Source organism: Eriocheir sinensis, unplaced genomic scaffold (genome assembly GCF_024679095.1).
Source record: "Eriocheir sinensis breed Jianghai 21 unplaced genomic scaffold, ASM2467909v1 Scaffold1122, whole genome shotgun sequence".
NCBI classification, from domain to species: Eukaryota; Metazoa; Arthropoda; class Malacostraca; order Decapoda; family Varunidae; genus Eriocheir; species Eriocheir sinensis.
The window spans coordinates 1-119,829 of record NW_026110433.1 but is presented as its reverse complement, the minus strand read 5'-3'; the positions used below and the strand labels follow the sequence as shown (position 1 = coordinate 119,829).

Here is a 119,829-nt window from a genome sequence, read left to right as displayed (position 1 = left end):
AGAATATCACCTGGGATATTCAAACCATGACACACATGAAAGGTGGCTGTAATCGGGGACCGGGAGTTAGCCAACTGGATAGACAAGGGGTGTGTCCAACTACTTTAAATGATGTCATCTAGTCCACTTAATTTTAGGCAGGGAGGTTCCAATACCAAGGTTGTCTTTGCGTCATGTAAGGAACGCAATGTACCGATGTTTATGATATTGGGACATGCCCCTGTGTCCATGAAAACACTAATTTGGCGACCATTACACTTAGCAGGGACAGTCATGGCAAGGGAGGATTGGGGATAAAGAGCAATGCGGTGGTGTTTCATGGTAGTGGTTTCAACATCCGTAGGTTGGGTTTCAATGTCAAAATGAGCTGTGGATGTCCGTGGTTTGTTTAAAGGGGTGTGGGTTAGGGGTGTTGTATGAATACCACACACCTGGTGTGATTTTGTACCTGAGCCTATGTTATTGCGGGAGACATGGCGCGCGAGGCTTCCCCCGACGAGATACCTCCCCGGGGCCTCGCGCGGCAATCCTTGGTGTTATGGCCTGATGTCTTATGGTAGGAACAATATTGATTTGACTGTTGGGTGTTGCTGCCGTACCAGCAATTACGTGTATGGTGTCCTGTGATTCTGCAGTTGTAACAATATTGAGTGTTATAGCCACGCCCGCGACCCCTGCCTCTAGTGTAAGGGCGGCGGTCGGGTGTGGCAGAGCGGTTCCTAGGGGTCTGAGCTCCGGTCGGGGAGCGACTTTGGGGACGCCCCCTCTGAATTCTGACACCCCTCACCGCTGAGGATGGGGGTTCTGTTGGTGGCTCTCGTCCCGACAGGGGACTGATGTGGTTGAAAAGGGTTCTACCTTTTGGTAGGGGTTCTTCCTTTTGTAACTCTTTGAAGAGTGTCTCCGTGCAATTGAGGAGAAAGACAAAGTATGAGAAAAGGCGGCACACATCCTCAAGGTTCATTTTCTCATCGGTAGTCCAAGGGGAGTGACGGAATTGGGTTTCAAACTCTGTGAAGGCTCCACCCGCGACGCCTAAACAATCATCTACTGCAATATTAGCCTTTATATTGGGACGGTAGGTAGCCGCTAGGCGGAACAAGACTGACAGGGCACCCTGTTTGCATGTGGAGCCGAAATGGCTGATGAGATTTGCTTTCGCTTCATCATATGTTTTGGCTTTCTTGAATGCGTCACTTTTTAAAATGGATTGAGCCCGACAAGGGCCCGTGTGGATGCTGTCGTAAAGGTGGGCCAATTTCTCCTTTTCATTTGTATATTGGAATTTGGTAAAAGCATCCTCTACCCTCTGCAGGTGAGTTAGGAGGTCGGGGCCGGTCTCCTCTGAGCCCGTATATTTTGGATTTTTATCCTCGCCCCTTAAAATGACGTTTTGAGGTTTGTCACTCATGGACCTCATGACAAACTGTCAGGGGCACATCTTCTAGGACATCAGGAGGCGTCCGTCCCAGAGAACACCTGCTCCGTGTCCTGCTATGAAACAAAACAGTCACAAGGGGGTTCAACATGCCCTCTGAACACCGCCAGTGACAGAGACGCGGAACCAAATCATAAAAGTAAAACAAAACAGTCACAAGGGGGTTCAACATGCCCTCTGAACACAGCCAGTGACGGAGACGCGGAACCAAATCATAAAAGTAAAACAAAACAGTCACAAGGGGGTTTAACATGCCCTCTGAACACAGCCAGTGATGGAGACGCGGAACCAAATCATAAAAGTAAAACAAAACAGTCACAAGGGGGTTCAACATGCCCTCTGGACACAGCCAGTGACGGAGACGCGGAACCAAATCATAAAAGTAAACAAAAGTACATCTAGACACACTTATTTACACCGCCTGCATGCGCCGACGTGACACCACAGGGAGCCGAGCCATGATGACGATGACACTGACACGGGTCCTCTGCCGCCGGTGTGGTGCGCCAGAGGTGAATAGCGCCGCTGTGGTGTCATGAGACATCCCAAGATCGTGAGACATCCCATCCTGAATACATCCATGAATTTCGACACGGTACCGTGTCTTTGTCGACTGCTTGTCGGGATCTGTCCCACCAAGTTTATTTATATTATTATGAAAGCAAATGATGACGTATGTGTGTATATAACTAGGACATCAACAATCACTCTTCTTCTTCTTCTTGTAACCTATTCCGCTTTGCATCGCTTTTAGGTCCTCCTGGTACTTTTACACTTGATGCTTCACTTAGTTGCTTGGTGATAGCAAGATTGGGTTCCGCGATGCGAAGTTAAGGATGGATGTCTTACGATACCGGATAACAGATGACACCACACCGCCACTCGTCTGCGTAACCATTATTAGTAAACAGCGCCGCCACTCGTCTGCGTAACCATTATTAGTAAACAGCGCCGCCACTCGTCTCCGTAACCATTATTAGTAAACAGCGCCGCCACTCGTCTGCGTAACCATTATTAGTAAACAGCGCCGCCACTCGTCTACGTAGCCATTATTAGTAAACAGCGCCGCCACTCGTCTACGTAACCATTATTAGTAAACAGCGCCGCCACTCGTCTACGTAACCATTATTAGTAAACAGCGCCGCCACTCGTCTACGTAACCATTATTAGTAAACAGCGCCGCCACTCGTCTACGTAACCATTATTAGTAAACAGCGCCGCCACTCGTCTACGTAACCATTATTAGTAAACAGCGCCGCCACTCGTCTAGAGAACCATTATTAGTAAACAGCGCCGCCACCGTCTATACAACCATTATTAGTAAACAGCGCCGCCACTCGTCTACGTAACCATTATTAGTAAACAGCGCCGCCACTCGTCTACGTAACCATTATTAGTAAACAGCGCCGCCACTCGTCTACGTAACCATTATTAGTAAACAGCGCCGCCACTCGTCTGCGTAACCATTATTAGTAAACAGCGCCGCCACTCGTCTACGTAACCATTATTAGTAAACAGCGTCGCCACTCGTCTACGTAACCATTATTAGTAAACAGCCCCGCCACTCGTCTACGTAACCATTACTAGTAAACAGCGCCGCCACTCGTCTACGTAACCATTATTAGTAAACAGCGCCGCCACTCGTCTACGTAACCATTATTAGTAAACAGCCCCGCCACTCGTCTACGTAACCATTATTAGTAAACAGCGTCGCCACTCGTCTACGTAACCATTATTAGTAAACAGCGCCGCCACTCGTCTACGTAACCATTACTAGTAAACAGCGCCGCCACTCGTCTGCGTAACCATTATTAGTAAACAGCGCCGCCACTCGTCTACGTAACCATTATTAGTAAACAGCCCCGCCACTCGTCTACGTAACCATTACTAGTAAACAGCGCCGCCACTCGTCTACGTAACCATTATTAGTAAACAGCGCCGCCACTCGTCTACGTAACCATTATTAGTAAACAGCGCCGCCACTCGTCTATACAACCATTATTAGTAAACAGCGCCGCCACTCGTCTACGTAACCATTATTAGTAAACAGCGCCGCCACTCGTCTACGTAACCATTATTAGTAAACAGCGCCGCCACTCGTCTACGTAACCATTATTAGTAAACAGCGCCGCCACTCGTCTGCGTAACCATTATTAGTAAACAGCGCCGCCACTCGTCTGCGTAACCATTATTAGTAAACAGCGCCGCCACTCGTCTACGTAACCATTATTAGTAAACAGCGCCGCCACTCGTCTACGTAACCATTATTAGTAAACAGCGCCGCCACTCGTCTACGTAACCATTATTAGTAAACAGCGCCACCCGTCTATACAACCATTATTAGTAAACAGCGCCGCCACTCGTCTATACAACTATTATTAGTAAACAGCCCCGCCACTCGTCTATACAACCATTATTAGTAAACAGCCCGCCACTCGTCTATACAACTATTATTAGTAAACAGCGCCGCCACTCGTCTACGTAACCATTATTAGTAAACAGCGCCGCCACTCGTCTACGTAACCATTATTAGTAAACAGCGCCGCCACTCGTCTACGTAACCATTATTAGTAAACAGCGCCGCCACTCGTCTACGTAACCATTATTAGTAAACAGCGCCGCCACTCGTCTGCGTAACCATTATTAGTAAACAGCGCTGCCACTCGTCTACGTAACCATTATTAGTAAACAGCGCCGCCATTCGTCTATACAACCATTATTAGTAAACAGCCCCGCCACTCGTCTATACAACCATTATTAGTAAACAGCCCCGCCACTCGTCTACGTAACCATTATTAGTAAACAGCGCCGCCACTCGTCTATGTAACCATTATTAGTAAACAGCGCCGCCACTCGTCTACGTAACCATTATTAGTAAACAGCGCCGCCACTAGTCTAAGTAAAAATTATTAGTATACAGCGCCGCCACTCGTCTACGTAACCATTATTAGTAAACAGCGCCGCCACTCGTCTACGTAACCATTATTAGTAAACAGCGCCGCCACTCGTCTACGTAACCATTATTAGTAAACAGCGCCGCCACTCGTCTACGTAACCATTATTAGTAAACAGCGCCGCCACTCGTCTATACAACCATTATTAGTAAACAGCGCCGCCACTCGTCTACGTAACCATTATTAGTAAACAGCGCCGCCACTCGTCTATACAACCATTATTAGTAAACAGCGCCGCCACTCGTCTACGTAAGCATTATTAGTATACAGCGCCGCCACTCGTCTATACAACCATTATTAGTAAACAGCGCCGCCACTCGTCTACGTAACCATTATTAGTAAACAGCGCCGCCACTCGTCTATACAACCATTATTAGTAAACAGCGCCGCCACTCGTCTACGTAACCATTATTAGTAAACAGCGCCGCCACTCGTCTACGTAACCATTATTAGTAAACAGCGCCGCCACTCGTCTACGTAACCATTATTAGTAAACAGCGCCGCCACTCGTCTACGTAACCATTATTAGTCAACAGCGCCGCCACTCGTCTACGTAACCATTATTAGTAAACAGCGCCGCCACTCGTCTACGTAACCATTATTAGTAAACAGCGCCGCCACTCGTCTATACAACCATTATTAGTAAACAGCGCCGCCACTCGTCTACGTAACCATTATTAGTAAACAGCGCCGCCACTCGTCTACGTAACCATTATTAGTAAACAGCGCCGCCACTCGTCTACGTAACCATTATTCAACTTCTTTTAATAGAAGACCCACCCTTCAGGAACTTAACGACTCAAGGCTGGAGGCTGCAGAACGCTTAGCCTCAGACCTTACTATTATTTCCGATTGGGGCAAGAAGAACCTGGTGTCCTTCAACGCCTCAAAAACACAGTTTCTCCACCTATCCACTCGACACAATCTTCCAAACAACTATCCCCTATTCTTTGACAACACCCAGTTATCACCTTCCTCAACACTAAACATCCTCGGTCTATCCTTAACTCAAAATCTCAACTGGAAACTTCATATCTCATCTCTTACTAAATCAGCTTCCTCGAGGCTGGGCGTTCTGTACCGTCTCCGCCAGTTCTTCTCTCCTGCACAGTTGCTGTCCATATACAGGGGCCTTGTCCGCCCTCGTATGGAGTATGCATCTCATGTTTGGGGGGGCTCCACTCACACAGCTCTTCTGGACAGAGTGGAGGCAAAGGCTCTTCGTCTCATCAGCTCTCCTCCTCATACTGATAGTCTTCTACCTCTTAAATTCCGCCGCAATGTTGCCTCTCTTTCTATCTTCTATCGATATTTCCACGCTGACTGCTCTTCTGAACTTGCTAACTGCATGCCTCCCCTCCCGGCCCTGCTGCACTCGACTTTCTACTCATGCTCATCCCTATACTGTCCAAATCCTTATGCAAGAGTTAACCAGCATCTTCACTCTTTCATCCCTCACGCTGGTAAACTCTGGAACAATCTTCCTTCATCTGTATTTCCTCCTGCCTACGACTTGAACTCTTTCAAGAGGAGGGTATCAGGACACCTCTCCTCCCGAAACTGACTTATCTTTCGGCCACCTCTTTGGATTCTTTTTAGGAGCGGCGAGTAGCGGGCTTTTTTTATTAATGTTTACTTTTTGTGCCCTTGAGCTGTCTCCTTTGCTGTAAAAAAAAAAAAAACAGCGCCGCCACTCGTCTATACAACCATTATCAGTACTAAAGGTGGCTGTGATAGGTTCGTTAGACGGTATACACGTTGATGAACACCCGCAGACCTTTTTTTTCATCTTCTTCTTTTTCTTCTTCTTCTTCTTCTTCTTCTTCTTCTTCTTCTTCTTTGTCAGATTTATCAGCCCGTCGTTATACATGGTCGTTGAACAACCGCAGACTAACCGTTTACGATTGAGAACGATTATTCAGCCTTTACCGCTTCCATTAACGAGAAAAGCTTGGCTGCAGTGGCGTTGGTGAGCTAATTATTAGGATTGTATCACCTTTCACATATATATCTAATAACAAACGTTGCAGTTACAGAAAGTCCAGCAGAAAACAGGGCACTCACTGGCCACAACAAAGTCGATATTTAGTAACAATAAACTTCGCTGGACAACGAAGACTCGGAACACGACAAAGAGGCGACCGTCAGGACAAGTTGACTTCCAGCTCGCGAGTCCTGCACTGATATAGATAGGAACGCAGATATATTACGTGTCCCTCTTTACTATGTGCACTAGGGAAGCATGAACGTGTCTCAGCATTGCGTGTTTCCTCGGAGGCTAAGGATACCACGCCACAGTCTTCGGGGCCGACAATGCGGTAAATGGACGCGTGGAGCCTTGTGTGCTAGCTGTTCATGCCTGGCCACGAGACACTCAGATGTCCGATGTGGCGCGAGGAAGCTGTGTGGTGGTCCTTGTGCGGCGCGGGCTTGAACACTCTTGAGGCTCCTATGAATGGGTTTCTACACCCCTGGGTTATGTTGACAGCTGGGCGGTACTTTGTTTTAGGTCACTGGCCGGGGGAAACACGCGCGTTGAGATGCTCTGAGACGCTCCGCCACCACGACAGATCAAAACCCGGCTCGTCGCTTTGCGGCTGTTGTCAGTTCGGTCGCTGGGCCAGGCTAGTCAGACATGGCAACTGAAAATACTGACGAAACGTAAAATGAACCAATCGGTGAAGTACTCAAGCTAATGGTGAAATACGAAGCCACTAAAAACTGTGTACCTGTGCCAATCACGTCACTGCAGACTTTACACTTGCAATGCGGTGCGTGCAGCGTGGAGGAGCGTGGCTGGGAGACACACCCACCTCGCCACGCTGCAGCGGCTAGTTATAACGGACTTGCAAATACGTCAATCAATGTCTTTTTACAGTCAAGTACGTGAGTAGCACAAAGGTAGCGATGCCTCCCATGCTGAGCGTGCACACGGAAACCATCTCACAGGTTCCCGTGTCGCGCGTGCCCTCCTTACCCTGAACAAGGCGTCGTCGTGGGCGGTGATCTGTGAGGGCGAGAAACTGACCCAGTCCCCCCACGCGTCCTCTGGCTCGGGCTGCACCACGGCACCGCCACCCACACCACCATCACCACCACATTCACAGCGCCGAGGACAGGAAAGCAAAGGTGTATTTAGAGAGGGCGGACAAGCTAACGGAGGTGGTCTGACCATGGTGTGGTGTGGTAGGGGAAGCAGTGCGGCATAGCACCAGGCGCAGAGGTTAAAGACATGTCATCAGGAACAGTTACACACCTCAGCCAGTTACGGACATGGACAGTGTGGCCAACAATGCCCTCATCACTTACACCCCGAGCAATGCCCCCACCACACAGCACTTGGAAAAGGCAACTCTACTCACTGTTTTGAAAGGTTCCACTCTATCTAGTTCGTTTCAAATAGCTCAAGACTTACACCCCGAGCAATGCCCTCATCACTTACACCCCGAGCAATGCCCCCACCACACAGCACTTGGAAAAGGCAACTCTACTCACTGTTTTGAAAGGTTCCACTCTATCTAGTTCGTTTCAAATAGCTTTCTGATACAAAAGCTGACGTTCTACACTCCCCACAGTATTGAAGCTAGTGTGTGTATGTACTTAAATGTAATCATAGTTCTCTCGTCAAGTCGTAGCTTATAGTTTACTTAGTCTAGAGGTAAGGATGAATGAACCTTTCCTTACGCCTAAAAATGAAGAGCCTTTGTGTGTTACCTTAGTTCTCTGCTTCTCTCGTCAAGTCGTAGCTTATAGTTTACTTAGTCTAGGGGTAAGGATGAATGAACCTTTCCTTAAGCCTAAAAATGAAGGGCCTTTGTGTGTTACCTTAGTTCTCTGCTTCTCTCGTCAAGTCATAGCTTATAGTTTACTTAGTCTAGGGGTGAGGATGAATGAACCTTTCCTTAAGCCTAAAAATGAAGAGCCTTTGTGTGTTACCTTAGTTCTCTGCTTCTCTCGTCAAGTCGTAGCTTATAGTTTACTTAGTCTAGGGGTGAGGATGAATGAACCTTTTCTTACGCCTAAAGATGAAGAGCCTTTGTGTGTTACCTTAGTTCTCTGCTTCTTTCATCGAGTCATAGCTTATAGTTTACTTAGTCTAGGGGTGAGGATGAATGAACCTTTCCTTAAGCCTAAAAATGAAGAGCCTTTGTGTGTCAGCGGCAGACAACGACACTTCATTAAGACAAGACTTTGATGTAAACAGCGGCGGCCATTACCGTGACCGTGTCTGGAAGAAACACACACACACACACACACACACACACACACACACACACACACACACACACACACACACACACACACACACACACACTTATCTTAAAATAGTCATCATCATCATCCTCATCATTATTATTATTATTATTATTATTATTATTATTATTATTATTATTATTATTATTATTATTATTATTATTATGTTATTTATTGTTAGTGTTATGCATGGCGAGAGGAAGGCTTACTAGATAGAGTTTAGCAATTTGTGTTAAGAAAGGAATGTGATCATAACACAGCACTGACTTAAGGTTGTAACAGAACACTCTTGGTGAAAAAATAAATAAATAAATAAATAGAATAAAAAAAAAACATGATTATCGCCGTGACGTCAGAACAGCCTCGGCACAACCCTCCCTATTGATCCACTTGACGACATAACTAACTTTTTTTCCATTTATTTTCTTATTATTTCCATTTATCATATTTCCGCTTCGCTCCCTCTCACGTCCTCTCACCTCACCTCACTTCATCTCATCCCACTTCACCTCCCTTCCCCTCCTCTCCCCTCCCCTCCAGTCCCTTCCCTTCCCTTCCCTTCCCCTCCCCTCCCCTCCCTTCCCTCCCCCTCCCTTCCCTTCCTTTTCCTTCACCTTACTTCATCTCCCCTCCCTTCCCTCCCCCTCCCTTCCCCTCCCTTTCCCTCCCTACCCTTCCTTTTCCTTCACCTTACTTCATCTCCCCTCCCTTCCCTTCCCCTCCCTTCCCTTCCTTTTCCTTCACCTTACTTCATCTCCCCTCCCTTCACCTCCCTCCCTTCCCTTCCTTCCTTTTCCTTCACCTTACTTCATCTCCCCTCCCTTCCCTCCCCCTCCTTCCCTCCCTCCCTTTCCCTCCCTACCCTTCCTTTTCCTTCACCTTACTTCATCTCCCCTCCCTTCCCTTCCCCTCCCTTCCCTTCCTTTTCCTTCACCTTACTTCCTCTCCCCTCCCCTCCCCTCACCGCACGCCACTCTCTCCCGTAATTAAGTCTCATCTCGTGCCACTTCGCGAGCAATTAGTTCACGCCTTGGCGGTGCAAGTGTCCCCCGCCGCCGTTCTTTGAGTACCGAGATGGCGTGGATGAGTTCTAGACAAATGCCCCACAAGGTGACTCTCCAATGGACTCACTCTGCCTGTGCTTTGGTTGGGAGTTTTTGTTTCCTTTTCCTCCCTGGTGTGAAAGATAATTAACACTCTTGGATTTTGTAGCCACACGCCAACTTGGATTTATTAATATACTCAAATGCCCCACAAGATGACTGACTCTCCGATGCACATCTCTCTCTCTCTCTCTCTCTCTCTCTCTCTCTCTCTCTCTCTCTCTCTCTCTCTCTCTCTCTCTCTCTCTCTCTCTCTCTCTCTCTCTCTCTCTCTCTCTCTCTCTCTCTCTCTCTCTCTCTCTCAGCCAGCCAGTCAGTCAGTCAGTCAGTCGATACGTCAGTCAATCAGTTAGTCAGTGAGTCAGTACGTACTCTGTCTGGGGTTTGGTCAGGTTAGACGTTTCTGTTTATTTTTTTTGGTTTTTATCTTTTTTTTTTATTTCTTCTTTATTCATGGATTATGTAGCCACACGAACCTATATTTTTTTCTCGTGTTATCGTTCCTTATATGACTAAACCGATGGTGTGGCGGAGGAAAATAGGAAACAGTAAGGCAGTATTTGCTTATCTTTCTTCTTGCACGACAGTTTCTTCCTCGTATCAAAAACAGCCGACACACTCATGGATTCTGTAGCCACAAGAACCTACATATTTTCCCGTGTTATCGTTTCTTATATAATTAAACCGATCATGTAGCGAAGGAAAATAAGAAACAGTAAGGTATTATTTGTCTTTCACCTTGCCCGACAGCTTCTTCCTCGTATCAAAAATAGACAACACACTCATGTAGCCACACGAACCTATATTTTCCCGTGTCATCGTTGCTTATATGGCAAACACGATGATGTAGTGATTGAAAATAAGAAACAGTAATATTATTTTTTAGTTCTGCTCTTTTTTCTTCCGTATTTCTTCTGTACACCATAGACAAATATTTACACGTGTCTTTCTACTGTAAAACTATAATACTTCCGTATCAGCTTAATATATATAAATAAATGCAGCATTTCTAACGAGTTTTTTTCATATTTTCCAGCTATTTTCTTTATACTCTGAGGGATTTCTTTATTTTGGAGGCATTACTGTATCCCATAGACAAGTATTTACACGTATCTTTCTACTGTAAAAAATATATTACTTCCGTTCCAGCTTACAATATAACAAACTGCAGTATTTCTCGTTTTCTTTATACTCTGAGAAATTTCTTTATATTCTACGAGCATGATTCTATTTCACACATAAAAGCTATTATTTCTATTATTTTACCGTAGAAAATATATTACTTCCATTTAAGGTTAATTCATATCAGTTATTTGTTTCCTTCATGGACAGTAAAACAGAACAACGGATGCCAGACTCAGGCCCCGTTCACACTGTGCCGACTCAGGGCCACGACAACCCAGCGACTTTTAGGCCCCCTTCACACTGTGCCGACCCTGGGCCACGACAACCCAGCGACTTTTAGGCCCCGTTCACACTGTGCCGACCCTGGGCCACGACAACCCAGCGACTTTAGGCCCTGTTCACTGTGCCGACCCTGGGCCACGACAACCCAGCGACTTTTAGGCCCCCTTCACACTGTGCCGACCCTGGGCCACGACAACCCAGCGACTTTTAGGCCCCGTTCACACTGTGCCGACCCTGGGCCACGACAACCCAGCGACTTTTAGGCCCCCTTCACACTGTGCCGACCCTGGGCCACAACAGCCCAGCGACTTTAGGCCCTGTTCACACTGTGCCGACCCTGGGCCACGACAACCCAGCGACTTTAGGCCCCCTTCACTGTGCCGACCCTGGGCCACGACAACCCAGCGACTTTTAGGCCCCGTTCACACTGTGCCGACCCTGGGCCACGACAACCCAGCGACTTTTAGGCCCCGTTCACACTGTGCCGACCCTGGGCCACGACAACCCAGCGACTTTTAGGCCCCGTTCACACTGTGCCTACTCGGGGCCACGACAACCCAGCGACTTTTAGGCCCCCTTCACACTGTGCCGACTCAGGGCCACGACAACCCAGCTACATTTAGGCCCCCTTCACACTGTGCCTACTCTGGGCCACGACAACCCAGCGACTTTTAGGCCCCGTTCACACTGTGCCTACTCGGGGCCACGACAACCCAGCGACTTTTAGGCCCCCTTCACACTGTGCCGACTCGGGGCCACGACAACCCAGCGACTTTTAGGCTCCCTTCACACTGTGCCGACCCTGGGCCACGACAACCCAGCGACTATTAGGCGCCCTGCACACAGTGCCTACTCTGGGCCACGACAACCCAGCGACTTTAGGCCCCTTCACACTGTGCCGACCTGGGCCACGACAACCCAGCGACTTTTAGGCCCCGTTCACACTGTGCCGACTCTGGGCCACGACAACCCAGCGACTTTTAGGCCCCCTTCACACTGTGCCTACTCTGGGCCACGACAACCCAGCGACTTTTAGGCCCCCTTCACACTGTGCCTACTCTGGGCCACGACAACCCAGCGACTTTTAGGCCCCCTTCACACTGTGCCGACCCTGGGCCACGACAACCCAGCGACTTTTAGGCCCCCTTCACACTGTGCCTACTCGGGGCCACGACAACCCAGCGACTTTTAGGCCCCCTTCACACTGTGCCGACTCAGCATCCGGCGATCGTTTCAAGACCTCTTTCCGACCATGCGCGACCCTTTCACATCAACATTTCACACCCAAGACCTCGTGTACCCTGAGTCGCTGAGTTGTCGTGGCCAAGAGTCGGCACAGTCAACAAGTATATTTCGACGTGAAGAAATCAACATATATTCTTCTATTATTCATAACTCAATCCCACTATCACCTCCTGCTATTCTTTATTGTGATGACACTTCTCGGTACATGACAACGACATGGATATTACAGTTGAATGATTTGTACGAGGATCAATGCTGGAGACTCGTGTTGTTATCTTTGCAATGTCTCAGTAGTGGATAGCGTCAGGTTCTCACTGTCTCCACTGCAAACATTTCTTCTCCCGCGCCGAACTGACACTGATAAGCTGTTCAATGGACGTGCGGTGTTCTTACTTCAATAATTTCTTTACATCTATATTATTCTATTTCCTATTTTTTATATTCCTTTTTTTTTTTTCTCTCTTTTGCTTTTTTTCTTATTTTGTTGAGATCATAATTTTAAGTTAGTTGCCTGAAAACTTCGGCTTAAAAAGAGGCTGATCATGTTTTAAAATACTTGTATATGTTAACTTTTGCAATATAATCATGATCATAAATAAATGTTTCAAATGTTTTTATCTCATTCGACAAAAAAAATACATTGGCAATACTTGTACTGGCGAAAGGTACACCTCAACCACGTATACCTTTTTATATTACCACAAATAATACGTGTTCGTGACTATAGAGACTCCAGCAAATAAGTTTTAGCAGTCCAACAATAAATTTTCTTCGTGTCATGAATATATCAAACTTCGAACAGATCAAACATTCTCCGCGAGTCTCTGGGAAACAGTCGCTGCCACTGTCTGAATTTATGAACGCTTGCGAGAGTATCAAGACACCTCTCCTCCCGAAATTGACCTCTCTTTTGGCCACTCACCGATGCACTCTTTCATAAGGGCGGTGATTAGCGGGCTTTTTTTCACCAATTACTTATTTTTTGCCTTTGAGTTGCTTCCTTAACTGAAAAAAGGGGTCCAGACATCTCTCCCTATCCTCTCCCAAACAGGTGCCAGGCTTATCTTCTCTGTGGTCTTGGGAAATAGTTGCAATGGGAGCCCGATAGGTAGGAAGACACCTACCGAACGGGCGCAAGCCACTCCCGGTGAGGTATATATGGGAGGTGAGAAGGGAGCTGAAGCCCTCCAAAGACCCTTCCCATGTCCTCACTAACCGTTTCCCTATTGTCTCACCAACACCGGAGAGTAGTTCAGCATGCTCTCTAAAGACTGATCCTCTCTTTATCCACACCACACTACATTCTCACAACATATACACCTTTTCCCAAAATTAAGATTTCAAAATGGCGCACATACACCAAGCCTCGGAGTCCCCGCCTGGGGGGGGGACCACAAATTCCCCCAGGGAGGACTCCCCTTCTGGCTGCCGACCCGAGAGGTGTCTTGATAACTCCTCGAACCTCTTTCTTCTCAATTTCTGCAACATTCGCGGTCTTCGCTCTAATTTTCATTCTGTGGAACATCATCTCTCCTCCTCTAAACCTCACCTTCTCTTCCTTACCGAAACACAGGTTTCTGAGGCTACTGACAGCAATCTCTACTCTGTTCCCTCCTACTATCTCTATCCTAAATTTCAATCCAAAGCTGGATGTTGCGCCTACGTGTGCAACGACCTTGACTCTTCTGAATTTTCCACCATCTGGTTAAGACTTCACTGTCATTCTATTACTAAATACATCTGTGCTGTTTATCTCTCACCTAACTCTACCAACTATGTAAAATTCTTTGACTATTTGAATCCTAAAGTGGAGCACATCTTGACCCACTCTCCCTTCGCTGAAATCTCCATCCTAGGAGATTTCAATGTTCACCACCAGCTTTGGCTTTCATCCTCTTTCACTGACCATCCTGGTGAACAAGCCTACAACTTTGCTATCCTCAACGACCTAGAGCAGTTGGTCCAGCACCCTACACGTATTCCTGACCGTCTTGGAGATCGGCCCAACATTCTAGACCTCTTCCTTACCTCAAACCCTTCTGCTTATTCTGTCAAACTGTTCTCTCCGTTGGGCTCCTCCGATCACAATCTTATTTCTGCATCCTGTCCTATCGCTCCTGTACACCCTCTGGACCCACCGAAGAGGCGATGCTTCTGGCATTTTGCTTCAGCTCGGTGGGACGACCTGAGGATGTACTTTTCCGATTTCCCGTGGAATGATTATTGTTTCCAGGATAGAGACCCCTCTGTGTGTGCTCAGCGCATCACAGAGGTGATTGTCTCTGGAATGGAGGCATACATTCCTCGTTCTTTCTCTACTCCTCACGCTAAAAAGCCGTGGTTTAATCACGCTTGTTCTCGTGCTGTCAATGATAGAGAGGTAGCTCACAAAGATACCAGAGCCTTCAAACTAATGCTAATTATGAACTTACATTTCTGCCCGAAATCGTGCCAAATCTATTCTCCGACTAACCAAAAATTCTTTCATTAATAGAAAATGTCAAAACCTTGCTTTCTCTAACTCTTCCCGTGACTTCTGGCATCTAGCCAAAATCATCTCCTCCAACTTCACTTCTTCATCTTTCCTCCACTCTCAGTCCTGACGGCAACACTGCTGTCTTTATCTATCTCTAAGGCTGAACTCTTCTCTCAAACTTTTTCTAAAACTCCACTCTGGACGATTCTGGGCATATTCCTCCTACTCATCCCCTCTGACTCCTTTATGCCTGTTATAAAGATTCTTCAAAATGATGTTTTCTATGCCCTCTGGCCTCAATCCTCAGAAGGCTTATGGACCTGATGGAGTGCCTATTGTCCTTAAAACTGTGCCTCCGTGCTGTCACCCTGCCTGGTCAAACTCTTTCGCCTCTGCCTGTCAACATCTACCTTCCTTCTTGCTGGAAGTATGCCTTCATACAGCCTGTACCTAAGAAGGGTGACCGCTCCAATCCCTTAAACTACCATCCTCTAGCTTTACTTTCTTGTCTATCGAAAGCTTTTTGAATCAATCCTTAACCGGAAGATTCAAAAGCACCTTTCCACTTCTGACCTTCTATCTGATCGACAGTATGGGTTCCGCAAGGGGCGTTCTACTGGTGATCTCCTAGCCTTCTTAACTGACTCTTGGTCATCCTCTCGGTGAAACTTTTGCTATTGCGCTGGACATATCAAAAGCTTTTGATAGGGTCTGGCACAAATCTTTGCTTTCTAAACTACCCTCCTACGGTTTCTATCCTTCTCTCTGTACCTTTATCTCCAGTTTCCTTTCTGACCGTTCTATTTCTGCCGTGGTAGACGGTCACTGTTCTTCCCCTAAATCTATTAACAGTGGTGTCCCACAGGGTTCTGTCCTATCTCCCACTCTTTTTCTGTTGTTCATTGATGATCTTCTTTCCAAAACGAACTGTCCTATCCATTCCTACGCCGATGATTCCACTCTGCATTATTCAACTTCTTTTAATAGAAGACCCACCCTTCAGGAACTTAACGACTCAAGGCTGGAGGCTGTAGAACGCTTAGCCTCAGACCTTACTATTATTTCCGATTGGGGCAAGAAGAACCTGGTGTCCTTCAACGCCTCAAAAACACAGTTTCTCCACCTATCCACTCGACACAATCTTCCAAACAACTATCCCCTATTCTTTGACAACACCCAGCTATCACCTTCCTCAACACTAAACATCCTCGGTCTATCCTTAACTCAAAATCTCAACTGGAAACTTCATATCTCATCTCTTACTAAATCAGCTTCCTCGAGGCTGGGCGTTCTGTACCGTCTCCGCCAGTTCTTCTCCCCTGCACAGTTGCTGTCCATATACAGGGGCCTTGTCCGCCCTCGTATGGAGTATGCATCTCATGTGTGGGGGGGCTCCACTCACACAGCTCTTCTGGACAGAGTGGAGGCAAAGGCTTCGTCTCATCAGCTCTCCTCCTCATACTGATAGTCTTCTACCTCTTAAATTCCGCCGCAATGTTGCCTCTCTTTCTATCTTCTATCGATATTTCCACGCTGACTGCTCTTCTGAACTTGCTAACTGCATGCCTCCCCCTCCCGCGGCCCCTGCTGCACTCGACTTTCTACTCATGTTCATACCTCTACTGTCCACACCCTGATGCAAGAGTTAACCAGCATCTTCACTCTTTCATCCCTCACGCTGGTAAACTCTGGAACAATCTTCCTTCATCTGTATTTCCTCCTGCCTACGACTTGAACTCTTTCAAGAGGAGGGTATCAGGACACCGCTCCTCCCGAAACTGACCTATCTTTCGGCCACCTCTTGTTATTCTTTTTCGGAGCATTTAGTAGCGGGCTTTTTTTATTAATGTTTACTTTTTTGTGCCCTTGAGCTGTCTCCTTTGCTGTAAAAAAAAAAAGAGAAAAAAAAAAAAGGATATGAACCTTTAACTCCCGGACACCTCGACAAACACTCATGATTCAGATATTGGAAAAAAAAGACGTGCTAAAACAAAAGCAAGCACATAACATAACCTCCATTTTAACCTCTCTTTTGACCTCTCTTTTGACCATTCTTTACTTTTATAAACGCAGTGCTTGGAGGGATTTTTTTTTATTTTCATATATTTTTCACCCTTGAGCTGCTTCCTTCACTATACAAAAAAATCCTATATGCGAAATCCCAAACCAACATTTAAAAGGATATTCTCATTCAGTGGCAGTGCTTAGCGGGATTTGTCATTATATATATTTTTCGCCCTTGAGCTGCTTCCTTCACTATAAAAAATCATATGTGCGAAATCCCAAACCAACATTTAAAAGGATATTCTCATTCAGTGGCAGTGCTTAATGATTTGTTATTATATATTTTTTTCGCCTTTGAGCTGCTTCCTTCACTATAAAAAAAAAATCCTAAATGCGAAATGCCAAACCTACATTTAAACCGATATTCTAATTCAGTGGCAGTGCTTAGCGGGATTTGTTGTTATATATTTTTTTCGCCCTTGAGCTGCTTCCTTCACTATAAAAAATCATATATGCGAAATCCCAAACCAACATTTAAACCGATAGTCTCATTTCATTCAGTGGCAGTGCTTAGCGGTATTTGTTATTATATATTTTTTTCGCCCTTGAGCTGCTTCCTTCACTATAAAAAAAAATCCTATATGCGAAATCCCAAACCTACATTTAAACATATATTCTCATTCAGTGTTGCAGTCTGAGAGTGGTGTGGTGTGAGTGGGAGGGCGGGGTGTGTGTTGGAGGGGGTTGGAGGAGGTGGTAGGAACGCTTTCTCATGTAAAATCTATTAACAGTTCCCGTCTAACACACTCTGGGCCACGCTGCACTTTCCATTCAACCCTTCCATCATTCGCCATTACACCACCTCTGTAATACATTCTTTTTCTGAAACATCAAAGAGGAATATGAGCTCGAGGCATGGTGGCAGTTCTCTCTCTCTCTCTCTCTCTCTCTCTCTCTCTCTCGATATACCACTGACTATAGCCTAAATTCTGTGTGTGTGTGTGTGTGTGTGTGTGTGTGTGTGTGTGTGTGTGTGTCTCTCTCTCTCTCTCTCTCTCTCTCTCTCTCTGTCCAAGCCGACCAAGCCAGGCAGGTCCCTCGAGGCTGTGTAGGGCGGAGGAGTACCTGGGTTGAGGCGCAGCTACAGGCAATCTAGTCACCCCACAGACACATCAGGCCAGCGAGGAGAGCTTCAAGAGTGGGCCTCCCGTGCCTCGACTTTGATAACCTCTTTTGTGCTTCCTCCGTTCCCTCGAGCCCGGATATGTTTCTTTAGTATTCTTATACGTGTGGGCGCTTCACATTTCCTGTCTGAAAAGCCTCTCGTAGAAGCTGCCAGGGGCCATATTCTTAAACATTTCGGCGCCCAAGTCCACGGATTTGATAAAGCTTTCGTAGGTGTTTGGGGAATTTGCAGAGGTAGTTTCATAACCCCTCTGGTAGGTTGATCAATCTTTTGTGCCGTGAGTCCACACAAACACTCATTGGGTAGCGATTAATCTCCCTTTCGGCCCTTGGAAATAATTGATGTGAGAGGCGGAAGCGTCTGAGAACACCGACGCTGGGTTATTCGTGGACTGTTTTGGTGCTGGCGGTGATGGCTTGACACGCCTTCTGGACCTTGAACGGGAGAAACACTCATGGAAACAGCGTTGCCAGATTATCGTATTCACCACATTGTATCTATCATTTTTAAGCCTCAAACTCTCGTACCTGCAGAGATAGAAAATTAAAGCTTGCGTTAAAGCTGTTATTTATTGATGCTCTTTTTTTTCCTCTTTGCCACAGTTATCGGCCCGAAACTACAATGCAGTGAGTACGATAATTTGGCAACGCTGCATGAAAACCCGGTTAATCTTTTATGTGGCCTTGGGAAATAGTGGCAATGGTAGCCCGATGCGTTTAGGAATATGGACCTTCAACTACCGGAAACCTCGAAATTCACTCATGAAAACCCGGTTAATCTTCTCTGTGGCCTTGGGAAATAGTGGCAATGGGAGCCCGATACGTTTAGGATTTTTTTTTTACAGCTAACGAGACAGCTCAGGGGCGCAAAGAAAAAAAAAAAACCCGCTACTCACTGCTCCTGAATAGAGGTCAATGGAGTGTCCAAAAAGAGAGGTCAATTTCGGGAGGAGAGGTGTCCTGATACCCTCCTCTTGAAAGAGTTCAAGTCGTAGGCAGGAGGAAATACAGATGAAGGAAGATTGTTCCAGAGTTTACCAGCGTGAGGGATGAAAGAGTGAAGATGCTGGTTGACTCTTGCATAAGTTGTTTGGACAGTATAGGGATGAGCATAAGTAGAAAGTCGTGTGCAGCGGGGCCGCGGTAGGGGGGGAGGCATGCAGTTAGCAAGCTCAGAAGAGCAGTCAGCATGAAAATATCGATAGAAGATAGAAAGAGAGGCAACATGGCGGCGGAATTTGAGAGGTAGAAGACTATCAGTATGAAGAGGAGAGCTGATGAGACGAAGAGCCTTTGACTCCACTCTGTCAAGGAGAGCTGTGTGAGTGGACCCCCCCCACACACACACATGAGATGCATACTCCATACGAGGGCGGACAAGGCTCCCGTAAATGGATAGCAACTGTGCGGGGGAGAAGAACTGGCGGAGACGGTACAGAACGCCCAGCCTAGAGGAAGCTGATTTAGTAAGAGATGAGATATTAAGTTTCCAGTTAAGATTTTGAGTTAAGGATAGACCGAGAATGTTTAGTGTTGAAGAAGGTGATAGCTGGGTGTTGTCAAAGAATAGGGGATAGTTGTTTGGAAGATTGTGTCGAGTGGATAGGTGGATTTGGACCTTTAACTACCAAAGACCTTCAAAAACACTCATGAAAACCCGGCTATACTTTTCTGTGGCCTTGGGAAATAGTGGTAATGGTGGCCCGATGCGTTTAGGAATTTGGACCTTTAACTACCAGACCTCCAAAAACACTCATGAAGACCCGGTTAATCTTCTCTGTGGCCTTGGGAAATAGTGGCAATGGGAGCCCGATACGTTTAGGAATTTGGACCTTCAACTAACGGAGCCCTCGTAGCCAGCCAGGTATAGTCTGTTCGCTTAAGTCTGACCCAAGCTGACAACATAAACCTAAGCGTGTTCGTAAGCACAGTGCAGATTAGCAGAAAGTGCTGCGTGAGATAAACACAAACAGAGGTTAAAGAAAACTTAGAAGCCATAGCAGTAGCCAATCAGCACTCAGCTTGCAAACACGCTTAGGTTTATGTTGTCAGCTTAGGTCGGACTTAAGTGAACAGACTATAGTGTTGTGGCTGTGGTCTTTTCTAGAGGTTCTTCGTGGCTTTGTGAATCTCGAGTTTTGTTAAGTATAGCTACGTTGATTGGGAGCTTGTGATCTGATTGTTTTGTTATGTGATTGATATATAGACTCAGAATCTGGCCATACTTCTGGACGTACTTCACATTCAATTTCAAACTCCCAAAGATGGCATAGGAGACTGTTTGTAACGAGAGAAAGAGAACATGTGAGAATCTGGACCCAAAATACTTCCCCATATTCACTTTTGCCAGATTGTCGTACTCAGCCTCCTATGTTTGCCGATTTCCGACCCCAAAACTGCCTCCTCGACCTTACAAATGCCTTCATATATAGTTATCGTTAAAATGGTTCATTATATTGGCGTTTTTTGGCAATAGCTATGGCTCAGAAACCGGTAAATACGAGTCTCTGAGTACGATAATCTGGCAACGGTGCCCCCACATTCACTTTCAAACTCCTGAAGTCGGAGGTGAGACTCTATTATGATAAGAGAAGAGCGTGTAAGCCTTCAAGCAGGGGGCCACTTACCTAAATACTTCCCTACGTTTACTTTCAAACTCCCACAATGGCGTGAGAGACTGTTTGAGATGAGAGAAGAGAAAGTATAAGAATGCGGGCTCTAAATACTTCCCCACATTCACTTTGAGACTGTTTATGATGAGAGATAAGAGCGTGTAAGCCTTCAAGCAGGGGGCCACTTACCCTGAAGAGCGCCTCCCGTTTCTTGGTCTTGCTGCGGGCGGGGACGGTGACGCGGTAGAGCGGCTCCAGGAACTCGGGCGGGTTGTCGTTGACGTCGCTCACGGTGATAAAGACCAGGGTGACGGAGGACAGCTGGCCGTCGCTCACCCGCACCCACAGCTCGTACTCCGCCTGTTCCTCCCTGTCCAGCGGTACCAGGGTTGTGAGGGCGCCTGGGGGAGAGGGTGTGAGTGTCAGTGGCGGGGAAGGCAAGGGGGCCAAGTTATCGTGCGTGTGTGTGTGTGTGTGTGTGTGTGTGTGTGTGTGTGTGTGTGTGTGTGTGTGTGCAATGATACCACTACTACTACTACTACTACGACTACTATTACTACTATTACTACCACTACTACAACTATTACTACTATTACTGTTATTACTACTACTACTACTGCTGCTACTACTACTACTACTACTACAACTACTACTACTACTACTACTACTACTACCATTACAAAGGGTAATAATAAGAATAAATGGTGTGTGGAATAATAATAATAATAATAATAATAATAATAATAATAATAATAATAATAATAATAATAATAATAATGTCATTATTCAGGGCGTCGCGTGGTGCAGTACTACAATTCCTGTCTCTTTTTAAATAGGGTTGAAGGGTTTGGTTTCCCAGCACACACCACGTAGCACATATTAGCCTTGTTCATAAAGAGATGCCGCGGTAATATTTAGATCTTTTTGTCGTTATTCAGAGCGGCGCGTGATGCAATACTACAATTCGTGTCTCTTTTCATAATACGCGTGTAGGCTTTTGTTTCCCGCCTGGCGCCAACAAGATAGACTTACCGTGTATGTATTTAGATCTGTTTGTCATTATTCAGAGCGGCGCGTGATGCAATACTAAATTCTTGGCTCTCATAATATGCATGTAGGTTTTTGTGAAGTAGGGTTTTCTTTCCCGCCAACAAGATAGACTTACCGTGTATGTATTTAGAGTTTTTTGTCACTATTCAGAGCGGTGCGTGATGCAATAATATAATTCGTGGCTCTTTGTTTTAATACGCTTGTAGGTTTTTGTGTCCCACCCCCGCCGAGCAGCACACGTTGGCCTTGTTTACAAAGAGAATGCCGCGGTAATTATGGATCCCTTTGAAGCTTTTTTTCCTCGCTGCGAATGTTAGTACGAGTGAGGTAAAAACTACTCCCTTACTGACATTATCACGGCAGGTTTGTGAGAGTCCACGCTCTACTACACAAGAAATTACATTATTATTACTACATGAAAGGTACTTACTGTGATGGCTTTACTCTCTGAGAGATAATTAATTGACGGTTATAACACAATTCGAGTCATTTTTCATTACTTCACTCATAAGAACTAATAATGAGAAGTGCAGCGGTCAACACCTATAGATGACACACACACACACACACACACACACACACACACACACACACACACACACAGACTCAGCAGCAATACACGAGTGTCTAGAATGACTTGAACTCTTTGACAGGAGAGTATCAAGACACTTCTTCAACCCCTTCTGAGAAACCTTTTGGAACTCTCAATCACATTCTTGGGAGCAGTAGGTTTGCAGGCTTTTTTTTTTTCCTTGTTTTATATTTGTTTGCCCTGAACTTTTTCTTCCTCAGATGTACACAGAAATAAACATTCTGCTACTTCTTTGCCTGTCTGCGGGTGTATCTTTGAAGCGAGGTGGTTGGTTCCCTTCGGTGAGGTTTTGCGGTCTTCATCTTCCCTTGTTTTTTATTTGTTTGCCCTTAACTTTTCTTTCCTCCGGTGTGGTTACATAGAAATTGACAGGTCGGCCCTTCCTTACCTGTCTGGGGAAGTATCTTGAAGCGAGGCAATTGGTTTCCTTCGGTGAGGTTTTACGGTCTTCATTTTCCATTGTTTTATATTTGTTTGCCCTTAACTTTTCCTTCCTGAGTTGTGGTACATAGAAATAAAGAGGTTGCTCCTTCCTTGCCTGTCTGCGCGTGTATCTTGGAGCGAGGTAATTGGTTCCCTTCGGTGATGTTTTGCGGGCTTTTTATTTCCTTGTTTTATATTTGTTTGCCCTTAAATTTTCTTTCCTGAGATGAACACTCTCCACAGAAAGTTCTCGAACGCTTTAAGCACCATGCATTCTGAGATACACGGACGAAGAATTTAGAAACACCTCTCCCTGTGTTAACGAGTGGTAGCCCTGTGTACACATGCTCTGTGGGAAGGAGGGAGATGCCAATGGCTCAGTATTACATGCGCACTGATAAGTCTTGTCGCTTGATCTCGATAATGTATTGTTAATATGCTGTGGTGTAAGGTGAAAAAAAGGTTGCCGTCCGGTGGCCGAATGGACTGCGTCTAGACGGCAAGCGGACTGCCACCGGTGGCCAACAGATGGCGGTTAACTGGTGAATGGCGACCGGATGGCGAGAGGACGCCGTCTGGTTGCCGTCGGGTAGTAGGTGGTCGCCGATGTTCGCCGTCCACTTTGTATTTGTTATTGGCCGTGGTCGGCGTCCGGTCTCCCACAAGACAGCGAGTTGTGCGGCGACCGGTGGTAGGCTGGACGGCAAATGGACGCCGTCCAATCGCCACACGGTGGCTATCTATAAGTGGCAGTCTCATAGGCGCATGGTTGGCGCCTCCTCCCCGACCTATTGGCTGCTGCCTGCGTCTGGGCTGAGGGCGGACCGCCACCGCTCTCAACGACTGGAGGAGACTAAACGAAGTCAGGTCATTGTGGGCGGAGCGACCGTAATAAAAGGACGGCGCTCCAGTCGAAGTTCAGCATTCGCCCCAGCATCCGACTACCAGTGACCAGCCTCTCTCAACACCTCTTGCCTCCATCTGCCCACCGCAACGGCTTCTGCCACTCGTATACCTACTGTCAACAATGAAAAGGGTACATCAACTGCAGCCTCAGGAGGAAGTGGAAGATTGTTCACTCCTAGATGGTGCCCAGGAAATGGATGCGGACGAGGCAGAGGACTTAGAAGTTCATATTGTCTCCCAACACGAAGAAATCAACCCTGACGACGACGAGTCTTACGTCGGCGTGAGAGCGGAAAGTCGCCAACTTGGAAGGATTATATCGACGGAGGAACCACCTGAGGAGGACAGCGACAGTGACTGCAGTGCTGGTGTTGAACGCCCCCCCAAGCCCGGCTTCCACCAGCTTCTGAATGCGTCAGCTCCAGTCAGTGAGTATTGCAAGGCGTCTGGACGAAGCCCTTCTCAAGGTGGCCACCAGAATGTCCGCCAGCCCGGACATGGCACAAACGTTGGACTCGGCCCTGAACTTGAGTGCCAACTCCAGGGCAGCCTTTTGCCATTGGTTGGGCATCGAGGCTAAAGGGCTGAGTGAAACATCGTGGAGACTTTCCATGAAGGAGGCCATGACGCTTCTCCTGCAATGCTTCGAAGGGAACGCCCTACAGCAACCTGTCCAGCCTTAACCACAGCAGCAGTAGCAGCCACATCCGCCAGCACGACCACAACACCCCCCTATGACGACGTATTACCCAGGAACACCACAACCACGGTGGCCTACAACTTCCTGGCAGGGAGTTACATCGACCCCTTATGGGGGGTTGAATCTGTCTGGTTTGACAGAAATCATGGATCATCAATCGCTACGGCAGCCCGACCACAGGAACCAATACAGGAACAGCAGCGAGCTCAACACACCCGAACACTCAAGCCGTCGTTCTATGTAAATGTGTCATGTTCCATTTATTGTTTTGTATACATGTTCTTTTTCATTGTATTAAACCTTTAAATATCTACATTGCTTCAATAGCCATTATCCTCGCTTACCTCATAAAATTGTACAATTATACTCTGTCCAAGTTGGATTGAAGGTAAATGCAACACACACACACACACACACACACACACACACACACACACACACACACACACACACACACACACTCAGACCTTGCTTGCCTTCATTGTTGTAGTATACAAACTTGGTGATTTATTTAGTTTGTTTTTGCCTCAATGTCATTAACGAGAGAGAGAGAGAGAGATGGAGAGGTCTACTTCCTCCATTCCCTATCTTTCTTCACTCCCTGCCTCCCTCCATTCCCTGCCTCCCTCCACTCCCGGCTTGTCTCACTCGAACCTGACCTGTCAAACAGGCGGCGGTTAGAGCCCCGCTTAAGCCGGATTCTTTCCGTTGACTAGGAGTGGTTACTGTCCCCCCCCCCCCCACACACACACACTTCAACTACACTTTGCAAATACACAGTGAGGTTAATTATGTATTAGGTAATATTATTATAAACTTTGATTTAAAATGGAGTACGTTTTTCGTTTCTTTGATGTCAGGAGGTGATTGATTATATATTTCATGAGCTGCTTCACTTGTAGCTCTAGCTCCCGACAGTATTAGTTTGGGGACATATATGACGAAATGACTCCATGGTGTGGGCGAAATGACTCCATGGTGTGGGCGAAATGACTCCATGGTGTGGGCGAAATGACTCCATGGTGTGGGCGAAATGACTCCATGGTGTGGGCGAAATGACTCCATAATGTGGGCGAAATGACTCCATGGTGTGGGCGAAATGACTCCATAATGTGGGCGAAATGACTCCATGGTGTGGGCGAAATGACTCCATGGTGTGGGCGAAATGACTCCATAGTGTGGGCGAAATGACTCCATGGTGTGGGCGAAATGACTCCATGGTGTGGGCGAAATGACTCCATAGTGTGGGCGAAATGACTCCATGGTGTGGGCGAAATGACTCCATGGTGTGGGCGAAATGACTCCATGGTGTGGGCGAAATGACTCCATAATGTGGGCGAAATGACTCCATGGTGTGGGCGAAATGACTCCATAATGTGGGCGAAATGACTCCATGGTGTGGGCGAAATGACTCCATAATGTGGGCGAAATGACTCCATGGTGTGGGCGAAATGACTCCATAGTGTGGGCGAAATGACTCCATGGTGTGGGCGAAATGACTCCATAATGTGGGCGAAATGACTCCATGGTGTGGGCGAAATGACTCCATAGTGTGGGCGAAATGACTCCATGGTGTGGGCGAAATGACTCCATAATGTGGGCGAAATGACTCCATGGTGTGGGCGAAATGACTCCATAATGTGGGCGAAATGACTCCATGGTGTGGGCAGAAATGACTCCATGGTGTGGGCGAAATGACTCCATGGTGTGGGCATGAAATGACTCCATGGTGTGGGCGAAATGACTCCATAATGTGGGCGAAATGACTCCATGGTGTGGGCGAAATGACTCCATGGTGTGGGCGAAATGACTCCATGGTGTGGGCGAAATGACTCCATGGTGTGGGCGAAATGACTCCATGGTGTGGGCGAAATGACTCCATGGTGTGGGCGAAATGACTCCATGGTGTGGGCGAAATGACTCCATGGTGTGGGCGAAATGACTCCATGGTGTGGGCGAAATGACTCCATGGTGTGGGCGAAATGACTCCATGGTGTGGGCGAAATGACTCCATGGTGTGGGCGAAATGACTCCATGTTGTGGGGAAATGACTCCATGGTGAGGGCGAAATGACTCCATGGTGTGGGCGAAATGACTCCATGGTGTGGGAAATGACTCCATGGTGTGGGCTAAATGAATCCATGGTGTGTGCGAAATGACTCCATGGTGTTGGAAATCACTCCATGGTGTGGGCGAAATGACTCCATGGTGTGGGCGAAATGACTCCATGGTGTGGGCGAAATGACTCCATGGTGTGGGCGAAATGACTCCATGGTGTGGGCAGAAATGACTCCATGGTGTGGGCAGAAATGACTCCATGGTGTGGGCAGAAATGACTCCATGGTGTGGGCGAAATGACTCCATGGTGTGGGCGAAATGACTCCATGGTGTGGGCGAAATGACTCCATGGTGTGGGCGAAATGACTCCGTGGTGTGGGAAATGACTCCATGGTGTGGGCGAAATGACTCCATGGTGTGGGCGAAATGACTCCATGGTGTGGGCGAAATGACTCCATGGTGTGGGCGAAATGACTCCATGGTGTGGGCGAAATGACTCCATGGTGTGGGCGAAATGACTCCATGGTGTGGGCGAAATGACTCCATGGTGTGGGCGAAATGACTCCATGGTGTGGGCGAAATGACTCCATGGTGTGGGCGAAATGACTCCATGGTGTGGGCGAAATGACTCCATGGGGGGCGAAATGACTCCATGGTGTGGGCGAAATGACTCCATAGTGTGGGCGAAATGACTCCATGGTGTGGGCGAAATGACTCCATGGTGTGGGCGAAATGACTCCATGGTGTGGGCGAAATGACTCCATGGTGTGGGCGAAATGACTCCATGGTGTGGGCGAAATGACTCCATGGTGTGGGCGAAATGACTCCATGGTGTGGGCGAAATGACTCCATGGTGTGGGCGAAATGACTCCATGGTGTGGGCGAAATGACTCCATGGTGTGGGCGAAATGACTCCATGGTGTGGGCAGAAATGACTCCATGGTGTGGGCGAAATGACTCCATGGTGTGGGCTAACCATTATATTCTCCCGTATTTCAAACCATTATATTCTCCCGTATTTCAAACCATTATATTCTCCTGTATTTCAAACCATTATATTCTCCCGTATTTCAAACCATTATATTCTCCTGTATTTCAAACCATTATATTCTCCTGTATTTCAAACCATTATATTCTCCTGTATTTCAAACCATTATATTCTCCTGTATTTCAAACCATTATATTCTCCTGTATTTCAAACCATTATATTCTCCTGTATTTCAAACCATTATATTCTCCTGTATTTCAAACCAATATATTCTCCTGTATTTTAAACCATTATATTCTCCTGTATTTCAAACCACTATATTCTCCCGTATTTCAAACCATTATATTCTCCTGTATTTCAAACCATTATATTCTCCTGTATTTTAAACCATTATATTCTCCCGTATTTTAAACCATTATATTCTCCTGTATTTCAAACCATTATATTCTCCCGTATTTTAAACCATTATATTCTCCTGTATTTCAAACCATTATATTCTCCCGTATTTTAAACCATTATATTCTCCTGTATTTTAAACCATTATATTCTCCTGTATTTTAAACCATTATATTCTCCTGTATTTCAAACCATTATATTCTCCTGTATTTTAAACCACTATATTCTCCTGTATTTTAAACCACTATATTCTCCTGTATTTTAAACCACTATATTCTCCTGTATTTTAAACCATTATATTCTCCTGTATTTTAAACCATTATATTCTCCCGTATTTTAAACCATTATATTCTCCTGTATTTTAAACCATTATATTCTCCCGTATTTTAAACCATTATATTCTCCCGTATTTTAAACCATTATATTCTCCCGTATTTCAAACCATTATATTCTCCAGTATTTAAAACCATTATATTCTCCCGTATTTTAAACCATTATATTCTCCCGTATTTTAAACCATTATATTCTCCCGTATTTTAAACCATTATATTCTCCCGTATTTTAAAGCATTATATTCTCCCGTATTTTAAACCATTATATTCTCCCGTATTTTAAACCATTATATTCTCCCGTATTTTAAAGCATTATATTCTCCCGTATTTCAAACCATTATATTCTCCCGTATCTTTAACCATTATATTCTCCCGTATTTTAAACCATTATATTCTCCCGTATTTTGAACCATTATATTCTCCCGTATTTTAAACCATTATATTCTCCCGTATTTTAAACCATTATATTCTCCCGTATTTTAAAGCATTATATTCTCCCGTATTCTAAACTGTTATATTCTCCTGTATTTTAATCCATTATATTCTCCCTTTTCTCTTTCTTTAATACATACAAACTAAGGTAAATATCAATCAACAAAGAGAGGCCAAGTTCATCATCTCTTCTCTAGTGTTCCTTTTCTTTTCCTTCGTTATTATATACAAACAAATAAGACAAACAACAATCAACAAAGACACGAAATCACTGCCTTACATTGAGATCGTCGTCGTTGCTGTTATTTTGGTATTTAGGTGCAAACACAACAAGAGTTAAGTCGGTTTCGGAGTCTACGTACAGTTAGTAATATAAGGGTTAGTTTTTTTACGTTTAATTCTACGGTGTTTCCCTGTTAGTTTCATTACTGGGGACGAGGGAAGGAAGGAATGAAGGAGGGAGGGAAGGGAAGGGGGAAGGGAAAGGAGAAGTGGGGAGGGAAAGGGAAAAGAGATAAGATAAAGGGAAAAGAAAGGAGAAAGTAGAGAGAAAGGGAGAGAAAAAGGGAAGGGGTGAAGGAGAGGGAATTGGAGTGAAAGAGAAGGGAAGGGGAGCAGGAGGAGAGTGGAAGGAGGAGGAGAGAAATGGAAGTGGAGAGAGAGAGCGAGAAAGGAGAGAGGAAAGGGGAAGAAAGGGAAGGAAAGTGGAGGAAAAGGGGAAGAGATGCGTAAAGGAGAGAAAGGAGAAAGGAGAAAAGGATGGGCAAGGGAGAAAAGGTGAGGGAAGGGAGAGGAAAGGGGAGAGAAAGTGAAGGGAAAGGGAGAAGAGGTGAGGTAAAGGAGAGGAAAGGGGAGAGAAATGGGAGAGAAAGTGGAGGGAAAGGGGGAAGAGGTGAGGAAAGGAGAGGAAAGGGAGAGAAAAGGAAGGAAGAGGGAAGAGGAGGGGAAGGAGAAGAAAGGAGGGAAAGGAGAGGAAAGGGGACAAAATTGGGAGGGAAGGGGTGAGGAATGGAGAGGAAAGGGAGATAAAAGGAGGGAAAACGGGAAGAGGTGAGAGGTGAGGAAAATGGAAGGGGAAGGAATGAGGGAAAGGGAAATGGGGTGAGAGAAAATGGAAGGAAAGGAGAGGAAAAGGGAAAGAGGCAAGGAAGGAGGAAGGAAGGGAAGAGGAAGGAGAGGGAGAGAGAAGGAAAGGAGTGGTGGTGGAAAGGGAGGAAAGGGAAGGAGGGTGGTGGAGAGGGAGGGAAGGGAAGGGAGGGAAGGAAGGAAGGGAAGTAAGGGTGAGAGAAGGAAAGGAGGGGCGGTGGAGAGGGGAGGGAAAGGGAAGGGAGGGAAGGAAGGGAGGAAGTAAGGGTGAGAGAAGGAAAGGGAGGGTGGTGGAGAGGGAGGGAAGGAAGGGAGGGAAGGAAGGGAAGGAAAGGGTGAGAGAAGGAAAGGGAGGGGTGGTGGAGAGGGAGGAAAGGTAAGGGAGGAAGGAAGGAAGGGAAGGAAAGGTGAGAGAAGGAAAGGGAGGGGTGGTGGAGAGGGGAGGGAAAGGGAAGGGAGGGAAGGAAGGGAAAGAGGAAGGGAAAGGGGGGATGAAAAGGGGGGAGTTTGATTAGAGAGGAAAGGGTAAGGGAGGGGGGAGGGAAGGGAAGGTGAGGAGAAGGAGGAGGAAGAAAGCAAGAATAAGGGAGAGAAGAAAAATTAGAGAAAAGAGAACAGGAAGAAGATTAAGAGAGGAAGCGAGAGAAAAAAGGAAGAAGAGAAATATTAGTAAACAAAGAGGAAAAAACAAAAACCAAAACCTCACCTTTCCGATCCCACAGGAGGAGGAGGAAGAGGACTGAGTGATATCAGTGTTGGAGTTGATGGTGGTGGTGGTGGTGGAGGTGAAGGGAGTGAGGGTGAGGGTGGGGGTCAGGGGGAGGGGTTGTCCTTGGGTGGAGGGGGCTGAGGGGGCGGGGGGGCTGGGGGGCGTGGTGGGGGTAGCTCTTGTCCTCCTTGGCGATGCATTTGGGGGGCGTGAGAGGAATCTGTGAGGGGAGAGAAGGGAGGGTTGGATAGACTCTCTCTCTCTCTCTCTCTCTCTCTCTCCTCCTCCTTCCTTTTCCTGTCCTCACACCTCACTTGTTTTCCCTTCCTTCCCGTTTGATGTTTTCTATCCCCCTTTTCCTCCATTTCCTCCCCCTTCTTTCCTCCATCCCTCCTCTTCTCCCCCTCCTCTACATCACTTCTTGCTTCTTTCCTTTTTCAATCCTACTTTTTCATTCGTTACTTCCTTACTCTTTTACCTCCCTACTTCCTTATTCTCTTTCTCCCTTACTTAGGTACTGCCTTCCTCACTCCCTGGCATTCCTATTTCCTTCCTTCCTTCCTTCCTTCTTTACCCCTTCACTATTCCTTACCTCATTTTTTGTCTCCTACTTCCCTTTTATCCAGAGTCTCCTTTTCCTAGTTTCTTCCTCTCTTTTCCTTTTCCTCCATTTCCAGCTTTTATCTCTCGCTCTCCGTTATTGCCGTTCCTTCTTTTCGTTTTCGGTTCTCTTATTCCTCTCTTTCTTACACCCATCTTTTAATTTTATCAATCGTTCCTATTCTCTCTTCCTCGACTTTTTTCCTCCTCCAAACACACATTTTTTCATTAACTTTCTCTTTGTCTTCCAATTTTTCTTCTTCCACTAACAGATCCCTTTTTCATTCCCTTTTTTTCTTCCTCCTCGCATTTACACTTTCCCTTTTTACCTTTCCTTTCAGACTCTTCCCTCCACTTCCTCTCTCCTTCCACCTACAACTCCATTTTTTCTCCTTCCCTTTCCATTAGTCCGTAACCTCGGGACAAATACCAGTGTTGTTATTCTTATTCATCTATTTCGCGTAATGCTTTAAACAGTGGGATTAAACAATTATTGAAGGGAAAAAACGCTCACTTCTTAGAGTACCTGGAAGGAAGACAAGTTTCAGTACAAGAGGTGGAAGGATTAATGGAAGGTCTGGACGTGAGGAAGGCACTAGGACCGGATGGTGTGTCAGGCTGGGTCTTAAGGGAGTGCAGTAAGGAATTAGCTGATAAGATCCAATGTGTCATAGTCAGCTCTCTAGCAGAAGGTAAGGGCCCAGCAGACTGGAAGTGAGCAGACATTATGCCAATTCACAAATAAGGATGGTGGGAAGACTCTGGGAACTACAGGGCAGTCTCTTTGACAAGTGAGGTAGTGAATGTCTGAGAAAGGTTGATCAAAGATAAATGGATGAACTATCTGGTGAGACAACAGATTGACGGACAAACAGTATGGCTTTGGAGGAGGAAAATCTTGTACAATGAACTTGATGTGCTACGTAGCCACCACTACCCTCTCGCCTCACCTGCACGACCACGGTATAGTTGTCTTGCGTGAACTTGGGTGCATTGTCGTTGACGTCGCCCACCTGGATCAAGACCTGAGCCATGGCAGTGTTGTTGGGTGTGCCCAAGTCCCTGGCACCCAGCGTCAACTGGTACTTTGTGACCTGAGGAGGTGATGAAAAAGAAGAGGAGGAGGAGGAGGAATAAGATGAAGAAATGAAAAGAAGAAGAGAGAAGGAAAGAGAAAAGGAAAGAAGAAAAGGAAAATAAAGAAGGGAAAATAAGGGGAGAAGAAGAAAGGAAATAAAAAAACAAAGAAGAAGAGGAAGAAGAAGAAAAAAGAAGAATGATGAAGCAAGAGGAAAAAAATAATAATAATGACAAGAAGGGAAAGAAGAAGAAAAAGAAAAAAAGTTCAAAATCAATTAAATCAGCTTTGTATGATAATTTAGGAACTGTCTTGACATGCCTGATTTAAATTTCCAACAACACAAAGGATTTGATATCACAATTATTTCTTACTGGGAATATATGTAACCCAAGGCCAGTAAAAACGAAAGGCAAAAAGGAGCTGCCATTAAGCTGCTAAGGGCATAACATCAACAGTCTTGGAAGGTCACAAAAGAAGATGGAAGAGGTATTTGGCCTAGGAAGGTATGAGGAGGGAGGTTAAAGGCCACTATCAACTATATTTGGGTCGCAGGGCAATGAGAACAGAAAGAAAAAAGGAGCTATAAGGGTATAACATCAAGCCTTGGAAAGTAACAAAAAAGAAGAGACAGAAGAGGTATTTAGCCTAAGAAGGCATGAGGAGGGAGGTTAACCCGGTAGCAGCGACGGGCCAAATTTGTGGCTTTACTGTGTAGCAGCGACGGGCCAAATTTGTGCCATGATATAAACCCCCCAAAATAGATGATACATAAACTGATTACAAATGCTCTGATATATATTATGAAATGGTTTGTGTGAGTGATGATTTTTTCTCATTTTTCTCGCTTAGAGGGACCATTAAGAAACATGATCCCCACTGCTACCGGGTTAAAGGTCACTATCAACTGTAATTGGGTCACAGGGCAATGAGAACAGGAAGGACAAAAGGAGCTGTGAGTTGCTAAGGGCATAACACCAAGTCTTGGAGTAACAAAAAAGAAGAGATGGAAGAGACATTTAGCCAGGAGAGATAGGAGTAGAAAGGTGCAAAGCCACTATCAACTGAATTTGGGTCACAGGGCAATGGCAACAGAAAGGAGCTTAGAGTTTTGAAAGGGTATAAAATCAACTGTCTTGGAAGGCAACAAAAAAAGAAGATGGAAGAGGTATTTAGCCAGGAGAGACATGAGTACAGCGCTGCAAAGCCACTATCAACTACATTCAGGTCGCAGGGCAATGAGAACAAAGATAAAAGGAGCTCAGAATTGCAAAAGAGCATAACATCAAGTGTTGGAGGGTAACAGAAAAGAAGATGGAAGAGACGTTTATCCAGGAGAGATACGAGTAGAGTGCTGCAAAGCCACTATCATCTGTATTTGGGTCGCAGGGCATGTTGAATTATACGGCCAACAGGACAGAAACTAGCAGACAGCAATATTATTTGGATAAGGAAAGTTATTACATCATGAGAATGCTATACCTAAAAATATGATCCTAGTTAGTACTTACCTTTTCCCTGTCCAGTTTCTTGATGACAGTGATGATGCCGGTGTCGTCATCAATAGTGAAGCAATGGTCTTCGTTTCCCGCCCTGATGCTGTAGCGGACGAGGCTGTTCATGCCATGGTCCACGTCGCTGGCTGAGACCTGCGGTGAGGGAAAAAAAGTTGTCATTTGTAAAGTCACATTAGTGTAGTTGTGGGTCGCTTTTAGTTTGCTAACACCTTGACTGTGGATTTCCTACCAGAAGACATCACCAAGCTACAGGGATGGAACAAAAAGTGGCTGCTACAATTCAGTGAAGAAAAATGTTAAGTCCTGCATCTTGGGAGGGGATATCCAGCACACCAATACCACATGGGAAACACTCCACCATCCACCACGGAGGCAGAGAAAGACCTGGGAGTATATGTGTAGTGCGGCGACTAGGTCTGATAAGGGAGCCTCCCATAACCCACTTGGCGAGAGGGGCACCTTTGGCTGACTCGGTAGGGAGTGGCTCTCCCGTCACGCTGGTCGCGGGTTCAATCCCAGGCAGCCGGCGAATACCTTCTCCTGGTCTTGATTAATTTCTCGTGTGTTTCGATACATGCAGAGGTCGTGTTGGAGAATAGGAAAAAGGAAAATTATGCTCTCGGGGCATGACATATGTTACCAGGCTACCAGTGAAGGGATATCCAGCACACCAATACCACATGGGAAATACTCCACTATCCACCACAGAGGCAGAGAAAGACCTGGGAGTATGTGTTACCAGGCTACCAGTGAAGGCCAAATTCGTACCAATCGCAGCAGATGGGTTAATGAGAGTGCAGAGGAAAATAGAACCTGCAGTAGTTTTAACATTAGCAATAACCTTATGAAAAGTTGTGGATATGAATGTACTTGAGAAAATGAGGAGAAAAAGGAAAAGGAGGTAGAGGAAGAGGAAGGAGGAGGAGAGGGAGAAAAAAGAAGAATATGAAAGGAGAAGCAAAAGAAGTAAAAGAAGAAAAAGAGGAAACAGAAAAAGAAAAAGAAAAAGAAGAAGAAGAAGAGGAAGATGAAGAAAATGAAGAAGAAAAAGGAAAAAGAAGAAAGAAGGAAAAAGAAGAAGGAAGGAAAAAATAAACTATTCCGGAACTCCTAAGAGGCAGTGGTGAGTTGACAGTGTGACGGCGCCGCGTTCAGGAGGACGTGAGTTCAATCCCCGCCCGGTGCCACCAAGCTGAGATTTTTCAGCCGCCGCCGAGTGGCTTAAAACTACCCACATGCTGTCCAAAAGACCACCTATCAACCCGGACTCTAGATTCTAGGAGGGCAGCATGAACCAGTGCAAGATGGCGCCACTATAAACACTGGCCTGTCCCACAACGGGCTGGGCCACACCATCAGGGCCCTCCGTACAAGCCTGCTGGTGCCACGGGCGAAGACGTAAAAAGAAAAGAAAAAAAGTGTTGCTGACTAATGTCACCATCAAGTGAAGCGCTGCACCAGGTGTGTCATGTTCCTCAGTATCATCCGGCACACACACAGAAAGGATGCCTTTGATTCCCACCTTCACTACTCTGCATAAGCTTGGTGACACCAGCAGCAAGTAAAGACATCTGGGTTCACTTATCTCCTCAAGCAGCATATCCATTCTTTCATCCTGTTCACTGGTACACTCTGCAACAGCCTTTCTTTCACTGTATTACCTCCTTCCAGACCTGTTTAGCAGTTAAGGATTTAGTGACTAGGGTAACTGAGGAGGCTGTTGGGTACAGGGTGTGTGGTGGAGGGAAGAAAGGGAGTGCATGGAGGTCAGATGAGACGAAGGAGGCACTTGCTTACCTGCACCACGCTGGCGCCTTGCAGAGCGTCTTCCCTGACTGTGGCGGTGTAGGTGGGCAGCGTGAACACCGGGGAGTTGTCATTCACATCAGTGATTGTTAGGTTGACCAAGGCCGTGGCGGACAGAGGCGGCACACCCCCGTCTGTGGCCACTACTGTCACCACCACCTGCTGTATGCGCTCAAAGTCCACCTCGGCGCCAATGCTTATCACACCTGTGGCAGTGGTGGGTCATGAGGGACTTGCAGGGAATGAGAACATCACACATACACACACACACACACACACACACACACACACACACCAGCCAAAGAGACTAATTCAATTTTCAGCGGTGAAATCAAACTATCGTCTGACGCCAGTATGAAGTCAGTCTGGGTGGGGCCCGAACCTCTTCACAGCGCTGCCGCATCATCCCAAATACATCACTCCCTCCCTCATGTGTTATCTACATACTATTTGAAATTGTGTATCAAGTATTCAGTATACAGTAAATAAGATTTGATGCTATGGCCAGGGAACTCCCCGAACACCCTGCCCAAACTGACTTCATGGCTGAGTTGAACTATAACAACCTACTGATATATATATATATATATATATATATATATATATGTATATATATATATATATATATATATATATATATATATATATATATATATATATATATATATTGCAGAATGATTTGGACTCTGACAAAAAAAAAAAAAAAAAAAAAGGGTGATGATCACAAGTGTACCAGTCTTCGGGTGGATGTGCAGGTACTCCTCCAGCGTGGTGTGCTGAAGGGAGTAAGAGATTTCTGCATTGATGCCGATGTCCCTTGAGGTGGCCATGACCCGCAGGACTTCTGTCCCCACGGCCGTGTTCTCTGCAACGGAAGTTTCGTGGAGTTTTCTCACAAACTCAGGAGCATTATCATTCACATCTGTGGGGGACGGAGCTCACAGCCTTGCTTTGAAGCATTCTCGTACAAGAAGAGATCATAATGCAGATATACGGGACAGAGGCTCAAAGTATATGGAGGATGGACTCATTATCTAAAATACAAATAAACTTGGCCTTCCAAATGATATCAGTGAGACTAAGTTTGAAGAATGGATTATTCCTTGAGGTTTTTAAACATAAACATCAAAGCAACTATTTTTTTTCATGCAAGTAAACTCTGATTGCTGTTGATTACTGTTGGCAGGACACTTTATATTGTGAGGACTCAATGGTCAATCTAACGAGGGCATGTTGGAATGGTTCCTTTAAACATATCTTCTCAATCGTGACTTATGGATAGAGACTACCATTAGGAAGATCTGTCTGTCTGGTCAGGGCAGTTAAGGTAGTGCTCTGCTACTGGTAACATGTAACACAGTACAACCAGCCGCAGGGTCGGGTAGTCAGCGGCTAAACCGGCAACCCCGCTGGTTTTGTTTTGGACCAGTGAGGAGGGTGTGCTGGACCCCCAGGTGGATTAAAATCAAGACCATTCTAAGGGCAGATGAACTCATGTTTATTAGAGTCAATGGCCATCCAGTTCCAGCTACAGGTGAAATAGCGGGTGGTAAACTTCATAGCCCCCTGCTCCTGTTTTGTAGGGTTTGCCTGTTTCGTTCAGGCAAAGGCTTGGGCCACCATTTAAAATAAGTGGTTGGGTGTGCAAGGGCATGCACCCAGAAAATCTTGCGCCAAAAACTGAAAATGGCTTGATTTATGAGCCATAAACCACCCAACCACCCATGAAGAGTGAAAACGGACTTTAAACGAAATGATGATGATGATTAGGAAAACCTGTTTGAGTAAATTGGGTAATATAAAACATGGATTTCAGCATAAATCTGATCCTCTGTTGGAATCCACTCTTGTCTTAAACTAGCAAGGCTTAGGACATGAGAACCAATGTAGACGCATGCTCCATTAGCTCGGTAGCAGCGACGGGCCAAACTTATGGTTTACCGCGTACCAGCGACGGGCCAAATTTTTGCCTTGATATAAACCCCAAAAAATAGAGGATGCATAAACTGATCACAAATGGGTTGATATATATAATATAATGATTTGCATGAGTGATGATTTTTTCTCTTTATTTTGTTTAGAGGGGCCTATAAGAAACATGATCCCCGCAGCTACAGGGTTAGAGACAAAAAAAATATCCTAAACCTTTTGGTATTTTATGATAGATTTGTTCTGTTTTTGGGTACTAGTTTGTGCATGACAGATTTTTGTAATAAGTGTGTCTCTAATGGCCCATGCACCTCCACTGGTACCTACTTATGCCCCACAAGACACTTTGGGAGGGCAGTGCAGGGCAGCGGCACGTCACAAACCTGAGACTGTGACGATGAGCTGCGTGGTGGATGACAGCGGTGGGCTTCCCTGGTCCACGGCGCACACTGTCAGGCTGTAGGAGTCCCTTGTCTCACGGTCCAGGGGCCGGGCCAGGCTGACCACACCCTCCATCTCGTCAATGGTTAAGTGGCCCTCCGCTGAGTCCACAAAGTTGTACAGCAGCTGTCGATTGATGCCTGGGGGTACAGAGGAAACGTTCTTCTTATTATTATTACCTCCGCCAACGAAGTTGGGAGGAGGTTAAGCTTTCAGTCCGGTCGGTATGTTTATTTGTTTGTTTGTTTGTGAGCAGTCTCCTGTACACAATTTTGTGGATATCTCAACCAATTTTTCAGGGAAGTTTCGTGTCCATCCAGAATAGAAACCATTAAATTTTTTGTCAAAGGTCATGGTCAAGGTTACAGTCTCCTGTGCACAATTTTGTGGATATTTCAACCAATTTTTCAGGGAAGCTTCGTGTCCATCCAGAATAGAACCCATTAATTTTTTTGTCAAAGGTCAAGGTCAAGGTCGCACAAAATGTCAGATTTACATATTTTTGGCCATAACTTAACAGTTCTCCTCATCATAGACTTCAGACTTGGTTCATATTTTAGCGCATGGAAAGATGCACCTTGAACGGCCTTGATCTTGACCTTTGACCTTGACCTCAAAAAGTTTGCTCAAGGTCAGTTTCCAAAAGAAAAAAAAATATCAAATTTCAAAACAAATGCTTCCATATGATGCACCTTGCATGGCCTTGACCTTGACCTTTGACCTCAAAAAGTTTGCCTAGGTCAGAGTTTAAAAAAAAAAAAAGAATTTCATCAAATTTCGAAACAAATGCTTCCATATGATGCATAAGGTCACAGTTGATGCCCATACCAATTTTCAAGATGATCTTTGGCGGAGGTGTGCAGTCTCCGAGTGCTATGAGTCTAATTATTATGATCATTATTATTCTCATTATCATTATCACACATTACTGATCATGGGCCTCACAGAACAGCATAAAAGCCCTAATATCCGTGCCTTTTGTGTGGGGCATGAACAGCAAGGAAAAAGGGAGTGAGATTTGTGCCCCTGAGCTGCCTCCCTAGATGTTAAAAAAAAAAAAAAAAAAAAAAAATCACCCAGACCTGATCCCCTGCCACAACAAAGCCTTTACCGAGGTCAGGGTCCGTGGCAGACGTCTTGAGGACGATGGTGTTGACGGGCGCGTCCTCCAGCAGGGTGGCGGCGTGGGTGGCCAGGGTGAAGGACGGGGGGTTGTCGTTGGTGTCCGTCACCAGGACCTCCACCACCACCTCACACTGCCAGGCCTTGTGCTCCCAGTCCTCCACCACAACCTGGACAGTCACACCCAGAGTTTTGGACTCATCATAGGCACCATTACCCTAACCTGGCTACAACTAGTATTAATATTGTTATTACTATTATTACTGAGCCATGAAAGGCCAGTGTGTGTTTGTGTGTGTATTTACCTATTTGTAGTGTACAGGGCCTGAACTCAAGCTCGGATAGTCCTGTCTCCCAATCTATATTTGTCCAACGTTTCCTTCATTTTTTGGACACTGCCCGCTTCAACAATGTCTTTGTTTAGTCCATTTCATATATATATTCACACTTTAGTATGGAAAACTGTACTTCTTTATGTCTTTCAAACAAGTCTCCTTTCTCAATTTCTTGCTATGTGTGTGTGTGTGTGTGTGTGTGTGTGTGTGTATTTACCTATTTGTAGTCTACCAGGCCCGAGCTAAGCTCTAACAGTCCCGTCTCCATATCTACATTTATCCAACCTTCCCTTCAATTGTTGGACACTGTTCGCCTCCACCACTTCTCCCCGCAAACTGTTCCAGGTGTTAACACTTCTATGTGGAAAACTATAATTGTTTTAAGTCACTCAAACAGGTTCCTTTATTAAGTTTCTCCCTATGTCCTCTCAGCCCATGCATTCTCGCAGTTAAGAAGATATCATCTCTATCCACCTCATCAAACTTATTTACCAACCTATAGCCTACAGCATGATCAGATCTCTCTCCCTTCTTTGTTCCAGTGTCGTCAAGTCCATCTCCTTCAATCTGTCTTCATACGTCATATTTGAGAGTTCTGAGACCATTTAAGTTGCAATTCTCTGTATCCTTTCCAGCTTTCTGATAGCCCTTTTTTTTTTTTTTTTATTTTGTGTGTGTGTGTGTGTGTGTGTGTGTGAATACTTACAGTGAGGTGATAGTGGTCCCATGCCTCTCTGTCCAGCTGGGTGGCTGTAGCCACGTGGCCATTCAGCTGGTCAATACTGAAGTGGTGGGCGCTGTCCCCGGTGAGAATGTAGCGGCTCCAGGCAGCAGTGCCTTCATCGGCATCCCAGGACACAACAGAGGCCACCTGGGTGCCTGGGGTGGCATCCTCAGAGATCTCCCGACGGTAGATTGGCTCCTTGCACACCGGACCGTTGTCTGTCGTGAAGCACACCAGTGTGAGTCACAGAAGTGCTAGACACTCTGTTTACTTAATTCATGACCTATTACCATACATTATCCATTATCATCTCAGGCAAGACTATACTGTCACCAACCGTTGATGTCGATGACTGTCACAGTAACAGTCGTGTTGGCCGTAAACTTCCCGTCGGTGACGGTGATGGTGACGGTGAGGGTGTACTCGGCCTGCCTCTCCCGGTCCAGCTCACCGGCCACGTACACCTGGAATATGGACCACAGCACCGTGACTCTCTCGTTAAGGAACAGTTTCGTTGTTAGCAGGTCACCATTGTTGTTGTGTCTCACCATCCCTCCCACCCACCTCCCCTGACGCGTGCACCAGGAATTGGCCGTCAGGGTCGCCGCCGGTGATGAAGAAGTCAAGTTCGGCCACAGACTCGTCGGCGTCCGTCACGCTGAGCTCCACCACCGCCGTGCCCGTGGCGGTGTCCTCAGGCACTGGCGTCAAACAAAACTAATTTGGCAATGTAGATATATAAAACCTTCACAGCCAATGACATATTACAGAGAAAATCAATTTCCTGTCAATCATTTATCTATAAAACCCTTGTAGTGCCTCACCAGCAGTGACGTAAGTGTCTTTGGTGAATACTGGAGGGTTGTCGTTGTAGTCCTTGACCAGTACAGTGACTCTTGTGCTGGTGGACAGATTGGGGCCCCGTCAGTGGCAGTGACGGTGAAGGAGTACTGGGCCATGGTCTGCGTGGTTCAGCGGGGCCGCCAGGGTCAGCGTCCCAGTGTGGATCAATGTGAAAGTTGACTTCACTACAGCGCTTTCATCGGGGCCGAGGCTGTACTGATCTGAGGAGGAAGAGCAGAGAGCAGAGCAGACATTTAATAATTTATTCTGAGAATGTTTCATGGACTGAAAATAACATGGAGACACAGGCAACATTTACCTGGCCATGGTTTCCTTCATCGTCATCAGCGGCCGTGAGGATGGTGACGGTGGCGCCCACCTCGCTGTTCTCGGCCACCAGGGCTGTGTAGCCGGACTCAGGGAAGCGTGGAGGGCAGTCATTCACGTCCATCACCTGTTGGTCATTCCAGAACAAGACCCAACCAATTCAAAATCCATAAATTAAAATGTCTTTCTTTGACTGTCATTTTAGCCCAAAATCCAAACCGTAATCAACCATAAGGATAAGAGATCAAAACTTCATGCACTCTGCCATCATTCACATCCATCACCTGTTGGTCATGCCAGAGCAAGACCCAATCAGTTCAAGACCAATATATTAAAACGTCTTTCATTGACCCTCATTTCAGCCCATAATCCAAACCCTAATCAACAATACAGACAAGAGACCAAAACTTGCTGCTTCCTGCCATAAACTCACCACCACAGAGATGGTCATGTAGTCCACCGTGGGCGGCGTGGTCAGTGTTCGGTTGGTGACGCTGATGTGATGTGTGTCGCTCATGGTCCAGGGCCCTGTGCACCACCACCAGGCCAGTGGAGGTCACGGTGAAGGGCCCTGAACTCTCCCCAGACTCCCTCTCCTCACTGGCTGCCTTCATGCCCTCGTCCACCATGATCAGGTACTGCATTGACTGTGGCCCCATATCCACAGGGACGTGATCACATTGCCTTCGAACACAAGGGATGACTTTGAGCATACAGATGGTGGCTATCTGGGGCCAGAATGTTTTGATGTGCATATTGTGATGTGTGCTAGTATGTGTTATCTGAGGATATGAGTGTATGATTTCCCAGTACTGTAATGTGTCTGTGTGTATTTACCTATTTGTATTTACTTATTTGTAGTATACATGGCCAGAGCTCAATCTCAGTCAGTCCTGTCTCCCACTCTATATTTGTCCAGAATTTCCTTCATTTTACGGACACTGCTTGCTTCAACAACGTCTTTCCTAAGTCCATTCCATGTATTCACACTCCTGTATGGAAAACTGAACTTCTTTAGGTCTTTCAAACAAGTCCTCTTTCTCAGTTTCCTTTTACTGTGTCCTCTTAGTTGCCTCCTCCCTTCAGTCTCGATTAAATCATTTCTATCCAACACTTCCATTCCACTTTGACCTGAAATTTAATGCCCATGGAGAGCCAAAGTTGCAGTGAACTCGAAAAATATTTTTGGTAAATTTTTGTAGTTTTTTCATTCTGGAATGAATCTCATTGAATAAAAGTTGTAGAGAATCATCCGTAAAATTCAACTGTGAAATCCGATTATTATTTGGACAGACCGTTTAGCTGGCATTCCGCCAAAAAGGACGGCTGAGGGAACAGAATTGCTCTACAGACGCCATGATGTGTAGGCAGGAACTGTAGACTATTTTTGCACGGAATGGTGGTGGGGACATCGCAAGAACAAAAAGGTGCCAGTTAGTCACCAGCATCAACAGAGACCTATAGTTACATGCACCCTTCAAATTTTGGAAAGCTTCTCACTTCCAGCGCTGGCGTCATGCTCATTGCCCATGTCTGATAGAACTATATGATGCCAGTGGCATCATCGTCATTAAGGGGTTAATCAACATCTATTTCTACTTGAAAGTAGGTATACAGTCCCTGAAAGTCAAGATCAAGACCAAAGAGTGTGATTAGTGTGATTAGTTCCTTCAGTAGCACAATGAAAGTTACCGCCTGCACACTGTGCAGTGAGTGAATTTACCAACCAACCCTTTTGTTTACCATTTCAAAGTCACAGCTGCTCGGGGTAAGAGCACTGTAATTCTTCAACAAACAGTGGAACACTTTGAACACAGAGATGGACACAAAGCAACATACGGTATCATAGTCATAATTGTAAGGTGGCTAAATGTAATACTGCATACACAGTAAGTTCAGGAATTTTTTTTTTTTTCAAATATATCTTGCCAAATTATAGGTGTCTTATACGTCAGTGTCTTATATGGCGGGAAATACGGTATATATGTTTCTCCAAATATCTTATTTATGTGCTTCTCAAAATGTTAGTGTATCTTGTATTATAATTCTTAAGTCTTTTCTTCCTTCACTGTATCGATGATTGTCCTCCCATCCTACACACTCCACCTGCTCTATTTTTACTCGTGCACATTTTCATTGTGTGACAAGTCTTTTAATTGAACTTCATTTCCCATTTTTTACTCCATTCATGTATCTCATTGGAATCTTCCTGTAGTTTATTACAATCATCATCTTCATCTCTTATTTTTCTAAGCAGTTTGGCGTCATCTGCAAACATACCCTTGTAACTCTTTACTTTTTCCGGCATATCATCAATAAATATTAAAACATAATATTCGCTAACACTGACCTTGTGGAACGTCACTTCAGACCGTTCTCCATTCTGATATCTCACCTTCAACACGGTTCTCATTTCTTTGTTTGTCAGGTAATTTTTCATACATAGACATTTTTCTCCCTATCCACCTCTCTCTTCTATTTTACACACCAGTCTCTAACCAAATGCCTGTGTGTGTGTGTGTGTGTGTGTGTGTGTGTGTGTGCCAAGTGATCTGCATATTGTTTCCTTCCTTGTATTTTCTTAAATAATATGCATTTTACCAGTGACTTTTTAATTTTATCTTATTTTTTTATGTGTGTGTGTGTGTGTGTGTGTGTGTGTGTGTGTGTCATATTACTGATAGCTGTGGGTGCTCACCGATGGGGGCGTCCTCCCTGATGAAGAACTGTGCATACTTCCTGGCGCAGTGCGGGGGGTTCTCATGAGGGGGCAGCAGGAAGATGGTGACGGGCACGTCGGAGTGGTGCTGGGGGGAGCCGCTGTCCTCGCCACGGATGAAAAACTGGTACACCTCATTTTCTGTAACATTTGAAAGTTCACTGATACTTATGGAACTAATGGAACAGTCTCTCTATATACGATAATCACTTGTGCATCCAAACTCACACTTTTTAGAGTAAAGAAAACAGCTAAAAAAAAAAGTCAAGAAAAGATACAAAAATTTGGGAGTTCACTGCTACTCATGGAACTAATGGAACAGTCTCTCTATATACGATAATCACTTGTGCATCCAAACTCACACTTTTTAGAGTAAAGGTTGCCTGAGAAGGTAAGCCAGGTGGTATACCAAAGATCGAGTGAAGCAGCTGACGGGCATAGGGTGTACTGGTCTCTGCCTCTGCCGGTTCTAAAAAAAAAAGATAAAAGTAATATGGGCCAAAAGCAGCAGCCAATCTTCTGTTATAGGAACTAGTTACTAAGCTGATTGGCAGGTGATTGTTCCGGTGTCTCACCATCCCTCCCACGCTCCACCTCCCTGAGGCGTGCACCAGAATTGGCTTAGTCAGGGTCGCCGCCGGTGATGAAGAAGCTCGTTCGGCCACACAGACTATGTCGGCGTCCGTCACGCTGAGTTTCATTCACCGCCGCGCCGTGCCCGTGGCGAGTCCTCAGGCACTCGGCGTCAAACAAATTAATTTGTCAATGTAGATATATAAAACCTTCACAGCTAATGACATATTACAGGAAAAATCATATTTCCATTTTTTTTTTTTATTCAACTCATTATTGCTCCATTCACAAAACCCTAAGGCTTGCAGTGCCCTCACCAGCAGTGACGTAAGTACATTGGTGAACACTCGAGGGTTGTCGTTGCAGTCCTTGACCAGTACAGTGACTCTTAAAGCAAATGGACAGGATCTTTGGGGCCCCTGTCAAAAGTGGCAGTGGACGGTGAAGCGAGCATTGGGCCATGGTCCTTGCAGGTTCAGCGGGGTTCTGCCAGGGGTGATAATATTTATGTCCCAGTGTGTGTGATCAATGTGAAGTTGACTTCACTACAGCAGCTTTCATCGGGGCTGAGGCTGTACACAGGATCTGTTGAGGAGGGTGAGCAGAGAGCAGAGCAGACATTTAATAATTTATTCTGCAGTAGAAAGTTGATCACGGCGGACTGTTAACATGGAGACCAACAGGCAACATTTACCTGGCCATGGTCTCCATCTTCATCGTCATCAGCGGCCGTGAGATGCAGGTGACGGTGGCGCTCCACCCGCCGTTCTCGGCCACCAGGGCTGTGTAGCCGACCAGAGACTAGCGTGGAGGCAGTCATTCACGTCCATCACCTTCTTGGTCATTCAGAACAAGACCCAACCAATCTGGTGAGAATCCATAAATTAAAAATGTCTTTCTTTGACTGTATTTCAGCCCAAAATCCAAACCGTAAATTCAACCATATGGATACAGATCAAGGTTCATGCACTCTGCCATCATTCACATCTTATTACCTGTTGGTTAAACCAGAGCAAGACCTAATCAGTTCAAGACCAATATATTAAAACGTCTTTCATTGACCTCATTTTCAGCCCATAATCCAAACCCTAATGGTTGACGAATACAGGAGAAGAGACCAAAACTTGCTGCTTCTCACATAAACTCACCCACCACAGAGATGGTCGCGAAACCACACTGTGGCGGCGTGGCTAGTGTACCGGTTGGTGTGCGCCAGAAGTGATGCGTGCGCCGCTCATGGTCCAGGGCCTGTGTACCACCACCAGGCCAGTGAGGTCATGGTGGTGAAGGGCCCTGAACTCTCCATGACCCTCTCCTAAACACTGGCTGCCTCATGAGCCCTCGGGTCCACTGATGTGATCAGGTGGGGTACTGCACTGTTGACTGGTACCCGCCATCCATAGACGAATGATATATGCATTGCCTGCCAACAAGGAGTGCAAGACTCCTTGAGCATACAGAAGGTAGCCTAGCTGAAGTTAGAATTGCCAGGTGAGGTGCAGATTGTGATGTAAAAGTGTGTACCTAATGTGTTATCTGAGGAAATGAGTGTATGAATTTTCTTCAGTAATTGTAATGTGTCTGTGTGTGTATTTACCTATTTGTATTTACTTATTTGTAGTATATATGGCCAGAGATCAAATCCTGTTAGTCCTGTCTCCCACTTCAGTTATATTTGTCCAGAATTCTCGGCTCATTTTATGGACACTGCTTGCTTCCAACAACGTTGAGACTTTGCTAAGTCCATTCCATGTATTCACACACTCCTTGTCAGTGCTGGAAAAACTGAACTTCTTTAGGTCTTCAAACAAACTCTTTTCTATAGTTTCCCCTTACTGTACTCTCTTAGTTGCCTCTCCTCACACTTCTGAAGGTCTCGATTAATTCCTTTATATCCAACACTTCCATTCCACTTCTAATTTTGTGAAATTTAATGCCTACGGAGACCGTTTAAAGTTCCTCTTTAAAGAAACCCGAAAATATATTTTTGTAAATTTCTTTTGTAGTTTTTTCATTCTGAATGAATCTCATTGAATAACAAAGTTGTAGAGAATCATCCGTAAAATTTTCAACTGGTGAAATCAGCAACATTATTATTTGGACAGACCGTTTAGCTGAATTCCGCCCTCAAAAGGATGGTTGAGGGAAGCTAGAATGCTCTAAGATGCCAGTGATGTGTAGGCAGGGAAACCGTAGACTATTTTTTGCACTGAATGGCGGTGGGGAATCGCAAAGGAACCATAAGAGGTGCCAGTTAGTTGGTGACTCCAGCATTCGACAGAGACCTATAGTTCCATCGCTACCTGTTTTCAAATTTGGAAAGCTTCTCACTCTCTCCAGTGCTTAAGGCGTCATGCCTGCTGCCTTTATCATAAGTGTCTGATAGCCAACTATATGATGCCAGCGGGCATCATCGGACTTCGGTTTAATCAACATCTATTTCTACTTGAAAGTAGGTATATCGTGTTCCCCTGAAAGTTTAAGATCGGCATTCACAGATGGCCCATCGAACGTGGTAGCATCCCCTCCCTGTGATTAGTTCCTTCATAGCCCCAATGTCGAAAGTTACTGCCTGCACACTGTGCAGTAGAGCGTGAATTTTACAACCAACCCCACTTTTGTTTACCTGAACATTTCAAAGTCACAGCTGCTCGGGGGGGGAAGACACTGCAATTCTTCAGCCAAACAGTGCGGAACACTTTGAACACAGAGATGCGCTGAGGGCACAAAGCACGACTCCACATATTTGCAGTATCATAGCTCATAATTAGGCCAGCACTGGCTACAAATGTAATACTGCATAACACACACCGATTCAGGAATTTTTTTTTGCCATATCTTGCCAACATGCCACGCCCGCGGGCCCGGCACTTGCCTATCACGTCGAAAGTGTCTTATACAGCGGAAATACGGTATATATGTTTCTCCGAATATCTTTATTTATGTGCGGGAAATGTTAGTGCATTCTGTATTATAAATCTCTAAGTCTTCTTTTCAATTCCTCTTCTTCATCGTATCGATGATTGGCCTCCCATCCTACACACTCCACTTGCTCTATGCTCGGATTTTGCCCATTCTTCTTACGGTAGGACACCTTTTTCATTTGAGCGGCTCCATTTCCCATTTTTACCGGGAAGGTGTATCTCATTGGAATTTCCCAGTTTATGGACAATACATCATCTCATCTCTTTATTTTTCTAAGCAGTTTGTCGTCATCCGCAAACTGTTACCTTGTAACTCTTTATTTTTCTGGAGTATATCATCTATAAGTATTAAAGACATAATATTCGATAACACTGACCCTTGTGGAACGTCACTTAGACCGTGTCTCCATTCTGATATCTCACCTTCAACACGGTTCTCAGTTTCCTTTTGTTTGTACAGGTAATTTTTCATCCAAGGTCATTTTTCCCAATCCTCCTCTCTTATTTGGTCCAGAGTTGGCACAGTGTGAGTAGGGCCTAAAGTCACTCAGTTGTCATGGTCCAGAGTTGGCACAGTGTGAACGGGGCCTAAAACTCACTAGGTTGTCATGGTACAGAGTTGGCACATTGTGAAAGGGGCCTAAAAGTCACTCAGTTTTCATGGTCCAGATTCGGCACAGTGTGAACGGGGCCTAACTCCTCCCTGCCCAGTGTTCCCCACCTTGAGAATGGTTGTCCTGGGAGCCACGTCAGTGTTGATGTTCGCCTGATACTCCGGCAACATGAAGACTGGTGGGTTGTCGTTCTTGTCACGGACCGTCACACGCACCGCCGTGAAGCTGGCCCGGCCCCCCTCGTCCATCACAGACACCTTGAGGCTGTGCATGGGCAGGGACTCCCGATCCAGAGGTGTCTCAGTGTATAGGTTGCCTGAGAAGGGGTGAAGTTTGTATGGTATAAATTGCAAAGATGAGGAAGCAGCTGAAGGGCATAGAAGAAAAGTGTAGCAAAAAAGCCCGCTAAATGCTGCTCCTAAAAAAAAAAAAAGATAAAAGTAACGAGTGGCCAAAAGAGAGGCCAATCAGGTTATAGAGTCTCATTAATAAGGACGCATATGTGATTTTTCCGAGTCAAGACATATGGTAATTGTTTGGTAATCGTCGGCATTTTGTTAGGTTAGGGTAAGTTTAGAGTATCTTTCATTCAAAGCCTCACAACAGTATGCTCTAGTGATGTGGTTCCTTGAGGTTTAAAATGTAGGTAAATATACAAGCTATTGTAATGCTGTCTCAGGGAAAACTTCAATAAAATATGACTGGAAGAGCAGCATATTTTCCATTTTTTTTTTTTTTTTATCTCCTTAACCTTTTATTGCTACCATTACTGTTACTACTATGACTACAACTTCTTTTACTACTCCTACTAATACTATCAACAACAACAACAACATTCATACATCAAACCTTCAAATGAAATCTCTTACTGCAGGAACCTAAAATTCAAAAGTATAGTACAAGCAAATTCAAAGGGCCGTATTACTAAACATTTTGTCTCCCAAGTTCACATATTTGGCAAGGCTTTCGTAGGAGTTTTGCACATTTCCAGGGGTAGTTTTAAGACCCCGGTGTTAGTTTGACCCTTCTTCTGTACCGTGAACCTAAAGAAACACTCATTAGAACCTGATTGATCCCCTCTTTGACCTTTAGGAAATAGTTGATGTGAGAAATGAAATTGTCTAAGAATACCAACCAATGTCTCTCTCTACCTTCTTTGTCCACGGTGAAGGCTCCCTCTGAAGTCTGGTGCAGGATGGTGTACTGCAGCTTGCCCAGGTCCCAGGCATCAAGGTCCGTGGCCACCAGGTTGATGACTAGCTGGCCAGGAGATGAATTTTCCTCCACGTAAGCTTCATATAGAGTGCGATTAAACCTGAGGAATATAAACAGACACTGAGGTTGTATGATGTATGATAGCTAGTGCAATGTAGTGTGTTCCAATGGTTGATGAGAAGGTTGAGAAGAGTTTTCCTCCATGTAGGCATCTTAAAGAGTGTGATTAAACCCAAGGAGCATTAACAGACACTGAAGTTGTATGGGATCGCTAGATAGGATGTGTAAAAGGTAGTGCGATGTAGTGTGTTCAAATGGTTGATGAGAAGGTTGAGGAGAAGAGTTTTTCTCCATGTAGTCTTCATAGTGTGATTAAACCCGAGGAGGATATACGGACACTGAGGTTGTACGGCACTGCTTGGTGGGATGTGTGGTAGGCAGTGCGATGTAGTGTGTTCCAATGGTTGATGAGGAGGTTAAGGAGAAGAGTCTTCCACCATGTAATATTTGTAAAGAGTGCGATTAAACCTGAGGAGTATAAACAGACACTGAGGTTGTATGGCACTGTTTGGTAGGATGTGTGGTAGGTAGTGCAATGTAGTGTGTTCCAATGGTTGATGAGAAGGTTAAGGAGAAGAGTTTTCCGCCATGTAAGATTTGTAGAGTGCGATTAAACCTGAGTATAAGCAGACACTGAGGTTGTACGGCACTGCTTGGTAGGTAGTGCAATGTAGTGTGTTCCAATGGTTGATGAGAAGGTTGAAGAATTTTCCTCCAGGTAAGCTCCGTAGAGAGGAGTATAAACAGACAGTGAGGTTGTATGGCACTGTTTGGTAGGAATAGGATATATGATAGGTATTGCAATGTTGTAGTATGTTCCAAAGACAGTGCTCATTTCCTGCTATAATGCCTAGGTAAGGTCTGGGTGTTTGTGGCTGACTGGGCTGCTTGAGGACTTTGCTGGCATTGCTTATTATACATGCTGTCTACCTATCAGTGCCTTACAAGGTGAGATGGGAGAGAACAATATGAAAACTTGAATATAGCTGACTGTCTTGGGCCTCCTTAAAATCTGCCACACTGAGAAGAAGATATACCCCTTGCTATCTTTTATTACTGTTTTCATATTGACTGCTCTTGTGAAAACTTAAAGGTAACTGACTGCCTTGACTCTTTAAAGGATGCCATATTGATATTTCTCTCACTGTCTTTTATAATTATTTTCATGCTGACTGACTGGTGTGATAACCTTAACCCCTCTGCTGTGATTGGCACAGATTTGGCCTTCACTGGTAGCCTGGTAACATATACTCCCAGGTCTTTCTCTGCCTCTGTGGTGGATAGTGGAGTGTTCCCATGTGGTATTGGTATGCTGGATATCCCCTCCCAAGGTGCATGACTTTACATTTTTCTTCATTGAATTGTAGCAGCCACTTTGTGTTCCATTCCTGTAGCTTAGTGATGTCTTCTGGTAGGAAATCCGCAGTCAAGGGGTTAAGATAATTGAGTGTTTTCAACCTCTTTGGACTCTGTCACAGTGATATTTCCCTTGCTGTCCTTTATCAATGCTTTCATGCCAACTGACTGGTGTGAAAACCTTAAGATAAAAGACTTTCGGTTGACCTTTTTGACTGTCTCATATATCGTAAAAAAGATGACGTTAATGTTAGCGGCTTCATAAATTGCCATCACAGCCTCAAAAACTGCCATCACAGCCTTAAACACGGCCATCACAGCCTTAAACACGGCCATCACAGCCTTAAACACGGCCATCACAGCCTTAAACACGGCCATCACAGCCTTAAACACGGCCATCACAGCCTTAAACACGGCCATCACAGCCTTAAACACGGCCATCACAGCCTTAAACACTGCCATCACAGCCTTAAACACGGCCATCACAGCCTTAAACACGGCCATCACAGCCTTAAACACGGCCATCACAGCCTTAAACACGGCCATCACAGCCTTAAACACTGCCATCACAGCCTTAAACACGGCCATCACAGCCTTAAACACGGCCATCACAGCCTTAAACACTGCCATCACAGCCTTAAACACGGCCATCACAGCCTTAAACACGGCCATCACAGCCTTAAACACGGCCATCACAGCCTTAAACACGGCCATCACCCTCAAACACGGCCATCACAGCCTTAAACACGGCCATCACAGCCTTAAACACGGCCATCACAGCCTTAAACACGGCCCTCACCGAATTAAACACGCCATCACAGCCTTAAACACGGCCATCACAGCCTTAAACACGGCCATCACAGCCTTAAACACGGCCATCACAGCCTTAAACACGGCCATCACAGCCTTAAACACGGCCATCACAGCCTTAAACACGCCATCACAGCCTTAAACACGGCCATCACAGCCTTAAACACGGCCATCACACTCAAACACGGCCATCACACTCAAACACGGCCATCACAGCCTTAAACACGGCCATCACAGCCTTAAACACGGCCATCACAGCCTTAAACACGGCCATCACACTCAAACACGGCCATCACAGCCTTAAACACGGCCATCACAGCCTTAAACACTGCCATCACAGCCTTAAACACGGCCATCACAGCCTTAAACACGGCCATCACAGCCTTAAACACGGCCATCACAGCCTTAAACACGGCCATCACAGCCTTAAACACGCCATCACAGCCTTAAACACGGCCATCACAGCATTTGTACCCAAAGACCAGACTCAAATGTTACCTCGGCGCGTGGTGGTTGGAGGCCAGCCGAGACGTGCAGGCCGGTGAAGGCCGCGTGCACCGTCACTCACAGACAGGTTCAGGGTGAGGAGGCCACGTCCTTGAGCTTGTGTGGGTCCGTAACCGTCAACACACCTGGGGAAAAAGATCCACCTTTCAATAGTTAAAATTCACCATTCTCAAGCCAACACATTCCATCTCCTCTTCCTGCACCACTCTGGTCACTGCAGGAGCAAACAATCGTGCCTTCAACCCTTCATCAAAACAACGGCTTTTCTTTCCAACACGTATCCCTGAAAATGTCAAAAAAATTTCCTCCAAACTTCAAGCTTCCTTAACCCTTAAACGACAGGTATTGTTTTCACTAAATGGTCCCTGGATACGGGTAAAAACAGCTGCTATTTTGTTGTTGTTTATTCACATTGTATGAAGCGTCTTAACTCCCTGAAGACAGCGGTGAAATCTAAATTGCGATGCGTTGTGTAATAGTCACGCTGGAGCACTTGCTGGGCTAGAGTGCAGCACAGATAATGAAATTACACCATCACTCTCTAGGTCACTCTCACTACTGCATGCTTTCACTATTTTTATTTATTTACATCTTATAGTGCAATTAAGTACAAGTATGTCGATGAGCGGGCAACGGCCTGCCTGTCACTACTCACAATGTTTTCGTCACTGTTATCCTTGTACTCAGAATGATCTTCACTCTCTATCCTGTCCTGTGTTTCCCAGTGTTTTCTTATCTTACGGTTCCAGGGCTGCTCAGTGAGGGCTAATGATCTTATTTCAAATATACGAGGGTCAGATAATTATGCTGGCAGACACCTCGGCAAGTCACAGAACCCGCCAAATTTGATCTAAACATTCAAATTAGTGGCGCGAAAGAGTCTGATTAAATGAATGATGGCCGTCTGTGCGGACCGAGCCGGGTTTGATTAAATAAACGATGGCCATTGTTGAAGGTTTAAGTCTAGTCATCTGTACGCGTACATGAACCTTACCAGTCAGCTGATCCATTTTGAAGATGGCGTCTCGGTCTCCCGAGTGAATGGCATAACTGAGCGGCGTGACCTGACCAGCGTCTGGGTCAGTGGCAGACACCGAGGTGACCACATGGCCGGGCTGGGCCTCGGCCGACACGCGGCAGGAGTAGCTGTCCTGGCGCCACGCTGGAGGGTTGTCGTTGAAGTCCACAACTGTAGGCAAAGAAAACATCTGGCCAGGCTTAACAAAACACGACTATAGGGTCGGTGTGGTCTGAGGCTTCCACCCTTCACATCAACTATTTCCAAAGGCCAAAATGGAGCTAAGTCGGTTTCCTAGGAGTGTTTTTTCAGGTTCGAGGCACAGAAAAAGGGTCGACTATTATCGGGGTCATAAAACTACCCATGGAAATAACCACAACTCCTATGCAAGCCTAGTCAAACATGAGCGCTTGGGTGCTGCAATGTTTAAGAATATGACCCTAGATATACTGTAGTTACTGTTGTCCACTTGTTCTGCCCCCTCCTACATGCGTGTCCTGCCCAGAGTTGGCAGGATGTTAATCAAATATTTATAATCGAAAAAAGTGGTTTTCTATATTCATATTTTTTCTATTACTTAATTTACTGTCTGGATGCATACCAAGGTTGAGAACCCACTCTAAAAACCAGCTGGTGTGGGAATATACCTTCTTTGTCAGCCATAACGTTCAGTACCTCAAGCATATGGAAACTTCATGCATACAACTTGCCTTTGGCCCAACTAGTCTGGCTATATAAGTGTTTACTGTCTACATGTAATTTACCGTCAATAACCACTGTGGCGGTGGAGGAGAGCTGGGGTATGCCTGAGTCCGTGGCCAGCACAGTCAGCACGTGTTGAGCCTCAGTCTCTGCATCCAGCTCCTTGGTGAGTGTGACGGCACCGTCCAGGGCACGCACCTCAAAGCTGCCACACTCCATGACACACGAGTAGCGCACTGAACCGCCCGGCCCCGTGTCCACGTCACTTGCCGAGACCTGTACAAGGCAGAGGGTGAAGGTGTCTTGACAATGCAAAAAGAATTCAAACTTTTGATTTTTCGATCAGCTTATCAAACTTATGCATAAGATCCATTTTTGATTGATTAACAATGAAATGTTACTAGGCAGTGAATGGGAATCAATATTTATAAAAGAGTTTATGGTCAAATTTTCATATTAAAAAAAGTGGAAAAACCTGTAATATTTGCTGAAGTAATTTACCTGCAGCACCACGTGGCCCGGTGATGCAGCCTCCGACACGTCTCCCTTGAAGACGGAACGGCTGAACTCCGGCAGGTTGTCATTGACGTCCGTGACTGCGACTGTGACGTGGGTGTCCGTGTGGCCCCCGGTGAAGGGGTCCCGCGCCCGCACCGTCAGGTTGTGGCTGGCGGAGGCCTCGTAGTCCAGCAGGGCAGTGGTCTGGACGACGCCTGGACACAGGGCGACACCATTACCTTTGTGTGCTAAGACCAGTGAGGGAAGCAGTGCTGGACCAGTAAATGCCAACACACTCAGACTAAACACCTCACCAGTACCATATAAAAACTGTTTTATATAACAAGGTTCATGCAAGTGCATGGAGGGAAAAATGAAAAAAATGTGTTGGCAGGGATAATGAATAATGCAAACACACACACACACACACACACACACACACACACACACACACACACACACACACACACACACACACACACACACACACACACACACACACACACACACACACACACACACACACACACACACACACACACATCTTATGAACATCATGAGAAATGTCTGTGTACATGTTTTCTAGTGATAAGTTGTCAAGGCAGGCAGGGAAACAGAAGGCAGCAACCACTTCATGTACTTATGATCAACAAAACTGGCAGACATTCATTAAGTGTCATGTCAAAGTGTTAATGGTTCAATAATGTATCCAGAGTGCATAAGAACATAAGAACATAAGAACGTAAGGAGTCTGCAAGAGGCCGGTTGGCCTATACAAGGCAGCTCCTGTACACTCAACCCCACCTTACCTCACCATCCATTGCTTTATCTAACCTCTTCTTGAATGTATCTATGGTATTGGCACCCACAACATGGCTCCCAAGCCTGTTCCATTCGTCCACCACTCTATTAGTGAACCAATTCTTGCCTATGTCTTTGTTGAATCTGAATTTGTCTAACTTAAAACCATTGCCACGCGTCCTACCTTGGCTCTTTTACTTTCAAAATCCTATTGACATCCCCTTTATTAAAGCCCTTCATCCATTTATAGACTTCGATCAAGTCTCCTCGCAACCTTCGCCTTTCTAGAGAGTGTAGATTTAAATGCTTCAGCCTGTCTTCATAAGGCAAGTTTCTCTTCCCTGAATCATCTTTGTCATCCTCCTATGAACAGATTCTAACATCTTGATATCCATTCTATAGTAGGGGGACCAGAACTGAACTGCATAATCGAGATGAGGTCTAACTAGTGCTAAGTAAAGTTTGAGGATGACTTCAGCTAGCGCTCCTATTGCTTACGCTCCTTGAGATGAAACCCAGTACTCTGTTGGCCCGATTTTTAGCCTGAATGCATTGAGCCCTAGGACGGAGGTCTGCGCTCTAGTCTAGGATAATTCCTGACCGCCAGATGACGGCTCTAGTCTCACTCCGCGTTGTAAACTTGTAGAAATAGCATCCGTGCGCTCGTGTCATGTTTTCAGCACTACAGTGTGAGTTCTTTGTGCTTTAACAATGTCCCCCAGAAAGATGGTTAAAAGGCACGGTGCTGCAAAGAAAACAGGAACGGTGGCTACTATGCTCGCAACAGGAACGGAGGGCGAGCCTCGGCATATTGCATGCTCTCCTGGACGTGACAGACTCCCGTTCACACTCCATCTCGGACGATACGTCGGGTTAGCTTCACGTTGGTGGTCGCAAAGTCACTTACAACAAGTCAAGTCACTCTGCCTTCAAAACTGCGACCAGTACGCGCAGGGGCGGTTTGGGGAGGAGCAGCGGAATGACGTCACTTGATTCCAAATACCCGCCAGTTCACGAGTGACTAAAATTGCGGCCGGGTATGCACTTTGGATGTGCATGTTTGCCTTCTTTCACCGCGCGTTCAGGCAAGTCACTGATGAAAATATATGCCTTTTTATTATGCTATGCGTGACTGTAAATCCAATGCCTACAAACGGTGGTGTGGGGTGTGAGGGGGGCGGGGGGGATGTTGAAGTGTTTGATTTAAATTAGTCCGCCTTCCTTCGTTTTCTCTAAATCCTATATTCTACATTCTCTGGTTTGGCACCAAGCAGCGTCACGCATAAGCCACGCCTCTGCCGTGTCCCCTCCCACAAAGCTGCGTATGACTTGACTTAATATAAGTGACTTTGGGTGGTCGAACGTAGTTCCGGTGCCTCGAGAATAGGGAGACTGCGGCTACTAAACCCCCGGGCGAAGCCTACCCCTCGGGCGTAGCTAGCGGTTGCAGGAATCTCCGTAACAACCGTAACACATTGATTTGTGTTCCATATTATTAATCATCGCTATTTTTTAGAAAAAAATAGTTAATTCTGTTAAAAAATAACATGTAAAATGATTATATAAATATTTTTTTGAGATATGGGACGCATTAGGGGATTTACATTAATTCAATGGGGAAATTCGTTTTGATTTACGAGCGTTTCGGTGTGTGAACAATATTCCGGAACGAATTAAACTCGTAAACCGAGTTATATATATATATATATATATATATATATATATATATATATATATATATATATATATATATATATATATATATATATATATATATATATATATATATATATATATATATATATATATATATATATATGTTCGGTGGCATCAAGGCACTTGGTGGCAGAAGGCATTACATGGAGGAATATATATATATATATATATATATATATATATATATATATATATATATATATATATATATATATATATATATATATATATATATATATATATATATATATATATATATATATATATATATATATATATATATATATATATATATATATATATATATATATATATATATATATGTATATATATATATATATATATATATATATATATATATATATATATAAAAGCAGGGTGGGTGGGAGCAAACGCTGTGTGCGGCAAACAAGCGTCTGGCTGCCCGAAACACAGGCGGGTAAGCTGAGGAGTTTCTGATTGCAAGGGTTTGCACTTCATGGCGGGAACACATCAACCAGGAACATGATCAGGCATGTTTAGGACACACACTGCATCTAAATGAATCATAATCACTGATATTACAAGGCAACGATGAAGCACAAATGTAGCATGAAAGGAATCTCTCTCTCTCTCTCTCTCTCTCTCTCTCTCTCTCTCTCTCTCTCTCTCTCTCTCTCTCTCTCTCTCTCTCTCTCTCTCTCTCTCTCTCTCTCTCTCTCTCTCTCTCTCTCTCTCTCTCTCTCTCTCTCTCTCTCACCTTTTATTTTTTTATTATAAAATTTTCAACATACTGATGACAATATTTTTTTTCCTTAAATTATCCACATATTGGTGTTTAACTATTACTCCAGAAATACGCGGTCATGCTTTATAAGGCTTCTCGTGCAGTAATTTCTGAAAATTATGTACAAAGAAAAATTAAATCCATCCACCTCAACCATCCACCTCAGGCCCTTTAAACATAGGCCTGTGCTGCCCTGGCCCGGCACACGACTCAGAGCTGTCACAGTGCCCGGGAGGAAGGCTTCATCATAAATATTTACACTGAACAAGTAGGACAAAACGGGAAGATAAAACAAATACTTACATTCAAGATCCACTGCATTGCCACCTGGGAAAGCAGACAAACCTTTCATGAAGCAAAGTACGGAGGTTCAGGGATGACAAAGAGATACATTTTTTTTTCATGATGTATGAGTAAGGACAAGCAGGTGGGTGAAGGAAGATGCAAGGGTAATGGACATGTTACAGGAGGGAGGCAGTTGGGTGGTTTGTGTGTACTTAGATCTGGACGAGGCATTAGACAAAATACTACCACAAGACTAATATGAAAGCAGGAGAATATATAAGGACTGACAGGGAGAATAGCAGAGTAGACAAAAGACTTTCTGAGAGACCGACAGATGAGGAAAGTAATCTACGACAATATGTCAGGGTGGAGGGAAGGAATAAGTGGAGTTTCCCAGGGCACAGTGCTGGCACCCATTGTGTTAAGGACATGGTGGAAGGGATGGGCAGATATACAAGCCTGTTTGCGATGATACAAAGATCACAAAATAAATGGAAGCTGAGGATTGTAAAAGTCCGCAGGGTGATCATGACAGGATTTATCAGAGGAACCAGGAGTAGACGGTGAAATTTAATGAAGTTATTGGAAATGGGTGACTGTACTGAAAGGCTGCCATGGGATTACTCAATGAGAACTGACAATAAAAAAAAGGAGGAGGAGAAAGGCATGGAATAATTTGTCACCTGAAAGAAAGTTTGGAAAGTTTCGTTTAGTCGGCGCAACATCTGCATGCGGTCATATGCCGGAGAGAGACAGAAGGGGAAGGAATTATAGGAGAAAGGAACAGATCCCAGGAGACGGGACACAACCCCCGATTAATACCTGGTACCCATTCACTGCTGGGTGGACAGGGGCGTAGGGTATCGGAAACGCCGCCCAAATTTTTCCATTCTGCCCGGGAATCGAACCCAAGCTCTCTCGGTTGTGAGCCGAGTGTGCTAACCACTGCACCACGAGGCCCCCTGTCACCTGAAAGACACATTAACGAGAGACAGCCTTGGGAGCAGCTGAAAACACTAGACTGGCATTTCACTACACAGACTAAGAGATGATGAAGAAACTAAGCTGATCAGGTTGGAACATGTGGCAGTAGTACGGTCCCCACATAAAAATAAACATATAAACAAAAACAACAACAACAAAAAAAAAAAAACAGCAATCAAGTTTGTCCCTTTCCCATGGAGGAGGAAGAAAGCTTCTGTCAGTGGCAGATAATTTTGCAAGGTCACAGTTATTAGCAGCTGGGAAACTCGTGTTACTGGTTGCACTACTCATTGACACTCATGTTAAGGCCAATCACAATGAAGTGCTCCAAGGTATGGTGGAACAACTATGATTTATAAGAGTTAGCAAGTGTCCAACAGTTCTCACTCTGGACGGCTGGCACGCCGGGTCTCCCTCTGCCTCTCACCTTACCTACACACCTCTCAAGCTCATGTGTTAGTAAGATTTCAGTGGTGGTGTAACTCTAAGATCAACAAGGCATGTGTCATCACTAATACTGGTGTGCTCTGGGCAAGGTGAGCCACTGCCACTAAAGGCCTTGCTGCTGCCTGCCATGGTGCCCCCACCTGTGGAATAGTCGAGGCCGAACAGCTCCGCGGTGTTGCCAGCCACAATGGTGTACATGATGGGCTCCCCGGAAGGGCTAGCGGCCTCCACCCTTACAACAGGCGTGCCATTGGCGGCGTTCTCTGGCACGGCTGCCTCGTACCGTGCGGCGGTGAACATTGGCCCTTCAGAAGACACCACCCTGGGGACCCGTGACGGGCAGGTTAACATCTTCAACACAAGAAGAACCCTGAGGCTAACAGGCCTGACCCAAGGCAAGGTGGTCCTGGCTGCGTGACTCACCTTATGAGGACATGGGCCTGTGAGCTGAGGGAGGCTTTCCCCGTCGTAGGCAGCAACGGTGAGGCTGTAGGTCTTGTCGGCCGCCATCAGGGTCTGCTTCAGGAAATTTCACCCGTCTTCTTATTCACGGCGAAGAGTTCACCGCTGCCTCGCACCAGCTCGTAGCGGACACTTCCGAACTCCCCAGAGTCAGCGTCTATTGCCTGCACCTGAAGACACAAGGGAAAGGGCTTGGTAATAGGACCATCTCATAATCAACAATTACATAACTTTGGGAGTCACTGCAAAGGTTCACTGCTTGATCATGGAGGAACCTACTACTTTATGGAGAGCACAAGTTATGCCCGGCATGTGTCTGACAAAAAAGATCTGCTTGGGCTCTTATGCTCACCTTAGTGACCACGTGGCTGCGCGGAGACACGGTGGACACCAGGGCGTGGAAGGGCTGGTTGAGGAACACCGGCTCGTTGTCATTCACGTCCATCACCGCCACGTGGACCAGCACATGGGCCACGTTTGCTGTGCCCTCAATGTCCTGCGCCTGAACCACAAGAGGATGAACAGCAGTAAGACAAAAGCAAATACAAGTAGATGCAACAGAGGTCTGAGGGCCAATGCATAAGATGAATGGGGAGAATGATCAATGTCCTCTGAGCCAAACAAGTTTCATGTTATTTAAGGTCCCATGCTGCAAGTCTTAAAATTTGCTGATTTCCAGGTAAGGATTTATGATTAGTAAAAAACAAAAGATGATGATATTATAGTGCACTGAGTCTTGGTAATAACAGTCCAGTACAAGAACACTGAGGTCATAATAATTGCGCTGGCCCCGGACTCACCTCCACCACCAGCGTGTAGTGGTCCTCTGCCTCCCGGTCAAAGGACTTGCCGGTGGTCTTGATGACGCCAGCAGTCGGGTGGATTTCAAATTTAATGTTTGAGTTGAGAATTGAGTAGCGGACGTGATGGTTGAGCGGCTGACCCTTCACTCCCAGGGCAGCAACATTCATCTCCTTAGTGGAGTTCTCAATGACGTTGGCCCAGTACTGGTCCTGAGTGAAGACCAGAGTAGACAGCGGCGCTTCATCAATTATAATCTCTGCTGTTGCCGTGGACGAGGCGGCCCCGTCGCTGGCCTGGAGGGTGAGGTTGTACTGAGGCTTGAGGCTGTACTGGTCCTGGACCTTGACACACTTGTTCACGTTGTCAAACACAAAGTTTTCTGTCGTCACCGGCAGCGATGGAATATGAAATATCGGTGATATCATTCACATCCACGTGGTGGCGTGGCTGCTCCTTCCGGCCCAGGCAGAACACCCTCACACCAGGGTAGGTTGGCAGGTAGAGGACGGCTGAGTAGTGGGTCTTGGGAAGGCCATTGGGGCAGCCTTCACCTCCCTCACCGTGATGAAGACTGGGGCGGGCGCCACACACTCCCGGGGGCTGCCCCGTCCGTGGCCCACACACTCAGCCTCACCGTGGTGCCGGCCACTGTGTCCAGGCTGCCAGACACCCACACAGCTCCTGAAGGGTGTGGAGGATGAGTACAGTTAGTGTTACTTGTCTTCAGGAGTGGTGGACAGCTAACATGTCTATAAAAAAAAAAATTATACTCTCAAAGTGAGTCTAAAAATGTAGGAAAACAGCATCAGGCATGGATATGTGTGTGTGTGTGTGTGTGTGTGTGTGTATATATATATATATATATATATATATATATATATATATATATATATATATATATATATATATATATATATATATATATATATATATATATATATATATATATATATATATATATATCACCGTGAGCTGGCTGGGGCTGGCCTAGGCGTGGGCGTGGGCGGCCAGCACGGGGGCGCCGCGGCCGGCGGTCTGCAGGACGCTGCCGTGGTATGAAAATCGCTCCCACTCCGGCCACCAGTCGTTCTCGTCGAGGACCGTCACGCCCAGCCACGTGCTGCGGGACACCCCGGCCTGGGGGAGGGTTAGGGGGCGCGTCACCATGGCAGAACACCAGTGCTGAAACCCACTTTATGTGCTGCCTGTAGCGCTCTTTACCGAAGTCGCTGAAGTGACGGTTGATTGAAGATCAGGACAGCATGTGGGTAATATCTTATCTGAGGCTGTGTTTATAAGGAGTGGCAGAAATGCTTCAGATAATATCGACATTAGTGGTGAAAAGAGAAGTCAAGTTTCCCTAGACTAGATATTCTAGATTCACAGACTATGAATTGCCTTTTTTTGGTAATGGCTTGACGTCTAGGCCTATACACATTTCTCTGGGCCAAACTACTCTGTCTGGATCTAGATCGCTGAGTACCTGTGATTTCTCCCCCTGAAAAGAATATCCTCCTTGTAATGAACATTTGTTGAGTGTTTTCCTCGCGTACCAGGCGGGGCAGGGAGTCACCAGGTTGTACCAGGAGGTGGTTTCGTAGTCCAGGGGCGTGGCCACGCTGACCACCCCCGAGGCGGGGCTGATGACGAAGGCGCTGTGTTCATTCCCGCCCGTCAGCGAGTAGTGGAGGGCCGACGGTGAGGACGCCGTGACGCGCGCCAGGGCCGTGCCCACCGCCACCCACTCCCCGACCTCCTCCACGTGCGGCTTATTGCCCTGCCAGGAGGGCGGCGAGCTCTGCGAGGCGGTCACCATGACCCGGACCGGCACCGAGGCGGCGCGGGCCTGCGCGGCGTGGTCCGTGGCCCGCACCAGCAGCAGGTACTCCGGGGGCTGGGCGTCGGCCAGGGTTCGGGTGAGGCTGATCACGCCGAGGGCAGTGTCAATGTTGAAGATTCCTCCAGCATTACCTGAGGGACAGAGAAAAGCAACGAATAACCCCGAGTGCAGGGAAACAAACAAACACATAGGACCAATTACGGTTAGCAGTATCTACCTCATCATGTCTTCACTCATTTGGTAATCTGTCGCTCACGAGGTGGGCAAAACTTTTGAGGACACTGAACAGCCAAGCTCCTGTTTCTGTCTTCAGAATCAGTACATCGCTCTTCCTCACCCGCCCACCCAAACCACCTGTCTACCTTGAGCAGCTCACCCAAACATGTCTCGGCAGCACTCATCCACACCTTCCACTATCACGCACTTACTGTTACCATAATACCTACTCCATCATCCTTCAACTGTTTCGCGCAGCTTCCTCGAATACAACCTTAAGTACATCATTCACACTTCGCCATTCTACATTCTCATTCGTACCTTCCAATATGAAGCACTCGTTCACCATTTAACTCATTATTCTCTCAACGTTTCCATGCAGGTTTCCCTAAAACAACTAAATTTTTCTCTCTTTCCTCGCATATCAACCATTCCATTTACACTCAAAACGGCACTCAATCATTCCTGTTCCCTGCTCCATTCAACACGATGGGCCGCAGACGCTTCCCTGCTCATTAGAATTAGACTGATCTCCCTTCTGGATAGTGTTGATGAGGCGAAAGTGTCGTAGAAGATCAACCTTTGACGCATGCTGGTTAGGGTAAATGCCCCTATCAGCACTCTTTATGCGCGGGAAGTTAATTTCTAATACAAAAACTCAGCATTTAGTCGTTAATCGCACTTCACCGCAGAGTGGGCAGGGCATTTAGCCGGAGACGCTGCCCCGCCGGGTTTGGGCTCCCTCCCGCAGCGGAAGCAAAGTGGCCAGAAAATAGAGCTCAGTGCAGGGTGAAGTATATAAGTGTACGCAGTGAAGTAACCAAGAGTGCGTCGGGAAGTATCTAAGGTTGGTGTTATAAGACACTTTCGCTTCTCACATCAACTATTTCTGAAGGTCAAAGAGGGGATCAATTGGGTTCTATTGAGTGTTTTCTAAAGTTCACGGCACAGATGAAGGGTCAAACTACCACCAGGGCCATTAAACTACCCCTGGAAATGTCCTAAACTCATACGAAAGCCTTGTCAAATATGTGTACTTGGGCGACGAAATGTTTTAAAATATAACCCGAAGTGTCAAGAAGTACCAAGGAGGACCTAAGCAGCGAAACAAAGCGGAACAGCTCAAAAGAAGAAGGTAACAGGCAAGGTGGCTCGTTACTGCGGTGCTCATTCAGGCGAAGCTTCAGTCTGCCCAAACCTACTCGTACGCGCTGAACACACTCCCTTGGCATATTCTTCGCCGACATTGCAGACAGCCTATTACTGTAGTTTTATTCTTACTCTCACCCCCTACGAACTGAATCACATACGATTTAGATCAACGAGGGAAAAAAAAAACACTCTTGTTATACCAGAGACTTGAACATCACTTACCCGACACATCCTTGAGTCATCCAGTGAGTACCAATAACTTCTGCAGAGGTTACGCCACTATTACATCTATCTTCAAGCTCACAAGGGATCCATATAAACTATTGTCCTTCCTGAAGTGATTGCTGCGCCCATCTACCACACACAAAGCCATATTAACCCCAAAAAATCGAGATACTACACGGGCACTCTCCCTCTCCACGGCCACAAGCAGACTCCTCTCAAGTTCTCAATAGGGGTGGGCAGGTACCGGTACCAGTACCGGTACTGACGGTACCAGCTATACGTTACGGTACCGGTACCAGACTGCTCGGTACCGGTATCGATACAGACCAGTCGCTCATGATGCCCCTCATTTCTTCCTCGCACGAGTGAGAGGCTGAGACGGGGTGCCTGAGTGGATATCTCGGTGATATGGATATTCTCTCTCTCTCTCTCTCTCTCTCTCTCTCTCTCTCTCTCTCTCTCTCTCTCTCTCTCTCTCTCTCTCTCTCTCTCTCTGAATGAAGTAAATATTATTCTTTTCGATAAAGAAATAAGCATATATAGTTATTATGGATGGAATCATAGTTTAATAACAATATATATATATATATATATATATATATATATATATATATATATATATATATATATATATATATATATATATATATATATATATATATATAGATATATATATATGCAAACCTTTAAAAAAAATCGGATATGAAGAATTAACTAAGAGATAAGTTACTAAAATACTGGAGGAGGTCTGGAGTATGGAAACAAGGCAGGACAAAATGGCGGGAAGACGGACATGCAGCGACTCGCACAGCCAGCCCCACAACTCCACAGCCAAGCATGGCGGGCGAGCGTGTCACTATAAGCGCCGGCATTGGGAATTCAACCGGTACTATAGTCTGTTCACTTAAAGGCGGTGTCACACTAGCACTTTTTCCGTCGATTAATGCGATTTCCGTCGATTTTTCATCGTTCCGCATGAACTTATCGCATGAATTTGTCAGACGATCAGGATCGTTTCCGCCTGCAAATTTCCGCCTTTGTTTACATTTCCAAGACCAAGACCGAGACTTTCCGCGTGGCTTCAACCTGTCTCAAACGCTCTCCTGCAGTGACAGCCTTCCTCATCCTGGTGTCATTTCTGGCAATAAGAGGTGTCACTAACTCCAGAAGTCTGTGGTACTGGCTTTTGTCCAACCTGATCCAATTCTTCAGAGTCTCATGATCCTCTAAACTCAGCTCTTTTAACAGCCTGTGGTACACACTTTCTCTTTCCCGACGAGCCAACCATGAGCGCATCCATGCACGCTTTTTGGCTTGTTTAGCTCGTCTAAGTCTCACAATACACAGTATTAGGTTCAGAGCAGCGTATCTTTGCCGCAGCGTGGACTCCATGTTTGTTTACACTCCTTGGTCTGTGCCGACGGAAAGTTTCAGACGAAACACAGTTTGTGTGTGACAGGCTGCAGCCAAGATATCGACGATTTTCAGAAAAACGACGGAAAAAGTTGACGGAAAAAGTGCTAGTGTGACACCGCCTTAAGCTAGATTCCTGGCGCCTAGGCAGGTTAGTAAGCTTGCAGCTGATTGGCTGCTCCGCTCTCCCGCTAACACTCATGTCGGACCACATCTTGCATGCTCGAGTGAGACATGTTTCTTTATTATATGCCATAGCTCAACTCATAGACGAGCTAGCCAGTTTTGCTTGACACCATCAGACTCAGCAGTGACTGTAGAATCAAGATGTATTTTAAAAACTCGACAAAACAAATACGAAAATGGTATTACGATGAGTTGAACCGTGAAGATGTTAAAAAAATGTTTATAACATGTTTTACTTATACTCACTGTTTTCAACAGTTGTTCATTGACTGCAGAAATATATTATTACATTACGTAGGAAAATTTCTCGTGAACACGATAGTGTGATCAGAATGCAGTTAAAGCTCTACGTATTGAAAACACAGAGTTATTTATAGCAACATTTCACTCGCCCCAACCATCACGGCGCTCGAGACACCCTGTATGATGATGTTAAAAAAATGAGTGTCGCGCGCGCCATGATGGTTGGGGCGAGTGACATGTTGCTATAAATAACTCTGTGTTTTGCAGTCAATGAACAACTGTATACTCAGCCACCGCGTGTAGAGGATAGGTGTGAAGGGAAGGAAGGAAGGAGGAACAGCAAGGAATGGTGGGAGGGAGATGTAGGGTCGATGGTGGTCACTGGTTGGTTGCAGTTACGGACCTTTCACACTGGGGTAACCAGTGGCGGTCACCAGTGACGGCCACCGGTGGCCTCGTGTGAAAGGCCTAATTCCATCAAACAGTGGCCCGCATTACAAGTCAAACCAGGGAAGTTTCGGGTCCCTACAAAGGTCGGTTTAGGGGCCGTACTACAAGTCCAATCCGAGAAGTTTCGGGTCCCTACAAAGCTCGGGATGAATAACTCTGTAGGGACCCGAAACCTCTCGGGTTTGACATGTAATATGGCCTAGTATCTCAAAAAATAGTGATGCGAAAATAATTCCTTGGGTTGAATATTCTCAGCACCTCTAAGGTAACGTATAAAGGTCATTTTCAACTCGCAGAACACTATGAAGACGTAAAGTGATAAATATCCTTTTGTTAGTCACCCTCGGAGATGGGGTACGATATCCTGCCGCTGTTCTGCACTTAAGGGTTAGAATGAACGCCCAGAGGAACGCTCAAAGGTACGATATCGTGTCATTTTTCTGTATTTATGGGTTAGAATGAACGCCTAGTGGAACGCCCAAAGGTACGATATCCTGCCGCTGTTCTGTATTATGGGTTAGAATGAACGCCTGTCAGTCCCTTGAAAAGCTCACCCTTAAGATGAAGTACGATATCCTGCCGTTTTGTTTTTTTTCACGGCAAGGGAGGCAGCTCAGGGCTAAAAATCAAAATCAGCAACAAAAACAAAATCATCAAGAAAAAGGCCGCTAAACGCTGCTCCGGCAAAAGAAAAAAAGAACGAGAGGCCAAAAGAGAGGTCAAGTCTGGGAGGAGAGGAGTCTTGATGGCCGCCTCACTCTCACTCACCCGCCCACACTCACCCTCGAAGATGGAGTAGGATATCCTGCCGTTGTCGCCCTTGTCGTGGTCCAGCGCCATCACCCGCACCACCGCCGTGCCCGCCGCCCCACGCTCACCTGGGGCAAGGAAGCGGCGACCAGTGAGGGCAGAGGCGGAGGGACAGGAGAGGGGGTGGTGTGTAAGGTGAATAAGCTGCTACTACTACTACTGCTACTACTACTACTGCTACTACTACTACTACTGCTGCTGCTACTACTACTACAAGTACATAAATGATACCTCCACCCATGTTTATTTTCCCGTCACATAATCATGGAGGGCTCCATAGCTTGGAGGTCATTAGCCCCAACTCTGTCCGCTAATGACTGTGGCATCCAACCATATCACTAATACTACCTGACACTAAATCACCTATCATCTATTACGTCTAGATCCCCCTTTCCTTCCCTACTCAGTCACTCCCACCCTAATGTCACTCTCCACCACTGTGGCTTCATAGTCCATATTGGAGATGGTGGTGGCTTTTGGGCCAGAGTGTCTGGTGCCCCTGAGACATAGGATGGCCGACCTGAGCTGGGAGAACGAGAGGCAACACCTCATCCAGGCGACAACGTGACTCCTTGGCTGATGCTTCTTTTCTGAGATTAGTTCCGCGAGGCGTGCGTAGAAGCATTGGGCCCTGGGACCCATCCCGCCGGATGTGGTGAAGACGAGAGGGGTGAAGCTGCCCTGATCAACATGTTGGATTCTTTCACCGTATGCCCTTGTCTTCTCCTGCTCGTTCCTGTGGTGGGCGGCTTGCAGGGGCAGCTCACGGTGACAGGCAGCCATCGGGTCGAATATGCGGATGTCCATGAACGCCCGCTGTCCGCGCACCCAGAATCCGCGGGCACTTACATCAACCCGTGCCTCCTGTGAGGTATTGGCTGTCCTGTACCGAAGGTGTTCGCCGTCCAGGGGAAGCAGTGCCGGCTCGGTAGTGACGTCTTGGCATACCTCCCCGAGCATGCTGGCTGTCAGATCCCTCACTTCATCGTGTCGAATACAGACGAAGCCTCCTTTTTTACATGTCATGGTGTGGGTGACATCATTTGGTGATCCACATGCACAGAGATCAGGCAGTCCCTCAATCGGCCAGCCATATCTCAGAGCAATGGCGTCGACAAATTCTTGTTTGTTGAGGCTGAAGCCCTTTGCTCTGATTGGTAATGACGTTAGCCAGTTAGAGGCGCCTGCCTCCTGTGCTGTGTGTATTTTTCTACCCATTTCTGTGGACAGGTGGTGTGTAAGACGGTCCAGCTCGTCTTTTTGGGCCTGTTGCCTTTCTTCTGAGATTTTTCTTTTAATATCTCTTATTTCTGTTTGGTTTATCTCTCCCTCTGCCTCCTGAGCAATGATCCTGTTGATGAGTGACCTGGTAAGGCTGATGGAGTTTTGGTTCTCCTTATCTGCCAGCTTCTCAGGGTTGGTGATCCCCATCCCACCCAGTCTTGGGGGAAGTGCTAGCATATCCTCTCTTCCTCCCCAAAGCATGATATTTCACCAGCGCCGGCAAGAATACATTCTTGACGGCATTTTCCAGTGGTCGGAGGAGTGGACTGATGCCGGGGATGGTGCGCATCAGGAACGTCCACCGATGTTGGATGCCGTGGGTGTACGCTGAATAGGCAGCGTGTGGCTCAGTCTTGGCAATGGCAGACAAAGCTTCTATTTCCTTCACCCATTCAGCTACTTTGTCTCCATCGTACTCCTTCTTATATACCTCTGTCCCGATCACTGCACCTAAGTGTCGTTGTCCGTCTTTTGTCACAATGACGCCACTTCCTCTAAAAGTTTCTGCGGCATGGTCATAATGTTCAGGTTTGACAATAAGGACAGACTTGGTGGCGTTAGGGATGTATCCTATCTCAGGGCCGGCGGTGTTCACAGTGTCCCACCACCCTTTTAAGTCTGAGATTTTACCAGCACCTGAGAGGTCATCCGCATAAGCCACCTGTTTCACCCGTGTTTCTGCGAACGCGATTTCATTTTGGAGGACTGATAGGCCCAGGGCGTACATAGCCATGGCTATTGGGTCACCTTGTGTTGTTCCCTCAGATGATTTTAACACTCACCTTTCCACTGTGGCTATTTATGTATAAGTCAGTCGGGTATGTATAGGTATTTTCGACATACATAGCTAAGCTAGGGCACTTGGTTTTAATGTTATGTATCATAGTCTTTCTATTTATTGTGTTGAAGGCATTTTTGGCATCAACAAGAAGCACTGCTTCGCACTCCACGTGGTCGAATATCTCCCGCATGGCATGGACTGCTGCTTCACCTCCTGCCTGCTGCCCAGCACAAACTTGGAGGTTCCCTGCTGCCATTCTCACATCTTCTTTGACGACAGCCATGATGCATTTGCCTACGATGCGCCGCAGGACTTCTCCGACTCCTATAGGCCTGCATCCCGGCCTCTTGTCCAAGGGAATGAGGCGGCATGCCGTCAGGGCGTCCACATAGTGGCAGCTGGAGGAGGCGAGTTTTCTTGCCAGTGCTGCAATAGTGTTGCGCAAGTCGCCAGCTGCATTGCCAAAGTTGGCGCTGCTCAGCAAGCTTCGCCATCCCCGTGCATCAAGTCCTGAGGGCCCCGCGCTGCCACGAGTCTGGAGGGCCTTCTTCCACACCATCTCTCCTGTTATCCTTTCGTATATAACTGGATTCGGTGGTTGGTGACATCCTGCCAGTCTCAGTCCCTTCAGATCACTCGATGATTGATGTTTTCCCTGAGTTGACTGATCGTGTCCCTGGTGAGTGGAAGCACACCCCGTGTGGAATTTTCTGACAAGGCTCGTGTTGCAGACGCAACGTTGCCTTGTCGCATTTTGTCTGCAAACTTCCGGGCCCTGTCTTCTGTGGAGGTGTTGTTTTGTTGGGGTCCGGGGAGCCTCTCCTGTATGGCTCTGGCTTCTCCAAGGAGGGCATCTAACTCGTTAGTTTGCCACAAGGCAACTCGTCTTCTTAATGCCTCGATATTTTCGGCTTGTTTGGTCTTTGGGTGTGCTTTTTGGAGGAAGAGATGGGGGAGAGTGAATACAATTTTCAGGGATAGGGGCGCCAGTGGTGTGTTCTGGATGTAGTTATTTAACAGGGTGACAATTTCTTTGATGATAAATGTCGTGGCTCCACATCTGGGTGGTTCAAAAAGATTTCTTGCAGACCACCCAACAACTTCAAGGTATGTGTCATCCACCCACCTCGTTGCTTCCCCCTCCGCTAGCCCCTTCCAAGCAAAGCTTCCCCCGACCTCCGCCGCGCCCTGTCCAGTCGAAGAGGAAGAGTGATGAGGGGGTGGTGGTAGTGGTGTTGGTAGTGGCAACATTGGAGGTGCCAATGGAAGGGTGGTACCGGTTGAGGGGATATAGAGGTGGCGGTTGTGCAGCAGCTCCTCCGACACCCCCTCCCCGCTCACTCCTTCCCCGGCGGCCTCATTGTCCCCGCGGTGTCGCGCTTCATCGTTATCCTCCTGCTCTGATCCCTGCCCAGGGATTTTGGCACCTGTCGCTCTTTTACAGTTCGTACAGCGTCTTTTCTCCTTAACACATGCACAGTTTATACATCTGTGATCTTCTTTTGTACAAACGCAGCATCTTCTTTGGCTTGGAGGGTCAAGCATTTATAAAATTATAGATATTGATATTAATGACAACAGGAATATTGGTAGTACATGTAGTAATAATGACTGATTATTGATTATGATTGAAAGTAGTAGTGATATCTACTGTGGAATGACACTAATATTAATATTCCTATTAGTTTAGCGACATTGACAGATATATAGATAGGATTATAATCAATATAATAGGCTGACATATTGTTTTCAAGGATGAAAGAGAGAGAGTTGGGATGGAGATATTATCAGTGCGATGTGGAGAGATTTGTTAGTGTCAGCATGGCATCGAGGTTACAGAGGTTAGCGTAACCAAGGGGCGGTTGGTGCGGTGTGGGGAGCGAGGGGGCCGGGGGCAGGGGCGTTCCTAGACATTTTGGGGCCCGGGGGGCTCATTCCCATTTGGGGCCCCTCTTATGGGGTGAGAGGCGAGCACAATGAGCCAAAGCAGCTGCGGGGTTTAGTGGGGTGCTGTTAGCCCCCACCCCCCCACCCCGGGAAAATTTTTAGAATATGAGCAATTGTAGAATCATTTTAAAGGCACTTGTAAATGCAAATTTCAGACATTTTATTTCTTAAAACTAGGTGCACACTGAATAATTGAAGATCCACTTAATCCAGTTAAGCATAATGATAAATGGTAAAAATGAGGATAACAGTAATGTACTCTGATGGCGATATGATGTGGAGGGAGTTAAATGAATCAATATTGCTGGAAGGGACTCCATTATGTAAAGGGAGATAGATCAGGGTGAAGGGAGTTAGAACAGAGTGAATCATGACTGGAGGGAGAACAAACTTTGGGGCGGTAGAACAGAGTGGAAATAAGTTAAACAGTGAAGGGAAGGTAGAACAGAGTGAGGGGAAGGTAGAAGAGAATGAAGGTAAGGTAGAACAGAGTGAAAGGGAGGTAGGACAGTGATGGGAGGAAGTAGAACATATTGAAGGAAGGTAGAACAGAGTAAATGGAGGTAGAACAGCGAAGGGAGGTAGAAATTAGAATACTGTGAAGGGAAGGCCCGGAAGGTAGAACATAGTGAAATGGTTCAATTGGAGGTAGAACAGAGTGATAGGAGGTAGAACAAAGTGATGGGAGAAAGAACAGAGTGATTGGAGGAAGAACAGAGGGAAGATGTGAAGGGAGGTAGACATGAGTGAAGGGAAGGTAGAATAGAGTGAAGGGAGGTAGAACAGAGTGGAGGGGAAGGTAGACCAGAGTAAAGTGAAGTTAGGGAGTTAATTCAATATTGCTGGAAGGGAGAAAAGGAGAGGAAGGACCACAGACCGCTCCGAGATTATAAACGAAACAAAAGCATTGGTATTCTTGTTGATGTTAGTACACTTGTTAGTAGGTAGGGCCTACACTTAACACTTTTCAAGTTGTTCACTTGCTCCTACTGTCCTACAATTGTCGACGTGCCTTCTTGGCAGCAAACTCCTCTATTATATCACTCATATCAATTTTATCCAACACTTCTGATTCCACTGACATTAATACTAAACTATTAAGCCTGTCTTGGCTCATCGTGCTGCGTAAATAGTTCTTCACTAGCTTCAGTTTTGAGAAGGACCTTTCACAAGAAGCAATAGATGTTGTAATGATAAGTAAAATTCTGATAGCTGTTGCAAGACTGGGGCAAACATCTTTTCCATAACTACTGATTTTTTTCAAAATATCCACTGGTAGCCTTGGTAGTTCACTGTTGAAAAACATTACACGTGCATCTATTATATCATTGAATAGGGAGATTGCCTTGGGGCCCTTTAGTGAGACCCAAATTTGTCTTTCGGGTCCAAATATAAATGGGGCCCTTGACCATTTTGGGGCCACTGAATTTAGCTTGTCCTCCTGCCATAGCAGCAATGGTTAAATTTCGCATTTTGGGGCCCCCCTCACTTTGGGGCCCGGGGGGCGATTTCAAACAGCCCCCCCCTCGCCCCCCCCCTCAGGAACGCCACTGGCCGGGGGTATGGGCGTATAGTGTGAAGAGAGGGTGAGTGGGGAAGAGACAGGAGAGAGAGAGAGAGAGAGAGAGAGAGAGAGAGAGAGAGAGAGAGAGTAATAATTGTAATTGCATCAGAACAGAAGTAAACAAAGTGTTAAAATTATATTAATGACACTAACGTCGATAATAATGTAAGCAGTAGTTTTGAAAGTATGAACACAAGTAATATGAATAATAATAATGACAAGAATATTATACTGATACTAATTATAATAGCAATAACAACAATGGCAACGCTAATAATAGTAACAATGACAAAAAATACTACTACTACTACTACTACTACTACTACTACTACTACTACTATTACTACTACTACTACTACTACTACTACTACTACTACAACCATCCCTACTATTACTAAAAGAAGAAGAAGAAGAAGAAGAAAAAGAACAACAACAAGAACAACAACAATTGACTACTACTACAACTACTACTACATCTATTTACTACTACTACTACTACTACAACATACTACTACTACTACTACTACTACTACTACTACTACTACTACTACTACTACTACTACTACTACTACTACTACTACAAGTAAAAACAACAACAGGAATAATAATAATAATAATAATAATAATAATAATAATAATAATAATAATAATAATAATAATAATAACAATAATAATAATAAAACTCTCCTTCCTTACCATTACAGGCCAATCACGCCCAAAGCACGTCATAACACATCGTTCTTTCTGACGTATTTTCATCACGGACTAAACAATTTATACGAAGTTAATCGCTCCGTAAACGTCCACTAATTTAACGTCACTAACTATCTCACGTGCCTCTTCCACCTCCTTCTTCTCCTACTCTTTTCCTCTCCTTCACCCCCCCAAAGAGCCTCGTTCACGCCTTTATGGAGCGTCCCCGTACGTGTAGGTTGTCGGGACTGCATCTCACACCCCCTTCAGCCTCGTAGGGTAAGAGGGTGTTCGTCTGAAGCGCCCACTTCAAGCTCCTGCCTTTGATCTCTCCTCCTCCCCGCCCCGCCGCTCCTCTGTCTTTCGCCGCTACTTTTATGGCTATTCTTACCGTGCTCCTAACTTTATGGCTACTCCTCTCAGACCGCCCCGCTGTTTAAGGCCGCCTCTCGCCTCGTCCTTTTTCACCGCCTGCTCGTGAAGTTTACAAGGGAGTTAAGTGGCGTTGCAAATCCCCTTTCCCCGCCGCCGAACTTTGGGAGGTTAAACCCTTATTTGTTTCCCGCAGCTTCCCGTGATTTAAGCCGCCGGGATATTGACTCGTTGTTATGACTCAGAAAAGAAGATGGGTTACGTTTTTAAACGTCTCGAAAGGAGCTGAAAGGTACTGATTTAGGGTCTCTCTCTCTCTCTCTCTCTCTCTCTCTCTCTCTCTCTCTCTCTCTCTCTCTCTCTCTCTCTCTCTCTCTCTCTCTCTCTCTAAAACACACACACACACACACACACACACACACACACACACACACTAGTCATCATTGTTCGGTTCTGGCCAGAGGAGCGTCGTAAGTTTGGAGGATTCGGTCCGATGGGAGAGCAACGATACATCCCCTGGCGCGGCCTCTGTTTGCTGGACTTGTGTTATTTGGGCGGAGGTGAAACACGACTATTGACAACGGCTGTTTACGGACCCGCACCCCACGGCACGGTGAGGCACGCGCCGGGACGAGACTCGTCATACAATAACTATACATTTGACTTTAGTTCATCAGATTGTTCCATTATTCAAATATTATGTTGGAACGTTCGTCATATACAAACTTTTTTCTCTGGATTAGATATGAATCGCCTATTTATACGTTTTCTGTGTATAATAGTGATGTAGTTGCTTTAATTAACTTCCTATAATACTTAGGAAAAGTATTCTTCAACTCCGGCGATATTTCACAGGTCAGGTAACTGGTGTCGGTTGAGGCGGCGGTGCACGAGCCGCCGCAGGCACAGTGTACTCACCTTGGCGATGATCATGGGCTCCAGGAAGACGGGCTCGTGGTCGTTGTCGTCCTCCACCGTCACGGACACGCGGGCAAAGTCTGCGTTCTCCTGTCGGCCGCGGTCCCTGCAGCTCACGGTCAGCTCGTGGACGCTGGACACCTCCCTACGTGGAGATGAGCCTCAAGGTTATCACATGTTCAATAACTGCATTCAGTATACTCAGACAGCAAGACTATTCATCTTTGTTTCTTGCAGCTTGACACGCCAGCTGCTCGTCTGACCTGTCCAGGGGCTCGGCCACGATGAGGTCACCAGTGAACGAGTCCACGGTGAAGAGGCCCTGGGACGCCAAGGCCTGGGCGTGGTGCAGCGTGAAGTACACCGCGGAGGACGCCGTGGGTGACTGGTCCCTGTCTCGGCACTGCAGGGTGACCACGGTGGACCCCGGCGCCACGTCCTCGCTCACGGCACCCTCGTAGGTCCTGGCGCTGAACACCGGGCGGTGATCATTGGCGTCCATCACCTCCACCACGAGCTGCGGCAAGGGAGGCACCAAGTGGTTACGTTAGCCAAGGGGGAAATGACGGACAGCTGACGGGAAGGGTGTGTTGTGTGGAAAGGAATGTTGGAGAGATAACTATAACTATAACTATAACGAGAGAGAGAGAGAGAGAGAGAGAGAGAGAGAGAGAGAGAGAGAGAGAGAGAGAGAGAGAGAGAGAGAGAGAGAGAGAGAGAGAGAGAGAGAGAGAGAGAGAGAGAGAGAGAGATCACTATCGTGCTCATGAGAGATTTTCCTACGTCATGTAATAATATATTTCTGCAGTCAATGAACAACTGTTGAAAACAGTGAGTATAAGTAAAACATGTTATAAACATTTTTTTAACATCTTCACGGTTCAACTCATCGTAATACCATTTTCGTATTTGCTTTGTCGAGTTTTTGAAATACATCTTGATTCTACAGTCAGTGCTGAGTCTGATGGTGTCAAGCAAAACTGGCTAGCTCGTCTATGAGTTGAGCTATGGCATATACTCAGCCACCGCGTGTAGAGGGATAGGTGTGAAGGGGAAGGAAGGGAAGGAGGAACAGCAAGGAATGGTGCGAGGGAGATGTAGGGTCGATGGTGGTCACTGGTTGGTTGCAGTTACCCGGACCTTTCACACTGGGGTAACCAGTGGCGGTCACCGGTGACGGCCACCGGTGGCCTCGTGTGAAAGAGGCCTAATTCCATCAAACAGTGGCCCGCATTACAAGTCAAACCCGAGAAGTTTCGGGTCCCTACAAAGGTCGGTTTAGGGGCCGTACTACAAGTCCAATCCGAGAAGTTTCGGGTCCCTACAAAGCTCGGGATGAATAACTCTGTAGGGACCCGAAACCTCTCGGGTTTGACATGTAATATGGCCTAGTATCTCAAAAAATAGTGATGCGAAAATAGTTCCTTGGGTGCTGTAGAATCAGCACCTCTAAGGTAACGTATAAAGGTCATTTTCAACTCGCAGAACACTATGAAGACGTAAAGTGATAAATATCCTTTTGTTAGTCACCCTCGGAGATGGGGTACGATATCCTGCCGCTGTTCTGCACTTAAGGGTTAGAATGAACGCCCAGAGGAACGCTCAAAGGTACGATATCGTGTCATTTTTCTGTATTTATGGGTTAGAATGAACGCCTAGTGGAACGCCCAAAGGTACGATATCCTGCCGCTGTTCTGTATTATGGGTTAGAATGAACGCCTGTCAGTCCCTTGAAAAGCTCACCCTTAAGATGAAGTACGATATCCTGCCGTTTTGTTTTTTTTCACGGCAAGGGAGGCAGCTCAGGGGTAAAAATCAAAATCAGCAACAAAAACAAAATCATCAAGAAAAAGGCCGCTAAACGCTGCTCCGGCAAAAGAAAAAAAGAACGAGAGGCCAAAAGAGAGGTCAAGTCTGGGAGGAGAGGAGTCTTGATGGCCGCCTCACTCTCACTCACCCGCCCACACTCACCCTCGAAGATGGAGTAGGATATCCTGCCGTTGTCGCCCTTGTCGTGGTCCAGCGCCATCACCCGCACCACCGCCGTGCCCGCCGCGGCCCCCACGCTCACCTGGGGCAAGGAAGCGGCGACCAGTGAGGGGCAGAGGCGGAGGGACAGGCGAGGGGGTGGTGTGTAAGGTGAATAAGCTGCTACTACTACTACTACTGCTACTACTGCTACTACTACTACTGCTACTACTACTACTACTGCTGCTGCTACTACTACTACAAGTACATAAATGATACCTCCACCCATGTTTATTTTCCCGTCACATAATCATGGAGGGCTCCATAGCTTGGAGGTCATTAGCCCCAACTCTGTCCGCTAATGACTGTGGCATCCATCCATATCACTAATACTACCTGACACTAAATCACCTATCATCTATTACGTCTAGATCCCCCTTTCCTTCCCTACTCAAGTCACTCCCGACCCACCCTAATGTCACTCTCCACCACTGTGGCTTCATAGTCCATATTGGAGATGGTGGTGGCTTTTGGGCCAGAGTGTCTGGTGCCCCTGAGACATAGGATGGCCGACCTGAGCTGGGAGAACGAGAGGCAACACCTCATCCAGGCGACAACGTGACTCCTTGGCTGATGCTTCTTTTCTGAGATTAGTTCCGCGAGGCGTGCGTAGAAGCATTGGGCCCTGGGACCCATCCCGCCGGATGTGGTGAAGACGAGAGGGGTGAAGCTGCCCTGATCAACATGTTGGATTCTTTCACCGTATGCCCTTGTCTTCTCCTGCTCGTTCCTGTGGTGGGCGGCTTGCAGGGGCAGCTCACGGTGACAGGCAGCCATCGGGTCGAATATGCGGATGTCCATGAACGCCCGCTGTCCGCGCACCCAGAATCCGCGGGCACTTACATCAACCCGTGCCTCCTGTGAGGTATTGGCTGTCCTGTACCGAAGGTGTTCGCCGTCCAGGGGAAGCAGTGCCGGCTCGGTAGTGACGTCTTGGCATACCTCCCCGAGCATGCTGGCTGTCAGATCCCTCACTTCATCGTGTCGAATACAGACGAAGCCTCTTTTTTACATGTCATGGTGTGGGTGACATACTTTGGTGATCCACATGCACAGAGATCAGGCAGTCCCTCAATCGGCCAACCATATCTCAGAGCAACGGCGTCGACAATTTCTTGTTTGTTGAGGCTGAAGCCCTTTGCTCTGATTGATAATGACGTTAGCCAGTTAGAGGCGCCTGCCTCCTGTGCTGTGTGTATTTTCTACCCATTTCTGTGGACAGGTGGTGTGTAAGACGGTCCAGCTCGTCTTTTTGGGCCTGTTGCCTTTCTTCTGAGATTTTTCTTTTAATATCTCTTATTTCTGTTTGGTTTATCTCTCCCTCTGCCTCCTGAGCAATGATCCTGTTGATGAGTGACCTGGTAAGGCTGATGGAGTTTTGGTTCTCCTTATCTGCCAGCTTCTCAGGGTTGGTGATCCCCATCCCACCCAGTCTTGGGGGAAGTGCTAGCATATCCCTCTCTTCCTCCCCCAAAGCATGATATTTCACCAGCGCCGGCAAGAATACATTCTTGACGGCATTTTCCAGTGGTCGGAGGAGTGGACTGATGCCGGGATGGTGCGCATCAGGAACGTCCACCGATGTTGGATGCCGTGGGTGTACGCTGAATAGGCAGCGTGTGGCTCAGTCTTGGCAATGGCAGACAAAGCTTCTATTTCCTTCACCCATTCAGCTACTTTGTCTCCCACGTACTCCTTCTTATATACCTCTGTCCCGATCACTGCACCTAAGTGTCGTTGTCCGTCTTTTGTCACAATGACGCCACTTCCTCTAAAAGTTTCTGCGGCATGGTCATAATGTTCAGGTTTGACAATAAGGACAGACTTGGTGGCGTTAGGGATGTATCCTATCTCAGGGCCGGCGGTGTTCACAGTGTCCCACCACCCTTTTAAGTCTGAGATTTTACCAGCACCTGAGAGGTCATCCGCATAAGCCACCTGTTTCACCCGTGTTTCTGCGAACGCGATTTCATTTTGGAGGACTGATAGGCCCAGGGCGTACATAGCCATGGCTATTGGGTCACCTTGTGTTGTTCCCTCAGATGATTTTAACACTCACCTTTCCACTGTGGCTATTTATGTATAAGTCGGTCGGGTATGTACAGGTATTTTCGACATACATAGCTAAGCTAGGGCACTTGGTTTTAATGTTATGTATCATAGTCTTTCTATTTATTGTGTTGAAGGCATTTTTGGCATCAACAAGAAGCACTGCTTCGCACTCCACGTGGTCGAATATCTCCCGCATGGCATGGACTGCTGCTTCTCCTCCTGCCTGCTGCCCAGCACAAACTTGGAGGTTCCCTGCTGCCATTTTCACATCTTCTTTGACGACAGCCATGATGCATTTGCCTACGATGCGCCGCAGGACTTCTCCGACTCCTATAGGCCTGCATCCCGGCCTCTTGTCCAGGGGAATGAGGCGGCATGCCGTCAGGGCGTCCACATAGTGGCAGCTGGAGGAGGCGAGTTTTCTTGCCAGTGCTGCAATAGTGTTGCGCAAGTCGCCAGCTGCATTGCCAAAGTTGGCGCTGCTCAGCAAGCCTCGCCATCCCCGTGCAACAAGTCCTGAGGGCCCCGCGCTGCCACGAGTCTGGAGGGCCTTCTTCCACACCATCTCTCCTGTTATCCTTTCGTATATAACTGGATTCGGTGGTTGGTGACATCCTGCCAGTCTCAGTCCCTTCAGGTCACTCGGTGGAGGATGTTTTTCCTTGAGTTGACTGATCGTGTCCCTGGTGAGTGGAAGCACACCCCGTGTGGAATTTTCTGACAAGGCTCGTGTTGCAGACGCAACGTTGCCTTGTCGCATTTTGTCTGCAAACTTCCGGGCCCTGTCTTCTGTGGAGGTGTTGTTTTGTTGGGGTCCGGGGAGCCTCTCCTGTATGGCTCTGGCTTCTCCAAGGAGGGCATCTATCTCGTTAGTTTGCCACAAGGCAACTCGTCTTCTTAATGCCTCGATATTTTCGGCTTGTTTGGTCTTTGGGTGTGCTTTTTGGAGGAAGAGATGGGGGAGAGTGAATACAATTTTCAGGGATAGGGGCGCCAGTGGTGTGTTCTGGATGTAGTTATTTAACAGGGTGACAATTTCTTTGATGATAAATGTCGTGGCTCCACATCTGGGTGGTTCAAAAAGATTTCTTGCAGACCACCCAACAACTTCAAGGTATGTGTCATCCATCCACCTCGTTGCTTCCCCCTCCGCTAGCCCCTTCCAAGCAAAGCTTCCCCCGACCTCCGCCGCGCCCTGTCCAGTCGAAGAGGAAGAGTGATGAGGGGGTGGTGGTAGTGGTGTTGGTAGTGGCAACATTGGAGGTGCCAATGGAAGGGGTGGTACCGGTTGAGGGGGATATAGAGGTGGCGGTTGTGCAGCAGCTCCCTCCGACACCCCCTCCCCCCGCTCACTCCTCCCCCGGCGGCCCTCATTGTCCCCGCGGTGTCGCGCTTCATCGTTATCCTCCCTGCTCTGATCCCTGCCCAGGGGATTTTGGCACCTGTCGCTCTTTTACAGTTCGTACAGCGTCTTTTCTCCTTAACACATGCACAGTTTATACATCTGTGATCTTCTTTTGTACAAACGCAGCATCTTCTTTGGCTTGGAGGGTCAAGCATTTATAAAATTATAGATATTGATATTAATGACAACAGGAATATTGGTAGTACATGTAGTAATAATGACTGATTATTGATTATGATTGAAAGTAGTAGTGATATCTACTGTGGAATGACACTAATATTAATATTCCTATTAGTTTAGCGACATTGACAGATATATAGATAGGATTATAATCAATATAATAGGCTGACACATTGTTTTCAAAGGATGAAAGAGAGAGAGAGAGAGAGAGAGAGAGAGAGAGAGAGAGAGAGAGAGAGAGAGAGAGAGAGAGAGAGAGAGAGAGAGAGAGAGAGAGAGAGAGAGAGAGAGAGAGAGAGAGAGAGAGAGAGATATTATCAGTGCGATGTGGAGAGATTTGTTAGTGTCAGCATGGCATCGAGGTTACAGAGGTTAGCGTAACCAAGGGGCGGTTGGTGCGGTGTGGGGAGCGAGGGGGCGGGGGGCAGGGGCGTTCCTAGACATTTTGGGGCCCGGGGGGCTCATTCCCATTTGGGGCCCCTCTTATGGGGTGAGAGGCGAGCACAATGAGCCAAAGCAGCTGCGGGGTTTAGTGGGGTGCTGTTAGCCCCCACCCCCCCACCCCGGGAAAATTTTTAGAATATGAGCAATTGTAGAATCATTTTAAAGGCACTTGTAAATGCAAATTTCAGACATTTTATTTCTTAAAACTAGGTGCACACTGAATAATTGAAGATCCACTTAATCCAGTTAAGCATAATGATAAATGGTAAAAATGAGGATAACAGTAATGTACTCTGATGGCGATATGATGTGGAGGGAGTTAAATGAATCAATATTGCTGGAAGGGACTCCATTATGTAAAGGGAGATAGATCAGGGTGAAGGGAGTTAGAACAGAGTGAATCATGACTGGAGGGAGAACAAACTTTGGGGCGGTAGAACAGAGTGGAAATAAGTTAAACAGTGAAGGGAAGGTAGAACAGAGAGGGGAAGGTAGAAGAGAATGAAGGTAAGGTAGAACAGAGTGAAAGGGAGGTAGGACAGTGATGGGAGGAAGTAGAACATATTGAAGGAAGGTAGAACAGAGTAAATGGAGGTAGAACAGCGAAGGGAGGTAGAAATTAGAATACTGTGAAGGGAAGGCCCGGAAGGTAGAACATAGTGAAATGGTTCAATTGGAGGTAGAACAGAGTGATAGGAGGTAGAACAAATTGATGGGAGAAAGAACAGAGTGATTGGAGGAAGAACAGAGGGAAGATGTGAAGGGAGGTAGACATGAGTGAAGGGAAGGTAGAATAGAGTGAAGGGAGGTAGAACAGAGTGGAGGGGAAGGTAGACCAGAGTAAAGTGAAGTTAGGGAGTTAATTCAATATTGCTGGAAGGGAGAAAAAGGAGAGGAAGGACCACAGACCGCTCCGAGATTATAAACGAAACAAAAGCATTGGTATTCTTGTTGATGTTAGTACACTTGTTAGTAGGTAGGGCCTACACTTGACACTTTTCAAGTTGTTCACTTGCTCCTACTGTCCTACAATTGTCGACGTGCCTTCTTGGCAGCAAACTCCTCTATTATATCACTCATATCAATTTTATCCAACACTTCTGATTCCACTGACATTAATACTAAACTATTAAGCCTGTCTTGGCTCATCGTGCTGCGTAAATAGTTCTTCACTAGCTTCAGTTTTGAGAAGGACCTTTCACAAGAAGCAATAGATGTTGTAATGATAAGTAAAATTCTGATAGCTGTTGCAAGACTGGGGCAAACATCTTTTCCATAACTACTGATTTTTTTCAAAATATCCACTGGTAGCCTTGGTAGTTCACTGTTGAAAAACATTACACGTGCATCTATTATATCATTGAATAGGGAGATTGCCTTGGGGCCCTTTAGTGAGACCCAAATTTGTCTTTCGGGTCCAAATATAAATGGGGCCCTTGACCATTTTGGGGCCACTGAATTTAGCTTGTCCTCCTGCCATAGCAGCAATGGTTAAATTTCGCATTTTGGGGCCCCCCTCACTTTGGGGCCCGGGGGGCGATTTCAAACAGCCCCCCCCTCGCCCCCCCCCTCAGGAACGCCACTGGCCGGGGGTATGGGCGGATAGTGTGAAGAGAGAGAGAGAGAGAGAGAGAGAGAGAGAGAGAGAGAGAGAGAGAGAGAGAGAGAGAGAGAGAGAGAGAGAGAGAGAGAGAGAGAGAGAGAGAGAGAGAGAGTAATAATTGTAATTGCATCAGAACAGAAGTAAACAAAGTGTTAAAATTATATTAATGACACTAACGTCGATAATAATGTAAGCAGTAGTTTTGAAAGTATGAACACAAGTAATATGAATAATAATAATGACAAGAATATTATACTGATACTAATTATAATAGCAATAACAACAATGGCAACGCTAATAATAGTAACAATGACAAAAAATACTACTACTACTACTACTACTACTACTACTACTACTACTACTACTACTACTACTACTACTACTACTACTACTACTACAACCATCCCTACTATTACTAAAAGAAGAAGAAGAAGAAGAAGAAAAAGAACAACAACAAGAACAACAACAATTGACTACTACTACAACTAGGCTACTACATCTATTTACTACTACTACTACTACTACTACAACATACTACTACTACCACTACTACTACTATTACTACTACTACTACTACTACTACTACTACTACTACTACTACTACAAGTAAAAACAACAACAGGAATAATAATAATAATAATAATAATAATAATAATAATAATAATAATAATAATAATAATAATAATAATAATAATAATAATAATAAAACTCTCCTTCCTTACCATTACAGGCCAATCACGCCCAAAGCACGTCATAACACATCGTTCTTTCTGACGTATTTTCATCACGGACTAAACAATTTATACGAAGTTAATCGCTCCGTAAACGTCCACTAATTTAACGTCACTAACTATCTCACGTGCCTCTTCCACCTCCTTCTTCTCCTACTCTTTTCCTCTCCTTCACCCCCCCAAAGAGCCTCGTTCACGCCTTTATGGAGCGTCCCCGTACGTGTAGGTTGTCGGGACTGCATCTCACACCCCCTTCAGCCTCGTAGGGTAAGAGGGTGTTCGTCTGAAGCGCCCACTTCAAGCTCCTGCCTTTGATCTCTCCTCCTCCCCGCCCTGCCGCTCCTCTGTCTTTCGCCGCTACTTTTATGGCTATTCTTACCGTGCTCCTAACTTTATGGCTACTCCTCTCAGACCGCCCCGCTGTTTAAGGCCGCCTCTCGCCTCGTCCTTTTTCACCGCCTGCTCGTGAAGTTTACAAGGGAGTTAAGTGGCGTTGCAAATCCCCTTTCCCCGCCGCCGAACTTTGGGAGGTTAAACCCTTATTTGTTTCCCGCAGCTTCCCGTGATTTAAGCCGCCGGGATATTGACTCGTTGTTATGACTCAGAAAAGAAGATGGGTTACGTTTTTAAACGTCTCGAAAGGAGCTGAAAGGTACTGATTTAGGGTCTCTCTCTCTCTCTCTCTCTCTCTCTAAAACACACACACACACACACACACACACACACACACACACACACACTAGTCATCATTGTTCGGTTCTGGCCAGAGGAGCGTCGTAAGTTTGGAGGATTCGGTCCGATGGGAGAGCAACGATACATCCCCTGGCGCGGCCTCTGTTTGCTGGACTTGTGTTATTTGGGCGGGAGGTGAAACACGACTATTGACAACGGCTGTTTACGGACCCGCACCCCACGGCACGGTGAGGCACGCGCCGGGACGAGACTCGTCATACAATAACTATACATTTGACTTTAGTTCATCAGATTGTTCCATTATTCAAATATTATGTTGGAACGTTCGTCATATACAAACTTTTTTCTCTGGATTAGATATGAATCGCCTATTTATACGTTTTCTGTGTATAATAGTGATGTAGTTGCTTTAATTAACTTCCTATAATACTTAGGAAAAGTATTCTTCAACTCCGGCGATATTTCACAGGTCAGGTAACTGGTGTCGGTTGAGGCGGCGGTGCACGAGCCGCCGCAGGCACAGTGTACTCACCTTGGCGATGATCATGGGCTCCAGGAAGACGGGCTCGTGGTCGTTGTCGTCCTCCACCGTCACGGACACGCGGGCAAAGTCTGCGTTCTCCTGTCGGCCGCGGTCCCTGCAGCTCACGGTCAGCTCGTGGACGCTGGACACCTCCTACGAGGAGATGAGCCTCAACGTAATCACATCAACAATAACTGCATTCAGTATACTCAGACAGCAAGACTATTCAACTTTGTTTCTTGCAGATTGACACGCCAGCTGCTAGTCTGAACTGTCCTGGGCTCGGCCACGATGAGGTCACCAGTGAACGAGTCCACGGTGAAGAGGCCCTGGGACGCCAAGGCCTGGGCGTGGTGCAGCGTGAAGTACACCGCGGAGGACGCCGTGGGTGACTGGTCCCTGTCTCGGCACTGCAGGGTGACCACGGTGGACCCCGGCGCCACGTCCTCGCTCACGGCACCCTCGTAGGTCCTGGCGCTGAACACCGGGCGGTGATCATTGGCGTCCATCACCTCCACCACGAGCTGCGGCAAGGGAGGCACCAAGTGGTTACGTTAGCCAAGGGGGAAATGACGGACAGCTGACGGGAAGGGTGTGTTGTGTGGAAAGGAATGTTGGAGAGATAACTATAACTATAACTATAACGAGAGAGAGAGAGAGAGAGAGAGAGAGAGAGAGAGAGAGAGAGAGAGAGAGAGAGAGAGAGAGAGAGAGAGAGAGAGAGAGAGAGAGAGAGAGAGAGAGAGATCACACTATCGTGCTCATGAGAGATTTTCCTACGTCATGTAATAATATATTTCTGCAGTCAATGAACAACTGTTGAAAACAGTGAGTATAAGTAAAACATGTTATAAACATTTTTTTAACATCTTCACGGTTCAACTCATCGTAATACCATTTTCTTATTTGTTTTGTCGAGTTTTTAAAATACATCTTGATTCTACAGTCAGTGCTGAGTCTGATGGTGTCAAGCAAAACTGGCTAGCTCGTCTATGAGTTGAGCTATGGCATATACTCAGCCACCGCGTGTAGAGGGATAGGTGTGAAGGGGAAGGAAGGGAAGGAGGAACAGCAAGGAATGGTGGGAGGGAGATGTAGGGTCGATGGTGGTCACTGGTTGGTTGCAGTTACCCGGACCTTTCACACTGGGGTAACCAGTGGCGGTCACCGGTGACGGCCACCGGTGGCCTCGTGTGAAAGAGGCCTAATTCCATCAAACAGTGGCCCGCATTACAAGTCAAACCCGAGAAGTTTCGGGTCCCTACAAAGGTCGGTTTAGGGGCCGTACTACAAGTCCAATCCGAGAAGTTTCGGGTCCCTACAAAGCTCGGGATGAATAACTCTGTAGGGACCCGAAACCTCTCGGGTTTGACATGTAATATGGCCTAGTATCTCAAAAAATAGTGATGCGAAAATAATTCCTTGGGTTGAATATTCTCAGCACCTCTAAGGTAACGTATAAAGGTCATTTTCAACTCGCAGAACACTATGAAGACGTAAAGTGATAAATATCCTTTTGTTAGTCACCCTCGGAGATGGGGTACGATATCCTGCCGCTGTTCTGCACTTAAGGGTTAGAATGAACGCCCAGAGGAACGCTCAAAGGTACGATATCGTGTCATTTTTCTGTATTTATGGGTTAGAATGAACGCCTAGTGGAACGCCCAAAGGTACGATATCCTGCCGCTGTTCTGTATTATGGGTTAGAATGAACGCCTGTCAGTCCCTTGAAAAGCTCACCCTTAAGATGAAGTACGATATCCTGCCGTTTTGTTTTTTTCACGGCAAGGGAGGCAGCTCAGGGTAAAAATCAAAATCAGCAACAAAAAACAAAATCAGCAACAAAAAGGCCGCTAAACGCTGCTCCGGCAAAATAAAAAAAGAACGAGAGTCCAAAAGAGAGGTCAAGTCTGGGAGGAGAGGAGTCTCGATGGCCGCCTCACTCTCACCCGCCCACACTCACCCTCGAAGATGGAGTAGGATATCCTGCCGTTGTCGCCCTTGTCGTGGTCCAGCGCCATCACCCGCACCACCGCCGTGCCCGCCGCGGCCCCCACGCTCACCTGGGGCAAGGAAGCGGCGACCAGTGAGGGGCAGAGGCGGAGGGACAGGCGAGGGGGTGGTGTGTAAGGTGAATAAGCTACTACTACTACTACTGCTACTACCACTACTACTACTACTACTACTACTACTACTACTGCTGCTACTACTACTACAACTACATAAATGATACCTCCACCCATGTTTATTTTCCCTTCACATAATCATGGAGGGCTCCATAGCTTGGAGGTCATTAGCCCCAACTCTGTTCGCTAATGACTGTGGCATCCAACCATATCACTAATACTACCTGACACTAAATCACCTATCATCTATTACGTCTAGATCCCCCTTTCCTTCCCTACTCAAGTCACTCCCGACCCACCCTAATGTCACTCTCCACCACTGTGGCTTCATAGTCCTTATTGGAGATGGTGGTGGCTTTTGGGCCAGAGTGTCTGGTGCCCCTGAGACATAGGATGGCCGACCTGAGCAGGGAGAACGAGAGGCGACACCTCATCCAGGCGACAACGTGACTCCTTGGCTGATGCTTCTTTTCTGAGATTAGTTCCGCGAGGCGTGTGTAGAAGCATTGGGCCCTGGGACCCATCCCGCCGGATGTGGTGAAGACGAGGGGGGTGAAGCTGCCCTGATCCACATGTTGGATTCTTTCACCGTATGCCCTTGTCTTCTCCTGCTCGTTCCTGTGGTGGGCGGCTTGCAGGGACAGCTCACGGTGACAGGCAGCCATCGGGTCGAATATGCGGATGTCCATGAACGCCCGCTGTCCGCGCACCCAGAATCCGCGGGCACTTACATCAACCCGTGCCTCCTGTGAGGTATTGGCTGTCCTGTACCGAAGGTGTTCGCCGTCCAGGGGAGGCAGTGCCGGCTCGGTAGTGACGTCTTGGCATACCTCCCCGAGCATGCTGGCTGTCAGATCCCTCACTTCATCGTGTCGAATACAGACGAAGCCTCCTTTTTTACATGTCATGGTGTGGGTGACATCATTTGGTGATCCACATGCACAGAGATCAGGCAGTCCCTCAATCGGCCAGCCATATCTCAGAGCAATGGCGTCGACAAATTCTTGTTTGTTGAGGCTGAAGCCCTTTGCTCTGATTGGTAATGACGTTAGCCAGTTAGAGGCGCCTGCCTCCTGTGCTGTGTGTATTTTTCTACCCATTTCTGTGGACAGGTGGTGTGTAAGACGGTCCAGCTCGTCTTTTTGGGCCTGTTGCCTTTCTTCTGAGATTTTCCTTTAATATCTCTTATTTCTGTTTGGTCTATCTCGCCCTCTGCCTCCTGAGCAATGATCCTGTTGATGAGTGACCTGGTAAGGCTGATGGAGTTTTGGTTCTCCTTATCTGCCAGCTTCTCAGGGTTGGTGATCCCCATCCCACCCAGTCTTGTGGGGAAGTGCTAGCATATCCTTCTCTTCCTCCCCCAAAGCATGATATTTCACCAGCGCCGGCAAGAATACATTCTTGACGGCATTTTCCAGTGGTCGGAGGAGTGGACTGATGCCGGGGATGGTGCGCATCAGGAACGTCCACCGATGTTGGATGCCGTGGGTGTACGCTGAATAGGCAGCGTGTGGCTCAGTCTTGGCAATGGCAGACAAAGCTTCTATTTCCTTCACCCATTCAGCTACTTTGTCTCCCACGTACTCCTTCTTATATACCTCTGTCCCGATCACTGCACCTAAGTGTCGTTGTCCGTCTTTTGTCACAATGACGCCACTTCCTCTAAAAGTTTCTGCGGCATGGTCATAATGTTCAGGTTTGACAATAAGGACAGACTTGGTGGCGTTAGGGATGTATCCTATCTCAGGGCCGGCGGTGTTCACAGTGTCCCACCACCCTTTTAAGTCTGAGATTTTACCAGCACCTGAGAGGTCATCCGCATAAGCCACCTGTTTCACCCGTGTTTCTGCGAACGCGATTTCATTTTGGAGGACTGATAGGCCCAGGGCGTACATAGCCATGGCTATTGGGTCACCTTGTGTTGTTCCCTCAGATGATTTTAACACTCACCTTTCCACTGTGGCTATTTATGTATAAGTCAGTCGGGTATGTATAGGTATTTTCGACATACATAGCTAAGCTAAGGCACTTGGTTTTAATGTTATGTATCATAGTCTTTCTATTTATTGTGTTGAAGGCATTTTTGGCATCAACAAGAAGCACTGCTTCGCACTCCACGTGGTCGAATATCTCCCGCATGGCATGGACTGCTGCTTCTCCTCCTGCCTGCTGCCCCGCACAAACTTGGAGGTTCCCTGCCATTCTCACATCTTCTTTGACGACAGCCATGATGCATTTGCCTACGATGCGCCGCAGGACTTCTCCGACTCCTATAGGCCTGCATCCCGGCCTCTTGTCCAGGGGAATGAGGCGGCATGCCGTCAGGGCGTCCACATAGTGGCAGCTGGAGGAGGCGAGTTTTCTTGCCAGTGCTGCAATAGTGTTGCGCAAGTCGCCAGCTGCATTGCCAAAGTTGGCGCTGCTCAGCAAGCTTCGCCATCCCCGTGCATCAAGTCCTGAGGGCCCCGCGCTGCCACGAGTCTGGAGGGCCTTCTTCCACACCATCTCTCCTGTTATCCTTTCGTATATAACTGGATTCGGTGGTTGGTGACATCCTGCCAGTCTCAGTCCCTTCAGGTCACTCGGTGGAGGATGTTTTTCCTTGAGTTGACTGATCGTGTCCCTGGTGAGTGGAAGCACACCCCGTGTGGAATTTTCTGACAAGGTTCGTGTTGCAGACGCGATGTTGCCTTGTCGCATTTTGTCTGCAAACTTCCGGGCCCAGTCTTCTGTGGAGGTGTTGTTTTGTTGGGGTCCGGGGAGCCTCTTGTATGGCCCTGGCTTCTCCAAGGAGGGCATCTAACTCGTTAGTTTGCCACAAGGCAACTCGTCTTCTTAATGCCTCGATATTTTCGGCTTGTTTGGTCTTTGGGTGTGCTTTTTGGAGGAAGAGATGGGGGAGAGTGAATACAATTTTCAGGGATAGGGGCGCCAGTGGTGTGTTCTGGATGTAGTTATTTAACAGGGTGACAATTTCTTTGATGATAAATGTCGTGGCTCCACATCTGGGTGGTTCAAAAAGATTTCTTGCAGACCACCCAACAACTTCAAGGTATGTGTCATCCACCCACCTCGTTGCTTCCCCCTCCGCTAGCCCCTTCCAAGCAAAGCTTCCCCCGACCTCCGCCGCGCCCTGTCCAGTCGAAGAGGAAGAGTGATGAGGGGGTGGTGGTAGTGGTGTTGGTAGTGGCAACATTGGAGGTGCCAATGGAAGGGGTGGTACCGGTTGAGGGGGATATAGAGGTGGCGGTTGTGCAGCAGCTCCCTCCGACACCCCCTCCCCCCGCTCACTCCTTCCCCGGCGGCCCTCATTGTCCCCGCGGTGTCGCGCTTCATCGTTATCCTCCCTGCTCTGATCCCTGCCCAGGGGATTTTGGCACCTGTCGCTCATGTTACAGTTCGTACAGCGTCTTTTCTCCTTAACACATGCACAGTTTATACATCTGTGATCTTCTTTTGTACAAACGCAGCATCTTCTTTGGCTTGGAGGGTCAAGCATTTATAAAATTATAGATATTGATATTAATGACAACAGGAATATTGGTAGTACATGTAGTAATAATGACTGATTATTGATTATGATTGAAAGTAGTAGTGATATCTACTGTGGAATGACACTAATATTAATATTCCTATTAGTTTAGCGACATTGACAGATATATAGATAGGATTATAATCAATATAATAGGCTGACACATTGTTTTCAAAGGATGAGAGAGAGAGAGAGAGAGAGAGAGAGAGAGAGAGAGAGAGAGAGTTGGGATGGAGATATTATCAGTGCGATGTGGAGATTTGTTAGTGTCAGCATGGCATCGAGGTTACAGAGGTTAGCGTAACCAAGGGGCGGTTGGTGCGGTGTGGGGAGCGAGGGGGCCGGGGGTATGGGCGTATAGTGTGAAGAGAGGGTGAGTGGGGAAGAGACAGGAGAGGTCGGTGTGAAGGAGAGAGAGAGAGAGAGAGAGAGAGAGAGAGAGAGAGAGAGAGAGAGAGTAATAATTGTAATTGCATCAGAACAGAAGTAAACAAAGTGTTAAAATTATATTAATGACACTAACGTCGATAATAATGTAAGCAGTAGTTTTGAAAGTATGAACACAAGTAATATGAATAATAATAATGACAAGAATATTATACTGATACTAATTATAATAGCAATAACAACAATGGCAACGCTAATAATAGTAACAATGACAAAAAATACTACTACTACTACTACTACTACTACTACTACTACTACTACTACTACCATTACTACTACTACTACTACTACTACAACCATCCCTACTATTACTAAAAGAAGAAGAAGAAGAAGAAGAAAAAGAACAACAACAAGAACAACAACAATTGACTACTACTACAACTAGGCTACTACATCTATTTACTACTACTACTACTACTACAACATACTACTACTACCACTACTACTACTATTACTACTACTACTACTACTACTACTACTACTACTACTACTACTACTACTACTACTACTACTACAAGTAAAAACAACAACAGGAATAATAATAATAATAATAATAATAATAATAATAATAATAATAATAATAATAATAATAAAACTCTCCTTCCTTACCATTACAGGCCAATCACGCCCAAAGCACGTCATAACACATCGTTCTTTCTGACGTATTTTCATCACGGACTAAACAATTTATACGAAGTTAATCGCTCCGTAAACGTCCACTAATTTAACGTCACTAACTATCTCACGTGCCTCTTCCACCTCCTCCTTCTTCTCCTACTCTTTTCCTCTCCTCCTTCACCCCCCCAAAGAGCCTCGTTCACGCCTTTATGGAGCGTCCCCGTACGTGTAGGTTGTCGGGACTGCATCTCACACCCCCTTCAGCCTCGTAGGGTAAGAGGGTGTTCGTCTGAAGCGCCCACTTCAAGCTCCTGCCTTTGATCTCTCCTCCTCCCCGCCCTGCCGCTCCTCTGTCTTTCGCCGCTACTTTTATGGCTATTCTTACCGTGCTCCTAACTTTATGGCTACTCCTCTCAGGCCGCCCCGCTGTTTAAGGCCGCCTCTCGCCTCGTCCTTTTCACCGCCTGCTCGTGAAGTTTACAAGGAGTTAAGTGGCGTTGCAAATCCCCGGGCCCCGCCGCCGACCTTTGGGAGGCTAACCCTGTCTTTGTGTCCCGCAGCTTCCCGTGATTTAAGCCGCCGGGATATTGACTCGTTGTTATGACTCAGAAAAGAAGATGGGTTACGTTTTTAAACGTCTCGAAAGGAGCTGAAAGGTACTGATTTAGGGTCTCTCTCTCTCTCTCTCTCTCTCTCTCTCTCTCTCTCTAAAACACACACACACACACACACACACACACACACACACTAGTCATCATTGTTCGGTTCTGGCCAGAGGAGCGTCGTAAGTTTGGAGGATTCGGTCCGATGGGAGAGCAACGATACATCCCCTGGCGCGGCCTCTGTTTGCTGGACTTGTGTTATTTGGGCGGGAGGTGAAACACGACTATTGACAACGGCTGTTTACGGACCCGCACCCCACGGCACGGTGAGGCACGCGCCGGGACGAGACTCGTCATACAATAACTATACATTTGACTTTAGTTCATCAGATTGTTCCATTATTCAAATATTATGTTGGAACGTTCGTCATATACAAACTTTTTTCTCTGGATTAGATATGAATCGCCTATTTATACGTTTTCTGTGTATAATAGTGATGTAGTTGCTTTAATTAACTTCCTATAATACTTACGAAAAGTATTCTTCAACTCCGGCGATATTTCACAGGTCAGGTAACTGGTGTCGGTTGAGGCGGCGGTGCACGAGCCGCCGCAGGCACAGTGTACTCACCTTGGCGATGATCATGGGCTCCAGGAAGACGGGCTCGTGGTCGTTGTCGTCCTCCACCGTCACGGACACGCGGGCAAAGTCTGCGTTCTCCTGTCGGCCGCGGTCCCTGCAGCTCACGGTCAGCTCGTGGACGCTGGACACCTCCCTACGTGGAGATGAGCCTCAAGGTTATCACATGTTCAATAACTGCATTCAGTATACTCAGACAGCAAGACTATTCATCTTTGTTTCTTGCAGCTTGACACGCCAGCTGCTCGTCTGACCTGTCCAGGGGCTCGGCCACGATGAGGTCACCAGTGAACGAGTCCACGGTGAAGAGGCCCTGGGACGCCAAGGCCTGGGCGTGGTGCAGCGTGAAGTACACCGCGGAGGACGCCGTGGGTGACTGGTCCCTGTCTCGGCACTGCAGGGTGACCACGGTGGACCCCGGCGCCACGTCCTCGCTCACGGCACCCTCGTAGGTCCTGGCTGCGGCAAGGGAGGCACCAAGTGGTTACGTTAGCCAAGGGGGAAATGACGGACAGCTGACGGGAAGGGTGTGTTGTGTGGAAAGGAATGTTGGAGAGATAACTATAACTATAACTATAACGAGAGAGAGAGAGAGAGAGAGAGAGAGAGAGAGAGAGAGAGAGAGAGAGAGAGAGAGAGAGAGAGAGAGAGAGAGAGAGAGAGAGAGAGAGAGATTTACATAGATTTACATAGAAAATCAGACCACACAGACCCCATGGTCCAGACTAGGTGGTCTGTCCTTAAACCTAAGTGATTTTACATTAATCAGATGGCTCCAAAACGTTGCTTTTCTACTCTAGTTAATATTAAGTTCAAGGAAGTGACGGTCGAGCTTGTTTTTAAAGGAGTCAATCGTGTTACACTGGACCACTGATGGTGGGAGCTTATTCCATTCTCGCACTACAACGTTGGTGAAGAAAATTTTGGTGCAGTCTGAGTTTACTTGTCTACATTTGAGTTTTGTGCCATTGTTCCTCATTCGCAAAGTGTCATCGATCATAAACAATTTTGTTCTGTCTACATTCGTGAAACCATTAAGTATTTTAAAACATTCGATCAGTTTTCCTCGGAGGCGACGTTTCTCAAGAGAGAACATGTTAAGGGTGGAAAGCCTTTCTTCGTAGGATTTGTTGCGCAAGGAAGGGATCATTTTGTTGCTCGACGCTGAACACCTTCTAGTTTAGCAATGTCCTTTGCATGGTGGGGAGACCAAAACTGTACCGCATATTCCAAGTGGGGTCTGACTAAACTATTGTAGAGCGGAAGTATTACATCTTTATTCTTGAATAAAAAGTTTCTTTTAATGAAGCCCAACATTCTGTTCGCTTTATTTGCTGCATCGATGCATTGATGTGAGAATTTGAGGTTTGACGCGATTTTAATCCCCAGGTCCTTAACGCATTGAACGCTTGTGAGTTTAACGCCGCGTATTTCGTAATCGAACTTTTTATTTTTTGTTCCAACTTGAAGGACCTGGCACTTGTCTACGTTAAAGGGCATCTCCCATTTATCCGACCAAGCTGAAATTTTGTGCAAATCCTCTTAGAGGCTTTGCCTGTCTTCGTCAGTGAGAACCGAGTTACCAATCTTTGTGTCGTCTGCAAATTTACTAATGCGATTATTGAGTCCAACATCCACGTCGTTGATGTAAATAATGAAGAGCACTGGGCCAAGAATCGAGCCCTGAGGACGCCACTAGTGACCGGCGCCCACTCTGAGTTAAATCCGTCAATCACAACTCTTTGTTGTCTGTTGCTCAATCAATTCGCGATCCATTGGTTTACTTGACCGTCAATGCCTATTTGCTTTAATTTATAAAGTAATTTATGATGTGGGACTTTATCAAACGCTTATGTGGGACTTTATCAAACGAAAGAGAGAGAGAGAGAGAGAGAGAGAGAGAGAGAGAGAGAGAGAGAGAGAGAGAGAGAGAGAGAGAGAGAGAGAGAGAGAGATCAAACAACACTTGAGGTAGCACAATGCGAGCGTAACGAGGCGTACAAACTATAGCAGCCACAGTCTTGGTCATCCGCAGCTTATAATTATTTGGCTCATCTGACAGGCGGCTGATGAGTGTTTGATGCGATGAAACTCTTCCACACGTTTTGACCTCTCTTTTGGCCTCTTACTCAGCCTCGTCTTGTTGGAGCAGCGCCTAGCGGGCTTCTTTTGTTGCTTTTTTGTTTTGCCCTTGAGCTGTCTCCCTTGCTGTAAACAAACAAACGAACAAACAAAACACCACCGTTACCATCTAATACTGCATCCTCGGGAGAATATGAAGAAACCTACGGATCAATAAGCCACTTTTTCGATATCACTAAAAGTTGGCGACGCTTTCAGTCACGAACATCTCTGGGGCCTTACTCTTAAACATTCCGGCGACCCAGCACATGTATCAGGCAAGGCTTTCGGAGGAGCTGCGGGCATTTCCAGGGCTACTTTTATGAACCTGGTGGTAGTTTGAGCATTTGGAAGGATACTTTTATGAACCTGGTGGGAGTTTAACCCTTCCTCTGCACCATGAGCCTAAAAAAACACTCATTAGAACCATATAAATCTCCTTTTCGTCTTTTTGAAATGACTGATGTGAAGGCGGAAGCGTCTGAGGATAGGTTCACTATGCCCTATACTTAGAAATTTCGGCGTCCAAGCACACATTTGACAAGGCTTTCGGAGGAGCTGCGGCATTTCCAGGGTACTTTTACGAACCTGGTGGTAGTTTGACCCTCCTCTGTATAATGAGCCTAAAAAAACACTCATTAGAACAATATAAATCTTCTTTTCGGCCTTTGGAAATGACTGATGTGGAGGCGGAGGGGTCTGAGAATAGCGACCCTGGGCCCTATGCTTAAAAATTTCGGAGCCTAAGCACACACAATTGACAAGGCTTTCGTAGGAGTTGAGGGCATTTCCATCAGTAGTTTTATGTCCCTGGTGGTAGTTTGACCCTTCCTCTGCACCATGACCCTAAATAACACTCTTTACAACAATATAAATCTCCTTTTCGGCCTTTGGCAGTGACTGATGTGAGAGGTGGAAGCGTCTGAGAATACCGCCGCTAGTAGCGTGAGGCAGCAAACGGCCCGGTGATAACAACTTGCAGCGGTATTAGTCTGCTTTACGATGCAATGGCCCGGCCCGCGCTCCCCTCCGCTCATCGGTAAACACTAATTAGGTCGGTATTATAAGACATACTCGCTTCTCACATCTGTATTTCTAAAGGTCAAAGAGGGGATCAACTGAGTTCTAATGAGTGTTTCTTTAAGTTCACGGTACAGAGGAAGGGTCACACTACCACCAGGGTCATAAAACTACTCCTGGAAATGCCCAAAACTCATACGAAAGCCTTGTCAAATATGTGTACTTGGGCGGCGAAATGTTTAGTAATACGGCCCTAAGTCTATATATACCAAGTCAAGTCACTCTGCTTCAAAACTGCGACCGGTACGCGCAGGAGGCGGTTTTGGGGCGGAGCAGCGGGATGACGTCACTTGAAGCTAAAAAAAAAAAAATACCCGCCAGTTCAGGGGTGACTAAAGTTGGGGCCGTATGTGCACTCTGGATATGCATTCTCGCCTCCTTTCACAGCGCGTTCAGGCAAGCCACTGACGAAAAAATATGTCTTTTTATTGTGCTATTGCGTGACTGCAATTCCATTGCCTACAAACGGCGGTGTGGGGTGTGAGGGAGGGTATAATGAAGTGATTGATTTAAATTAGTCCGCCTTTCTTCGTTTTCTCTAAATCCCTGTTTCATTCTTCTCTACTAACGGTTTCAGGGCCGTGTTCCCCTGTTTTTCGCAAATAAAACTTTAACAAAGCGTCGGACAAGGATGTTATTTTGGCAGTGGATGTTTGAGACCCCGACCAAATGGGCAAAAATATGATTTGGTGTCACATGTGGATAATGAATCATAATTCTGCCCATTAGGTCGGGGTCTCAAACATCCACTGCCAAAATAACATCCTTGTCCGACGCTTTGTTAAAGTTTTATATGCAAAAAACAGGGGAACACGGCCCCTGAAACCTTTAGTAGTTTGGCTCTAAGCAGTGTCACGCGTAAACCACGCCTCGGCCGTGTCTCCTCCCACAAACCTGCGTATGACTTGACTTGGTGTATATAGACTTAGGGTAAACACACTACTCACCATCGAGACATATGTCATGGGGAGAACACCGCGCCCGCCCGTAACTTGGAGGACATATTCGCGAGTCATAAAGGTAAAGTATCACAAGACCTTCGAGCTAAAATACCGCCACAGGATCGAAGCGGAATGACCCTGGTGATAGTTTGGTCCTTCCTTTATATCATGAACCTAAAAACACTTATTAGAACACAACTGATCTCTTAAATATTATGGAACCAAAGCTCACATATTTGACAAGGGAGTTTTGAGCATATCCAGGGGTAGTTTTGTGACCCTGGTGGTAGTCTGACCCTTCCTCTGTAACATGAACCTAAAAGAACATTCATTAGAACCCGACCACTCTCCCTTTTGGCCTTTGGAAATGCTGATGTGAGAAGCGGAAGCGACTGAGAACACCAACCTTGGACGCACGGTGGCTGGTGGTAGTCTGACCCTTCCTCTGTACATTAATTGAGCTTAAAAGAACACTCATTAGAACCCGACTAATCTCCCTTTTGGCCTTTGGAAATTGCTGATGTGAGAAGCGGAAGCGTCTGATAACGCCAACCTTGGAGGCATGCTGGTTAGGGTACAAGCCCCTATACATCAGCACTCAGTTTGGAGGGAGAGTTAGTTTATAAGGCAAAAACTCTACACTTCGTCGTTAGTCACAGTTCACCGCAGGCTGGGCAGTGCATTTTGCCTTTGTGTCGCTTTCGAAAAACAAAAGAGCAACCGTCGCCCCGAATTTGCATATGTCACAAAGTGCTTTAACAATTTACAAACAATATTAGCTGCCATGAAAAATATTGTACTTTAAATTCACTTTGTTACGGCGCCGGGGTTAACATAGAGAGAGAGAGGGAGGGAGAGGCCGCACCGCATTCAGCTCGCCGGCCGATGACATCATGAGACTATAATTTTGACGGCATAAAAATAAAAGTTTACGGGCGGGAGTGAGTCACGTTGTTTGTGTGCTCTGTGCTGTGTGCTCTGTGCTGGAGCAATGGAATACAACACGGTGGGGCAAGAGTTAACAGTTAGCGAGTATCTTATTGAGAGAGAGAGAGAGAGAGAGAGAGAGAGAGAAAACGATGCTCAGAATTATAAACACAGCCTCTCTCTCTCTGTTTTTCTCTATTTACGTGTCTTTCTATTCTATCTCTTATTACATATTTTCATCTCTCTCTCTCTCTCTCTCTCTCTCTCTCTCTCTCTCTCTCTATTACATATTTTCATCTCTCTATTCTATCTCTTATTACATATTTTCATCTCTCTCTCTCTCTATTCTATCTCTTATTACATATTTTCGTCTCTCACTATTGGCTTGCGGACTGGCTGTCTGAGCGGAAACAGAGAGTAGTTCTAAACGGTGTTACATCTAACTGGCTCGATGTCAGAAGCGGCGTACCTCAAGGATCAGTGCTTGGCCCCATGCTCTTCTTAATTTATGTTAATGATATCGATGATGGGCTCACTTGCAAAGTATCAAAATTTGCTGATGACACAAAAATTGCTAGTAAAGTAACTGCGACACTCGACGAGGAAGTTTACAATCAGATCTAGATCGACTTGCACGTTGGGACAATCAATGGCAAATGAAATTTAACGTTGACAAATGTAAAGTGTTGCACATCGGAAAAATAACAATCGCGTTCGGTACGTAATGAATGGCCAACAACTTTCTGCAGTAAGTAAAGAAAAGGATCTTGGAATCACTATATCAAGCGATTTAAAGCCCGGTCAGCATTGTTCAGAGGTAGTTAAAACTGCAAACAAATTGGTTGGCTTCATCGGACGAGTCTTTAATAATAAATCGGAAAAAGTAATATTAAAACTGTATAATTCGTTGGTTCGACCCGTCTAGAGTACTGTGTACAGTTTTGGTCTCCCTATTACAGAAAAGACATAGAAAAGTTGGAACGGGTTCAACGAAGAGTAACAAAGATGATTCCTAGGTTGAGAAATTTATCATATGAACAAAGGCTTAAAGAAGTAAATTTATTCAGCCTATCAAAACGAAGAATGCGAGGCGATCTAATAGAAGTGTTTAAAATGTTTAAAGGATTCAGTGATATTAATGCGGAAGATTACTTTACAATTGATCGATCAAATAGAACAAGAAGAAATCACAATTTGAAGATAAGTGGTAAAAGATTCTCGTCGCACGAAGCTAAACACTTCTTCTTCAATCGAGTTGTTAATGTTTGGAGCTCTCTACCCTGTGATGTCGTTGATAGTACAACAGTTACGGCCTTCAAGAATAGATTAGACAAGTATTTTGAATCCAACCAGCAACTAAGATATTACTCATTGTCGTAATAACGTTAAGTTCTTTCGAATACTGGTGTCCTTGTCCGCTTTTATCGCCCGGTTAGTGGTAGCAGTAATGGTAGTTCTTTCCTCTTTCCTACATAAATTCCATGCAGTTTTTCCATGCTGCATGGTTCTTTTTCCTTTCCTGCCAGCTTTGGCTGGAGGGATGGTGGGTGGGGAGGAGCCTTCGCCTTTGCTGTCCTTCATCTTCCACCTTTGATTAGATAGTTAGTGTAGCTTGTCACAAACAGCCTCGTAAGGACCAGCAGGTCTGCTGTTGTTTGTTCTTCCTTTGTGTTTCTCTCTCTCTCTCTCTCTCTCTCTCTCTCTCTCTCTCTCTCTCTCTCTCTCTCTCTCTCTCTCTCTCTCTCTCTCTCTCTCTCTCTCGCACACTGACCTTGGTGGCGGCGGTGTGGACGCCGTCTGTGGCCGTGACGGTGAGGGCGTAGTGGTGCTGCTCCTCGTGGTCCAGGCGGCGGGCCAAGCTCACCAGGCCAGAGTCCACGCCCATGCTGAACCGGCCGCTCTCGTCACCCTCTGCCCGCGAGAAAGACACATTAGCAAAGGGAAGGAAGCGAGCAAAACATATCGTAGAAGCAATTCCTTGGGTATGATTTCCCCCAAAAAGTATTTATGCAACCATAAAAACAAAACAAAACAAAAATGAGTTAGCCATTCTGTAGTGTACCAATAGAAAAACGTGTCAAAGGTAATGTAGCGAAAAAAACAGATCACCGTAGAATTTTTTTTTTTTTTACGTCTACGCCTATAGCGCCAGTAGGCCTGCTTGAGGGGCCTGGATGGAAGTCGGCCCCAGCCCGTATTGGCGCTGGCAGGTGTTTATAGTGGCGCCATCTTATCTTGGCTCATGCTGCCCCCCGGAACTCGTTCTTGATTCACTTGGACGGTTTCCTCTAGAGTCCGGGTTGATGGGTGGTCTTCAGGACAGCATATGGGTAGTTTTAAGCCACTCGGCGGTGACTGAAAAATCCGAGGTGGTAGCGTGGGGATTCGAACTCGCGTCGTCCATCACGCGATGAATGTGGGCCCAGCACGCTACCACTCAGCCGCCGCATACCCAATAAACGTTACTAACTCTTTATAGGTATTATTTTCACCCTATTTACTGATTCACCCCAAAACTTGACCGACTTAGCCATTCTGTACCGTAAAAACTGATATTCTGACCAGTGGAGAACACGTTAGCCAAGGAAATGAAGCGAGCGAAACATATTCTTGGTATTATTCTTCCCCCAAATTAGTGATTCAATCCAAAACTAGAGTTCGCCATTCTGTAGCGTAAAAAGAAAAGCTACTCTGACCGGTAGAAAGATACGTTAGCAAAGAAAACAGAGCGACCGAGACATGTCTGGGTATTATTTTCCCCCCCAGTTCTGATATACCCAAAACTTAACTGAGTTCGCCATTCTGTAGCGTAAAAAGAAAAAAAGTTAATCTGCCTACGAGAAAGATACGTTAGCAAAGGTAATGAGGCGAGCAACACATATCCTAGGTATCATTTTTTCCCCACAGTTCTGATATACCAAAAAAATAAATAGTTCGCCATTCTGAAGCGTAAAAAAAAAAAAAAAATGTAATCTGCCCGCGAGAAAGATACGTTAGCAAAGGAAATGAAGCGAGCAACACATATCCTAGGTATCATTTTCCCCCCAGTTCTGATATTCCCAAAACTTGATTGAGTTCGCCATTCTGAATCGTAAAAAAAAGGTTAATCTGCCCACGAGAAAAATACGTTAGCAAAGGAAATGAGGCGAGCAAAATATATCCTGGGTATTGTTTTTCCCCAAATTACTGATTCTGTAGCGTAAAAAAAAAGTTACTCTGCCCACGAGAAAAAGGAAATGAAGCGAGCAAAACTTATCCCAAATTACTGATTCTGTAGCGTAAAAAAAAGTTACTCTGCCCACGAGAAAAAGGAAATGAAGCGAGCAAAACTTATCCCAAATTACTGATTCTGTAGCGTAAAAAAAGTTACTCTACCCACGAGAAAAAGGAAATGAAGCGAGCAAAACTTATCCCAAATTACTGATTCTGTAGCGTAAAAAAAAAGTTACTCTGCCCACGAGAAAAAAAAAATGAAGCGAGCAAAACTTATCCCAAATTACTGATTCGCCCCAAAACTTGACGTAGTTCGCCATTCTGTAAGGTAAAAAGTTATGCTGACCGGTAGAAAAACGTGTAATCGAAGGAAAAGTTGGAAAGTTTCGTTTAGTCGGCGCAACATCTGTGGTCATATGCCGGAGAGAGACAGAAGGGGAAGGAATTATAGGAGAAGGGAACAGATCCCAGGAGACGGGACACAACCGTAATCGAAGGAAACGAAGCGAACACAACAGATCACCATAGAGATATACGTTACTAACTCTAAGGCATTATTTTCCTCTCCCAATTTACTGATTCAACCCCCAAAGATGAGTTAGCCATTCTGTTGCGTATGAACGGATATTCTGACCAGTAGAAAACACGTTCGCAAAGGAAATGGAGCGAGCAAAACATATCCTTGGTATTATTCTTCCCCGAAATTAATGATTCAATCCAAAAATTGAGTTCGCCATTCTGTAGCGTGAAAAAACAGTTACTCTGACCGGTAGAAAATTACGTTAACAAAGGAAAGAAAGCGAGCGAAACACATTCTAGGTATAATTCTTCCCAAAAATTACGGATTCACCCCAAAACTTGACTGAGTTCGCCATCCTGTAGCGTAAAAAAAAAGTTACTCTGACCGGTAGAAAACACGTTAAAAAAGAAAACAAAGCCAGAGAAACATATCCTACGTATTATTCTTCCCAAAAATTACTGATTCACCCCAAAACTTGACTGAGTTCGCCATTCTGTAGGGTAAAAAACGGTTACTCTGACTGATGGAAAAATACGTTAGCAAAGAAGCGAGCGAGACGTGTCCTAGGTATAATTTTTCCCCCAGTTACTGACACACCCCAAACTTCACTGAGGTAGCCATTCTGTAGCGTAAAAAAAAAAGTTACTCTGAACGATAGAAAACACGTTAACAAAGAAAACAAAGCCAGAGAAACATATCCTACGTATTATTCTTCCCAAAATTACTGACACACCCAAAACTTGACTGAGGTAGCCATTCCGTAGCGTGAAAAACGGTTACTCTGGCCTGTAGAAAAATACGTTAGCAAAGAAAACAAAGCGAGCGAGACATGTCCTAGGTATACTTTTTCCCCACTTACTGACACACCCAAAACCTGACTGAGGTAGCCATTCCGTAGCGTGAAAAACGGTTACTCTGACCGGTAGAAAAATACGTTAGCAAAGAAAACAAAGCGAGCGAGACATGTCCTAGGTAAAAATTTCCCCCCAGTCACCGATACACCCAAAACTTGACTGAGGTAGCCAGTCCGTAGCGTGAAAAGAAGTTACTCTGACCGGTAGAAAAACAGTTTAGCTGAGGAAATGAAGCGAGCAAATCACATCCTTGAAATAAACGTGACTAGGTAACTCTTACTTAGTAGGTATTGTTTTTCCCTCAAATCACTAATACAACCCAAAACTTACGGTCGCCATTCTGTAGCGAAAAAAAAAGAGGCGAAAAAAAAAGTATTTCTGGCCATTAGAGAAAACACGTTATCAAAGGAAACAAAGTGAGAAAATCATAACCTAGAACTAAACGTCACTCTTCTAAGGATTTCCCTTTAAAAAAAATACTGATCTAACAACAACAACAAAAAAAAAAAAAGAGTCAGCCATTCTGTGACCAGTGTAAACAGTTAGTCTGGTCACTGTTCCTGTACTCGTACCGGCTACCAAGACGAGGAGAAGCGGTGACTAAAGGTACAGTTGGGAGCACAGGCAATAGCTGCGCGTGGCGGCGGTGCACATCTCCGTATGAATAGGAATGCAGCAAAATCAGCAAGGGCCTCCGACCGGTATTGCTTGACGCTTTCGGTTCTCACATCAATAATTTCCAAAGGCCAAAAAGGAGATCAGTCAGGTTCTAATGAGCGTTTTTTTTAGGATCAAGTTACAGAAGAAGGGTCAACGTAACACCAGGGTCATAACACTACTCCTGGAAATGCCCACAACTCCTACGAAAGTCTTGTCAAATAGATTTGCTTGGGCTCCGAAATGTTTAACCCGGTAGCAGCGGGGATCAAGTTTCTTAATGGTCCCTCCAAGCGAGAAAAATGATAAAAAATCACCCCTCACACAAACCATTTCATAATATATATCAATGCATTTGTGATCAGATTATGTATCATCATGGCACAAATTTGGCCCGTCGCTGCTACCGGGTTAAGAATGCAACCCTATATGTCCCTCACCTGTGATGTAGTACCACAAGGTGTCGTTATCCGGGTCCTGAGCGTTGATGAAGGACACCAGGTGGCCCGGCGTCCGTCTCCATCACGTGGGCGGGGGGCGGCGGCTGCAGGACCGGCGGGTTGGGAGACTCCTCGGGCACGTCCATCACACGCACGAGGACCCGCGTGGTGGCCGTCAGCTGCGGCGCCCCGTTGTCCTTCACCTGGATCTGAGGAGGAGGAGGAAGAGGAGGTGTTAGGGAGCCAAGGGAGTTCTCGTCCGTATACTCTCAGACGGTTTCAGCTCTCACACAAGTATTTCCAGGCTCTGACGGGGAAGAAATAAACAAATTCCATCCGTATATTCAGGCGATGCAATCTCAAACAAGTGTTTCCAGGCTCTAAGGGTAAGAGGAAGGGGAGGGTGAGGTGTTAGGGAGGCAATGGAGTTATCGTCCGCATTCTCACACGATTTCAGATCTCACAACAAGTATTTCCAGGCTCTGAAGGGGAAGAGGAGGAAGGGAAGGTGTGTGAGACAAACAGATTCACGTCAGATATTCCCAGGCGATTCTATCTCTCACAACAAGTATTTCCAGGCTCTGAAGGGGAGGAAGAGGAGGAAGGGAAGGTGTGTGAGTGAGACAAACAGATTCACGTCAGATATTCCCAGGCGATTCTATCTCTCACAACAAGTATTTCCAGGCTCTGAAGGGGAGGAGGAGGAGGAGGAAGGGAAGGTGTGTGAGTGAGACAAACAGATTCAAGTCAGTATTCTCACACGATTTCAGTTCTCACAAGTATTTCCAAGAGCCGAAAAGGAGATTAATTGGGTTCTAATGAGTTGGCTTTTGGTTCATGGTGCAGAAGCCTTGTAAAACTATCACTAGGCTCATAAAACTACCCGTGGGAATACCAATAGCAACCTCTACAAAATCCTTATCAAATGTGGGTGTGTAACTCAGGGAGGGCCACATTCTTACATATTCCGGCGACCTGACACATGTATTTGACAAGGCTTTCGCAGGAGTTTTGGTCATTTCCAGGGGTAGTTTTATGACCCTGGTGGTAGTCTGACCCATCATCTGTACTATGGAACTAAAAACACTCATTAGAACCCGATGAACCTTCTCTTCGGCCTTTGGAAATGGTTGGTGTGAGCGGCGGAAACTTCTCAAGATACCGACCTGAGCCCCGAAATGTTCGGGAATATGGGGAACAGTTTGGGGTATACTGTTTTCTAGGGGGATTTATCTTGTCTCAGCCAATTACTGTTATCATAGCTAAGGTAAGGGGAAGCAACCTTATCATGGGATCAATTTTTACACGAATATTCTACTGCCCAAATCCCTTATGCAAGAGTTAACCAGCATCTTCATTCTTTCATCCCTTACACTGGTAAACTCTGGAACAGCCTTCCTTCGTCTATATTTCCTCCTGCCTCTGACTTGAATTCTTTCAAGAGGAGCGTATCAAGACACCTCTCCTCCTGGCCGCTCATCACTTTTGTCTCTGTAGGAGCAGCGATTAGCAGGCTTTTTTTTATACCTTTTTTTGTTGCCCTTGAGCTGTTTCTTTAGCAGTAAAAAAAGGCATGTCAGCACTCACCATCAAATCGAAGGTCTTGCTCGGGGGAAAGGCCTTGTTGCTGTACACTTGGCCAGTCTTCGGGTGGATCTTGAAGCGGCCCTTCTTGCCCTTGCCGGTCCTGATGCTGTAGTCCAGGTCACCGTTCATGCCCACGTCCGCATCTCTGGCGAACACCTTCAGGGGAATAGGGGAAGGTACTGAGAGGCGGCACCGAGCAGGGAGGTCCACGTGGCTACAAGGCCCGTGAAGGCAATGCTCCGTCTGCTTGCACTACCTTGGGACAACCGATGTGTTATAGGGGAACGTTGCTCGAGTGTTGGTGATCATTTAAGTCAACCTCCCCTAAAGGAATGTATCTCACGGCTTTGTATGGACGTCAAAAACATGCAGATATAGGATCAAACCCCAAGTATGTTTAAGAGGTAAATAGGTTTTATATGTGATCATACATTTAGTCTCCTTTCCCAGAGAGAGGTTTAGTGAGTGGAGTTTGAAACGACTTACAAATAAACATGTTAGTGACGTTACTGAGTTAATGCTAACATACACATTCCAGAAAACGAAGTCATTACGTCTACTGCAGTACGAACAACAAGATACTGTCACCATGCTCCCCAAGACTACACGGAACAGAAGGATGAACGGAACACTGAGCCACGACAACGCCCCGCACATGCACAGACGGCCTCAGGGGCGTGTGTGTCGTGCCCGGTGGCTCGTGTTCCCGGGCTAACACAGAACAGAACATAAATATTATAACACAATGCGTGCAGCACAAACTGTCAGGGGCACATCTTCTAGGACATCAGGAGGCGTCCGTCCCAGAGAACACCTGCTCCGTGTCCTGCTATGAAACAAAACAGTCACAAGGGGGTTCAACATGCCCTCTGAACACAGCCAGTGACGGAGACGCGGAACCAAATCATAAAAGTAAAACAAAAGTACATCTAGACACACTTGAAACTCGACGCGTGCACCGCCTGCATGCGCCGACGTGACACCACAGGGAGCCGACCCATGCTGACGATGACACTGACACGGGTCCTCTGCCGCCGCCGGTGTGGTGCGCCCCGCGGGGTGAACAGCGCCGCCACTCGTCTACGTAACCATTATTAGTAAACAGCGCCGCCACTCGTCTATACAACCATTATTAGTAAACAGCGCCGCCACTCGTCCCTACAACCATTATTAGTACACAGCGCCGCCATTCGTCTATTAAACCATTATTAGTAAACAGCGCCGCCACTCGTCTATATAACCATTATTAGTAAACAGCGCCGCCACTCGTCTATACAACCATTATTAGTAAACAGCGCCGCCACTCGTCTATATAACCATTATTAGTAAACAGCGCCGCCACTCGTCTATACAACCATTATTAGTAAACAGCGCCGCCACTCGTCTATACAACCATTATTAGTAAACAGCGCCGCCACTCGTCTGCGTAACCATTATTAGTAAACAGCGCCGCCACTCGTCTACGTAACCATTATTAGTAAACAGCGCCGCCACTCGTCTGCGTAACCATTATTAGTAAACAGCGCCGCCACTCGTCTACGTAACCATTATTAGTAAACAGCGCCGCCACTCGTCTACGTAACCATTATTAGTAAACAGCGCCGCCACTCGTCTACGTAACCATTATTAGTAAACAGCGCCGCCACTCGTCTACGTAACCATTATTAGTAAACAGCGCCGCCACTCGTCTACGTAACCATTATTAGTAAACAGCGCCGCCACTCGTCTACGTAACCATTATTAGTAAACAGCGCCGCCACTCGTCTACGTAACCATTATTAGTAAACAGCGCCGCCACTCGTCTACGTAACCATTATTAGTAAACAGCGCCGCCACTCGTCTACGTAACCATTATTAGTAAACAGCGCCGCCACTCGTCTACGTAACCATTATTAGTAAACAGCGCCGCCACTCGTCTACGTAACCATTATTAGTAAACAGCGCCGCCACTCGTCTATACAACCATTATTAGTAAACAGCGCCGCCACTCGTCTACGTAACCATTATTAGTAAACAGCGCCGCCACTCGTCTATACAACCATTATTAGTAAACAGCGCCGCCACTCGTCTATACAACCATTATTAGTAAACAGCGCCGCCACTCGTCTACGTAACCATTATTAGTAAACAGCGCCGCCACTCGTCTACGTAACCATTATTAGTAAACAGCGCCGCCACTCGTCTATATAACCATTATTAGTAAACAGCGCCGCCACTCGTCTACGTAACCATTATTAGTAAACAGCGCCGCCACTCGTCTACGTAACCATTATTAGTAAACAGCGCCGCCACTCGTCTGCGTAACCATTATTAGTAAACAGCGCCGCCACTCGTCTACGTAACCATTATTAGTAAACAGCGCCGCCACTCGTCTACGTAACCATTATTAGTAAACAGCGCCGCCACTCGTCTACGTAACCATTATTAGTAAACAGCGCCGCCACTCGTCTATACAACCATTATTAGTAAACAGCGCCGCCACTCGTCTACGTAACCATTATTAGTAAACAGCGCCGCCACTCGTCTATACAACCATTATTAGTAAACAGCGCCGCCACTCGTCTATACAACCATTATTAGTAAACAGCGCCGCCACTCGTCTGCGTAACCATTATTAGTAAACAGCGCCGCCATTCGTCTACGTAACCATTATTAGTAAACAGCGCCGCCACTCGTCTGCGTAACCATTATTAGTAAACAGCGCCGCCACTCGTCTATTTAACCATTATTAGTAAACAGCGCCGCCACTCGTCTGCGTAACCATTATTAGTAAACAGCGCCGCCACTCGTCTACGTAACCATTATTAGTAAACAGCGCCGCCACTCGTCTGCGTAACCATTATTAGTAAACAGCGCCGCCACTCGTCTACGTAACCATTATTAGTAAACAGCGCCGCCACTCGTCTACGTAACCATTATTAGTAAACAGCGCCGCCACTCGTCTGCGTAACCATTATTAGTAAACAGCGCCGCCACTCGTCTACGTAACCATTATTAGTAAACAGCGCCGCCACTCGTCTACGTAACCATTATTAGTAAACAGCGCCGCCACTCGTCTATAACCATTATTAGTAAACAGCGCCGCCACTCGTCTACGTAACCATTATTAGTAAACAACGCCGCCACTCGTCTACGTAACCATTATTAGTAAACAGCGCCGCCACTCGTCTATATAACCATTATTAGTAAACAGCGCCGCCACTCGTCTACGTAACCATTATTAGTAAACAGCGCCGCCACTCGTCTACGTAACCATTATTAGTAAACAGCGCCGCCACTCGTCTATACAACCATTATTAGTAAACAGCGCCGCCACTCGTCTACGTAACCATTATTAGTAAACAGCGCCGCCACTCGTCTACGTAACCATTATTAGTAAACAGCGCCGCCACTCGTCTACGTAACCATTATTAGTAAACAGCGCCGCCACTCGTCTACGTAACCATTATTAGTAAACAGCGCCGCCACTCGTCTACGTAACCATTATTAGTAAACAGCGCCGCCACTCGTCTGTACAACCATTATTAGTAAACAGCGCCGCCACTCGTCTATACAACCATTATTAGTAAACAGCGCCGCCACTCGTCTATACAACCATTATTAGTAAACAGCGCCGCCACTCGTCTATGCAACCATTATTAGTAAACAGCGCCGCCACTCGTCTATACAACCATTATCAGTACTAAAGGTGGCTGTGATAGGTTAGTAAAGCGGTCTACACGCTGATGAACACCCGCAGACCTCTTCTTCTTCTTCTTCTTTGCTAGATTTATCAGCCCGTCGTTATACATGGTCGTTGAACAACCGAAGACTAACCGTTTACGATTGAGAACGATTTTCAGCCTTTACCGCCTCCATTAACAAGAAAAGCTTGGCTGCAGTGGCGTTGGTGAGCTAATTATTAGGACTGTATCACCTTTCACATGTATATCTAATAACAAACGTTGCAGTTACAGAAAGTCCAGCAGAAAACAGGGCACGCACTGGCCACAACAACGTCAATATTTAGTAACAATAAACTTCGCTGGACAACGAAGACTCGGAACACGACAAAGAGGCGACCGTCAGGACAAGTTGACTTCCAGCTCGTGAGTCCTGCACTGATATAAATAGGAACGCAGATATATTACGTGTCCCTCTTTACTATATTCATTAGGGAGGCATGAACGTGTCTCAGCATTGCGTGTTTCCTCGGAGGCTAAGGATACCACGCCACAGTCTTCGGGGCCGACAATGCGGTAAAGGGACGCGTGGAGCCTTGTGTGCTAGCTGTTCATGCCTGGCCACGAGACACTCAGATGTCCGATGTGGCGCGAGGAAGCTGTGTGGTGGTCCCTGTGCGGCGCGGGCTTGAACACTCTTGAGGCTGTTATGAATGGGTTTCTACACCCCTGGGTTATGTTGACAGGTGGGCGGTACTTTATTTTAGGTCACTGGCCGGGGGAAACACGCGCGTTGAGATGCTCTGAGACGCTCCGCCACCGCGACAGATCAAAACCCGCCTCGTCGCTTTGAGGCTGTCGTCAGTTCGGTCGCTGGGCCAGGCTAGTCAGACATGGCAAATGAAAATACTGACGAAACGTAAAATGAACCAATCAGTGAAGTACTCAAGCTAATGGTGAAATACGAAGCCACTAAAAACTGTGTAACTGTGCCAATCACATCACTGCAGACTTAACACTTGCGATGCGGTGCGTGCAGCGTGGAGGAGCGTGGCTGGGAGACACGCCCACCTCGCCACACTGCAGCGGCTAGTTATAACGGACTTGCAAATACGTCAATCAATGTCTTTTTACAGTCAAGTACTTGAGTAACACAAAGGTAGCGATGCCTCCCATGCTGAGCGAGCACACGGAAACCACCTCACAGGTTCCCGTGTCGCGCGTGCACTCCTTACCCTGAACAAGGCGTCGTCGTGGGCGGTGATCTGTGAGGGCGAGAAAGTGACCCAGTCCCCCCACGCGTCCTCTGGCTCGGGCTGCACCACGGCACCACCATCACCACCACATTCACAGCGCCGAGGACAGGAAAGCAAAGGTGTATTTACAGAAGGCGGACAAGCTAACGGAGGTGGTCTGACCATGGTGTGGTGTGGTAGGGGAAGCAGTGCGGCACAACACCAGGCGCCGAGATTAAGGACATGTCATCAGGAACAGTTACACACCTCAGACAATTAGGGACATGGACAGTGTGGCCAACAAGTGTTATACTCAAGACTTACACCCCGAGCAATGCCCCTACCACTTACACCCCAAGAAATGCCCTCACCACTTACACCCCAAGAAATGCCCTCACCACTTACACCCCAAGAAATGCCCTCACCACTTACACCCCGAGCAATGCCCTCACCACTTACACCCCAAGAAATGCCCTCACCACTTACACCCCAAGAAATGCCCTCACCACTTACACCCCAAGAAATGCCCTCACCACTTACACCCCGAGCAATGCCCCTACCACTTACACCCCAAGAAATGCCCTCACCACTTACACCCCGAAAAATGCCCCTGCCACTTACACCCCAAGAAATGCCCCCACCACTTACACCCAAGCAATGCCTCACCACTTACACCCCGAGCAATGCCCTCACCACTTACACCCCAGGAAATGCCCTCACCACTTACACCCCAAGAAATGCCCTCACCGCTTACACCCCGAGCAATGCCCCTACCACTTACACCCTAAGAAATGCCCTCACCACTTACACCCCAAGAAATGCCCTCACCACTTATACCCCAAGAAATGCCTTCACCACTTACACCCCAAGAAATGCCCTCACCACTTACACCCAGGCCTACCACTTACACCCTAGAAATGCCCTCACCACTTACACCCAGACAATGCCCTCACCATTTCCCCAGACAATGCCCTCACCATTTACACCCCAGACAATGTCCTCTGCCACTTACACCCCACAATGCCCTCACCACTTACACCAATGCCCTCACCACTTACACCCCAGGCAATGCCCTCTGCACCCGCCACCCCAGGCAATGCCCTCACTAGTTACACCCCGAGCAATGCCCTCACCACTTACACCCAGGCAATGCCCTCACCACTTACACCCAGGCAATGCCCTCACCACTTACACCCCGAGCAATGCCCTCACCACTTACACCCCGAGCAATGCCCTCACCACTTACACCCAGGCAATACCCTCACCACTTACACCCCCAGCAATGCCCTCACCACTTACACCCCCAGCAATGCCCTCACCACTTACACCCCGAGCAATGCCCTCACCACATACACCCCCAGCAATGCCACCACCACACCGTACTGGGAGAAGGCCACTCTACCCCACGTGTCAATATTGCTTTGAAAGGTTCCATTCTAACACCCCGAGCAATGCCCTCACCATAAACCCCAGGCAATGCCTCCACCACACAGCACTTGGAGAAGGCAACTCTACCCACGTGTCAATATTGCTTTGAAAGGTTCCATTCTAACACCCCGAGCAATGCCATCACCACTTACACCCCGAGCAATGCCCCCACCACGCAGCACTTGGAAAAGGCAACTCAACTCACTGTTTTGAAAGGTTCCCCTCTATCTAGTTCGTTTCAAATAGCTTCCTCATACAAAAGCTGGCGTTCTACACTCCCCACAGTACTGAAGCTAGTGTGTGTATGTACTTAAATGTAATCTTAGTTCTCTCGTCAAGTCAAAGCTTATAATTTTCTTAGTCTAGGGGTAAGGATGAATGAACCTTTCCTTAAACCTAAAAATGAAGAGCCTTTTTATGTTACCTTAGTTCTCTGGTTCTCTCATCGAGTCATAGCTTATAGTTTACTTAGTCTAGGGGTAAGGATGAATGAACCTTTCCTTAAGCCTAAAAATGAAGAGCTTTTGTGTGTCAGCGGCAGACAACGACACTTCATTAAGACAAGACTTTGATGTGAACAGCGGCGGCCATTACCGTGACCGTGTCTGGAAGAAACACACACACACACACACACACACACACACACACACACACACACACACACAGTTATCTTAAAGTAGTCATCATCATTATTATTATTATTATTATTATTATTATTATTATTATTATTATTATTATTATTATTATTATTATTATTATTATTATTATTATTATTATTATTATTAGTAGTAGTAGTAGTAGTAGTAATAGTAGTAGTATTACTATTATAGGTGTTATTAGCATTTTTGTTAATAACGGTGTGCTCTCAAATAGCATGTACAACATTATTATTATTATTATTATTATTATTATTATTATTATTATTATTATTATTATTATTATTATTATTATTATTATTATTATTATTATTTTTATCATTATTATTATTATCATTATTATAGGTGTTATTATCATTTTTGTTAACGGTGTGCTCTCAAATAGCATAGACAACATTATTATTATTATTATTATTATTATTATTATTATTATTATTATTATTATTATTATTATTATTATTATTATTATTGGGTAATGAGTAAGCGTGAAGTGAAGATTTACCCGACCTATTATTATTATTATTATTATTATTATTATTATTATTATTATTATGTTATTTATTGTTAGTGTTATGCATGGCGAGAGGAAGGCTTACTAGATAGAGTTTAGCAATTTGTGTTAAAAAAGGAATGTGATTATAATACAGCACTGACTTAAGGTTGTAACAGAACACTCATTGAAAAAAAAAAAAAAAAAACATGATTATCGCCGTGACGTCAGAACAGCCTCGGCACAACCCTCCCCTATCGATCTACTTGACGGCATTACTAACTTTTTTTTCCATTTATTTTCTTATTATTTCCATTTATCATATTTCCTCTTCGCTCCCTCTCACGTCCTCTCACCTCACCTCACTTCATCTCATCTCACTCCCCCTCCCTTCCCTTCTTCTCCCCTCCCCTACCGTCCCTTCCCTTCCTTTCCCTTCTCTTCCCTCACTTCCCCTCCCTTCGTCTCATCTCCCTTCCCTTCCTTTCTTTTCCCTTCCTTTACTTTATCTTATCTTCCTCTCCCCCCCTCCCCTCCCTTCAGTTCCCTTCCCTTTTCCTCCCTTTACTTTCACTCCCTTCGTCTCATCTTCCCTCCTTTCCTTTCCCTTCCCCTCCCTTCCTTTCCCTTAGTTTACCTTCCTCTCCCCCTCCCCTCCCCACCCTTTCCTTACCTTTCCTTTCCCTCCCTTTACTTCCACTCCCTTCGTCTCATCTCCCTTCTCTTCCCTTCCCCTCCCGTCCCTTCCATTTCCTTCACCTTACTTCAACTCCCCCTTCCTTCCCTTCCCTCCTTCCTTCCTTTTCCTTCACCTTACTTCATCTCCCCTCCCTTCCCTTCCCATCCCTTCCCTTCCCCTCCCTTCCCTTCCTTTTCCTTCACCTTACTTCATCTCCCCTCCCTTCCCTTCCCTTCCCCTCCCTTCCCTTCCTTTTCCTTCACCTTACTTCCTCTCCCTCCTTCCTTCCTTCCCCTCCTTCCTTCCTTTTCCTTCACCTTACTTCATTCCCCTCCTTCCTTCCTTCCCCTCCCTTCCCTTCCTTTTCCTTCACCTTACTTCATTTCCCCTCCTTCCCTTCCTTCCCTCCTTCCTTCCTTTTCCTTCACCCTTCATTTCCTCCTTCCCTTCCTTCCCTCCCTTCCTTCCTTTTCCTTCACCTTCTTCATTTCCCCTCCTTCCTTCCTTCCCTCCTTCCTTCCTTTTCCTTCACCTTACTTCATCTCCTCCTTCCTTCCTTCCCTCCCTCCTTCCTTTTCCTTCCTTACTTCATCTCCCCTCCTTCCTTCCCATCCTTCCTTCCTCCTTCCTTCCTTTTCCTTCACCTTACTTCATCTCCCTCCTTCCTTCCCATCCCTTCCTTCCCTCCCTTCCCTTCCTTTTCCTTCACCTTACTTCATTTCCCCTCCCTTCCCTTCCCTTCCCCTCCCTTCCCATCCTTTTCCTTCACCTTACTTCATTTCCTCCCTTCCTTCCCTTCCTCCTTCCTTCCTTTTCCTTCACCTTACTTCATCTCCCCTCCCTTCCCCTCACCTCACGCCACTCTCTCCCGTAATTGAGTCTCATCTCGTGCCACTTCGCGAGCAATTAGTTCACGCCTTGGCGGTGCAAGTGTCCCCCGCCGCCGTTCTCTGAGTACCGAGATGGCGTGGATTAATTCTAGCCAAATGCCCCACAAGGTGACTCTCCAATGGACCCACTCTGCCTGTGCTTTGGTTGGGAGTTTTTGTTTCCTTTTCCTCCCTGATGTGAAAGATAATTAACACTCATGGATTTTGTAGCCACACGCCAACTTGGATTTATTAATATACTCAAATGCCCCACAAGATGACTGACTCTCCGATGTACATCTCTCTCTCTCTCTCTCTCTCTCTCTCTCTCTCTCTCTCTCTCTCTCTCTCTCTCTCTCTCTCGCTCTCTCTCTCTCTCTCTCTCTCTCTCTCTCTCTCTCTCTCTCTCTCTCTCTCTCTCTCTCTCTCTCTCTCTCTCTCTCTCTCTCTCTCTCTCTCTCTCTCTCTCTCTCTCTCTCTCTCTCTCTCTCTCTCTCTCTCTCTCTTTTTTTTGTGCCTGAAAAGCTTATGCTTATATAAAGGCTGGCCTCGAACAATACATACATCGACATATGTAACTGCACCTAATAGGCCATTAATAAATGTTTCAAATGTTTCAAATGTTTCTCTCTCTCTCTCTCTCTCTCTCTCTCTCTCTCTCTCTCTCTCTCTCTCTCTCTCTCTCTCTCTCTCTCTCTCTCTCTCTCTCTCTCTCTCTCTCTCTCTCTCTCTCTCTCTCTCTCTCTCTCTCTCTCTCTCTCTCTCTCTCTCTCTCTCTCAGCCAGCCAGTCAGTCAGTCAGTCAGTCGATACGTCAGTCAATCAGTTAGTCAGTGAGTCAGTACGCACTCTGTCTGGGGTTTGGTCAGGTTAAACGTTTCTGTTTATTTATTTTTTGGTTTATATCTTCATCTTTTTTTTTCTTCTTTATTCATGTATTATGTAGCCACACGAACCTATATTTTTTTCTCGTGTTATCGTTCCTTATGTACTAAACCGATGGTGTAGCGGAGGAAAATAGGAAACAATAAGGTAGTATTTTTTACCTTCATCTTTTTTCTTCTTTATTCATGGATTATGTAGCCACACGAACCTATATTTTTCTCGTGTTATCGTTCCTTATGACTAAACCGATGGTGTAGCGGAGGAAAATAGGAAACAGTAAGGTAGTATTTGCACGACAGTTTCTTCCTCGTATCAAAAATAGACAACACACTCATGGATTCTGTAGCCACACGAACCTATATTTTCCCGCGTCATCGCTGCTTATATGACAAACACGATGATGTAGTGATTGAAAATAAGAAACAGTAATATTATTTTTTAGTTCCGCTCTTTTTTCTTCCGTATTTCTTCTGTATACCATAGACAAATATTTGCACGTGTCTTTCTACTGTAAAACTATAATTCTTCCATATCAGCTTAATATATATATAAAAATGCAGCATTTCTAACGAGTTTTTTTTCATATTTTCCAGCTATTTTCTTTATACTCTGAGTGATTTCTTTATTTTGGAGGCATTACTGTATCCCATAGACAAGTATTTACACGTATCTTTCTACTGTAAAAAATATATTACTTCCGTTCCAGCTTAAAATATAACAAACTGCAGTATTTCTAGCAAATCACCTACAGGTTTTTTTTTCTATATTCTCCGGCCGTTTTCTTTATACTCTGAGAAATTTATTTATATTCTACGAGCATGATTCTATTTCACACATAACAGCTATTTCTTGTATTATTTTACCGTAGAAAATATATTACTTCCATTTATGTTTAATTCATATCCGTTATTTGTTTCCTTCATGGACAGTAAAACAGAACAACGGATGCCAGACTCAGGCCCCGTTCACACTGCGCCGACCCTGGGCCACGACAACCCAGTGATTTTTAGGCCCCGTTCACACTGTGCCGACTCTGGGCCACGACAACCCAGCGACTTTTAGGCCCCCTTCACACTGTGCCGACTCAGCATCCGGCGATCGTTTCAAGGCCTCTTTCCGACCATGCGCGACCCTTTCACATCAACATTTCACACCTAAGACCTCGTGTACCCTGAGTCGCTGAGTTGTCGTGGCCCAGATTCGGCACAGTCAACAAGTATATTTCGACGTGAAGAAATCAACATATATTCTTCTATTATTCATAACTCAATCCCACTATCACCTCCTGCTATTATTTATTGTGATGACACTTCTCGGTACATGACAACGACGTGGATATTACAGTTGAATGATTTGTACGAGGATCAATGCTGGGGACTCGTGTTGTTACCTTTGCAATGTCTCAGTAATGGATACCGTCAGGTTCTCACTGTCTCCACTGCAAACATTTCTTCTCCCGCACTGAACTGACACTGATAAGCTGTTCATTGGACGTGCGGTGTTCTTACTTCAATAATTTCTTTACATCTATATTATTCTATTTCCTATTTTCTATATTCCTTTTATTTTGATTTTTTCTCTTATGCTTATTTTCTTATTTTGTTGAGATCATAATTTTAAGTTAGTTGCCTGAAAACTTCGGCTCAGAAAGAGGCTGATCATGTTTTAAAATACTTGTATAAGATAACTTTTGCAATATAATCATGATCATAAGTAAATGTTTCTAATGATTATATCTCATTCGACAAAAAAAAAAAAAAAACATTGGCAATAGTACTTGAAATGGCGAAAGGTAGACTTCAACTACGTTCAACTTTTTATATTACAGGCCCATTAGTCTAACTTCGGTTGTAGGTAAGCTACTTGAGGCATAATTAGAGACAAAATTGTGAGTTACCTTGAAAGCCACTCATTAATTGGGGACTCACAACATGGCTTCCGAAATAAAGATCCTGCCTATCAAATCTATTAACCTTTATAACGACCTCTTCACTGTTTATGACGTAACCAAATCAATGGACGTAGTCTATCTTGATTTACAGAAAGCTTTTGATAAAGTCCCGCATCATAAATTACTTTACAAATTAAAACAAATAGGTATTGACGGTCAGGTAAACCAATGGATCGCGAATTGGTTGAGCAACAGACAACAAAGAGTAGTGATTGACGGATTTAACTCAGAGTGGGCGCCTGTCACTAGTGGCGTCCCTCAGGGCTCGGTTCTTGGCCCAGTGCTCTTCATTATTTACATCAACGACGTGGATGTTGGACTCAATAACCGCATTAGTAAATTTGCAGACGACACAAAGATTGGTAACTCGGTTCTCACTGACGAAGACAGGCAAAGCCTCCAAGAGGATTTGCACAAAATTTCAGCTTGGTCGGATAGATGGGAGATGCCCTTTAACGTAGACAAGTGCAAGGTCCTTCAAGTTGGAACGAGGAATAAAAAGTTTGATTACGAAATGCGCGGCGTTAAACTCAAAAGCGTTCAATGCGTCAAGGACTTGGGGGTCAAAATCGCGTCAAACCTCAAATTCTCACAGCAATGCATCGATGCAGCAAATAAAGAGAACAGAATGTTGGGCTCATTAAAAGAAACTTTTTATTTAAGAATAAAGATGTAATACTCCCGCTCTACAACAGTTTAGTCAGACCCCACTTGGAATATGCGGTACAGTTTTGGTCTCCCCACCATGCAAAGGATATTGCTAAATTAGAAGGTGTTCAGCGTCGGGCAACGAAAATTATCCCTTCCTTGCGCAACAAATCCTACGAAGAAAGGCTTTCTACCCTTAACATGTTCTCTCTTGAGAAACGTCGCCTCCGAGGAAAACTGATCGAATGTTTTAAAATACTTAATGGTTTCACGAATGTAGACAGATCAACATTGTTTATGATCGATGACACTTTGCGCACGAGGAACAATGGCGTAAAACTCAGATGTAGACAAGTAAATTCAGACTGCACCAAATTTTTCTTCACCAACGTTGTAGTGCGAGAATGGAATAAGCTCCCATCATCAGTGGTCCAGTGTAACACGATTGACTCCTTCAAAAATAAGCTCGACCGTCACTTCCTTCAACTTAATATCAACTAGAGTAGAAATGCAACGTTTTGGAGTCTTCTGATTAATGTAAAATCACTTAGGTTTAAGGACAGACCACCAAGTCTGGACCATGGGGTCTGTGTGGTCTGATTTTCTATGTAAATCTATGTAAATCTCTCTCTCTCTCTCTCTCTCTCTCTCTCTTCGGGGACGAGAATACAGGCTGTCTTGGTGACCTGTTCGTCATGCACTCATGATACAGTTTGGCACAGACTCTTTCAATAGTTCTTTCACTAACATTAGTGGCTCTTGCTGTTCTTGCAGTTACTCTTGTGAGTGGTATGATAAATTCTCTGTTGTTTTTTTTCGTCTAAAAAGTACTTGTTTACATTGTAAGTGAGTTCTTTCTCGCGGCTGTGCAGACAACGACGTGGAGAGGGAGGGAGGGGAAAGTCAGAGGCGGGAGCGGGCCACCCATGAGCCCACTTGCTGACCCTTCCATGACCTTGAGAGAAGTGACCTGGATGTGTAGAATGACAACGTTGGAATACAACGGTGTCAAGTGTCGTGGTATTTATACAAAATATTTGTTATTATCTTAAAAACGAAACAGTCTCAACGCTATATGACCTTATTGGATTATCCAATTATCTAATTAAATTCATTTAAAGGTAGTAAATAGCTGACATATGAGAGGAAGCGAGAAGTGTTGAGTGTGTGGCAAGGTGCGGTGCGGGGCTGACCCGCACCTCTCACCCCCCAATCCGCCAGTTCCTCCTGGATTGACTATGGTACTCCTTCGCCACTGCGATTTCCCTGATGACTGTGTTGCGAAGGGCCCTGTATCTTGCTCGGCCCGTGTGGAAGGCGCGGCTCTTTTGCTGCATTAAGGCCTTAACCCTGGAGGTCATCCAAGGCAGGTCGGCTGGGTGGGTGTGTTGTGTCTTAGAACATAAGAACATAAGAACATAAGAACGCAGGAGTCTGCAAGAGGCCGGTAGGCCTGTACGAGGCAGCTCCTTTGACCCTAAGCTCCCGTGTATCTAACCCCACCTAATATCGCTGTCCATGAATTTATCTAGTCTATTTTTGAATGTGACAATTGTATTGGCACTCACCACATGACTGCTAAGCCTATTCCACTCATCCACCACCCTATTGGTAAACCAATTTTTGCCTATGTCCCTGTTGAATCTGAATTTATCCAGTTTAAACCCGTTACTTCGTGTCCTACCCGGTTCTCTTACCAACAAAACCTTATGAATGTCTCCCTTATTAAAGCCCTTCATCCATTTATAAACCTCGATCATGTCTCCACGCACCCTTCGCCTTTCTAGAGAATGCAAGTTTAACTGTTTGAGTCTTTCCTCGTATGGCAAGTTTCTCAACCCCTGAATCATCTTAGTCATCCTCCTCTGCACCGATTCTAACATTTTGATATCCATTCTATAGTAGGGTGACCAGAACTGAACCGCATAGTCAAGATGAGGTCTAACTAATGCTAAATATAGTTTGAGGAAGACTTCAGGTCTTCTGTTGCTTACGCTCCTTGAAATAAATCCCAGTACCCTATTAGCTCGATTTCTAGCTTGAATGCATTGTGCCCTTGGACGGAGATCAGAGCTCACTAAGACCCTAAATCCCTCTCGCACCCAGACCTACTTATGAGAGTGTCATTTAAGCAATAGTTATGTGAGGGGTTGTTCCTACCTACACTCAGAATACTGCACTTCCCTACATTGAACTCCATCTGCCATTTATCCGCCCAGGCATATAATCTGTTGAGTTCACCTTGGAGAATACTAGCGTCCTGATCCGACTCAATTACTCTACCGATCTTGGTATCATCTGCAAATTTACTAACATCACTACTCATTCCTGTGTCTAAGTCATTGATATAAATAATAAACAAAAGTGGACCTAATACCGAACCTTGTGGGACCCCACTCGTAACACATCCCCAGTCAGATCTTTTACCATTGATTTGCACTCTTTGCTTCCTATTGCTAAGCCACGCCTTGACCCAGTTCAAAACTTTACCCTCTACTCCGTGAGCCTGTAATTTAAGCAACAGTCGTTGGTGAGGAACTTTGTCAAACGCTTTACTAAAATCAAGATAGATTACATCATAATTTTCTTCTCTGTCAACCGCCTCAAATACTTTATTGTAGAAGGACAAGAGATTGGTGAGGCATGACCTACCTTTTGTGAACCCATGCTGCGAGTCGTGAATTAAGCTATGTTTCTCTAAATGCTCCCGAATGTTCCTGGCTATTATGGACTCCAGCATCTTCCCTATAACCGATGTTAAGCTAATTGGGCGATAGTTTGAAGCAACTGACCTGTCCCCTTTTTAAAAATCGGCGTCACATTAGCTACTTTCCATAGGCTCGGCACATAGCCAGTATTTACCGACATCTTAAAGATGTCGGTTAGTGGAATCACTGATTATATCACCTAGCTCCTTTAATACCCTCGGAAATATC

The 119,829-nt window shown here is 46.0% G+C and overlaps 5 protein-coding genes across 5 annotated transcripts; all 5 read right to left on the bottom strand.

Annotated features, from left to right (window-relative positions):
• Positions 1-52,713: 52,713 nt before the first annotated feature.
• LOC126989286 (protocadherin Fat 1-like) lies at positions 52,714-59,577 on the bottom strand. Its single transcript, XM_050847929.1, has 5 exons — positions 59,491-59,577; positions 59,208-59,418; positions 54,072-54,283; positions 53,633-53,846; positions 52,714-53,039 (listed from the first exon to the last, which is right to left on the bottom strand). Exons 1-5 carry the CDS (start codon positions 59,575-59,577, stop codon positions 52,714-52,716), a joined length of 1,050 nt encoding a protein of 349 aa, XP_050703886.1.
• An 11-nt stretch (positions 59,578-59,588) lies between these two features.
• On the bottom strand, positions 59,589-60,758 carry LOC126989285 (protocadherin Fat 1-like). Its single transcript, XM_050847928.1, has 3 exons — positions 60,330-60,758; positions 59,882-60,031; positions 59,589-59,699 (listed from the first exon to the last, which is right to left on the bottom strand). Exons 1-3 carry the CDS (start codon positions 60,756-60,758, stop codon positions 59,589-59,591), a joined length of 690 nt encoding a protein of 229 aa, XP_050703885.1.
• A 726-nt stretch (positions 60,759-61,484) lies between these two features.
• On the bottom strand, positions 61,485-109,675 carry LOC126989282 (fat-like cadherin-related tumor suppressor homolog). Its single transcript, XM_050847925.1, has 9 exons — positions 109,289-109,675; positions 104,392-104,547; positions 102,863-103,013; positions 98,892-99,031; positions 97,499-97,520; positions 92,306-92,510; positions 92,043-92,187; positions 76,399-76,498; positions 61,485-62,304 (listed from the first exon to the last, which is right to left on the bottom strand). Exons 1-9 carry the CDS (start codon positions 109,472-109,474, stop codon positions 61,721-61,723), a joined length of 1,689 nt encoding a protein of 562 aa, XP_050703882.1. The 5' UTR covers positions 109,475-109,675; the 3' UTR covers positions 61,485-61,720.
• On the bottom strand, positions 74,252-75,089 carry LOC126989284 (desmoglein-3-like). The gene is made up of 2 exons (XM_050847927.1): positions 74,691-75,089; positions 74,252-74,572 (listed from the first exon to the last, which is right to left on the bottom strand). Exons 1-2 carry the CDS (start codon positions 74,927-74,929, stop codon positions 74,359-74,361), a joined length of 453 nt encoding a protein of 150 aa, XP_050703884.1. The 5' UTR covers positions 74,930-75,089; the 3' UTR covers positions 74,252-74,358.
• On the bottom strand, positions 76,797-87,374 carry LOC126989283 (uncharacterized). Its single transcript, XM_050847926.1, has 2 exons — positions 86,615-87,374; positions 76,797-76,969 (listed from the first exon to the last, which is right to left on the bottom strand). The coding sequence occupies exons 1-2, from the start codon at positions 87,310-87,312 to the stop codon at positions 76,852-76,854; spliced, it is 816 nt and encodes a 271-aa protein (XP_050703883.1). The 5' UTR covers positions 87,313-87,374; the 3' UTR covers positions 76,797-76,851.
• Positions 109,676-119,829: the final 10,154 nt, after the last annotated feature.

What these genes read in the sequence shown, in the direction of transcription:
- LOC126989286 (XM_050847929.1), bottom strand. Translation starts at nt 59,577, where the DNA reads ATGGCGGCCGACAAGACCTACAGCCTCACCGTTGCTGCCTACGACGGG. An exon ending in CAGGCCCATGTCCTCATAAG is followed by an intron (nt 59,419 to 59,490) that starts GTGAGTCACGCA and finishes CTTGTGTTGAAG; the next exon opens with ATGTTAACCTGCCCGTCACG. An exon ending in CGCCACAGTGGTTATTGACG is followed by an intron (nt 53,040 to 53,632) that starts GTAAATTACATG and finishes CTTTGCCTACAG; the next exon opens with TTGTGGACTTCAACGACAAC.
- LOC126989285 (XM_050847928.1), bottom strand. Translation starts at nt 60,758, where the DNA reads ATGATATCACCGATATTTCATATTCCATCGCTGCCGGTGACGACAGAA. An exon ending in ACTACACGCTGGTGGTGGAG is followed by an intron (nt 60,032 to 60,329) that starts GTGAGTCCGGGG and finishes CTTGTGGTTCAG; the next exon opens with GCGCAGGACATTGAGGGCAC. An exon ending in GCAGCCACGTGGTCACTAAG is followed by an intron (nt 59,700 to 59,881) that starts GTGAGCATAAGA and finishes TTGTGTCTTCAG; the next exon opens with GTGCAGGCAATAGACGCTGA.
- LOC126989284 (XM_050847927.1), bottom strand. Translation starts at nt 74,929, where the DNA reads ATGGACGCCAATGATCACCGCCCGGTGTTCAGCGCCAGGACCTACGAG. An exon ending in GTGGCCGAGCCCCTGGACAG is followed by an intron (nt 74,573 to 74,690) that starts GTCAGACGAGCA and finishes ATCTCCACGTAG; the next exon opens with GGAGGTGTCCAGCGTCCACG.
- LOC126989283 (XM_050847926.1), bottom strand. Translation starts at nt 87,312, where the DNA reads ATGGGTAGAAAAATACACACAGCACAGGAGGCAGGCGCCTCTAACTGG. An exon ending in CTCTCGTTCTCCCTGCTCAG is followed by an intron (nt 76,970 to 86,614) that starts GTCGGCCATCCT and finishes CTCCCAGCTCAG; the next exon opens with GTCGGCCATCCTATGTCTCA.
- LOC126989282 (XM_050847925.1), bottom strand. Translation starts at nt 109,474, where the DNA reads ATGGTCAGACCACCTCCGTTAGCTTGTCCGCCTTCTGTAAATACACCT. An exon ending in ACGACGACGCCTTGTTCAGG is followed by an intron (nt 104,548 to 109,288) that starts GTAAGGAGTGCA and finishes ATTCCCCTGAAG; the next exon opens with GTGTTCGCCAGAGATGCGGA. An exon ending in AGCCCATGATCATCGCCAAG is followed by an intron (nt 76,499 to 92,042) that starts GTGAGTACACTG and finishes TCCTTGCCCCAG; the next exon opens with GTGAGCGTGGGGGCCGCGGC.